Consider the following 144,179-nt stretch of genomic DNA (forward strand, 5'->3'; position numbering starts at 1 on the left):
CATTTATACATTGCAAGAGGTTCTGAAGAGTTTCTTAAGAGATTATTTATACTTTTCAGTAAATAATCAGCAGTCATACTGACATGCCAAATGTTTCTCCATTCTATTCCTTTTACCATTATACAGCAGTGTTGAGCCCAACTCTGAGAAAGGGAAATCCAAAATGTGAATTGCTGATGAGACAGAAGGGTGGGTCGAAGTGACTAGTTATCACTCTGAGTATATAGTCATTCTGGATGTGCTGCTCGGCTGTCAGCCTTTGTCTCCATGGGTTAATGATGTAACAGGGTCTCACTAATATGTTCCAAGAATACTGTTAGGCCATGTCTGAAGAAAGAAAATGGACCACTGTTAACATCTCCTTCCAAGTGTACACTATGTATCGACGGAAATATATACCAGGTAAACTTGAAAAGAATAAATTGGAACTTCACTGTTAAAATTGTGGCTGGTAAATTGAAGCTCATTATTTCAGGAAAATTAGAATCCACTGTTCAGTGTGGTGAGGGGAGTGGGGCAATTTTACTGTGTCTGAACGATTTGAAAGTTTGCCTCAAATGGAAGAAACAAGAACAAGAAAAACGGCAACTAAATGTTGTATGTATTGTTCAACAGCAACTCGAGCAGACCTGGAGTTCACAGACCTGGTTGCAGCAATGCTCCATTTTGGAATTTACACAGATTTCCCACGTGCCTCAATCAAGCAAGCAGAAAACTTGAAATATCCAAATCAATTTATTTCTAAAAGGGTTAATGACTAATGGGCAGAGGAAAATATTAAACAGCACGAGCAGTAATTTACAATTCGTACCTAGAATGACTATAAAAATAAGTAGTTTTATCTCAGCAACTTGTGGCAAACTTTTGAAATGACATTTCAAATGCAAGTGTTTTTGGAGTTGGATATTTCCAAATATACATCAGCCAAGAAGCCAGAGTGGTCAGGACCTCAATGATGCACTAATTATATATTTTTGATCCTTTTGAAGTTCTACCAACCAAGCAATTGTGATTAAAGGCCCATTAGTACAGATTCCAGCAACATTCACACAAAATGGGAATGTGTGTGCACGCAGACCTCAGCAGCTGCACATTGGGGAACTCCTCGCACATCCCTCTGGACAAACCAAAGCTACTTTTTACAGTCAGTCCCAAAGATGTTGGCCTCATAGGTCAGCACGGTGGCGCAGTGGTTAGCACTGCTGCCTCACGGCGCCGCGGTCCCAGGTTCGATCCCGGCTCTGGATCACTGTCCGTGTGGAGTTTGCACATTCTCCCCATGTTTGTATGGGTTTCGCCCCCACGACCCAAAGATGTGGGGAATTGCTGTTTCTGCCTGGAAGTTCTTGAATGATGGGTGTGTGTGGGGTGGGAGGGGGCGGGGTGTGAAGGGGAGGTGACTGGGAGCAGCTCAAGCAAGTCAGGGAAGGGGTGGGAATACTGAGGGATATGGGCGAGGGTTGGGGGTGGGGGGATGGGGAGGGAGGTAGACCAAACGGGATACCTTTCCACAACAATTAACGAAGAATTAATGTAAGGGCGTAGATAATTGGACATCCAGGTTGATTTATTTGCCTTATTCCCAATCTTTTTACCAGACTGTCTACCTGAAATCTATATTGCTCCTCGGATGTCAGTCTGATTGGCTACTCTATCCACAGGGAACTGGACAACGGTTGTTGGCATGTTATCTAATCATGAGGAATCCCTACCAACCTGACCCGATCAGTATTTTCCAGCAGGGATCATTGGGATTCGATTTGAAAGGAAAATTTTGGCTAATTTTCTAGCTTGCCTAGCTCATCGCACTCCAGCACCTCACTACTGCCCTGGTCAGAATCAACCAGCTTAGCTTGGATCGGGGATCCAACAGTGATCCAAATCAACTAGATCACAGGCCTATGTGCTGCGGCCATCAGACTTTATTGACAATTGCTCAATTAACCTCAGTTATCGCTTTGGTGTTTCTCTGTTGTGAGAAACATATATTTTAAGCCACGGATTGTATAATGTGGACTCCTACTGCGGTGTAAATCTTATTACAACAATGGGTGGGGGAGGCACGGTGGCACAGTGGTTAGCACTGCTGCATTACAGCGCCGAGGACCCAGATTTGATCTCGGTTCTGGGTCACTGTCCGTGTGGAGTTTGTACATTCTCTCCGTCTCTGCGTGGGTCTTACCCCCCACAACCCAAAGATGTGCAGGGAAGGTGAATTGGGCAAACTACATTGCCTCTTAATTGGGGGGAAAAAAAGAATTGGGTGCTTTAAATTTTTTTAAATTGCTACAAGCTACAAAATTACACATTACAAGTGGTATCAGAATGAACCTTTAATGTAATAAATGATCTGCAATTATAATTAAAGCTCTATATTGTGCAGTGCAGCAAACTAACACTAGTGTGAACGATTAAGTGAATACTGTAAAGTTACCAACTTGGTAGAAACTCTTGGTGGAAACTTGATAGTGTACAGAGGAGGGAAGGGTCAATTTAAGCCAAATTACTGTCTGAGTGACTTCTGACTAAAAATATATCCAGGCTTTCCTTTGCTTTTAGTCAGAAAATAAGGATGTCAATGGAACTGAGTTTGCCTCGAGGCCTGGCCTTGGAACTGAAAAACATCCACCAACAACTGGAAAATGTAAGAAGACAGCACAATGCCCTTCCACTCTCCTCATCCCATCAGTCTAGGATTAATACTCACGTGAAATTAGCTTCTGGGGTTTTGGAATAAAATTAAACCAATTCAGCATAAATGGACAGAATTAGTGAGACAAACTAGAGATGGTCTGGGAACTGGCCGGTCATCGCTGCTGCAGTAACTAAGTTCATGGTTTACTGGGTCGCAGGAATCCCTGTGCCCCTGTATGCTTCCACACTTGGACAACCTACAGGAGGCACCTCAAAGGACTAGAGAAATCCCTGATGTGGAGATGCCGGCGTTGGACTGGGGTGAGCACAGTAAGAAATTTTACAACACCAGGTTAAAGTCCAACAGGCTTGTTTCAAATCACTAGCTGTCGGAGCGCAGCTCCTTCCTCAGGGGAATGAAGACGTAGGTTCCAGAAACATATATATATATAGACAAAGTCAAAGATGTCAGACAATGCTTTGAATGCGAGCGTTTGCAGGTAATTAAGTCTTTACAGAGATAGAGGTGACCCCAGGTTAAAGAGATGTGAATTGTCTCAAGCCAGGACAGTTGGTAGGATTTCACAAACCCAGGCCAGCTGGTGGGGGGTGAATGTAATGCGACATGAATCTCAGGTGCCGGTTGAGGCCGTACTCATGTGTGCGGAACTTGGCTATACGTTTCGGCTCGGCGATTCTGCGTTGTCGCACGTCCCGAAGGCCGCTTTGGAGAACGCTTACCCGGAGATCAGAGGCTGAATGCCCTTGACTGCTGAAGTGTTCCCCGACTGGAAGGGAAACATTCCTGCCTGGCGATTGTCACGCGATGTCCGTTCATCCAAGAAATCCCAGCAGCTGTGCCTTTGCAAGATCCTCCAAAACCCGTGGCAAGAAAGAGGGTCCAACAGCAGCATCCTCTCCCAAATCATTGCTCAGCATTGAGGCACTAATCATCCACAAACAGCTCTGCTGGGCTGTACATAGAGTCAGAATTATAGAGGTCTGCAGCACAGAAAAGGCTCTTCAGCCCATTGTGTCTCTGCCGGTCAAAAACAAAATCCTAACTGTTCTAATCCCATTTTGCAGAACTTGGACCATAGCCTTGTGTGCCTTGGCATCGTAAGTGCTCATCTAAATACTTCTTAAATGTTAAGAGGTTCTCTGCGTCCACCACCCTTTCAGGCAGTGGGTTCTGGACTCCCACCACCCTTTCAGGCAGTGGGTTCTGGACTCCCACCACCCTTTCAGGCAGTGGGTTCTGGACTCCCATCACCCTTTCAGACTGAGTTCTGGACTCCCACCACCCTTTCAGACAGTGAGTTCTGGACGTCCACCACCCTTTCAGGCAGTGGGTTCTGGACTCCCACCACCCTTTCAGACTGAGTTCTGGACTCCCACCACCCTTTCAGGCAGTGGGTTCTGGACTCCCACCACCCTTTCAGGCAGTGGGTTCTGGACTCCCACCACCCTTTCAGGCAGTGGGTTCTGGACTCCCACCACCCTTTCAGGCAGTGAGTTCTGGGCTCCCACCACCCTTTCAGGCAGTGGGTTCTGGACTCCCACCACCCTTTCAGACTGAGTTCTGGACTCCCACCACCCTTTCAGGCAGTGAGTTCTGGACTCCCATCACCCTTTCAGGCAGTGAGTTCTGGACTCCCATCACCCTTTCAGGCAGTGAGTTCTGGACTCCCATCACCCTTTCAGACAGTGAGTTCTGGACTCCCACCACCCTTTCAGGCAGTGAGTTCTGGACTCCCATCACCCTTTCAGACTGAGTTCTGGACTCCCATCACCCTTTCAGACTGAGTTCTGGACTCCCACCACCCTTTCAGGCAGTGGGTTCTGTACTCCCACCACCCTTTCAGACTGAGTTCTGGACTCCCACCACCCTTTCAGGCAGTGGGTTCTGGACTCCCACCACCCTTTCAGACAGTGGGTTCTGGACTCCCACCACCCTTTCAGGCAGTGGGTTCTGGACTCCCACCACCCTTTCAGACTGAGTTCTGGACTCCCACCACCCTTTCAGGCAGTGAGTTCTGGACTCCCACCACCCTTTCAGGCAGTGGGTTCTGGACTCCCACCACCCTTTCAGGCAGTGGGTTCTGGACGTCCACCACCCTTTCAGGCAGTGAGTTCTGGACTCCCACCACCCTTTCAGGCAGTGAGTTCTGGACTCCCACCACCCTTTCAGACTGAGTTCTGGACTCCCACCACCCTTTCAGGCAGTGAGTTCTGGACTCCCACCACCCTTTCAGGCAGTGGGTTCTGGACTCCCACCACCCTTTCAGGCAGTGGGTTCTGGACGTCCACCACCCTTTCAGGCAGTGAGTTCTGGACTCCCACCACCCTCTGGATGAAAAAGCGTTTCCTTACATTCCCTCTAAATCTCCTGCCTCTTACCTTGAATCTATGCGCCCCCCCCCCCCCCCCCCCCCCCCCCCCCCCGCTCATTTATCTCTTCACCAAGGGGAAACGTTTCTTCCTGCCTACTCTATCATTTCAATCATGCCCCCCCCCCCCCCCCCCCAAGTCACCTCTGCTCCAAGGAAAACAACCCCAGGCAAAATCCTGGAAAATCCCCTCTGTGCCCTTTCCAGTGCTATCACATCCCTCCTGTAATGTGGATTCCAGAACTGCACACAATACTCTTGTTGTGGCCTAACCAACGTTTTGTACGTTTCCAGCATAACCTCCCTGCTCTTAAACTCTGCCTCAGCTAATAAAGGCAAGTATACCATAAGCCTTTTTAACACTTTATCCATCTGCACTGCTACCGTAAGGGACCGGTGTAAGTGCACACCACGGTCCCTCTGATCCTCGGTGCTTCCCAGGGTCCGGTCATTTATCATGTATTCCCTTGCCTTGTTTGTCCTGCCAAAGTGCATCAGCTCACACTTATCCGGATGGAATTCCATTTAATAATAATCTATATTAATGTCACAAGTAGGCTTACATTAACACTGCAATGAAGTCACTGTGAAAACCCCCTAGTCGCCACACACCTGCATGTGTTCGGGTCCACAGAGGAAGAATTCAGAATGTCCAAATTAACTAACAGCATGTCTTTCGGGACTTGTGGGTGGAAACCGGAGCGCCCGGAGGAAACCCACGCAGACACAGGAAGAACGTGCAGACTCCACACAGACAGTGACCCAATCCGGGAATCAAACTGGGACCCTGGCGCTTTGAAGCAACAGTGCTAACCACTGTGCTACCATGCCGCCCACTGATCAGCCCACCTGACCAGCCTGTCTACATCCTCCTGTAATTTAAGGCCATGCTCCTCACTATTTCATACATCACCAACTTTTTTATCATCTGCGATGATACACTCGTATCACGAGGCACTCGTATGCCTGACATCGGAGAACCAAAGCAACTGCTCCACTCGGAACTCGTCTGGCAGGAGATTCCCGGGGGTGCAGTGGAAATTCCTTAGGAATATCCTCAAAAGATTCCCGAAGTGATCAAACTTACCCATTGGACATGATCCAATGGCCATGATGCACTGGAAAAGCAGCTCACTGCGGTATAGCATGGCTGATGAAAGCTGGGAGACTCCGCTCCCGGGATCTACCCGGCTCGCCACGTCTCACGGGATTCAATGGCGGGATCACATTTGGCACATCTGGATATCAGAGCGAGGCAGCCTGACGGGATTGTGCAGATTCCCGAGGTAGCTGAGGCTTTGGGATTCAATCCCTTTGCCACGGGGACCTCGGGCGAGCGCCATTCGCTGCTGGTCCCCACAAACGGAACAGCACTCATGGGGGTCTCCCAGGGGACTGGAGGCCCCCAACTGCATGCCCTTTGGGCAGGGTGGTGCCCTGGCATTGTTGGTGCCACCTGGATACACTGGCAGTGCCAAGGTGCAGCTGGCATGGGCACTGTCAAAGTGGCAGGTAGGTACTGCCAAGCTGGCATACTTTGCAGGCATTGGCTCGGTCTGTGGGTGCCTGGTGTGGGTGTTGAGGGGGCTGGGGATCCTCCCATAGTGTGTTTGGGCTGGTGGGGGGAGGTTTAGGATTGTTTTGGGGGTCTCAGTTTGGGATATGCTACACTGGGGGGTTCTGGTGAGTGGAGCTCTGCAGAGTACAAAACGGGGCCATATGCGGCCTCGGCTGTGAGTTCCCTATCCTGGCCCCTTATTAAATGCGCATCACGTTGAATAACCATGTATTTCTCGGCAGTGCGAGCACCGGGAAACATGTGGCTGAACACGTTTGCTTGGGGACTTTGTTCCCTTTTGGGAAAATCGTGCCCAATGATTCATGGGAGGCCATGATTTGTGACTGATCAAAATGGAGAGGACTCATTCAGGAAGGCACTGAGCACATTGAGTTAATTCATCGGGAACAGGGAGAGGCAAAGTCGAGGCATCGCAGGGAGCATTCAAACCTCTAAACAACCCATCCACCCAACCCTTCAGCCACAACCTGCCCCAACATCCCATCCACCCAACCCTTCAGGCACAACCTGCCCCAACATCCCATCCACCCAACCCTTCAGCCACAACCTGCCCCAACATCCCATCCACCCAACCCTTCAGCCACAACCTGCCCCAACATCCCATCCACCCAACCCTTCAGCCACAACCTGCCCCAACATCCCATCCACCCAACCCTTCAGCCACAACCTGCCCCAACATCCCATCCACCCAACCCTTTAGCCACAACCTGCCCCAACATCCCATACACCCAACCCTTCAGCCGCAACCTGCACCAACATCCCATCCACTCAACCCTTCAGCCACAACCTGCCCCAACATCCCATCCACCCAACCCTTCAGCCACAACCTGCCCCAACATCCCATCCACCCAATCCTTCAGCCACAACCTGCCCCAACATCCCATCCACCCAACCCTTCAGCCACAACCTGCCCCAACATCCCATCCACCCAACCCTTCAGCCACAACCTGCCCCAACATCCCATCCACCCAACCCTTCAGCCACAACCTGCCCCAACATCCCATCCACCCAACCCTTCAGCCACAACCTGCCCCAACATCCCATCCACCCAACCCTTCAGCCACAACCTGCCCCAACATCCCATCCACCCAACCCTTCAGCCACAACCTGCCCCAACATCCCATCCACCCAACCCTTCAGCCACAACCTGCCCCAACATCCCATCCACCCAATCCTTCAGCCACAACCTGCCCCAACATCCCATCCACCCAACCCTTCAGCCACAACCTGCCCCAACATCCCATCCACCCAACCCTTCAGGCACAACCTGCCCCAACATCCCATCCACCCAACCCTTCAGCCACAACCTGCCCCAACATCCCATCCACCCAACCCTTCAGCCACAACCTTCCCCAACATCCCATCCACCCAACCCTTCAGGCACAACCTGCCCCAACATCCTATCCACCCAACCCTTCAGCCACAACCTGCCCCAACATCCCATCCACCCAACCCTTCAGGCACAACCTGCCCCAACATCCCATCCACCCAACCCTTCAGGCACAACCTGCCCCAATGTGGCAGAGTCTGCGGATCACACACTGGTCTAATCGGAGTGGAAGTTCGATCCCAAGGGACTGACTAAGAGGAAAGGCTCTTCTTGTTGGGGTTAATGAATGATTGGGTCTGTGCAGAGGGGGTTTTTAAAGCAGAATTAACCCTGAGATGCAAGAGCACAATATTGGCTCAGTGCAAAATGTGGAATTTACAATTCCAAGGCAGTGACACCTGCCACTTTCTTGAGTACAAGATGAATCCAGTGCTGCCACAGTAAATAGAAGTTTCACTGAATAATCTCGGAACAAAGAGTATTCAACAACCATGATATTCACTGAGATTCCATTTAGTTTATTCAGTGAACTGTTGAATTAAAATATAGGAATCACGACTTATCAACTTCTTGATCAAAGGTTGTGTTCAATACTCACTGTAAGTGACACACCCAGTCATACCCAACCCTGAACACCAAATTCTGTGCTAGTGAGTCAGCTAATGTTTGAACCATGTTCAATGAGCGTGAGTGCTAACATTGGCAGGGTGCCTTTTCAATGTAGGTGAAACTGCTGGCCTGAAACAATGCCTTCCTCCAATACATAATTTTACCCTGTTAATTTAACACTGGAATTCAATCACAAAGAAGAAAGAAATGCATTTACGGGAAGTCTTTGCATGACCTGGCATGGATAGAGGATTGGCTGACTGGCAGAAGGCAGAGAATGGGGATAAAGGAGTCTTTTTCAGGATGGCAGCCGGTGACTAGTGGTGTGCCTCAGGGGTCTGTGCTGGGACCACAACTTTTCACAATATACATTAATGATCTGGAGGCAGGAACTGAAGGCACTGTTGCTAAGTTTGCAGATGATACAAAGATCTGTAGAGGGGCAGGTAATATTGAGGAAGCAGGCAGGCTGCAGAAGGACTTGGACAGGCTAGGAGAGTTGGCAAAGAAGTGGCAGATGGAATACAATGTGGAAAAGTGTGAGGTTAAGCACTTTGGAAGGAGAAATGGGGAGATGCTTAGGAAATTAGAAGCACAAAGGGACTTGGGAGTCCTTGTTCATGATTCTCTTAAGATGCAGGTTCAGTCGGCAGTTAGGAAGGCATATGCAATGTTAGCATTCATGCTGAGAGGGCTAGAATACAAGACCAGGGATGTATTTCTGAGGCTATATAAGGCCCCCATTTGGAGTATTGTAAGCAGTTTTGGGCCCCGTATCTAAGGAAGGATGTGCTGGCCTTGGAAAAGGTCCAGAGGAGGTTCACAAGAATGAGCCCTGGAATGAAGAGCTTGTTGTATGAGGAACAGTTGAGGATTCTGGGTCTGTACTCGTTGGAGTTTAGAAGGATGAGGGGGGATTTTAGTGAAACTTACAGGATATTGCGTGGCCTGGATAGAGTGGACGTGGAGAGGATGTTTCCACTTGTAGGAAAAACTAGAAGCAGAAGACACAATCTCAGACTAAAGGGATGATCCTTTTAAACAGAGATGAAGAGGAATTTCTTCAGCCAGAGGGTGGTGAATCTGTGGAACACTTTGCTGCAGACCGCTGTGGAGGCCAAATCACTAAGTGTCTTTAAAACAGAGGTAGATAGGTTTTTGATCAATAAAGGGATCGGGGGTTATGGGGAAAAGGCAGGAGAATGGGGATGAGAAAGACATCAGCCATGATTGAATGGCGGAGTGGGCTCGGTGGGCCGAGTGGCCTAATTCTGCTCCTATTTCTTATGGTCTTATGGACCTCAGGACATCCCAAAGAACTTCACAGCCCGTGAAATATATTGGAAGTTGTAAAATAGGATTTTAAAATATATATATATTTTATTAAAGATTTTGTAATTAACAAGCACGATCTAAACTACAACACAACTCTGAAAATTGTTCAAACATGGTACAATTGACATGCTAACAACACAAGGAATCAGAGATGTAGAAAAACATACAAGGAAGGCTACATCCAAACCACCCCTGCCGTATCCCCTCTAATCCCACAAATAAACCTGACCCCCTCCCACCCCAATTGATGTATGAGATAAATGGCTGCCACCTCAGGTAGAATCGTTCCACAGATCCCCTGATAATGAACTTCACCGTTTCCAGGTATAAAAAGTCCATGAGGTCACCCAACCAGGCCGAGGTACTAGACGGAGCTTGCGCTTCCTATGCCAACAGAATTCGTCTTGGGGCTATCAGCCAGGCAAGGGTGAGCATGGATGTCCACAGCCCTCGCAAGTCCGATACCCCCAAAATGGCCAACAATGGCTAAGGCTCCAGATCAATGCTGTAAAGTAGGGTTTCAGTAAAGATGCTGACGCAGTAGGGAACAGGAAGGATTCTTTCAGACAAGCAGGGAAAAACATTTGGATTTTTAACTGCTTTTAAAACTCTCTACTTTGTTCTTACTATACCGTGATAGGTTTGCAGTCTATATCAAGTTCTGCTGTGCATGGTATTCTCATTTAACAGGTCATCAGAACAAATTGCCAAATCATTTATCTATGGATTCTTTGTAGGAGCTGAACAGTCTATTAAAAAAAACTGTGCCTGAGTTCTGAAATGGAAAAGGTTTACATTTGTCGGAGTTGGGGGAGGGAATGGGCGGAGATGGAGGCAAGGTTTTCTCCAATTTACAGTGAAAGCTATTTTGAATACAGATATTTTTGCCAAAACAAGGAATTTGACCTTCTGATTTCAACCAATAAACCAGGGGTGTTGTGCAATAATAACATGAATTCAAGCCAGATGATGTATCTGTGTTTTCACAAGGGCATGGTTCGATGCATTCTGCTTAGAGTCCTGCTGACGCAAAACAGAGTGCAATCTGTACAACAGCAGCAAAATGGGTGGAATTGATTCTCTGGTCTTATGACTAATGAAACAGGGAGTGGGGTGGAGATTATGAGGGGTGGGGCGGGAAGAGAGGAGAAACTATTTTTACTTAAGGAATTTTTAAAATTAAAGGAAAGTAACTGAATTTATACCACTGTTTCTCATAAGCATAAAATGCTTTATAAAATTTTAAATGATGGCTATTTTGTGTAAGTCGAAGGGGACTTAACGAGAACTAAACCTGATGTGCAAATGCACAGCACTGCCTCAGAGCAAAAAGTGGAATTATTAGAATCTGAAGCATTGACATCCTTCACCTTGACATGTACAAATCTCACCAGCCTCTTAAGAAATCAAAATAGCTAAAATTTGATTTTACATCTTTCTATTCTTTTTCAGTTTTGACTGCTTCTGTGTGATTGATTGTACTTCAGCAGTAAAACTCTTGTTAACTCGAGACATTTATTCATATTTATGTATCATTGGCATCTGTCCATCTTGGGATTTGATGGGCTGTGGCCAGGGTATTTGTCACTTCTTTATTTTTTTTTCAAATTTATTTTTATTAAGGTTTTGCAGAATTTTTCATAAAAAAACAGTAGTAACAATAATAACAAAACAAACTAGAGTGAACATTAATATAGTGCAAAAAGAGAATATACAGTAACAATTAAATAGACATTACCCCACACGGTCACTTCTTTATTGAACATCATGTGAATGTGGAAGCTGATTTGTGACTGCCAGTCCCTTTGGCAGCTGGCACAGATGAACAGTATTGGTCTGAGGTTGACTGATGTTTTTTCCTTACAGCAGGCTTTCTTTTCCACCATCTGGTCATTCATCTTTCCACACCCGTTCTACCTGCTTGTCTCCAGGCAATCCAGTCAGTAGCAAGGACCTCCCCAGCATTGATTGGACGCCTAGTCAACCTTGTCTTGTATTGAAGACATGAGCAACCTGATGGTCTCATGCTGAATTTAAACTTGTCATAGGGCATTGGGGATGTGACCATTATAGCTTTGGCTTAGCCAGCCAACAGAGTTGCCACTGGCTCAAGAGAGCAAACATGTTGGTGATCTCTGCTTGCTGGTGTACATCCATATTCGGCATTCTGCCTTGCCAGAAGATGCCCAATATGAAGGGTGGCACAGTGGTTAGCACTGCTGCCTCACAGCGCCAGGGACCCGGTTTCAATTTCGGCCTCAGGCCACTGTCTGTGCGGAGTCTGCACTTTCTCCCCGTGTCTGCATGGGTTTCCTCCGGATGCTCCGGTTTCCTCCCACAGCCCAAAGACGTGCAGGTTAGGTGGATTGGTCATGATAAATTGCCCCTTAGTGTCCAGGGATGTGTGGATTAGGTGGGGTTATGGGGTTGCAGGGGATAGGGTAGGGCCTGGGTAGGGTGCTCTTTCAGAGGTTCAATGTAGATTCAATGGGGTGAATGGCCTCCTTCTGCACTGTAGTGATTCTATGATCCGCCGGAGCTACTGGAGGTGGAAGCTGTTCAGCTGCATTTCTTGGCTTTCATAAGCTTTGTAGCTATAAGCTGGGAGAACACAAGCCTGTTACATTTGTATTTTTGGTTAGTTTGCTGCTGTTTCACACTCAACTTTGAGACGACAGCTGCTCCTGTTGCTGATTGTGGAATCAAGGGACTGGTTGCTGGCAATTGTTGATCCAAGGTATGTGAAGCTATTGACACCTCGAGAGTGAGGTTATCAATATTGATGAAAGGTGGAGTCCTCACATCCTGCCTCATAAATTGGACCTTCCTGACGTTGGTTGTCAGTCCAAGCTCCTTGCAGGCCCTGGTGAACTGATCTACAAACTGTTGCAAGTGAACTTCAATCCGAGATGCCAGCACGGCAAACAGCAACTCACAAACTCAGACTTTACGATCTTTAATCTGGGTATGCGGTCTTACCAAGTCGAATGGCTTGCCGTCAGCTCTGGAATAGAGATTGACACCCTCCTTTGAGATGCTGAAAATGTACAACAGCAGCTTGGAGGAACCTAAGCCAAAGAGAGTTGTCACCAGGCTGCAGCTCTGCTCTACCCTATTGCTGATCTTATAAGGCATTGACGATGCTCCATTATAATTGATGAAACTGTGCATGTTCCCGTGGAAAGAAAGTGATGCCCATGAGTCCAGGTGCGCAACCTATTTTCCGCAGCAGTTTAAAGAGTCTGTGGTGGCACTCTTTTTCTTCCGCCTTCGCCAATGGCGGAGGCGGAAGAGACCCCCTCCCCTGCGCATGCGCTGGTATGACGTCAGCAGCCGCTGACGCTCTGGCGCATGTGCGGACTTACGCCGGCCGGATGAAGTCCTTTCGGCCCCGGCTGGCATGGTGCCAAAGGCCATTCACACCAGCCGGCGGAGTGGGAACCACTCCGGCGCGGGCCTAGCCCCTCAATGTGAGGGCTTGGCCCCGAAAGGTGCGGTGACATCCGCACCTTTGGGGCGGCCCGATACCGGAACCCCCCCGCTGGGTAGGGGAGAATCCCGGCCTCTGTCTCTGCTGGTGGCGTCAATGCCACGGTGAGGCCGATGAAAACAACATAGAGTGGTCTGAGCTGTTTGCGGCACTTGTTCTGAAACTGCTGAAGTGGGGATCACGTTGACTGTCAATCTGCCAGGTCTGTAGCTGCAGTGAGACTTGGGATAGGTGCGTGACGTTGGGGTTTGCAATTTGGTCAGAGCAACATGATCTTTTTTTTAAAGTATTTTTATTGAGGTTTTGCAGAATTTTTCATAATAAAACAGTAGTAACAATAATAACAAAACAAACTAGAGTAAATATTAACATAGTGTAAAAAGAGAATATGCAATAATTAAATTAAATAGACCCAGCAACATGATCAAAGACCTCCCCCACAATATTTAACAAAGAGATGACTCAACAATTGTTATAGTGACTGTGATGCCCTTTGCTTTAGTACAGGGTGACTATTTTTGCATCATGCATGCCTTGAGCCACACACCTGAAATGAAATGAAAATCGCTATTGTCACAAGTAGGCTTCAAATGAAGTTACTGTGAAAAGCCCCTAGTCGCCACATTCCGGCGCCTGTTCGGGGAGGCTGGTATGGGTACATGCTGCTGGCCTGCCTTGGTCTGCTTTCAAAGCCAGCGATTTAGCACTGTGCTAAACCAGCCCCTAAGGAAGAAACCACCTTTCCTCTCAACAGAGACAGAACAGTTCATGGAGATGCTGGTTTCCTACTTTTGATTATTTTAAGTGGAATATCATCATTGCATAGAGTTTGAGGGGGAGCACTAACTATTTTTCCATCCACTCAGTAGGTTCAGTGATAAGCAAGAGGTGCTGGGGATGCGAGGAATTTATTTTTAACGCAGCGAGTGGTAATGATCTGGAACTTGCTGGCTACGAGGGTTGACGAAGGAAAGGTGGCCAATGATTTTAAAAGGAAATATGATGCATACTTGAGGGAAATAAATTTGCGAGGCTAAAAGGATAGAACAGGGAATAGGAGTGAGATTCCGCTTAATTGTGGTTCCCTGTGACAGGTGCTGCCCTTGCCAGTGGTACTTTCCGCAGCCCCTGTCTGGCACCCCTTGTCAGGGCTACTGTGCACATTGCCATGGATGGGCCACGTGATGTTCCGTATGGCGGTGGCAGCAGGCTGGGGGAGTGGTATGGTAAAGGGTGGTGTGCCGGGGGGGGGGGGGGGGGGGAGGAGTTTGTAAGGTGGGGCTGAGGTCCGGGGTGGTAGGGTGGGGACTGGTGAGCAGGGGGTAGTGAGGTGCAGGGGGTGGTGGAGAGTGGGTATGGGGGTGGTGGGGTGAGGGCACCCATAGGGCCAGTGTCACTCTGCAGAACCAGGAGCCAAGGTGGATGGTCACTAGGGTGCGCAGCAAGATGGCTGCCTTGCAGGCCACGTGCATGACGGACCTTGCTTGGGCACTGCCCCAGTCCTGTGGGGATCACCCTGGCCACACGTCATGTTCCCCATCCCCCCCCTCCCTCCACCCCAGCCAGCCAGGCCAGTGTCCGGCCAGGCAGTCCACGGCCACGCCTCTCCGTGCCCTACCTCCTCTCTCTCCCTCATCAGCCATGATGCCAGTTTCACAATTTTTAAAGGCACAAGTGAACCTCATCGTTGGAATTCGCCCCAGTGGAAGTGGAGGATCGCAGAGGGCCCAGTAGAATACTGGGTTGGGCCTGCTAATGATATGCCACGGGTGTTTACTGTACGTGTGTTCTAGAATGCACTGACCCCGCTGTTGAGGCACCGGACAATTGCGATTTGGCATGAAACCGCCGCCCGCCACGATTTCGGCGTCAGAACCAATTCTCCGTCCAATTGCTCTTCCTGATTCTGGCATCAGACGATGGAGAATCCCGCCCAACATCTTCAGCCTGTCCAACAAAATTGTAACTAATTCAAGAGGGAATGTTGGATAAACGCGCTAACAACATAGAGGCAGTGGAAGGGTTGAGGTAGGTGGTAGAGTGGTAGGACTCAGTGTTGTCAGTATACATCATTGGATATTGCTGCTGACGGGAAACGTGTAAATAAGGAACAGGAGAGGTGCCAACAGGGAGATCCTTGGGTGACCAATGAGGCAGGAAGGGAAAGCCTTTGCAGGGAGATGCTGGGGGTCTCCCTCACCCGCTAATCGGCGTATTTGGAAGTGGGAGGGGGCAGGTAAAATAAAACAGTGGCCAGGCCAAAGCCTTACCACCTGCTGTGCCAGTGCAATTCCCAAGCTAGGTTGTTGATTCTTTGCTGGAGACAGTTTATTGCTTGTCGGAGAGCTTACTTCTCCATCTAACCCCCACGCATGCAGTGTTGGCTGACTCTTTATATACATATCCGAGTATAATGAACTCATCAGTACCTAACACCTGTTCTTTTTGTTTATCTTAAACTACTCAGTAGTTAACATCTGTCAACAGAACCTATTAGATACTACCACACTTAGGGTTGGTGGGTGAGGTGCCAGCCGGTTTACCCTGCGCTTCGGCCTATTGAAGCTCTTAAGTTGCCAAATGGCCAATTAAGGGCCGTTTTCCATCTCCACCACCATAATCCGGTGGACCAGTGTACACTTAAGGGACTGGCTTTTAATTTTGTCCCTTAATTTATTATTTTAGTTTTATTGATTGGCTTTAAACTAGGATGATATGGTGGACGGGGGGAGGAAAGTGGCTAGCCTGCAACTTTAACAGCTGGGGTGAAAGATGTGAAGGAGGGGGTGGTGCCTCCTTCAGTGAGGGGGTCCCTGTGCCCATCGGGGGCCTCTTGAATCTAACTCCCAATCACTCTTAACCCCTGACTGGGTCCCCAATCCATTCTCGACCAAAGACCCCGGACGTACCTTGAAGTCCGGAATCCATGATCTTAATAATAATATTTATTATTGTCACAAGTAGGCTTACATTAATACTGCAATGACGTTACTGTGAAAAGGCCCCAATCGCCACACTCCGGCGCCTGTTCGGATGCACAGAGGGAGAATTCAGAATGTCCAAATGACCTAACAAGCACATCTTTCTGGACTTGTGGGAGGAAATCGGAGTACCCGGAGGAAACCCACGCAGACACGGGGAGAACGTGCAGACCCCTCACAGACAGTGACCCAAGCGGGAATCAAACCCGGGACCCTGGTGCTGTGAGCAACGGTGCTAACCACTGTGCTATCATGCCTATTTGGGATTCCCTTAAAACAAGATGTTGTTTGTGAGTTTGTGGGATAAAGCCTCCCGTAATATTTGCCACTGCTGAGAATTAGGGAGCTTGTATGAATTGAAAAAAATGGCGGCTGACGTTTGAAGCATTTTGCAAGTCATTACCACAGCAGGAAAATGCCTACTTTTCAGGAGACTCCTCGACTTAAACATGGTTCTTACAAATGTGTGGAATTGATTGCAGGAATGCCTTTAACACCATCCAGTCCAGATGATATTCCTTAAATTGAGCAGATTCATTTTTATAGAAAATGTATAATTAGGAATTGATTCATGCTTTAACATAGTGAAATATATGCACACAAAATTATACACCCACCACCTCATTATGTGTTTTTTTTAGAACATTGCCTCTGATTTCTAATTATGCTTGAAGAACTAATCAGACCTATAACCCCCATGATCTGCTGCAGTCGTAATCTGTTGTACAGCACTCAGTTTCATTTATGCCTCGGTTCTGATCATAGCTGGAGTTTTATGTTGTCTGGAGTGGGCTGTCAGCTCCAAAGCTGAACATTTCAGGTGCTGTTTTTAATAATTGGTGCTGCCTGTGTTTATTTACCACAAGAAAGCAGAAAGCACAAGTTACAACCAGAAAATTAAAATAATAAGAGAAACAGGAACCGACACCTGCTCCATTTTTTAAAAAAAGAGAAAGAAAAACTAAATTCATCTGTCACTGTGCCAGAATGGGGATTATCGAAAAAGGACATTTGGTTTAAGATTCTGAAATAATGAGTGATATGTTTGGGAATGTATTAAAGTGAATCTGTTCTGAGCTTGCTTTTAGGAAGGAAATGAAATGTAGGAAGTAGAAGTTTTTGTAGATCTAGTACCCCACTCTCAGAAATACAAAGACCCGGGAACACAGTCACAGAAGATGACATTTGTGAGTTTGAGACAGTAAGAAGTCTTACAACACCAGGTTAAATTCCAACAGGTTTGTTTCGAATTACTAGCTTTTGGAGCGTAGCTCCTTCCTCAGGTGAGTTTGAGAGTCAGAAGTAAATAAAATAAATTCAAAACGTATATGTACCTTTAGTCACAGGTATCAGTACACCACTTTGTACAGATATTTCTATAGCCAATGTGGGTTTCAGTGTGCAACTTTACTGGAATTTAACTAGATAATTCTCTTTAGTTATAGCTCTCCTACCCTAAATAGATTCCTTTACTACCATTTGCAGGTAGTTGCTGGATCCCTCCACATATCACCCTGTACAGGCATCACCAGATCCTACCATGTAGACATCACTAGATTCCACTATGTAAGTGCGACTAGATCTTCCTATCTAGGGGATACTAGATCCTCCTGTTTATCGGGATTACTGGATTCCCCTATGTAGGCATTACTAAATCACTGCACATAGGTGTTATTAGATAACCCCCCTACCATCAGCATTGCAAAGTCATTGCATGATTACTAGATTACCAGATCCCCTGTTTGCATCACTGTATTACTATGTGTCTCTAGATTCCACCGATGTAGGAATGACTGATTAATAATAATAAATAATAATAATCTTTATCTTTATTGCTATATGTAGGCATTTCTGGATTTCCCTGGGTAGATATTCCTGATCATATATTTTCCAATTAATTAAATATTATTTGCAGTCTAGATTTTCTGTAGTTCATTCCTGCCCCTTATGTCGCCAGTATACTTTGCTACTAATTTAAGACTTGAAATATTTTTCAATATTTTAACAAGTACCCTTGAATATCATCTTGACGTACAAGAAACCGAATAAAACATCCAAAGAAAGAAACTGTTGCCTGCTTGTTTTATAACCAAACATTGGAGTGGTGCCAGTTCACAACCAGACAAGTCTCTGCAGTTGTTGTTTACACTGTGCGTGCTTCTCTTCCTCTCTGCTTCCATATGACTGCAGATTAATCCCCATTTCCAATCCGCCTACAGGCTCAATCAGTTATGCCTTCTGGTTTGTCTGACTAAAGAAGGAATCCTTTCACACATTTATGTGAATATGTGGCCAGGCAGCTGCTTCCACCATTACATTAATTCTTCCTTAGGTCCGTTGACTTCATGAAATTCAAAATGTCCCCAGTTCTGTCTCTCCTCTTTTAAAATTGTGAGTTATGATGGACCATGTGTTCTACAGGCAGCAGAAGTGCTTCTCCAAGTGCATATGTGTCATATGAGCCAGATGGTGAGGATTGGATTTTCTGAATGAGAGCCCAGAAATCCATTAGAATGCTGAAACACCTGAGCCCCAGGAAAAAAATATTGCTTGACTGACAGCTCCGGTTCTCTGATCTCTTCTGTCAATTGTACAATGTTTATATACACAAGATTTTTCAAACAAGAGTTTTCTGCTATTGATACTTTAAATAGTCAGGATGATTTACACTTTTACTGTCTTGTAGTAAAAAGGAGTTTTTTTCACATGGAAATTTATCAATGCATAACTATTTTGTTAAAGCTTTCTTTATGCACCCTATTGTCACTAGAGGATTCAAGGCCAGTGAATGAATGGACATGGAAATGCCACAGCTTGGAGGGGGGCATGATTGAGCATGGGGAGTGTGTCAGGGATGAAGGATTCTGAAAGGTGAGGGCTAGTTGGCTTTACTTTTTCATTATAATAGGGATGAAGTCCTACAGCACAGAGGCGGGTCTTTTAAATCTTCCGTCTCCACACCAGAGAACCCCTGAGGTGGCCTGCAGATTTTCTCCTGGGTTGACTGGCCTGACTCTGCAGCCTGCATTCCCCACCACCCTACCCTTTTCCATGTACTTTCTCTCCAGGTTGGTGGACCAAGCCGGGGATTTTCCCTTCTCCCACCACCCGTCTCGAGGATACAAATCCAGGCCACTATGTCCTTTAATAGTTTTCTTATTCAAACAACCATTGTAATCTCTTTCTAAAGGATTTGTGGGCTCTGGCTCAACAAAAGTTTGCTGCACAGAATTCCACATTGCAACAATCCTGTGCACGGATCTGTTTTCACACTAACCTGAAATTCTTTTTGTAATGTTGTGATTATCTTTAATTTGTGCCCCTTTTATTCCCCAACAAAGAGAACCCATTTATTATTTTTTAATATAACCCTACATGTTCATCATCAGCTTTACCTCTGAAGCGTCTCAACTTAATTTGAAATGACATGGTGGCACAGTGGTTAGCACTGCTGCCTCACAGTGCAAGGGACCCAGGTTTGATTCCGGCCTTCGGTGTCTGTTTGTGTGGAGTCTGCACATTCTCCCTGTGTCTGTGTGGGTTTCCTCTGGGTGCTCTGAATTCCTCCCACAGTCCAAAGATGTGCAGGTTAGGGGGATTGGCCGTGCAAAATTGTCCCTTTGTGTCCAAAGATGTGCACATTAGGTGAAGTTACAGGGATAGGGTGGGGGAGTGGGGCTAGGTAGGGTGCTCATTTAAAGGGTTAAGCACTGTAGTGATTCTGTGAAACAACTTCTGACATTCCATGTTTTTTCTTTATAATTGAAATCCCCGGACGGCACAGTGGTGCAATGGTTAGGACTGCTGCCTCATGACGTCTAGAGCCATGATCGATCCCGGCCCTGGGGCACTGTCCGTGTGGAGTTTGCATATTCTCCCCATGCTTGTGTGGGTCTCACCGCCACAACCCAAAGATGTGCAGGTAGGAAGATTGGCCACGCTAAACTGCCCCTTATTTGGAAAAAAAAGAATTAGGTATTCTAAATTTATATTAAAAAAATAATTGAAATCTCCCATCCCTGGTACATCCTCGTGATAGTTTTGTATCCCTCCTAGAACAGGGCATCCAAAATTATACGCAATACATTACCACAACCTGAAGTCTTATACAGTTTAAGCATCCCTTATCCAAAATTCTGAAATTCGAAAAGCTCTGAAATCCGCACTATCTTGCGCGCCGACATGACGCCCCGAGTTGGAAATTCCACAAGGCTCTGGGAAGGTTGCCGAGCAATGCGCAGGTTCCAACGCGCTGCAGCGGTTACAAGCCCTAGTGGGGGTGTTTTGGCACCAAACCCTCATCATAGACAGACGTTGGTGCATTAAATAATATTGCTCACTGCGATTATCGCGTTAAAAATATCGAAGTGGCCTGCAGATACCCGTAAAATAATTTTCTGCGTTCTAGTGGTTCATTTTAAGAGGATTTTTTATGAATGTGTCAGAACGGAAACATAAAGGTGACATTGATAAATGTCTGGAACAATAAATTAGCTTTCATAAGTACAGGAACAGGCCGTTCCACCCCCTCGAACCTTATATTGCGAAATCCGAAAAATTCCAAAATCCGATGCACATTCGGCCCCAAGCATTTCGGATAAGGGATGCCCAACCTGTACAAATTTCCAAGCCCCCTTACTTTGTGTCCTACATTTATGGTACAAATCTAAGGATTTCATTAAACTTTTAATCATGTCGTACTTACATCTTTAATTAGCTTGTGTGCTTGTACGGTCAGGTCCCTCTGTTATGTGACTCTATGTCAAATCTTACCATTGAAAGTAACTTTTACTTCACGTTTTTCACCCACTTCAACCCAATTCCTTAGTCCAGGTCATTTATCTGTACTTAATAAATTCAAATGTCTCCAACTCATAATCCTAAAAAAGGTCACTTGTCACATGTTGCCAGTGCAAGAAAATTCCTGTTACCCTGCTTTCTGTCGTAGTTCTCCGGTAACTTAGTTCTCCCGCTTGTCTTTTATTTGGTACTTTGTCGAATATTTTTGTCAAATAAAGGCCAGAAGGTTGATAACAGAAGATTCTACTTGGTTGCAGCATGTGAGAAATCTGTGCCATGTTGCCCTGATTAACTTGTGTGCTTATTAAGAATAGCTGACCTTAATTTCTTATCATCTCCTTGGCTTTGGGAAAGGAGAATCACATTCGCCGTCATCCAGTTCGCTAGCATAATTTTCCTTTTCACATAATCTTAGACAATTACTATCAGATCCTCCACCGTTTCTTCCCCAACCTCAATCACTTTACAATATGCTTTTCCCAGATTATAGAACAGGGACATAACGACATTTATGCTGCGTGAGGTGCTCAGCAAAATTAAACAGGTGTTAGTAGTCCTAACTCAGTCTCAGCTCTCTCACCCATACCAGCCTTAGCTCAATCGTCACGCTCTCACCTGTATCAATATTAGCTTGGTGGGTGCTCACTCATCTCCATCAGCCTTGGCTCAATGTTAGCTCTCTCTCACCTTAGCCTTGGCTCAATGTTAGCTCTCTCTCACCTCAGCCTTGGCTCAATGTTATCTCTCTCACCTCAGCCTTGGCTCAATGTTAGGTCTCTCTCACCTCAGCCTTGGCTCAATGTTAGCTCTCTCACCTATATCAGCCATGGCTCGGTAATAGCACTCCTTTTAAAGTCAGAATGTGGAGATGCTGGTGTTGGACTGGGGTGAGCACAGTAAGAAGTCTTACAACACCACGTTATAAAGTCCAACAGGTTTGTTTCAAACACTAGCTTTCGGAGCACTGCTCCTTCCTCAGAGGTATGGCTTCAAGACCCTCTCCAGAGACTCAAGCTCATAATCTGTGTGGAGATCAGAAAAGTCAGGAAATGGTAAGGCTAACTACCCAATTTTCCCCTCATCCTCCAACGTTATGCTGTCCTATTTCAGGCAGGAAAGTGGTGGAAAATCCAGTAAATTCTGTGAGGTTGAGGCAGTGCTGCACTGCCGGAGATGTTGTTTCTCAGATAGGGCATAAAACTAAAGCCGTTTCTGTCCTCTAGGCCAGAGGACACCAGTGATTTTGAGATTGGGTTGGGGTCTGTGGGGGATGGGTTGGGGGCTGTGGGGATTGAGGGCTGTGGGGTTGGGGGATTGAGGTCTGTGGGGATTGGGTTCTGTGGGGATTGGGTTGGGGTCTGTGGGGATTGGGGTCTGTGGGATTGAGGGCTGTGGGGATTGGGTTGGGGCTGTGGGGGTTGGGGTCTGTGGGGATTGAGGTCTGTGGGGGTCTGTGGGGATTGGGGTCTGTGCGGGTTGGGGGCTGTAGGGGATGGGGGCTGTGGGGATTGGATTGGGTGCTGTGGGGATTGGGTTGGGGTCTGTGGGGATTGAGGGCTGTGGGGATTGAGGGCTGTGGGGATTGGGTTCTGTGGGGATTGAGTTGGGGCTGTGCGGGGTGGGGTCTGTGGGGGTTAGGTTCTGTGGGGATTGGGTTGAGGTCTGTGGGGATTGGGGTCTGTGCGGGTTGGGGGCTGTGGGGATTGGATTGGGTGTTGTGGGGATTGGGTTGGGGGCTGTGCGGGGTGGGGTCTGTGGGGGTTGGGTTCTGTGGGGATTGGGTTGAGGTCTGTGGGGATTGGGTTGAGGTCTGTGGGGATTGGGTTGGGGCTGTCCCTCTCCATGTCCCCAGGTTTACAGTTCCAGACGGAAGAGGGAACATGAGATCCGACCAGGAACCCGCCTCCATGTATTGATGCGCGCATTGATTCCTTCCTTGGGGAATCAAGCGGACTACTTTTCAAAATGGACTCCCGCCCCTCCATATCTTCCAGTTGGCTGAGCGAAAGGCCGGAAATGCTCGCGGTTGTCATGGCGCCGTTTCCGCTGTTTCGGGCGTGGCTTCTCCAGTGACACGCTCCGTCGCGGCGCGGCCGTGACATCACAGGGGGTTTCCCCGGAGTTCCCTCGCTCGGATTGTGACAGTATCAGCGGTCTGGAGGAAGCTCACTGTTGTCTGTGCCCAAGGGGACAACATACTGTCAGCACTGCCTAGAGGCAGAGCCGGGCAGTCACACAAATAACTTCCCCAACACAGTAGCAGCAGATAGCCCTCTTATCAGAGATTAGGATGGCTAATTGATTGTTGTATGTTTGTATCTTCGCCTGTTGCAAAGTCCGTACAAGTTTTGTATTCAACCCAGCGCACTGAATAATCACTGAATAATCACTGATTAATGTTCTGGGTTAGTAAATCGGAGGCTCATTCTAAATCTGGTAGCAAAGACATAATGGGAATACCAAATAAGGAGTTGGAATGTTTCTCTCCGTTAATTGTATGTTATCGTTACAGCAGAAAACGCAGGCACGTACTTAGGGAATGGAACTAAACGGATTTGGCAGAGCAGTGAATCAGAAACTGCATTCGCCTTTTGAGGTCATGCTTCAGAGCGAACCTAATAGGCTGGATACTTTTTTAAGCAGATGTTTGGAGCATTTGGAATTGTTTGTAAAATTTCTTATTATCGGTACCAAGCCAACCTTTCACTAATATGTTCAAAGCACCACCCCAATGATTGCAATAACACCTTGGAACGCAAAAATGAATTGACAGGAATCTTGCAGATAAACCTCTTCTGGACAGTAATGAGCGTCCCACATTGGGGAAGATAATGATGCAGATGGGATGTTGATCTTTACGCTTCAGAAGATTCATTCAAGATCAGATTTGCAAATAGGTAAACTGAAATCTAGGAAGTGGTGGTGACAACATTCTGTCCCGCATGTGCAGGATTATAACATCAAAATGGGTGCAGTGTAAAACCAGAGATTTGGCATTTGCTCAGGCATCAGTGCACAGTACTGCACACTTGTGTTATCGGTCATCTTTCCGATGGTTAACGGGACGATATAAATCATGGATTACTATAATACTCCATCACTGACCCAGACAGCTTGCACTACCCGCCAAATACCTCATCCAAATAGGTATCGATTTCACTCAACAATCCAGGCTAGGCTGCGTCAGTGACGCAGATTTCTAGTCACGAGTCATTTGTTGCCTTAAATTAACTCTTTGCTAGTAAATTTACCCAACACTGAGGGTGCTTCTAATTTAGTAAATAATTACCCATGAACACCAGGTGAGGAGAAAATAAATGATGTGTAGGATTCCTCCAGGTCCTCTGGTTTTCACCCACAGTCCAAAGCTGGGCAGGGGTTGATTGGCCCGAGGGCGTGCCACATATGTGCACGTCAGGTGGATTGGCTATGCTAAATTGTCCTTAATGTTCAAAAAGGTTAAGTGGGGTTACTGCGTTAGGGGATTGGGGATGGAGCTGGAGCTGGAGCAGAGCGGAGAGGTTGGGGGCAGGGCAGGGCCTAAGTAGGGTGCTCTTTACAAGGCTGGTGCAGACTTGATAGGCCAAAAGCCTCCTTGGGCACTGTGAATTCTATGACACATACGGATGATGCAACAGAGTGTGAGCCTTTCTCTCACCTTTATTCTGTCCCATTGGCTAGTGGTTTATAAGACAGTAAGTTTCCTGGTCAGGCAGACCAGGCAATGGCAAGCCAATGCAGTACTTTGCCAAACATCATCATATAATCCAATGAAGTTGGTGCTTGCTTATGCCCTCTTAGGACATGCTGCTGGGAGAGGAAGAAGAATGTGGATGTAAATGAAGCATTAGTTTCTCGGGAGTAGATTATTGCCATGATTTTCTACAACATACTGTATTAGAATGTTTCAAATAAAGACATTGTCTTGTAGCATTGATGTTTATTGATATGAAAATATCTATACTTTTGTTTCAGGCATGGATTAATAACTTAATTTTGATATTTAATTTTAAGAAATGCATCTAATTTAGCAGTGAATAAGGAGCAAAATATTCATAGTTTCTGTCTGAGCCTTTTAATTATGCTGAGTTTTCCTTTTTGCAGTGGTGAGTAAAAGCGTGTGTGGGGTAAGACCGGTACTTGGTTCGTGAGGTCTTGGGCCCAATCCATGTGGTCCACGGATGAAAAGGTTTGGTGAGCACTGACATAAAGCAGATTTCAGATTGGTGAAAACAGTGGGGCTTTGATCTTTGGATTGGATTGGATTTGTTTATTGTCACGTGTACCAAGGTACAGTGAAAAGTATTTTTCTGCGAGCGGCTCAACAGATCATTAAGTACATGAAAATAAAAGAAAATACATAATAGAGCAACACAAGGTATACAATGTCACTAGATAACCCTGCCATCGGGTGAAGCACATAGGGGTGTAGTGTTAATGAGATTAGTCCGTAAGAGGGTCGTTTAGGAGTCTGATAACAGTGGGGAAGAAGCTGTTTCTGAGTCTGTTTGTGTGTGTTCTCAGACTTTTGTACCTCCTGCCCAATGGGAGAAGTTGGAAGAGTGAGTAGGCCGGGTGGGAGGGGTCTTTGATTATGCTGCCTGCTTTCCCCAGATGGAGTCAATGGATGTGAGGCAGGTTCGTGTGATGGACTGGGCGGTGTTCACGACTCTCTGAAGTTTCTTGCGGTCTTGGGCTGAGCAGTTGCCATACCAGGCTGTGATGCAGCCAGATAGGATGCTTTCTACAGTGCATCTGTAAAAGTTGGTAAGAGTTAATGTGGACATGCTGAATTTCCTTAATTTCCTGAGGAAGTATAGGCGCTGTTGTGCTTTCTTGGTGGTAGCATCGACGTGGGTGGACCAGGACAGATTTTTGGAGATGTGAACCCCAAGGAATTTGAAACTGCTAACAATCTCCAGCACAGCCCCGTTGATGCTGACAGGGGTGTGTACAGTACTTTGCTTTCTTTGTCAATGACCAGCTCTTTAGTTTTGCTGGCATTGAGGGATAGATTGTTGTCGCTGCACCACTCCACTAGGTTCTCAATCTCCCTCCTGTATTCTGACTTGTCATTATACAAGATCCAGCCCACTATGGTCATATGATCAGCAAACTAATAGATGGAGTTGGAACCAAAATTTGCCTCGCGGTCGTGTGTGTACAGGGAGTATAGTAGAGGGCTAAGTAGGGGCCCCCCGGTATTGAGTACTATTGTGGAGGAGGTGTTGTTGATTATTCTTACTGATTGTGGTCTGTGGGTTAGAAAGTCGAGGATACAGTTGCAGAGGGAGGAGCCAAGTCCGAGGTTTTGGAGCTTCAATATGAGCTTGGCAGGGATTATGGTGTTGAAGGCGGAGCTGTAGTCAATAAATAGAAGTCTGATGTAGGAGTCCTTGTTGTTGAGATGCTCTAGGGATGAGTGTAGGGCCAGGGAGATGGTGTCTGCTGTGGACCGGTTGCGGTGATATTTGAATTGCAGTGGATCAAGGCGTTCCGGGAGTATGGAAGTGATGCGCTTCATGACCAACCCCTCAAAGCAGTTCATTACGACTGAAGTCAGGGCCACTAGACGGTAGTCAGTGAGGCACGTTGCCGGGTTCTTCTTTGGTACCGGTATGATGGTGGTCTTCTTGAAGCAGGAGGATACCTCGGAGTGGAGTAGGGACAGGTTAAAGAGGCCCGCGAACACATCTGACAGCTGGTCCGTGCAGACTCTTAGTGCACGACCAGGGATCCCGTCCGGACTCGTCGCCTTCCGAGAGTTCACTTTCAGGAAAGCCAATCTGACTTTGGAAGCTGTGATGATGGGTATGGGTGAGTTAAGGGCTGCTGGGGCACTCAACAGCGAATTGTTGGTTACCTGCTCGAACTGAGCATAGAATACATTGAGTTCATTGGGAAGGGGTATCTGCTGGGGATCCTGCTCGGCTTCGCTTTGTAGCCCATTATGTTGTTTAGGCCTTGCCACAACCGTCGAGAGTCTGTAACTGTAGTCTGTGATTCTAGCTTGGTCTGATATTCTCTTGGTCACAGACTGGGTGGCCTCACCTCCTGACTCCCTGGAGCTTGTCCACCATCTACAAGACACAAATCTGGAGTATGATGAAATACTCTCCACTTGCCTTGATGAGCGAAGCTCCAGCAACACTCAAGAAGCTCAACACCATCCAGTACCGCCATCCAGGTGGACCATGCTGTAAGCAAATTGGCTGTCACAACACTTCCTATACTTCCTCAGGAAACTAAGGAAATTCGGCATGTGCACATTAACTCTTACCAACTTTTATGGATGGCTTTGCGCTGGTCGTACCTGGATTTCTTGTATCGGTCAGGGTTGCCTGACTTGAACGCCTCAGCCCTGTCCTTCAGTAGGGAGTCAACCTCACGATTGAGCCATGGTTTCTGGTTGGGGAATGTACGTACTGCTTTCTTTGACACGCAGTCGTCCACACATTTGCTGATGAAGTCTGTGACGGTGGTGGCATACTCATTTAAGTTGGTCGCTGAGTTCTTAAATATGGACCAGTCCACTGTCTCCAAGCAGTCACGTAGGAGCTCTTCTGTTTCCTCGGACCAGCACTGCACAACCTTCTTAGCTGGATTCTCCCGCTTGAGTTTCTGCTTGTATGCCTGTTGTTCTGCTTGATCTTTATTTACCAATTTTGATTGAATTCAAATGAGGAGGTGCTGTTTGTTCCTTGACAGATGTGAAACATAAGGGATCCCAATGTCTGAACAATGCATGTAAAAGATTGCATTTATGTAGTGCCTTTTCTGATCACAGGATATCCCAAGTACTTTACAGCCAATTAAGTACTTTTGATCATTGCTCGGCACAACATTGAGGGCTGAAGGGCCTGTTCTGTGCTGTACTGTTCTATGTTCTATGTTCTAAATGGAGGCATTGTTGTGACAGCCAATTTGCTCACAGCAAGGTCCAACAAACAGCAAGGTGATAATGACCAGGTATTCTGTTTTAATGATGGGGGGGATAACTATTGGCCGGGACAGTGGGGATTATTTTCCGAACTGTTGAAATAGTGCCATGGGATCCTATTCAGCCACCTGGATGGCGGTCCTGGATGGTGTCGAGCTTCTTGAGTGTTGCTGGAGCTGCGCTCATCCAGGCAAGTGGGGAGTATTTCATCGTTCTCCAGACTTGCGTCTTGTAGATGGTGGACAAGCTCCAGGGAGTCCGGAAGTGAGGCCACCCAGTCTCTGACCTGCTGTCACAATCACACTATTGCTGTGAATGATCCAGTTAAGTTTCTGATCATGATGACCCCCAGTATGTTGATGGTGGGGGACTTGGTGATGGTTATGTCAGCGGGAGGTAGATTCTCTCTCCTTGCATTTGAAGTACTAAAAATGAAAGGTAATTTACTGGACGTCATAGGCTTGAGGTCTGCACCACTAATTTTTGCAGGTTGGCATTTTTGCATTTTATTTCTGCTTTGCCTCGGCTTTTCTGTCTTTATCAAACATATAAATTTATTTTGCATTGAATCTTACTTTGTGGACATTGATTTAAACCTAGATGTGATGGTGCTTTGATTATTAAGAACAAAGAAAATTACAGCACAGGAACAGGCCCTTCGGCCTTCCCAGCCTGCGCTGATCCAGATCCTTTATCTAAACCTGTCGCCTATTTTCCAAGGATCTACTTCCCTCTGTTCCCCGCCCATTCATATATCTGTCTAGATGCATCTTAAATGATGCTATCGTGCCCACCTCTACCACCTCCGCTGGCAAAGCGTTCCAGGCACCCACCACCCTCTGCGTAAAAAAACTTTCCACGCACATCTCCCTTAAACTTTTCCCCTCTCACCTTGAAATCGTGACCCCTTGTAATTGACACCCTCACTCTTGGAAAAAGCTTGTTGCTATCCACCTTGTCCATACTTCTCATAATTTTGTAGACCTCAATCAAAGAAAGAACAAAGAAAAAAAAGGGATAGGTATATACCGCAGGACAAGAGTTATAGCTGTGGGAAAGGCAATTATGATGATATGAGGCAAGACTTAGAATGCATAGGATGGGGAAGGAAACTGCAGGGGATGGACACAATTGAAATGTGGAGCTCGTTCAAGGAACATAATTTTGTAGACCTCAATCAGGTTCCCCCTCAACCTCCGTCTTTCCAACGAAAACAATCCTAATCTACTCAACCTTTCTTCATAGCTAGCATCCTCCATACCAGGCAACATCCTGGTGAACCTCCTCTGCACCCTCTCTAAAGCATCCACATCCTTCTGGTAATGTGGTGACCAGAACTGCACGCAGTATTCCAAATGTGGCCTAACAAAAGTTGTATACAACTGTAACATGACCTGCCAACTCTTGTACTCAATACCCCGTCCGATGAAGGCAGGCATGCTGTATGCCTTCTTGACCATTCTATCGACCTGCGTTGCCAGCTTCAGGGTACAATGGACCTGAACTCCCAGATCTCTCTGTACGTCAATTTTCCCCAGGACTCTTCCATTGACCGTATAGTCCGCTCTTGAATTGGATCTTCCAAAATGCATCACCTCGCATTTGCCTGGATTGAACTCCATCTGCCATTTCTCTGCCCAACTCTCCAATCTATCTATATTTTGCTGTATTCTCTGACAGTCCCCCTCGCTATCTGCAACTCCACTAATCTTAGTATCATCTGCAAACTTGCTAATCAGACCACCTATACCGTCGTCCAGATCATTTATCTATATCGCAAACAATAGTGGTCCGAGCATGGATCCCTGTCACCTTTCTCCATTTTGAGACACTCCCTTCCCCACTATTCTGTCTCCTGTTGCCCAGCCACTTCTTTATCCATCGAGCTAGTACACCCTGAACCACATGCGACTTCACTTTTTCCATCAACCTGCCATGGGAAACTTTATCAAACGCCTTACTGAAGTCCATGTATATGACATAAGAACATAAGAACATAAGAACATAAGAACTAGGAGCAGGAGTAGGCCATCTGGCCCCTCGAGCCTGCTCCGCCATTCAATTAGATCATGGCTGATCTTTTGTGGACTCAGCTCCACTTTCCGGCCCGAACACCATAACCCTTAATCCCTTTATTCTTCAAAAAACTATCTATCTTTACCTTAAAAACATGTAATGAAGGAGCCTCAACTGCTTCACTGGGCAAGGAATTCCATAGATTCACAACCCTTTGGGTGAAGAAGTTCCTCCTAAACTCAGTCCTAAATCTACTTCCCCTTATTTTGAGGCTATGCCCCCTAGTTCTGCTGTCACCCGCCAGTGGAAACAACCTGCCCGCATCTATCCTATCTATTCCCTTCATAATTTTAAATGTTTCTATAAGATCCCCCCTCATCCTTCTAAATTCCAACGAGTACAGTCCCAGTCTACTCAACCTCTCCTCATAATCCAACCCCTTCAGCTCTGGGATTAACCTAGTGAATCTCCTCTGCACACCCTCCAGCGCCAGTACGTCCTTTCTCAAGTAAGGAGACCAAAACTGAACACAATACTCCAGGTGTGGCCGCACTAACACCTTATACAATTGCAACATAACCTCCCTAGTCTTAAACTCCATCCCTCTAGCAATGAAGGACAACATTCCATTTGCCTTCTTAATCACCTGTTGCACTTGTAAACCAACCTTCTGTGACTCATGCACTAGCACACCCAAGTCTCTCTGAACAGCGGCATGCTTTAATATTTTATCGTTTAAATAATAATCCCGTTTGCTGTTATTCCTACCAAAATGGATAACCTCACATTTGTCAACATTGTATTCCATCTGCCAGACCCGAGCCCATTCACTTAACCTATCCAAATCCCTCTGCAGACTTCCAGTATCCTCTGCACTTTTCGCTTTACCACTCATCTTAGTGTCATCTGCAAACTTGGACACATTGCCCTTGGTCCCCAACTCCAAATCATCAATGTAAATTGTGAACAATTGTGGGCCCAACACGGATCCCTGAGGGACACCACTAGCTACTGATTGCCAACCAGAGAAACACCCATTTATCCCAACTCTTTGCTTTCTATTAATTAACCAATCCTCTATCCATGCTACTACTTTACCCTTAATGCCATGCATCTTTATCTTATGCAGCAACCTTTTGTGTGGCACCTTGTCAAAGGCTTTCTGGAAATCCAGATATACCACATCCATCGGCTCCCCGTTATCTACTGCACTGATAATGTCCTCAAAAAATTCCACTAAATTAGTTAGGCATGACCTGCCTTTTACGAACCCATGCTGCGTCTGCCCAATGGGACAATTTCTATCCAGATGCCTCGCAATTTCTTCCTTGATGATAGATTCCAGCATCTTCCCTATTACCGAAGTTAAACTCACTGGCCTATAATTTCCTGCTTTCTGCCTACCTCCTTTTTTAGACAGTGGCGTCACGTTTGCTAATTTCCAATCCACCGGGACCACCCCAGAGTCTAGTGAATTTCGGTAAATTATCACTAGTGCATCTGCAATTTACCTAGCCATCTCTTTTAGCACTCTGGGATGCATTCCATCAGGGCCAGGAGACTTGTCTACCTTTAGCCCCATTAGCTTGCCCATCAGTCCCTCCTTAGTGATAACAATCCTCTCAAGGTCCTCACCTGTCATAGCCTCATTTCTATCAGTCGCTGGCATGTTATTTGTGTCTTCCACTGTGAAGACCGACCCAAAAAACCTGTTCAGTTCCTCAGCCATTTCCTCATTTCCCATTATTAAAACTCCCTTCTCATCCTCTAAAGGACCAATATTTACCTTAGCCACTCTTTTTTGTCTTATATATTTGTAAAAACTTTTACTGTCTGTTTTTATATTCTGAGCAAGTTTACTCTCATACTCTATCTTATTCTTCTTTATAGCTTTTTTAGTAGCTTTCTGTTGCCCCCTAAAGATTTCCCAGTCCTCTAATCTCCCAGCAATCTTTGCCACTTTATATGCTTTTTCCTTCAATTTGATACTCTCCCTTATTTCCTTAGATATCCACGGTCGATTTTCCCTCTTTCTTCCGTCCTTCCTTTTTGTTGGTATAAACCTTTGCTGAGCACTGTGAAAAATCGCTTGGAAGGTTCTCCACTGTTCCTCAACTGTTCCACCATAAAGTCTTAGCTCCCAGTCTACCTTAGCTAGTTCTTCTCTCATCCCCTTGTAATCTCCTTTGTTTAAACACAAAACACTAGTATTTGATTTTACTTTCTCACCCTCCATCTGTATTTTAAATTCCACCATATTGTGATCGCTCCTTCCGAGAGGATCCCTAACTATGAGATCATGAATCAATCCTGTCTCATTACACAGGACAAGATCTAGGACCGCTTGTTCCCTCGTAGGTTCCATTACATACTGTTCTAGGAAACTATCGCGGATACATTCTATAAACTCCTCCTCACGGTTGCCTTGACCGACCTGGTTAAACCAATCGACATGTAGATTAAAATCCCCCATGATAACTGCTGTACCATTTCTACATGCATCAGTTATTTCTTTGTTTATTGCCTGCCCCACGATCTCGTTACTATTTGGTGGCCGATAGACTACTCCTATCAGTGACTTTTTCGCCTTACTATTCCTGATTTCCACCCAAATGGATTCAACCTTATCCTCCATAGCACCGATGTCATCCCTTACTATTGCCCGGATGTCATCCTTAAATAACAGAGCAACACCACCTCCCTTACCATCCACTCTGTCCTTCCGAATAGTTTGATACCCTCGGATATTTAACTCCCAGTCGTGACCATCCTTTAACCATGTTTCAGTAATGGCCACTAAATCATAGTCATCTACAGCCCTTCCCTCATCAATTAACTTTGTCACTTCCTCAAAGAATTCTAATAGGTTTGTAAGACATGACCGTCCCTGCACAAAACCATGCTGCCTATCACTGGTAAGTCTATTTTCTTCCAAATGTGAATAGATCCTATCCCTCAATATCTTCTCCAACAGTTTGCTTACCACTGATGTCAAGCTCACAGGTCTATAATTCCCTGGATTATCCCTGCTACCCTTCTTAAACAAAGGGACAAAATTAGCAATTCTCCAGTCCTCCGGGACCTCACCCGTGCTCAAGGATGCTGCAAATTGGGGCTGGTTTAGCACACTGGGCTAAATCACTGGCCTTGAAAGCAGACCAAGGCAGGCCAGCAGCACAGTTCGATTCCCATACCAGCCTCCCCGAACAGGTGCCGGAATGTGGCGACTAGGGGATTTTCACAGTAACTTCATTGAAGCCTACTCGTGACAATAAGCGATTTTCATTTCATTTTCAAGATATCTGTTAAGGCCCCAGCTATTTTGTCCCTCGCTTCCCTCAGTAACCTGGGATAGATCTCATCCAGTCCTGGGGACTTGTCCACCTTAATGCCTTTTAGAATACCCAAAACTTCCCCCTTCCTTATGCCAACTTGACCTAGAGTATTTAAACACCCCTAACCTCAACATCCGTCATGTCCCTCTCGTTGGTGAATACTGATGCAAAGTACTTATTAAGAATCTCACCCATTTTCTCTGACTCCACGCATAAATTCCCTCTTTTGTCTTTGAGTGGGCCAATCCTTTCTCTAGTTACCCGCTTGCTCCTTATATACGAATAAAAGGCTTTGGGATTTTCCTTAACCCTGTTAGCCAAAGATATTTCATGACCCCTTTAAGCCCTCTTTATTGCGCGTTTGAGATTTGTCCTACTTTCCCGATGTTCCTCCAAAGCTTCATCAGTTTTAAGTCGCCTAGATCTTATGTATGCTTCCTTTTTCATCTTAGCTAGTCTCACAATTCCACCCATCATCCATGGTTCCCTAATCTTGCCATTTCTATCCCTCATTTTCCCAGGGACATGTCTGTCCTGAACTCTAATCAATCTTTCCTTAAAAGACTCACACATTTCAAATGTGGATTTACCCTCAAACAGCTGCTCCCAATCCACATTCCCTAGCTCCTGCCGAATTTTGTTATACTTGGCCTTTCCCCACTTTAGCACTCTTCCTTTAGGACCACTCTCATCTTCGTCCATGAGTATTCTAAAACTTAAGGAATTGTGATCGCTATTCCCAAAGGAATCACCGACTGAAACTTCAACCACCTGGCCGGGATCATTCCCCAATACCAGGCCCAGTATGGCCCCTTCCCGAGTTGGACTATTTACATCCTGCTCTAAAAAACTCTCCTGGATACTCTTTACAAATTCTGCTCCATCTACGCCTCCAACACTACATGAGTCCCATTCAATGTTGGGGAAGTTAAAATCTCCCATCATGACCACCCTATTGCTCCTACATTTTTCTATAATCTGTCTACATATTTGTACCTCTATTTCACGCTCGCTTTTGGGAGGCCTATAGTAAAGTCCCAACAATGTGTTACTGCACCCTTCCTATTTCGTAGCTCTACCCATATTGCCTCAGTGCTCAAATCCTCCATAGTGCCCTCCTTAATCACAGCTGTGATATCATCTCTGACCAGTAATGCAACTCCTCCACCCCTTTTACCTTCCTCTCTGTCCCTCCTGAAGCATCTATATCTGGGATATTTAGTTGCCAATCTTGCCTTTCCCTCAACCAAGTCTCAGTAATACCAACAACATCATATTCCCAGGCTCTAAGCCAAGCCCTAAGTTCATCTGCCTTACCTGCTACACTTCTCGCATTTAAACAAATGCACCTCAGACCACCGCGGTGATCAATTATAGAACATAGAACATTACAGTGCAGTACAGGCCCTTCGGCCCTCGATGTTGCACCGACCTGTGAAACCACTCTAAAGCCCATCTACACTATTCCCTTATCATCCATATGTTTATCCAATGACCATTTAAATGCCCTTAATGTTGGCGAGTCCACTACTGTTGCAAGCAGGGCATTCCATGCCCTTACTACTCTCTGAGTAAAGAACCTACCTCTGACATCTGTCCTATATCTATCTCCCCTCAATTTAAAGCTATGTCCCCTCGTGCTAGCCATCACCATCCAAGGAAAAAGGCTCTCACTGTCCACCCTATCTAATCCTCTGATCATCTTGTATGCCTCAATTAAGTCACCTCTTAACCTTCTTCTCTCTAACGAAAACAGCCTTAAGTCCCTCAGCCTTTCCTCATAAGATCTTCCCTCCATACCAGGCAATATCCTGGTAAATCTCCTCTGCACCCTTTCCAATGCTTCCACATCCTTCCTATAATACGGCGACCAGAACTGCACGCAATACTCCAAATGCGGCCGCACCAGAGTTTTGTACAGCAGCAACATGACCTCATGGCTCCGAAACTCAATTCCTCTACCAATAAAAGCTAACACACCACACGCCTTCTTAACAACCCTATCAACCTGGGTGGCAACTTTCAGGGATCTATGTACATGGACACCAAGATCTCTCTGCTCATCCACACTACCAAGAATCTTACCATTCGCCCAGTACTCTGTATTCCTGTTACTCCTTCCAAAATGAATCACCTCACACTTTTCCGAATGAAACTCCATTTGCCACCTCTCAGCCCAGCTCTGCAGCTTATCTATGTCCCTCTGTAACCTGCAACATCCTTCTGCACTGTCCACAACTCCACCAACTTTAATGTCATCTGCAAATTTACTTACCCATCCCTCTACGCCCTCCTCCTGGTCATTTATAAAAATGACAAACAGCAGTGGCCCCAAAACAGATCCTTGTTGTACACCACTAGTAACTGAACACCAGTCTGAACATTTCCCATCAACCACCACTTCTTACAGCGAGCCAATTTCTGATCCAAACTGCTAAATCACCCTGAATCCCATTCCTCCATATTTTCTGCAATAGTCTACCGTGGGGAACCTTATCAAATGCTTTACTGAAATCTTATAACTAATATTGTTACCTAGAGATTTGGACTTTCATCCAAGGATTTTTCGTGCACATCTTATTCACTCATTACTTGACTGAACATGGGAGTAGTGCCACCACTAAAACACAGTTAAATGTGTTTTTCCCAATGTTTTAAAAGAGGATCTGCTCTTACTATGTTGACCTCAGTGACCCTTAAACTACAAGCCAGGACAATGAATGGTCTTGCATGGGGTGGTCAGTTGGTGTGGGCACCAGGATATGGAGTTAGGTTGATGGACATATCACCTGATTGATGGCAGATGAGAAGATGCCATCAATAGGGGCTGGCGACTAGGGGCTTTTCACAGTAACTTCATTGAAGCCTACTTGTGACAATAAGCGATTCTCCTTCTCCTTCACGTCTGCAGTCCTTGCCGTGCCTGTGAGGAGAAGCTGGAACAGAGCCAGAAATGTGGCTTAGTAGGACGTTGTTTCCAGCTCTGGACTATCATCAGGGGCTCCCAGCTCCCTTGGGAAATCATTGGGGGCTCCCCACATCCCAAAAAATTATCAGAGATGATACCCCGGACAATCACAACCCACTCTTTTCCATTCCCCTCCCACCACCATGGAGGTATTGCCCCCACCCCTCCAGTGCCTTCCCCCGCCTGTGCCTGCAAGTTCTTCCCCAACCCGCTCGTTCCTCCCCTCCCACCACACAGAAATGGGACCCCGACCCCCAACCCAATTCACATGGAGCTCCCATGAGGGTCTGCCCATGGTACTTCCCCCGCCTCAAGTTGACACTGCCGGGGGTAATTCCACGGGGAAATGCCAGACCATGTCCCTCTCGCCCCGGGGGCTATACTTACCTTTGCACCCCAAAGGGATCCCTCGACTGTTTCTCGTTTTTAAGAAGCTGTTGTAAACCTCCACAGTGTGACGGAGCATGAATATCTAGTGTGGGAGGATCATGTGGGCGGGGTCCTGTTAATAATATTAACATTTATTAAAATCCATTAAAACAAGGTTCTCGCCTTTTGTGGACATGAGTCTCGTGATGTCGCCGACGAGGGGTGGGGAAAATCGGGAAACAAATCGGATTTTCCGCCCGCGTTACTGTTCTCTCTGGTGATCGTGGGTTAAAGATCACCCCCTCCCCCTCCCATAATACGTAAGTAGAATTGTCTTTCTTCCTATCTTTTGATATATAAAGTTCTTCTTTTAATGAAGTTATCTTTTTTTTTAACCTCTTTGTATCAATTATAATTGTTATATCATTTATTATTTTAATTATTATTCAATAAAATTGTTATTTTAACACATTACTTTGCATTGTCACTCATTCCTGTTGTGTCCAGACTATGGTTCCGCCCCTCATTGAGACTCCAAAGGGACTCTCATCCGTCCCCTTGCAACACCTTCCCTCTGAAATACCTGAGAGAATTCAATCACACCAGACGAGGCAGTAATTCTGAAAGTTAAGCTACAGTCTCTAAGCTTTGTGTAGCAATGAGGAGGCAACAGTACCCTGTCTCCACTCGAGGATTGATTGACTCTTGGTTGAGATACAGTTGCACAAAACCAGACACCATATAATCTTACCCAAATGGCTATTTAGTACATTCCATTGTGTGTCAGTGATTGACTTGACTCAAGGGGCATCACACCCAAGTTCATTTCTTCCCTTACTAGATATCCTCACACCTACTCTTCCAGCAGGATAGGGCTCGGGTTCAGGAACCCTGCCTCCCCCAAAGACACTAAGCCCAATTGTAGTGATCATCACCTCCCACATCCACCACCATTTTCGGCTGATTTCCCAGAATTCAGTCCTGACTGAGGTATCAATCAGCGAGCACACTATTGAGAAATTATAGAACAGTTCTATTTCAATCTAATGTGAAATTCCTCACAATCAAGAAGCCCAACACCAGATTACATCAATTATCCTTAAGAAGACAATCAGAGACGCTGTCTGACATATGTTTTATATCCCCCACAACCAAGGGGGTCCCAGTACTGGGTGGTCCAGTGCGTTGGATATTGACTTTTATCACTGCAACTCCTGTTTGAATCCAATGCTTCTCTGTAGAGAACGTGCAGGACTGATAGGGTTGGAGCGGTGGTTAAAGTTTATGAAGTATACCTTGGGAAGTACAACCCAGCTTCAAAGCACCTAAATCTACGTGAGTGCTTCAGGAACATGGTTTCGAATCTGGTGGAACTTAAATTCAATTAATAAATCTGGAATATAAAGCTAGTCCAGTAATGATGACATGAAACCATTGTTAATTGTTGTAAAAAAAACCATCTGCTTCACAAATTTCCTTTTAGGGAAGGAAATCTGGCATCCTTCCATCCTCACCTAGGGCAGCACGGTAGCATAGTGGTTAGCATGGCTGCTCCAGGGTCTCAGGTTTGATTCCTGGCTTGGGTCACTGTCTGTGTGGAGTCTGCACAGTTCTCCCCGTGTCTTTGTGGGTTTCCTCCGGGAGCTCCGGTTTCCTCCCACAGTCCAAAGATGTGTGGGTTAGGTGAATTGGCCATGATAAATTGCCCTTAGTGTCCAAAAAGGTTGGGTGGATGTCCAAAAAGGTTGGGTGGGTTGCGGGGATAGGTTGGAGTCATGGGCTTAAGTGGGGAGCTCTTTCCAAGGGCCGGTGCAGACTCGATGGGCCGCATGGCCTCCTTCTGTGTTGTAAATTCTGTGAAATTACCTGGTCTGGCCTACATGTGACTCCAGGCCTACAGGAATGTGGGTGTCTTTTAACTGCTCTCTTAAATGGCCCAGCAAAAGACCCAGTTCAAGGGAAATTAGGGATGCGTAACAAATTCTGACCTTGCCAGTGACACTCATATGAAAGATCAATAAAAACAAAATCTGGTTTTAACAGAGGCATGATTGGGAATAAATGAGAAGTAAACTGGGTAAAATCAGATATTTAAGAATTGCAGGCAGGTGTATAATCATTGAGGTGAAATAATGTCCTTAGGAGATTCTGATTGAAAATTGGGTTTAACTTGGCCCCAAATGTAACTTGAGCATCACTGGGCTCCCAGGCTTGAGGAACTGATGAGTCAGACAGAGGTGCAATTGAGCTGCATTCAGCTTGGTATTTAAACTTGTAATCTGAATAAAAGCTCACTTATTACAGCTGCAGCTCTCTCAGATCTCCTTGGCAAGTGTTTGGCAGAGAGCATTTAACTGGATACAACTTTCTTCCACCTTGGAGGATTTCAAACAGACTAGATCAGCCACGTGAGGTGTATTTGACAAAATAGGAGGAAGACCATTGCCATGCATGGTAGCCGTGGTGGGATCGCCCTATGCAGTGGATAGAAGTGCACAGCGGAGAGAGATGCACAAGAGGAGAGGTTCTCCGTGTTTTAGTGCAGAGGCAATGGATTCTATGTACATCAGATCCCCATCTTTCTATTGCATTTAATTCTCAGGATGTGAATGTGGTTGGCGAGGCTGCTATTTATTGCGAGTCCCTCGATGCCCTCAAGAAGGTGATGGATATCGCTTCTCGGCCTTTTGGCTAAGATCAAGTGTAGTATCTGCTCTGCCTTTTGGCTCAGATCTGGTATGTCTCTCTTGTGGGGACCATGAATTGGATTCAATTTGAATTTGAATTGTTTTTTGGAGCAGGCAAGGAGCTGGATTGGGGGTTTGCCCCTGACCACACGCTGAGCCCTGGCTTTGCAACTCAGAAAAAGTAATTTAAAAAAAGGTGATGGATGTGGCAGCACGGTGGCGCAGTGGGTTCGCACTGCAGCCTCACGGCGCCGAGGTCCCAGGTTCGATCCCGGCTCTGGGTCACTGTCCGTGTGGAGTTTGCACATTCTCCCCATGTTTGCGTGGGTTTTGCCCCCACAACCCAAAAATGTGCAGGCTAGGTGGATTGGTCATGCTAAATTGCCCCTTAATTGGAAAAAATGAATTGGGTACTCTAAATTAAAAAAAAAAAAGGTGATGGTTGGCTTTCATCCTGAACTGCTGCAGACCTTGTTGGAAGTGTGCTTTGGTGAACAGTGGGCGATGGCAAGATCAGTCTCACCTGATAGCCCCTGATTGTACCCCCTCTGGGGTCTTGGCTTGCCCCCTCTGGAACTGGACTAGCACCTGTGGCAGGAGTAGAGAGAATGTCAGAGCCCTTGACCAAAAATGACTTGCTCTATGTTAATGGTATGTTATTTATATTGTTACACAAAGAAAGGGAATGTTCAATTAGGTCTTCGGAGCATGTATAAAGAGAAACCTCATGGCTGGTGTTCTTGGAGAGGGAACACATGCTTGAAGCCTTCCTGAATTGGTGGGCACCACAGGGATTGGAGTGGACTCTCAGTCTGCTCAATGCCATCTTAATTTATTTCAGCAAGGTTCCTACAAATTTTGCTTTACTTACAATGCCCCTTGGGGGCTTTCTATTGGCTGATGTTAATTATTTAATTTGTCAATTTGTTAAATTTGTTTTACCTCAAAAGAATACAAAGCCTTTGTAAATTAGTTCAGTTTTATTCTGTTGATTTACTCAAATCAGTGTAAAAAGGGACTTGCCACTTTAGTAGGCTGTTAATTAATTCATATGTTAATTTAGTTTATTTTTACCCCCCAAAAATATAAAGAGACACTCCCCTTTAAGGGGCTGCCAATTCATTAATTTGATCATTTGTTCATTTGTTTATTTTATTGTAAGAAGTCTTACAACACCAGGTTAAAGTTCAACAGGTTTGTTTCAAACCTGAGGAAGGAGCAGTGCTCCGAAAGCTAGTGTTTGAAACAAACCTGTTGGACTTTAACCTGGTGTTGTAAGACTTCTTCCTGTGCTCACCCCAGTCCAACGCCGGCATCTCCACACAATGTTTATTTTATTGGTATACTTGAAAGAGTATAAAGAGGACGTAGGGGCTTGAACGTATGATCCCCCCACCGAAGTATTACTCACATTTAGCTTGTTAAGTTTCCTTTAAAGTTTTATTCCTGTTACAGAGCCTCTTTAAGGTGCTGTTAATTTGGTAGTTTGTTTAATTAGTTAATTAGTTTTCTCAATATACTCAAAAGACTATAAACTGACAATTCTCACCAAAATGCTATTTTGATTTAATAGATTTTCTTTGAAGTTTTGCGTTTTAAGGGGTCTATCATTAGTTTATTTGATTACTCAAATGTGTAACAAGAGACCAAGGAGGTCTTGTGAGGCAGTGAGAATGTCTCAATCTCTGTACCTGAAGCTCTGGGTTCAAGTCCCAAGTTAAGACTTGTTGAATGGAAGGAAAATTTATGATGTGGTTCAATGGGCTAATAATTAGCATAGAAGTCTATTTATCATCTCCCACTATTCCCAAAAATGTGTTAAGGTACAGTTTTAAAACATTTAAAAGAAAGACAGGGTTCGTAGGAAGAAGGTATTCTGCAAATAAACCAGCTATCAAGAAAGGGATTTGTGTCTACTTTCATATTTCGCCATTTGTCTTGGGTTCCATTTAACATACTACACTTTCACTTTAAACACCCAACAATGGAAAGTCCCTGGAATGTTTTTATAAATTCCTCTTTTGCTTTTTTCTTCTGCCTCTCACAACACAAAGCCACAACTAGTACCTTCCACTGCTTTGACAGCAAACAGCTCCAGCTCTCGCTGAAATCTGTGATAAAGATTCCTCTTTATGCAGGAAATATGTTAGTGGAGACCAATTAGATACAATGAAAGCTTACAACACCAGGTTAAAGTCCAACAGGTTTGATTCAAACACGAGCTTTCGGAAAGGAGCTGTGCTCCGAAAGCTCGTGTTTGAATCAAACCTGTTGGACTTTAACCTGGTGTTGTAAGACTTCTTACTGTGCTCACCCCAGTCCAACGCCGGCATTTCCACATCATGGATACAATGAAAGGGCAGAGGGAGGCGGATCACTGCACTCAGTTGTATGTTAATTATATTGCGAAGGACATTGGTTAATTAATAATAATCTTTATTAGTGTCACAAGTAGGCTTACATTAACACTGCAATGAAGTTACTGTGAAAATCCCCTAGTTGCCACACTCCGGCGCCTGTTTGGGTACACAGACGGAGAATTCAGAATGTCGAAATTACCTAACAGCACGTCTTTTGGGACTTTGTGGGAGGAAACCGGAGCACCCCGAAGGAAATTCACACAGACACGGGGAGAACGTGCAATCTCCACACAGACAGTGACCCAAGCCGGGAATCGAACCCGGGTCCCTGGCGCAGTCAAGCAACAGTGCTAACCACTGTATTAATTACTCAGAGAACTTGTAAAGAGAGACTTCTTCAGGTGGGTGCAGCGGGAGTTAGAGTGCTTCATTGGTCCCCAAAATAACATTCTAAAATACTTCTGAATATTTTCTTTAGTTACAATGCCCCTTGGGAGCTATCAATTGATCTGATTGGCTTTTAAAAAATAAATTTAGATTACCCAATTTTTCCCCCCGCAATTAAGGGGAAATTTAGCGTGGCCAATCCACCTTACATACACATCTTTGGGGGGGGGGGGGGGGGGGGGGGGCTTCTTTTTTCAACGGGTTAAGTTGTGAATTTATTTTACTGTTATTCAAAAAAGTTTGAAGTAAAACTGCTAGGCCATTGGGTTAATAGGTAGAGGCCAACCGCGTAATGCTGTGTTCTATGCGTCAACCTATTATCAATAACATCGAGTTCTTTTTAAATGTGGAGTACCCAATTCATTTTTTTCCAATTAAGGGGCAATTTAGCATGGCCAACCTACCTACCCTGCACATCTTTGGGTTGTGGGGGCGAAACCCACGCAAACACGGGGGGAATGTGTAAACTCCACACGAACAGTGACCCAGAGCCGGGATCGAACCTGGGACTCGGCGCCGTGAGGTAGCAGTGCTAACCACTGCGCCAGCCGGCCTATAGAATTGAGGCATCGAATACTCTGTTTCTTGGCATGCTGTCAATGCATCCTGGAAAACTCTCCTCACACCCTCTAACCACCATGGAGGAAGGTGTTTCTGATTCCATGGCCAGTTTACTTAATCACAGCAAATATCAGGAATTAGGTGGCTTCCATCAAGGGGACGCATCCTGACACCGTTTCCCCTCAGAACTGCATTCCTCTGACCACACCTCACCCAATGTGTATCCCACCAGCCACTTGCCAGCAAATTGCTCATTTGTCAATGAGTAACCCTGTAGAAACACATTTTGATGTTGTTGTTGTTGAACAGCTACCAGAGGCGAGAATTAGGCCTGAGGTGATCTGCTTTAGCCCCTTCCTTCGAAAACACCAGCCCTCAGCTTGGCCCTGCCAGTTGCTGGTGTTTAGGGAAAGAATCTGTGACTTCCTCAAAACCAAAGTCATGAATAGAGGCATTGAGGGTTCAAGAATCAAGTCATGATGAGTCAGCACTGAAGCAAATCGACGAATTGTTCCGAGTTTCAATTAGAACTGGGATATATCAAGCTTTTATGTGAAATATAACACACACCTAGTTAGGGAGTTATTTTCAAGGAGTAACACTATGTGTAATTACTATGATTACATGGCAACTGAAAGCCTGGATCCTGGGGTCGATCAACAGACATCAGACTGAATCGTTACTCAAAATCATGGGCTCTGAAATTCTACATTTTGGTGTTCGGCTGCAGTGGTTATGTAATGCCATTTCTTCAGGGGTCACGAGGGGGGGACGGGGGAACCGTGGAGGATGATGGGAGATTGGGACGCTCCCCTCTCTGCGCACTATAATTCAGAGCCCAGGTATTTTATTTTTCAATGTATTTTGCCAATTATATGAGGTGTTCACCCATATAATTGCCAGCTGGCAACACGGTAGCATTGTGGATAGCACAATTGCTTCACAGCTCCAGGGTCCCAGGTTCGATTCCGACTTGGGTCACTGTCTGTGTGGAGTCTGCACATCCTCCCCGTGTGTGCGTGGGTTTCCTCCGGGTGCTCCGGTTTCCTCCCACAGTCCAAAGATCTGCAGGTTAGGTGGATTGGCCATGTTAAATTGCCCTTAGTGTCCAAAATTGCCCTTAGTGTTGGGTGGGGTTACTGGGTTATGGGGATAGGGTGGAGGTGTTGACCTTGGGTAGGATGCTCTTTCCAGGAGCCGGTGCAGATTTGATGGGCCGAATGGCCTCCTTCTGCACTGTAAATTCTATGATAATCTATGTAATAGGGTTGATTTCCCATTCTGACTGCCTGGCGCAGAACCTCACACACTGTACCACTCTCTCCATCCTCCACATTGGCCGATTGCACATGGTAGCCCTGTCCCAGTGGAGGGCAAGTTGTGAACCCTGTACTTTCCTGATGGCCATTCCTGCTGGTGGTGATTCACCATGACTAAATGTCCATTAGATGTTGTGGTTTTTCCAGCTGTGGGAACAGAGATGTTTGTGGGGAGGAAGGGGAGCCTGTCTGGTAGGATGTATTCCCAAGCAGGAATTGGACATCCACGCGAAAGGGAAAAATACATATATGGCTCCTGGGAAAGAGGAGGGGAGTGGGACTATTTGCATACCCCTTCCAAAGAGCTATCGCAGGCATGAAGGGCTCAATGGCCTCTTACGGTGCTGCATCATTCTATGATTCTAGCAACTACCTTGCCTTTTCTGTAGATACTGAGGAGACTCTTCCATCACTCAACTGGAACTCACAGACTGGCAAAGGGGATATGGAAATGACATAAAGGCTGAGGGATGGACAACAAATATTGGCCTTGCCAACGATTCAGACATCCTATGAAAAAACACATTTTAAAAAATGATAGCCAAAGGTCACATAGGGAGTAAAATGACCTGTCTGAAAGCAACTCAGGCAAACAACGACCTGACGGGAAAAGACAAACTGGTCTATCCAGTCTGTAGCAGATTGTTGTGTTACCTTGTGCATCACGATACTGATGTTCTTCCCTCCACCCAGAATCATGAACATTTGCTGGAAAAATATGTGTGCCAATTAGAGGAATCAATCTGGGAAATCCTCCTTGTGATTGAAGCCAGTCCAGGCGATCACACAGGACCTGATTTATATTAAAGGGGGAAATAGCTGTCGCTCCATACTCGGGACACAAGCACCAAATTCAGCCTGATAATTCACTGCACCACAGAGAGAGTGCTGCACGGGTGAGACGTTAAAGCGAGGCGCTGTCTACCCTCTCAGATGAATGTAAGACATTCCGTTGCTATACGAAGAACACAAGGTGCGATCTCCCCGGTGGCCTGACCAATATGTATCCTTCAAGAAGCTCGACACCATCCAGGACAAAGCAGCCTCGCTTGATTGGCACTCCCACCACCTTCAACATTCATTCCCTCCACCACCAACGCACAGTAGCAGCCGTGTGTACCATCTATAAGATGCACTGCAGCAACTCACCAAGGCTCCTACCAAACCCGTGACTGCTACCATCTAGAAGGAGAAGGGCAGCAGATACCTGGGTACCCCACCACCTGGAGGTTTCCTCTAAGTCACTCACCACCCTGACTTGGAAATATATTGCCGTTCCTTCAATGTCGCTGGGGCAAAATCTTGGAACTCTCTCCCTAACAGCACCGTTGGTTGTAGCCACCGAAGTTGGCCATTCCCTAAATACAAAATGGAGGAACGCAAAGCTTGCAGGTTAAAATGGACAATGTTTGCAGCACCAGCAGGCTGCACCAAGCCAATGTGTATTCTGTCTGCTAAGAGAGCAGACAGCACCAAAACGAACATTCCGCATACTAATGAAGCAATCTCCGGGATAGTTAACATAGTAATGGAACGATCCCAGGGACAATGGACACAAATGGGGAAGTGATTGTAACAGTGTATGGGAAACCAGACACCCCGGCACCAGCGGGGTCCAAAAACAAAGCACCTGAAAGCCCGCCCAGTAGCCAAGGAACAGCCTCAGTATTGGGGGGGATTCAAACATATCGATTGGGAAGAGACCCAATCGATTCCGAGCAGGTAAAGGGGTCCGCCCAAAGGGGCGCGGATCCCTGGGACCTATAAAAGACAGGTCCCACACTTAGTTCGTTCTTCTGAACCAGCCCTCCTCTCCTTGACCAGCCCTCCTCTCTGGACCAGCATTTCGACCAGCTTTTGCCAAGAAGACCTTGAACGAGAGAGAGGAGAGGTTTGGAACAGCAGCCGCCAGCAAGTAAGTCTCACAACGATCGCTACCAGAGATAGACACTCCTGACCCCTTTTAACCCGTACCAACCTGAAGTCTGCAGACCAGAGCAGAGCAAGAGGCCTTGCCCCCTGATCCGGCAGTTCCCTTGAGATAAGTATTGGTTTATTTAGCGGTAGGAATAGTTTAATCCTCTTAGCGTGTGCATGGGTAGTATTATAATTGTATTATAATAAACTCATTTGTTTGAACTTACTAATTGGTGTATGGTTTTATTGCTTTGAACTTAACCTTGAAACTTGTGGCGGTATATTAACGATACCTGGCGACTCCAAAGCTAAGTAACGAAACAGAGCCAGATTGAGTGTTAAGAACACTCACCCAGAATGAGCAACAGGGTGTACCTACACCTGAAGCTCTGCAGCAGTTCAAGAATGTGGCTACCCACCACCTTCTCAAGGGCAATTAGGGATGGGCAATAAATACTGGCCCAGTCAGCGACATCCACATCATGTGAAAGAATAATTTTTAAAAATCAACAGCACTGATCGGTAATCATCACACTGAGGGAGCTCGCTGTGTGTTGGTTGGCTGCTGTGCTTTCTACTTTACCCTGTTGAGCATTCTTCAAACAGTACTGGATTAATCCATTGGCTGTAAAGTTCTTTTGGATGGTCTGTGCCATGATGTGCAGACATGCAGATAATGATATACAGAAAGGCAGCTAATGAACACAGAGAACAGGACATGACCAATGAGCAGGCAGGACACTTAGGGGTGGTATCTCACTCTCAAAGGCACGAGGCATTCACACTCCGCCTCTTTCCACTGATCAACATCTACAGAGTGAGTCAGGGTGTATGTACAGTATCACGCCTCCAGCACGTGGCTAAGAGCTAGTCTGGTTCAGTCAGACAGAGTAACCACACTTAGGTTAGCAGAGAGTCGAACTCATAGAGAACTGAGCTAACTGTGCTACTGGTTCAATAAATCAGATTGAACTAACTTCAAGGTCTGGAGTATCTTTTGGTTAAAGCTGCAGTTCCAGTTGCAGCCTGTGTTATCCCAGAGTACATAACACGACAGTCTGAAGTTGTGAAAAGCACTGAAGAAATATCAGTCTTACACTTTTTAAAAAAGGGAACAAAATAATCAGAGTTCACAGAGGCTCCACTGAAAGCATCGAGTCAGTAAGTTTCCCAATAGCAAGCTGCAAATCTCTTCTTTAAGCGCAGGTCAGTAACTAAAGGAAGGCACGGGAAAGCCTGACCAAAATGGACGCTTGTGCCACCAGACTGGCGAGCTAGAGACTCCATGGACTTGATGGGCAGAATGGCCTTCAGCTGTGCCATAATTACTCTCTAACTGATGAGGCATTAGATAATGTTGCCACAGGGTAAGGCACCAAGGTGGATAAATGGCATTGAGATACAGGTTGCCCACGGTCTAATGATTGGCGCACAGGCTCGAGGGGCAGCATGGCCTCCCCCTACACTGGGGCTCCTTCCTCCCTAGGCGCCATTGCAGTTTACTGCTCGCAGCCCCTTAGACTGTCAACTTTTACAATGCCGGCACTGCTTGTAGGGAGGAGGAGACTGTCATGATATGCAGACATGCACATAATGAGATACAGACAGGCAGCTAATGAACACAGAGAACAGGACATAACCAATCAGCAGGCAGAACACTTGGGGGTGGTTTCCCACTATAAAAGGCACGAAGCACTCACACTCCGCCTCTTTCCACTGGGGACATCTACAGTGTGAGTCAGGTGTATATATCACATAACACCTACAGCACGTGGCTAAGAGCTAGTCTGGTTCAGTCAGACAGAGTAACCACACTTAGGCTGGTAAAGAGTCGAACTCACAGAGAACTGAGCTAACTGTGTGACAGGTTCAATAAATCAAATTGAACTAACTTCAAGGTCTGGAGTATCTTTCAGTTAAAGCTGCATCCAGTTGCAGCCCGTGTTATCACAGTGAGCTTAACGTGACAGAGACTGGGCAGGGTAGTGGTATGGGCCTGAAAGAAGGGTGGGTGTGGGGGGAGGGTGGTTGGCTGGGTTTGAGTTCCAGTCACCAGCAGGAAGCAAGATGAGAAGGAAGTTGGTCACATTTTGGCCGCGATTCTCCGCAACCACGATGGGTGGGAGAATAGCGGGAGGTCCGCTCCCGCTATTCTCCCACCCCCCCCCAAAATGGCATTCCGGTTTTCCGACACGCCGCTCGGCGAAACGCGGGCCACCGTTTTTCACGGCGGCCCGCGATTCTCCGACCCTGATGGGCCGAGCGGCCTGCCGTTCCCAACCTGTTCACGACAGCGGCAACCACACCTGTTTGTTGCCGTCGTGAACATGGTGCGCCAGGTAAGTGTGGGGCCTGGGGGGGGCGGATCGGGGATCGAGCACCACGACCGTGCTCGGGAGGGGACTGGCCCGCGATCGGTGCCCACCGATCGTCGGGCCGGCGTCTCAAGGGGATGCACTCTTTCCCCTCCGCCGCCCTGCAAGATCAAGCCGCCACGTTTTGCGGGGTGGCTGAGGGGAAAGATGGCAACCGTGCATGCGCGGGTTTGAGCTGTCCAACCCGCGCATGCGTCGCTGACGTCATTAGGGTCCGCTGCGGCGTCATTCTTGGCGCGCCGGGCCTTGAAGCCAGGGACAAGGCCCGGCCACCGAGTTTCCCGGTACGGCCCGCCTATCCCCCTGGGGAGGGGAGAATAGGGGGCCGGGAGAGGCTTCCGACGCCGTTGTGAACCTCTCCAGGTTTCACGACGGCATCGGGCCTTGCGGAGAATTCCGCCCTTTGTGTGTGTGTGTGGGGTGGGGTGAGGGTGGGGTGGGGGGGGGGGGGGGGGGGGGGGGTGGCGTGGGGGAGCGATCTCTTTAAGAGCCACAAGAAAGTGGGTGGAAGGCAGGCAGCTCAGCTCAGAGCTCAATTTGCATATTTAAGGAGCCAAATCTCTGTTGTGGGGTGGGTGGGGCCTCAGCCTTTATGTGCGTATTGCCCTTCCCTGAGTGTACGGTTTATTTGCATTGAAAATCCTCCACAGAGTGAATCAGCCACAAACCAGATGCAGCATTAAAACGACAGACAGCCACAAAATCTAAACCACTGATCATCCACCCACTGAGATTAAATTGATGCTTTCATCGGCCTCAGATCTGCTGCCCCAGGACACAGGAAAGCCTTTGTTGTCTGCTAATGAAGACAGAGGAAGCACCGTGTGTGATGGTGGGGCCGGAGAGAGATAAATGGGTGGGTTTCATTTCAGCTTCCTTTATCCAAATTTACACATCTGGATGATTAGAAATCAGTCAGTATCCAAACAAACCTGTTATTGGATCCCAGGGAGATGGCGTCACTAACCCAATGCTTCAGGTAGAGAATCTTCCCAGTGCTTGAGCTGAGTAAATTCAAAGGTTTACATTTCTACAGAGCATCCACCCCACCCCCCATCCCCCGGGATCTGGACAGTTACAGTGCTGGGTTATATAGGAAAGAGGACAGAGTTTCAGACTCCATCTTTTCCACTTGCTCTGGAGACTGCATTCCCAAATCCAGGAGCAGGAACAAGAACCTGAACAGGGCAGCACGGTAGCATTGTGGATAGCACAATGGCTTCACAGCTCCAGGGTCCCAGGTTCGATTCCGGCTTGGGTCACTGTCTGTGCGGAGTCTGCACATCCTCCCCGTGTGTGTGTGGGTTTCCTCCGGGTGCTCCGGTTTCCTCCCACAGTCCAAAGATGTGCAGGTTAGGTGGATTGGCCATGATAAATTGCCCTTAGTGTACAAAATTGCCCTTAGTGTACAAAATTGCCCTTAGTGTTGGGTGGGGTTACTGGGTTATTGGGATAGGGTGGAGGTGTTGACCTTGGGTAGGATGCTCTTTCCAAGAGCCGGTGCAGACTCGATGGGCCGAATGGCCTCCTTCTGCACTGTAAATTCTATGAAAAAAAAACAGGAGCAGGAACAGGAGCGGAAACGGGAAAAGGAGCAGGAGCTGGAATGGGAGCAGAAACAGTGATAGGAACAGGAACCAGAGCAAGAACTGGAACTGGAACAGGAACAGGAACTGGATCAGGAGCTGAAACAGGAACTGGAATAGGGGCAGGAGCAGGAAACACCAGGAGTTGGAACTGGAACAGGAGCAGGTTCAGGAGCAGGAACCAGGACAGGAGCAGGAACTGGAGCAGGAGCTGAAACAGGAACTGGAGCAGGAACAGGAACCGGAGCAGGAGCTGGAACAGGAACCGGAGCAGGAGCTGGAACAGGAACCGGTGCAGGAACAGGAACTGGTGCAGAAGCTAAAACAGGAACCAGAATAGGAGCAGGAACTAGAATAGGAGCAGGAACCAGAACAGGAGCAGGAACAGGACAAGAGAGAGAGGGGTAGGAACAGGACAAGGAACCAGAACAGGAGCAGGAACAGGACAAGAGAGAGAGGGGCAGGAACAGGACAAGGAACCAGAACAGGAGCAGGAACAGGAACAGGACAAGGAACCAGAACTGGAGCAGGAACAGGAACAGGAACCGGAGCAGGAGCAGGAACAAGAATAGGAGCAGGAACCAGAACAGGAGCAGGAACAGGACAAGGAACCAGAACAGGAGCAGGAACAGGACAAGGAACCAGAACAGGACAAGAGAGAGAGGGGCAGGAACAGGACAAGGAACCAGAACAGGAGCAGGAACAGGAACAGGACAAGGAACCAGAACTGGAGCAGGAACAGGAACAGGAACCGGAGCAGGAGCAGGAACAAGAATAGGAGCAGGAACCAGAACAGGAGCAGGAACAGGACAAGGAACCAGAACAGGACAAGAGAGAGAGGGGCAGGAACAGGACAAGGAACCAGAACAGGAGCAGGAACAGGACAAGGAACCAGAACAGGAGCAGGAACAGGACAAGAGAGAGTGGGGCAGGAACAGGACAAGGAACCAGAACAGGAACGGGAACAGGACAAGGAACCAGAACAGGAACAGAAACAGAACAAGGAACCAGAACAGGAGCAGGAACAGAACAAGGAACCAGAACAGGAGCAGGAACAGGACAAGGAACCATAACAGTAGGGTAGCACGGTAGCATTGTGGATAGCACAATCGCTTCACAGCTCCAGGGTCCCAGGTTTGATTCCGGCTTGGGTCACTGTCTGTGCGGAGTCTGCACATCCTCCCCGTGTGTGTGTGGGTTTCCTCCGGGTGCTCCGGTTTCCTCCCACAGTCCAAAGATGTGCAGGTTAGGTGGATTGGCCATGATAAATTGCCCTTAGTGTCCAAAATTGCCCTTAGTGTTGGGTGGGGTTACTGGGTTATGGGGATGGGGTGGAGATGTTAACCTTGTGTAGGGCGCTCTTTCCAGAAGCTGGTGCAGACACGATGGGCCGAATGGCCTCCTTCTGCACTGTAAATTCTATGATCTATGATCTAACAGGAAATGGAACTGGAAGAAGAACGGGATAGGAGCAGGAACAAGAACAGGAATTGGACAGGAGCAGAAGTAGGATCTGCAACAGGAGCTGGAATAGGAGTAGGAGCAGGAATAGGAGCAGGTACCTGAACAGGAGACGGAACAAGAGCTGGAACTGGAGCAGCAGCTGAAACAGGAACTGGAATAGGAGCAGTAACAGGAGCAGGAGCATGAACCTAAACCGGTACAGGAGCAGGAACCGGAACAGGAGGAGGAACAGTAACTGGAGCTAGAGCAGGAGGAGGCATCAGAACAGGAACAGGAGCAGAAACAGGAAAAGGAGCAGGAACAGGAACCAGAGCAGGAACAGGTACCGGAGCAGAAACAGGAAAAAGAGCAGGAACAGGAACCGGAGCAGGAACAGGAGCAGGACATGGATCCGGAGCAGGAGCAGAAACAGGAACAGGAATGGTAGCAAGAACTGGAACAGGAACAGGAACAGGAACCGAAAAAGGAACAGGAGCCAGAACCAAACAGGATCAGGAGTAGGAACCAGAATTCATCTCCATTCCCAACTCCGCTTCCCATTTCTCCTTGATCTTCACCATCCACTTGCCTCCCTGCTCCCCCAGCCACTTATATATATCCCTAATTCTTCCCTCCCTTTCCACATCTGGAAGCAGCAGTCGCTCCAGCAGGGTGTATCCCGGCAATCCAGGGAACCCTTTCCAGACCTTTCATGCAAAGTCCCTAACCTGTAGATACCTGAACTCACTCCCCCTCGGCAGCCCTACCTTCTCCCCTAGCTCCTCCAGACTGACGGACCCTTCCTCCAAATACAAATCCCTCACCTTGACCAGCCCCACTTCCCTCCACCTCCTGTATACACTATCCATCCCCCCGACTCAAACCCATGATTCTCACACAGAGGTGTTAGCACCGACATCCCTTCAACCCTTAAATGTCTCCTCAGCTGATTCCATATCTTCACCGTGGACTGCACCACTGGGCTCCCTGAATACCTACTCAGAGCCATTGGCAACGCTGCCATCACCATAGCCCTCAAACTAGACCCCTTACAAGATTCCTCCTCCATCCTCAGCCACTCTACTCCTTCACCATCCCACCACTGCCGCAACTTGTCCACATTCGCCGCCCAATAATAATGAAGCAAGTTTGGCAACGCCAACCCCCCCCCCCCCCCCCCCCCCCCACCTCGCTGCCTCTGCCTCTGTAGCAGGGTCCTCCCCACCCTCGGCACCTTCCCCGCCCATACAAAGTCAGAGATGATTGTGTCCACTTTCTGAAAAAAGGCCTTTGGTATAAAGATCTGGAGAGCCTGAAAGATAAACAAGAATCTCGGCAGAATATTCATTTTTACCACTTGGACCCTCCCTGCCAATGTTAAGTGCCGTGTATCCCACCTCTTAAGATCCTCCCTGGCCTCCTCCACCAGCTTCGTTAAGTTCCACTTATGGAGCCACGTCCATTCCCTCGTTACCTGAAAACCCAAGTACCTAAACCTATCCCTCGCTACCATAAATGGCATCCCCCTAAATTAGCCCACTGTGCCAGCTCATTTACCGGGAGTACCTCGCTTTTCCCTACATTCAGCTTGTATCCCGAGAACCCTCCAAACCTCCCCAACAAGGTCATAATCCTTCCCATACTCTCCAACAGATCCGAAACATACAGCAAGAGATCATCGGCATAGAGCGACACCCGCTGCTCCCTCTGTACCCTCATTATCCCCTGCCACTCTGCCGACGCTCTGAGAGCCATCGCCAATGACTCTATGGCTAGCGCAAACAGCAGCAGCGACAGCGGGCACCCCTGCCTCGTACCCCTGTGTAAGTCAAAGCTTCGTGAGCTCATATCATTCGTCCTCACCCTCGCTCTTGGCGCCACATACAGCAACCGCACCCATGCCACAAATCTCGGCCCAAACCCAAACCTTCCCAAAACCTCGAACAAGTACCGCCACTCCATCCGATCAAATGCTTTCTCTGTGTCCATGGACAACACCACCTTCAGTACCTGAGCTCTCGACGGATTCATCACCACATTCAGCAGCCGTCTTATATTACCCGCGAGCTGCCTGTCCTTCATGAAGCCTGTTTGATCTTCTGCAACCACCCCCGGGACACAATCCTCCATCCTCTCCACCAACAACTTAGCCAATACTTTCACATCCATGTTCAATAGTGATATGGGTCTATACGACCCACATTCCACCGGATCCTTCCCTTTTTTTGCGATCAGTGTGATTACTGCCTGCTTCATCATCTCCGGCAACTCCCCCTCCTCCAGTGCTTCATTAAACGCCCCCAACAAATGTGGTGCCAGGTCCGCTGCAAATTCCTTATAAAATTCTGCCGGGTACCCATCCGGCCCAGGGGCCTTCCCCGACTTCGTACCCCTGATACTATCCCTCAGCATCTCCCTCAGCCCCAGGGGCTCCTCCAATGTCTGCCTCTTTGCTTCCTCCACCTGGGGAAATTCCAGCTCGTCCAGAAACCACCCCATGTCCCCCTCCTCTCCTCCTGGGTCTGCCTCATAAAGTCCCTGGTATTACTCTCTAAATGACTCATTTATCTTCCCTGGCTCTGACACCACAGCCCCAGCCCCAGTCCGGATCTTCAATATTTCCCTGGACACAGCCTGCCTCCGCAGCTGGTGCGCCAACATGCGGCTCGCCTTCTCCCCATACTCGTATTGCACCCCTCTTGCCCTACGCAGTTGCCCTACCGGCCTCCCCGTTGTAAGCCTGTCAAATTGCCGCTGCAACCTTTTCCTCCTCACCAATCCCTCCACTATCTCGCTCACTAGACGGTCATGTTCCGCCCTCCTTTCCTTATTCGCACGAACTGTAAATGAGATAATTTCTCCCCGGACCACTGCCTTCAGTACTTCCCAAAAAATGCCCTCCGACACCTCCCCATTCTGATTGAACTCCACATAATCCCTAATCGCCAACCGCACCTTATCACAAAAACCTCCATCCACCAACACCCCCGAGTCAAACCTCCACCCCGGCCTCTGCTCTCACCCTGTACTGAACCGAGATATTTTCATAACTAATAAAGTCATAAAGTCATCATAGCACAGAAGAAGTACAGTGGTTAGCGCTGCTTCCTCACAGCGCCGGGGAGCCGAGTACAATTCCGGCCTCGGGCGACTGTCTGTGTGGCGCTTGCACTTTCTCCCCGTGTCTGTGTGGGTTTCCTCTGGGTGCTCCGGTTTCTTCCCACAGTCCAAAGACGTGCAGGTTAGGTGGATTGGCCACGCTAAGTTGCCCTTTGGTGTCCAAAGAAGTGTAGGTTAGGTGGGGTTACAGGGATGGGTCAGGGGAATGGACCTACGTAGGGTGCTCTTTCGGGGGATTGATGCAGACCCAATGGACCGAATGGCCTCCTTCTGCACTGTAGGGGTTCTATGGAGCCCATTCAGCCCATTGAGTCCGTGACAGCCCTCTGTAGATCAATCCAATCCTGTTCCCCTGCTTTATCCCTGTATCCTTGTAAGCTTATCTCCTTTGAGTGCCTATCCAATTTTGTTTTGAAATCATTGCTCATTTCTGCTTCCACCATCCATGTGTGCAGTGAGTCCCAAGTCATTACCATGCACTGTGTAAAACAAAAGCACTTCCTCAGATTCCCCCTGCATCTCTTGTTCAAAACCTGTCCTTGCATTATCAGTAATGGGAACAGCTTTTCTCTATCTACCTAATCTAAACCTGTTAAATCTTGCACACCTCTATCAAAATTCCCGCTCAATCTCCTTTGCTCCAAGAGAAACAAGCCCAGATTCAGCAACTGAACCGTGAGACTAAGAGTGTTTAATGAAAATGAAGCAAACTTCAATTGGTCATGGGGGTGGGGGGAGCGCCACGGATATAATGGAGGTGGAGGTGTGAAGGGGACAGGAACCCTACCTTCCACCATCTCCATCCCCCCGCCCCGATTAAATGTCATCCCACCTCCAGGTGTTCATGCAGGGAAGCATAAAATACCCCTCAAGATGTGAGTCCTGAAGTACTTGTGTCAGTTTACCTGGAGTAACCGGGTTTATTCTGCATGTTTCCACCAGGCGAGAGTCTGGGGTAATTCCAAGGAATTTCAACAGGAGGTATACACCTCTTGCATTAATCTTGAACAATCCTGGGCCCCTCAAAGTGATGGTTGGGGAACATCACTGAGATCAATCAGCAGGTCCTTGCATCATCACAAAGGTGCCCAATGCATTGCCTATTGTATTCTCATTTGATTATTGAACTGAAAGACAGGGAGACACTGGGAAAAGCAGAGGATAGAGAGAAGCCCAAGAGAGGGGGCTGAAGGGTATGGAAGGGGCCTAATTTCACAGGAAGCAAGAGGTAAAGGGCTGAGGATTAGAAGGGATTTGAATGTGAGGGTGAACAATTTTGCTACTTTTCTCTCCAGTCAGTGTAGGGTCGTGTGAGGATTGTCAGTCCTGAAGAACTCACAGCCAGCACCGCCATCACAATCACCCCCAGGTCAGGCAGTGAGTCAACTGCAAACCTTTCCTTTAACCTCTCCAACAATAGGGTTGATTTGCAACTTGACACAAAAATATAAAATTGAAATCGATCAGCCATCAGTTAGGTTTGTTTCCACTAATATCCCGCACAGCAAACTGAACATAGGCCGCTGTCTGTTTCTCAGTCCCAACCTCCATGGCCAATTACACTGAGAACAGCCAAAGGAACGAACATTTGGGAATAAGCATCACCTGAAAGCTAATGTCCCCCCAGTCTCTCATTTCTGTGCTTCACGGCAGAGAGAAGAAAAACAGATAGAAAAAATGCTTCTAAAGTTAGTTTGAAATTATAATTGTTGCATAATCTGTTTGTTACCAAACTAATCTACTACCTTATGATTTTCGTGCTGAAGGATATAAAATAATTAGAGACTCAAGAGCTGAGGAACCGTAATTAGATGATGACTTCACGTGGGAACAAGACAGGAACATTGCGGTAACACAAGCACTGGTTTGACTAACTTGCCGTTGCTGTGGTAACAATCGATTGCACTTATGGTCAGGCCATGTATAGAACCTTAGTAAAATAAGGAGGTCACCACAGAATTAATAGTCGGTGCTCCACATACCAGCATTTTCTAAGTGCGTTTCAATATAAACTGAAGGGTTTTTTTCAGTAAAGGCCTGAGACCTCCACAACAATGAGTGTGGAAGAACTTTGATGATGTTAATCCAGGGACGGCCCCCTTCTACTCTGATGCTCTGGGCTATTTTTTTCATTCACTGCCTTAAATATTTCTTGCTCTAAGAATCTTATTAATGGGTTTGAGCCAAAGAAAGAGGAATAAGGGTGAATTCTGTGAGGCGTGGCTCGCAGTGTTGATCCTCGCTGTGGGACCATGGATCCTAATTTTGTACGCACCAGAGGAGCTGAGACCATTATGGCAGCGCGCGCGGCCATCGAAGCTGAAGGCTCGCCCCCCCCCCCAAGCCCTGTCACCATATTCCGGTGCAGCTCTCCTGCCGAACCGACTTGAGACCGAGGGATATGTCCAAGAGAGGAGAGGGCATAATCGCGAGGGTGGTGACCTCACTTTCAATCTGCAGCTGTTTGTGGAGCCAGGGGTGGCAATCCGGATGGGGAAACAAAGTTTTTTGCCAGGATCTGGGGCCTCTTCCTGAGTAGTCATTTTTGGGTTGGCTTGGTCGGTGATACCAGGCAGAGTTTGCACATTGTGAGCAGCTGTCCTGTCTTAACATTTATTAACATTTAGTAAGTCCTTGTTTTAAGTTGCCCCAATTTGAGTTCTGCTTTAATGCCACGGATATAATGGGGCCGATATATGCACTTAGCGCCAAGGCCTCTTCTTTTAACGTCAGTCTGTGCAGGTGCCAACTCAGCATCACGTGACCCCATTGGCTCCATTTCACCGTGGCCGCTTCCACTCCCTGACCCTTACCGTAGTTGCCCCTGTTACTCCTCCACCCTTCCACTTCCCATCCGTCTTGCTCCCGAACTCTTCCACTTGCCTCCCCCTTTGCTGCCTGACCCTTCTTGCCTAACCTGCTCACTGCTCCCCTCCCCGTCCTCCTATTCACAGCTCCTGGCTTCTCCCACTCGCCAGGCCTCTCACCAATATCTCTCACAATGCTACACAGCAGCGGTTTTCCGCAAAGCTATATAAAAAAGATCCCCTAACTTCTAAAACCAGTGACCTTCTCACTTGCTTTGCAGTCTGTAAGTCCAGCTGTTGCTTAACATAGTTTAGAAAGGGGCCCTTGCAGCTGGAGTCCAGTGCTCACAGCAAGGCTCTGGGAGAGGATAACAGTGAATGAGAGGAGGTGAGAGAAAGAGGCAACATGTCAGAGGTTTGGGGAGCAGGATGGATAGTGAGCTGATGGATGGGAGCCGGAGGATGGGGGAGCGGATGGACGGGCGAGCAGGAGGGTAGGGGTGCTTGAGCATTGATAAGCGGAAGGGTGGGGTCCCAGTGGGTAAGCAGGCAGGACTGTGGAGGAGCAGGAGAGTCAATGAGCGAGAGGGTGGGCGAACGATGGAGGCAGTGAGCAGGAAGGTAGGGGAACTGGAGGGTCAGTGAATGCGAAGGTCAGGGAGCAGGAGGGCCGGGGAACAGGAGGGTCAATGAATGCGAAGGTCAGGGAGCGGGAGGGTCAGTGACTGGGAGGGTCGGGAAATAGGTGTGGTAAACTACTGTTACACCTGTATTAGGTGATGTAATGTAGGACCTGTACTACAGGTTCGCCGGTAACCCCTGCCTGCTGTCTCCGCCCAGTAAGCGGAGTATAAATATGCATTTCCTCCATTCAGCAGCCATTTCGCCAGCTGCTGTGGGAGGCCACACATCTTAGAGCAATAAAGCCACAGTTGTATCCAACTCTAGTCTTTGTACAATTGACCGTACATCAATTTATTGCTCTAAGATTTTCTAAAAGATGGACCTCCGAATCAAACCAGATCGCCTACAGCTGGATCCACAATTAAGCGACGCCAGAAAAGACTTTAATCACTGGCTAGCTTGCTTCGAGGCCTATATCAACTCAGTGACTACCCCTGTTCCAGAGGCTCAGAAGATACCGATCCTGTACTGAAGGTTGAGCTCCAACGTGTTACCGCTGATCCAGGACGCTCTGAACTACGCCGAAGCCATGGCGCTCGTCAAAGAAAACCGTGCACTGAAAACGAACACGCTCTTCGCCAGGCACGTTCTCGCCACTCGCTCTCAACTCCCTGGTGAGTCCATACAAGACTTCTGGCAGACCCTAATGCCACTCGTCTGGGACTGTGACTGTCAGACCGTAACAGCCACCGAACATTCCAACCTTCTTATGTGGGACACGTTCGTAACGAGGATTAGGTCAGACCTCATACTCCAAAGACTGTTAGAAGGGGCCACGCTAGACCCAGCTGAAACAAAGAAGCTAGCGCTCTCCATGATGGTCGCTTCACGTAACATCCAGGCCTACCCCACCAGCCGCGCGGCCCACCCCACCAGCCGCGCGGCCCACCCATCCTACCCCTCGTGGACCCCACAGAAGGATGCCCAGCGGGGGCCTTACACAGCCAGTACGCCTGGACCACACGCCAGCCGCGCACCCCGGGGGTCCCCGATGTTACTTCTGCGGCCAGCAGAAGCACCCTCGCCAATGCTGCCCGGCCCGCACTGCCCTTTGCAAGGCCTGCGGCAAAAAGGGGCACTTCGCCGCTGTGTGCCAGGCCCGTGCAGTCGCTGCTATTGCCCCCACCCCTCTAGTCTACACACAATGGGCGCCGGCATCTTCATCTACCCGGACCACGCGCGGCCAGTGGGTGCCGCCATCTTCACCCCCTGGGGCCACGTGCGGCCAGTGGGCGCCGCCATCTTCACCTCCCGGGGCCACGTGCAGCTCATTGGCGCCGCCATCTTGTCCAACCCCCGCAACGTGCGGCCCATGGTAGCCGCCATTTTGTCTCCCGCAGGAAGTTCAGGCGCCGCCATCTTGTCTCCCCCATGGGACATGGACACGACAGCGTTCCAGGACCTGGGCCCCCCCAGGCTCCCCATCATCCGACGTTAGCGACGATCGACCATGACTCACCTCAGTGACGATCGACGAGTCTCGTCCGCACAACCTGGCCACCGCTTCGGCCAGTGTGAAAATCAACGGTCACATGACCTCTTGCCTGCTGGACTCCGGGAGCCCCAAAAGCTTCATACACCCGGATACGGTAAGGCGCTGCTCCCTCGCGGTCCACCCCGCCAACCAAAGAATTTTCCTGGCCTCCGGATCACATTCCGTCGCGATCCGGGGGTTCAGCACGGTCACACTCACGGTCTAGGGCGTAGAGTTCAGTGGCTTCCGCCTCTACGTCCTCCCTAACCTCTGCGCTGCCCTACTCCTAGGACTGGACTTCCAGTGTAATCTCCAGAGCCTAACCCTCAAATTCGGCAGGCCCCTACCACCCATCACTGTGTGCGGCCTCGTGACCCTAAAGATCGATCCGCCTTCCCTCTTCGCCAATCTAACCCCGGATTGCAAACCCGTCACCACCAGCAGCAGACGGTACAGCGCCCAGGACAGGTCCTTCATCACGTCCGAGGTCCAGCGGCTGCTTCGGGAGGGTATTATCGAGGCCAGCAACAGCCCCTGGAGAGCCCAAGTGGTAGTTGTTAAAACTGGGGAGAATGGTCGTGGACTACAGCCAGACCATCAATCGGTATATGCAGCTCAACGCGTACCCCCTCCCACGCATATTTGATATGGTCAATCAGATTGTACAGTACCGGGTCTTCTCAACGGTAGACCTCAAATCCGCCTACCACCAGCTCCCCATTCATAAATTGGACCGTCCATACACTGCCTTCGAGGCGGACGGTTATCTCTACCACTTCCTCAGTGTTCCCTTCGGCATCACTAACGGGGTCTCGGTCTTCCAAAGGGAGATGGACCGAATGGTCGACCGGTACGGTTTGCGGGCCACCTTCCCGTACCTAGACAACGTCACCATCTGCGGCCATGACCAGCAGGACCACGATGCCAACCTCGCCAAATTTCTCCACACCGCCACTCTCCTCAACCTCACCTACAACAAGGAGAAGTGCGTGTTTAGCACGACCCGCTTAGCCATCCTCGGCTATGTGGTCCAGAACGGAGTTCTGGGGCCCGATTCTGACCGCATGCGCCCCCTCATGGAGCTTCCCCTCCCTCACTGCCCCAAGGCCCTCAAACGCTGCCTGGGCTTCTTCTCGTACTACGCCCAGTGGGTCCCAAACTATGCGGACAAGGCCTCGCCACTCATTCAGTCCATCCACATTCCCCTTACGCCCAAGGTGCAACAGACCTTCGCCCGTATCAGAGCTAATATAGCCAAGGCCGGGTTGCACGCAGTAGACGAGACACTGCCCTTCAAGTAGAGAGCGACGCATCAGACGTCGCCCTAGCCGCCACCCTCAACCAGGCAGGCAGACCCGTGGCATTCTTTTCACGCACCCTCCACGCCTCCGAAATTCGGCATTACTCTGTTGAAAAGGAGGCCCAGGCTATCGTTGAGGCAGTGCGGCACTGGAGGCATTACCTGGCCGGCAGGAGATTCACTCTCCTCACTGACCAACGTTCGGTAGCCTTCATGTTCAACAACTCGCAGCGGGGCAAGATCAAAAACGATAAAATCTTGCGGTGGAGGATCGAGCTCTCCACCTATAATTACGAGATTTTGTATCACCCCGGCAAACTCAACGAGCCCCCAGACGCCCTATCCTGAGGTACATGTGCCAGCGCACAAGTAGACCGACCCCGGGTCCTGCACGACAGCCTTTGTCACCTGGGAGTAACTCGTCTGTACCATTTTGTCAAGGCTCGCAACCTGCCCTATTCCGTCGAGGAAGTACGGACAGTCACCAGAGACTGCCAGGTCTGTGCGGAGTGCAAGCCGCACTTCTACCAGCCGGACCGTGCGCGCCTGGTGAAGGCCTCCCACCCCTTTGAACTCCTCAGCGTGGATTTCAAAGGGCCCCTCCCCTCCATCGACCGAAACACGTATATTCTCAGTGTGTCGATGAGCACTCCAGGTTCCCCTTCGCCATCCTATGCCCCGATATGAGGTCTGCCACCGTCATCAAAGACCTAAACACAATCTTCGCTCTGTTCACATTGAGGGCGTTTAAGAATCAACCACATTGCTGTAAGGTATCACATGTAGGCCAGACCATGTAAGGATGATAGATTTCTTTCCCTAAAGGACATGAATGAATCAGATTTTTTTTGTAACAATTGACTTTTCAGACTTTTAATGCCAGAGTTTTACTCAATTAAAATGTCATCTGCTGGGATTTAAACCTAGGCCCCCAAGATATTACTCCGGGTGTCCGTCCAGTGACAATACCACTACACCAGCGCCTCTCCTTGCAATACCTCTCTTTTTGCTTTTAAACGTGACTTCTTTTAAGTCAAATGTCCTGTTGCTGAAGGACTGGCCATAATATGAAATGGGTGCAGGAGGCTCCCTTCGACAATGAAATTCGGTTCAGTCGAGGTGGCTGCCAGGGCTGCCCAAGTTAAAAAGGACTCGACCCATTTAGCAGTGGCCCAAGGGCCCATGACGATTGGGTGGTGACCTGTGCCCAGCATTCTGCCTGTTTAACATCTGCAAAATAGGCACAAAGATGAGTCCAATAAAATGGGCACACACCTGATCCCTGAAGAATTGCGTGAGTATGTTAGTTAGGTTGGCCAAAGAGAAAATGCTGGAAAATCTCAGCAGGTCTGGCAGCATCTGTAGGCAGAGAAAAGAGCTAACGTTTCGAGTCCAGGTGACCCTTTGTCAAAGCTGAAGAGCAGAAAGTTTGGAGGAGAGAGGTTGGAATGGGTGAGGGGGGCATAAAAATTAAGACGGCCAATGTGCCATTGCCAGTTCTCAATTAAAAGATCGAGGGCAGGTAATTGTCCCGGCGGGGGTGTCCACTTGGAGGCAGGATGTTGGAGGCACATGAAAGGATCAGTGGAACGGGGGGAGGACCCTTACCCAAAGAAGTGGGCACGGAGACGAAGGCGACGAAAGAAGAGTTTAACATCATGTTGAGCCTTTGACAAAGGGTCATCTGGACTCAAAACGTTAGCTCTTTTCTCTCCCAACAGATGCTGGAAGACCTGCTGAGATTTTCCAGCATTTTCTCTTTGGTTTCAGATTCCAGCATCCGCAGTAATTTGATTTTATTTAGTTAGGCTGGCTGTTCATCTGGTTTTCAGGTATACTGCCCCGGTTTGAATCCCAGTTTGAACCCAAAGCCTCTTTATCCAGAATTTTTAATCACAATATTACTCCAGACATAGGGAAGTATTTGAAGTCAAAATTATTGACCATACCAGCTCCACAATGATCCTATGCCTATCCAGGCAGGCTGGGAGAAAGTGGTGGGGGAGGGGGGGAGGGGTACTGTATGCACCCTTTACGATGCCACCATGCTATACTGGTACATCATCCAGACACACTCAAGCATGCAGCACACTGCTCTCAACCATGTAGCTGCCAAGGTCTGAGGACAGAATGAGAGAGAGGCACAACAACAGCCTGGGGAAAAATTGATTAAAAGCAATTAAAAATACTTGATTTAGTTCCTCCAAGGTTCTCAGGAGACAGGTGAAACAAAGTCGGGTTACAACTAGGTTTAGAATGCGGAGTATCGCCAAAAAGACAAAGTTAAGGACACTCTACCTGAAAGCACACAGTATGAAAGTGGACAGACCTTTGACCGAGGGACTGGAAATGAGAACAGTAAACTCAGCGAAAATCCTACTTGCTAACAGCTGGGAATTTGCACCAAAGTGGGGAGAGCTGCATCATAGACGAGTCAAGCAATAGCTTTTTAAAAAAAATAATTTTTATTGAAATTTTTACAAAATACAAAACATCTTAACTCTATTAACATACAACCGCGGTAACACCCCATGAACAGTACCCCCCCAGCTTCGAGAGCAACTTCATACAAAAACAAAGAACAAAAACAAAGAAAAAGAAAGAAGAGAAAAACACAAGAGAAAAAAAAAAGAGAGAGAGATAGAACCCTCCGCCAACCCATGTGCACAGTTCTCCCTCCCCCCAATCCTTACCCTCCCCCCCCCTCTCTCCCCCTGGGTTGCTGCTGCTGTCGGCCTATTTCCCTACCGTTCCGCCAGGAAGTCCAGAAAAGGCTGCCACCACCTGAAAAACCCTTGTACTGATCCCCTCAGGGCAAATTTCACCCTCTCCAATTTAATGAACCCCGCCATATCCGAGATCCAGGCCTCCACGCTTGGGGGCCTCGCATCCTTCCACTGGAGCAAGGTCCTCCGCCGGGCTACTAGGGACGCAAAGGCCAGAACACCGGCCTCTATCGCCTCCTGCACTCCAGGCTCCACTGCAACCCCAAAAATTGCGAGTCCCCAGCCTGGCTCGACCCTGGATCCCACCACCCTCGACACCGTCTTTGCTGGGGGAGTCCAAAACTCCCCGAACGCTGGGCACGCCCAAAACATATGGGCGTGGTTCGCTGGGCTCCCCGAGCACCTAGCACACCTGTCCTCTCCCCCGAAAAACCTGCTCATCCTCGACCTCAAGCAATAGCTTGACAGTCAGAATCATACCTTATAGACAATGTCTCAGACGCCTCTAACATCATCCCTGGGTATGACCCGTCCCACCAGCAGGGCAATCCCAGCAGAGCTGGCGGCACAATGGTATACAGTCAGGAGGAAGTTGCCTTTTCAATCCTCAAAATCAACTGGACCCCATGAAGTCTCACGACTTCAGGTCAAAATTGGGCAAAAACCCTTCTTGCTGATTACCACGTACTGTCCATCGGCAGCTGATGAATCAGTACTCCTCCATGAGTACCACTTGGCGGAAGCACTGAGGGTGGTAAGGCACAGAATGTACTCTGGGTGGGGGACTTCAATGTCCTTCACCAAGAGTGGCTCAGTAGCACCACAACTGACTGAGCTGGCCGAGTCCTAAAGGGCATAATTGCTCAACTGGGCCTGTGGTAGGTGGTGAGGGAACCAACATGAGGGAAAAACCTACTAAACCTCATCCTCACCAATCTGCCTGCCGCAGATGCATATATCCATGACAGTACGGTTGGAGTGACCACAGCACAGTGCTTGTGGAGACAAAGCCCCGTCTTTAGATTGAGGAAATCATCCAGAGTATTGTGTGGCACTACCACCGTGCTAAATGAGATAGATTCAGTACAGATTAAGTAACTCAGGACTGGGCATCCATGAGGCACAGTGATCCATCAGCAGCAGTAGAATTGTACTCAACCACAATCTGCAACCTCATGGCCCGGCATATCCCCCACTCTATCATTACCACCAAGCCTGGGGATCAACCCTGGTTCAACGTAGAATGCAGGAAGGCATGCCAGGAACATCCCAGGCTTACTGAGAAATGAGGTGTCAATCTGGTGAAGCTCCAATACAGGACTAGTCGTTATGCCAAGCAGCATAGAAGCAAGTGATAGAGCTAAGCGACCCCACAGTCAATGGATCAGATCTAAGCTCTGCAGTCCTGCCGCATCCAGCCATGAATGGTGGTGGACAATTAAACAAGTCACTGGAGGAGGAAGATTCACAAATATCCTTACCGTTAATGGTGGAGGAGCGCAGCACATCAGTGCAAAGGACTAGGGTGAAGCATTCGCAACAATCTTCAGCCAGAAGTGCTGAGTGGATGATCCATCTCGGTCTCCTCCAGAGGTCCCCAGCATCACAGATGTCAGTCTTCAGTCAATTTAATTCACTCCATGTGATATCAAGAAACGGCTGAAGGCACTGGATACTGCAAAGGCTATGTGCCCTGACAATATTCTGGTAATATGACTGGAGATTTGTGCTCTAGAACTTGCCATGCCTCCAGCCAAGCTGTTCCAGTTCAACTACAACACTGGCATCTACCCGGTAATGTGGAAAATTGCCCAGGTGTATCCTGACAACAAGAAACAGGATGAATCTAACCCAGCCAACTCCTACCTCATCCTATACTCAATCATCAGCAAATTGTTGGAAGGGCTCATTAACAGTGCTATCAAGCAGCACTTACTCAGCAATAACCTGCTTAGTTTGAGTTCTGCCAGGGCCACTCAGCCCTTGATCTCATTACAACCTTGGCTAAAACACGGGCACTGAGCGGGAAGAGAGGGTGCTGGGTGTTAACCCGGACCCGCCTATGGAGTGGGGCTGGTGGCCACCAGTTCCCCCGAGCTCCACCCCTCTGAACAGGCTGCACCTCAAAGTCAGCACATGGAGCTGGGAGGGACGGCTGTCATGTGCGGTCGACAAGGGTGCTGGGGCTCTTCGGCCCCAGAGGACGCCCTGCCAGGGTACGTGGTAAGCAGCTGGCTGCCTCCACCTCAGGGACACACCAAGAAGTAGAGGTAGAGCACGGAGGGTTAAGCACGTTGAGGATCACTGAGCGCACTGGGGGGGGGGGGGGGGGGGGGGGGGGTGATGGGGACGGAGAATGAGGGCGGTGGGGAGTATGGGGCGGCACCATCGGAGAGTGGGTCATTGTTGGACACCTGTGACACATTACAAACCCTTGACCACTAGCAGTATGATCCCTCAGCCACATTCTTCCGCAATGCGGCCCCATATCCAAACCCTTGGCCCAATTCTCCAAGCATTGCCCCCTCCCTATGGCACTCACCCATCCTCCGGGTGTGGACGTCCCCGGATCTGTGTCCCATCTCCTGGATGTTTGGTTGTTGGCTGCTGCATGTGAGGTGTGGCCTCCCGCAGTGTTCAAGCACAGTGTCCTTGCGATGCTAGGCAATGACTCCCACATGCTACATGTCCCGCCCACCGACGGGAATCCACTTGGGTGGTGTGAAGTGCTCACTTAACCACGATTGCCAATTCCTTTTAGCAATAGCCTTCAGCCACATGCCCAAAGGCCTCGGCACTCGATGTGGGTTATGGGTGGTTGGTGAGGCAGATGGGCAAGGTCTAGGGTTGCCACCGGAATGGGTACACATGATCCAGGGGTTGGCATGGTGGTGCTGTACACGGTTGCCCCCACAGCACCTACCCCCTCCCCCTTACTCCCCTTCGCATGGCAGGCCACCCCTGTGGAGGTGCCTCCATCCAGCACCGAGCACAGGGGCAGCAAGACTAGCTGTGAGCGAAGATGGCTACTCACTCCTCGGCTCCTCACAGAAGTCCTTCAAAAGGAGTAATCAGCGCCACCGTGCCCACTTGCTGAGGAGACCAATGCATCATGGGAAACTGTTGGATATGCGGTTGCTCCCATTAATTGTATGGAAATGGGGCTTAAGTGGTGATAATTGGTTTCTTGCCACACTCCGGGGAGATCCTGATTTCACCTATGGGAGTGGGACGGTTGCATTGCAACCTGTTTGGCGCCTGGCACGGTTCTCGTTTTTGGCCTCTTCTGCTATTCACTGTCCTCGTTTTGCTCACTCGAGAGCGCAATGAGGCCTGGTAATTGCATCCATATTTTCTCTATGATGCTTTAGGATATCCTAAAATTAGTTTAATAATATTTCATCGCGATTTACTTGTAGGCTGTTTCCTAGGAGCTGATATCCTACAGACCGAGTCATCAAAGACTCACTTCCCCTGTATCTAGTACCATGGGCTGAATTAGTTATTGTATTGTAGAATTGTCCAGCGCAGAAGGTGGCTATTTGGCCCATCGAGGCTGCACCGGCTTCTCCGGAGGGCAATCTAGTTAGTGCAGTCGTCATAAGAAGAAAACACTTGGCAGATTACAGATGCTGACTAGCTGTGTTTACAGCTCTCCTGCACTAGAGGCACTTGCTGTATTGCAGCGACGTTGCCAAGGTCGAGAACGTGCCAGGGCAGTATTCAACTGGACCAATTGTTCCTTGCCGACCATATGGCATCATTTCATCGCTCCTGCCATCTGTTACTGATCGATGCCCTAATTGGCAAATGCGTCACCATTTTGTAGAACTTTCGGACACCAGCGCACACATGCCATGGAGTGGGTTTTCTTGCGCCATTGAAGTGCCAACCACACCCACACCAGAAATTGGAAATGGCAGAGGGACTCAACAATGGGCACTCTTCATGGCCAAAATTTCTTGAGGCCTATGACCCATGCAAACCTCGCCGTTCTCTCAACTGGAGTAGGTGCACAAGCCAAGGAAATAAACTTGAAAGCGAATAATCAGGCAATAGATCTTTTCATCCCCTCTTGCCCAATAAGAAAAAAAAGCACGAAGAAGGCAGAAAACCGTAGTGAACATTTAAAACACAGCCGCTAAATCTCAGAATCTTAAAAAAGAAATCTTCATACTTGGCTAAATTACCTCAGGAGCTAATAAATAAATGCAAGGGAAAATAAGGACATTTGTGGCCATAAAATATTCTCCTTGGGGCCAAACTTGCTCTTATGTTTGGCCAACTGGCAGGAGATAAAATGGAAGGGAGGAAGCTTTTGTGTTTGAATACCAAATGTAAAATGACATTTCAATCATGGAGTGAAATCTGAGGCTGGGGCTATGGGAAAATAAGGAATAAACCCTTGACATTGAATGGCTGCATATTTATCTGCAAAACTGCTTGCAGAACAATCACCAAAGAAGCGAGTTGGATTTTGTGATATCCTAAAATTTCTTCAACAAAATTTCATGGCAAGATTAATCTCCCTAACGGGGCTCTAAGAACTTATGCTTTCTGATTTACTTGGAGGAAGTTTCAGCGGCGCTGGTTTAGCACAGTGGGCTGAGCTGCTGGCTTGTAATGCAGAACAAGGCCAGCAGCGCGGGTTCAATTTCCGTACCAACCTCCCTGAACAGGCGGCAGAATGTGGCGACTAGGAGCTTTTCACAGTAACTTCATTGAAGCCTACTTGTGACAATAAGCGATTATTATTAGAAGCTTCAATCGTTATGAACTGCTTGCTACTGCTCTATCCAATGCCCATGGGCCAAATTAGCCATAGTATTGTACAACAGAGAAGGGGCAATTTGGCTGCACCAGCTCTTTCGAGGGGTAACCTATTTGGTGCCCCACTCTTCCACCATATTCCTGCAGCTTTCTCACCTGTGTTTCTCCAATACCCTTTTGAAAGCTACTGTTGGAACTGATTCCACCACAATGCTAGGTAGAGCGATGTCATGGCATTACCAATAGAGGGGATCCGCCAACATATAGCTTTCAGTTCTGCAATCAAATTCTCCAATAGGTATATACACAATTACCTGTGGGTTCATATTCAATGGGGATACCCCATTCAGCAGAAATATCCAAAACAAATGGGGTGGTGATGGCTGAATCTTCTGGCCCTTCTCGCCTGGGGGATCTTCTGGTCCTGCTGAAGGCTAACCCACCTCGATGGGTTCTCTGGTGGTGCGACTGGTGAGCCACGCAAATCGCCATGGAGATTGGCGGGACAGAAGAATCCCACTGCTGGCAAATGGCGAGTCTCCTGCCTTGCTGGACAATGCACCGGGGGGGGGGGGTTGGGGGAGAGAGAGAGAGAGGACTGGAAAATCCCACCCGGGGTTTCCTGGATTTCTGAGGAGGAATCTTTGATATTGCAGTAAAAATATTAGAGTTAAAGCTGACCAAACATTTTGGGGAGAATGTTACCTCCCCTCCCCCACAGTTAAGTTGGGTGACGTGATGGCACAGTGGTTAGCTTCACTGCGCCAGGGACCCAGGTTCGATTCCAACCTTGGGTCACTGACCGGGTGAAGTTCTCAGATTCTCCCCATGTCTGCTTGGGTTCCCTCTGGGTGCTCCGCTTTCCTCCCACAGTCCAAAGATGTGCAGGTCAGGTGGATCGGCCAGGCTAAATTGCTCCTTTGTGTCCAAAAAAGATGTGTAAGTTAGGTTAAAGGATTATTGGGATAGAAGAGAGGAGTGAGCTTGGGTGGAGTACTCGTTCAGAGGGTTGGTGCAGACTCGATGGGCTAAATGGCCTCCACCCGCACTGTAGGGATTCTATGATTGATGTATTTGCAAATGGGCTGACGGTATATATAAAAGAGAACAGGGGGCTAGCCCCACCCACCCCAGAGCTCTTCCCCATAATACAGTGGGCAGCTAAGGCCTCAACTAGCTTAGGCCTTAATTGGTCAATTAATGGGCCTGTTTCAGCCTCTACCACAATACTACCAGCAGCTGGGGGGGGGGGGGGGGGGGGAGAGGAGACCCGCCATCCACTTCATTCAGGTAAAAATGAGGTACCTCCTTTGGGTGGTGTCCATTTCCCATTGTGGGACCCCCCCACCCTCCCCCAAGATATCATCCCTCTTAGCCTCGAACCCAAAATCCCCACACTCCTCAGTCCCTCCATGACCTAGAAGCCCAGACTTGTCTCTAAACACAGATCTTCTCCTGAGGACTGCCTGTGGTCAGAGCAGCAGCCATTACTCTGTTACTCAGCTATCCAGGGGTTGGGTGGGGATAGGAGGTGGATGTGGTGAGCAAAACTACCCACCATAAAATTCAGCCCTTGTTCACCCAATCCTGGAGTGTGCACGTTGTGTGCGGAATCTTGATAAGGTGAGAGATATAAATATGTGATCCAAAGTCATCCCACACAATTCTACACAGATCAGTATGGGAAATACACATGCTTGAGCAAAGATTTGGAATGGGAATCAATACTGCAAAGGAGGGAGAAAAATCGAGTTCCGAAGACCGTGTTCTATAAAATATGGAATGGGCTGGTGGGAATCGACAGAAACAAGAACATGGTGCCCTCCGGCAATGATAAAACACGAGGTGGCCATCCCCATAACATACAAGCCATCCCCATAAAATACAACGGCCATTGTTTCCAAGACAGTGACAATCTTTCTTCCCAAGGGCAATCCCACAATGGAACAAGCTGGAAAAAGACACAGCCCCATCACTGGAAATCTCCAAGACCCATCTTTAGATTAGTTCCATTTAGAATTTTCAAAGTCATGACGACCATCTCAGCAGCTCATGTCTGCTTTGACCAGCGCGAGTCACAGCAATATTGGGTGGAATATGGATATTAGTCTGTGAAGCCGACACAGGCAAAGAAGATGCAGAAACAGAAAATCATTTCAAATTCGAACCACTTATTGTGTTGTTTTGCCAATCACCGTAAATCTACATTATCTGGTTATTGACCCTTCAGCCATTGTAAAAGTTTTGTTAACTCTAATTTTATAAAAACCCTCAATTAAATTTCCACTTAGCCTTCACTGCTGTAACAATAGACTCAATTCCCCAATACCCCATACTATAGACTCAATTTCCCAATACCTCATACCGATAGACTCAATTCCCTCATATCAGCAGTGCAAGGGTACTACCCTGCCCAGGGGGCATGCACCTACCTATGGGCCTCCTGGGAGACCCCGACAACTGCCGTTCTGTCTGCTCTCTGTTTGTGGAAACCAGTGCTGCACGGCACTAGCCCGAGGTCTCCAAGGCGAGAGTTACATCCCACACCTTGGCGAGATCTCGGGAACACATATTAGATTGAGACCAGCTCTCTCACTCTAATATGCACATTTGCCAGAAAGTGATCCCGCCCACAATAATCCCGGAAGTGAGGTATTTTGGCATCTACTGGTTGTATTGCGCCAAAGAGCCTAAAGTCTATGTTCAGTCTCAAATCCCCTGCACGTCATAGCTATAGACTAAATTTCCTGATAACCCATAACTGTAGACTCAATTCCCTCATACCCTATAACTGTAGACTCAATTCCCTCATACCCTATAACTGTAGACTCAATTCCCTCATACCCTATAACTATCAACTCAATTCCCTCATGCTCTATAACTATAGACTCAATTCCCTCATCCCCTATAACTATTGACTCAATTCCCTCATACCCTATAACTGTAGACTTAATTCCCTCATACCCTATAACTATCAACTCAATTCCCTCATACCCTATAACTATCGACTCAATTCCCTCATACCCCATAACAGTAGACTGAATTCGTTCAGCCCTATAACTATAGACTCAATTCCCTCGTACCCCATAACTGTAGACTCAATTTCCTCATACCCCATAACTATGGACTGACTTCTCTCATACTCCATAACTGGAGAGTCAATTCTCCGGTATTAATTTCCTGATAACAATAAATTCAAAACAGACACTACTGCTGTTTCAATTTAGCCATAGCTTTGGCCACTGATAATATGGTTTGAATCCTTTAATTTATTGTAACCAGCAATTGGGGCAATAAAACAAGTGCCTGAAACACACTGGAGCTGGGGGTGTTGTGAACTTGTTAAAGAGCAGTAGTGAACAATTCACAAACATTTACATCTCCGGATGTCAAGTGAATGAGGCTACCAGTGTATGAGATTACGTTGGTCCGCCAAAACCTATCCATCATGTGTCGACACTTTTATGGGGGCAGTGGGCCAATTTTTTTCCTGCGATCTGTTTTTATTTAACATTTGCACCTGTTTCCTTATGACCTTTGGGCGCTGCAGTTGTACAATTTAAAATGTTATCTACCACTCATCAGAAACTATATAAAATTGAGTCTCTCCTGTACCTGGAGCTGTGGCGGTGCTACAGTCTGAATGGTATGTTAATAGGTATCCACATCATATGGATATTTGCCAAGAGTCATCAGAACACGTTCATCAAGACCACAGTGAAATCTCGTAACTTCCTTCCCAGTCCCCCACCATATAACCTTTTGCATTAGGCAAATTAATATCTGTGGGAATCTTTCTGAAGTTGCTGTCTGACATCCTGAGGTACAGTCAGACAAGGGCGTTCCATAGCCCACCAATATCACAGCCGACTTACAACTTTAAAAGTATCCTGTGCCACAGATTCCAGATGGCTTCATAACAAAGCCTCAGCCAATATCACTACTGTTTTGCTCTCCAAATGCAGCAAAGCAAGAGTTTGGTGTTAAAAATTGAGACCCGATATAGAGCGAAAATGAACTTGGGACTTTCATGTCTTCAACATTTCCCAAAGCACTTAACACACAATTAAATGTCCTTGAGGCATAGCTGCAGGCAAATGTGGCAATTAATTCGCACACAGTCAGATAAATGACCAATTAAGATGTTTTGGTGGGACTGGTCAAGGGGAGAAATGTAGGTCGAGGGGCTGCCCAGATCGTCTTCATTTAACACTTGTTTTGTGGGAGATGCTGTGAGCGTCATGGGCAACACTGCTAGGACCGGCTTGCAGTGCCGTAAAAAACTGCACAACCTCCTCAGGCCGGCCAGGGTGAATAGGCAGCACCGTGACCCTGGCACTAACCCCCGACTCATACACCCGTAACATCCCCCCCCCCCCCCCCCCCAACCCGGCTTGGGTCACTGTCTGTGAAGAGTCTGCATGTTGTTCCTGTGTCTGCATGGGTTTAATCCGGGTGCTCCGGTTTCCTCCCACAAGTCCCGAAAGACGTGCTATTAGGTAATTTGGACATTCTGGATTCTCCCTCCGTATACCCGAACAGGCGCCGGAATGTGGTGACTAGGGGATTTTCACAGTAACTTTATTGCTGTGTTAATGTAAGCCTACACGTGACACTAAAGATTATTAACAAAAATAATAAAGTAGGCCTGAATTGAATGATTCCCGGTGGTGGCCACGGTGTGAGTGGTCGCACACAGGGCAGCACCTGCTTGAAGGTGTAGAAAAGAGCTCTTCTTACCTGAAATTGGGTGCAATGTTGACAGAAAAGTGTAACTGAAGGTCAGAGGAGAAGTTCCCCCCGGGAGTGGTTTGTCTGCTGATTATCAAACCTGGTAGAAGGTGAAGGACTTGGCCAAGGAGTTGGAAGAGACCTGTGGTGTAGTAGCCATTGGAAGGATGGCAGAGGGGAAGGGCTTGTGCAAGTTGGAAAGTCCCAGATGCAACAGTTGATGGCCTTCATCAAGGAAGAATTCGGCCAACAGAGAAAGGAAATGCGGAAGGATTGCTCAAAGGCCATCGAAGGGGCTGTGGCAACCCTGAAGAGCTCGATGGAGAGGGAGAAATGCTTGGAGGCACAGGGGTCGCAGATCAGAGAGATTGAGAGCGTGCTGTTGCACCACAGCGATTGAATGGTGGCATTGCAGGTGGAGGTGGGGCTCTTAGGAGACCTTTGCAAGCCGTTGAGAGCAAAGGTGGAGGAGCAGGAAAATAGGTTGAGAAGGCAGAATCTGCAGGTAATGGGCCTGCCCGAAGGACTGGAAAGTACGAGTGTCACGAGGTATGCTTTGAGGATGCTGGCGGGGCTGGTGGCAGAGGGGGTGCTGGACAATCCCCTGAGGTGGACAGAGTGCACAGGTCTCTGAGGCAGAAGTCTAGAGCAGGGGAGCCGCAGCGGGCGGTGATCACAAGGCTCCACAATTCGTGGAGAAAGAGAAGATTTTGAAGTGGGCCAGGGAGAAACGGAACTGTGAATGGGAAGGCAACAAGGTCCGAATATACCAGGTCATTGGAGCTGAGCTGTCAAAACGGCGTGCGGGGTTCAACAGGGCCAAAGCAGTGCTGTATCGACAGCGGATCAGGTTTGGGATGCTCGACCCGGCGAAAATATGGGTGACTGACGAATGCCGGGAGTACTATTTTGAGACCCCAGAAGCTGCCAATGATTTTATAAAGGAGCATAAACTGGGGAGAACTGAACAATTTTGGGCGATGGAGGTGCTGGCTCTTTGAAGTAACTGAGAATACGGGTAGAGTGGGGGTTGGAGGGAAGGGTTTTTGATTCAAAAGACGCAGGTGGTGGCGCTTGCTGAGTAAGAAAATGGGTTTGTGAGCGTGAAGGAGTGAGGGTGGGAGCTATGTGATTGCGAGTGGGGTATTAGAAGGGACGACAGTGGTGTTGGTAAATGTGTATGCCCCAAATTGGGATGATGTGGGTTTTATGAGGGGGTTACTGGCAGCAACCTCGGATTTGGCCACGTACCAGTTGATCGTGTGAGGAGATTTTAACTGTGTCCTAAAGCCAAGAGTTGATAGATATGGTAGGCGGAGGCACGGTAGCATAGTGGTCAGCATAGTTGCTTCACAACTCCAGGGTCCCAGGCTCGATTCCGGCTTGGGTCACTGTCTGTGCGGAGTTTGCACGTTCTCCCCGTGTCTGCATGGGTTTCTTCCGTGTGCTCCGGTTTCCTCCCACAGTCCAAAGATATGCCGGTTAGGTGGATTGGCCATGCTAAATTACCCTTAGTGTTCAACAAGGTTGGGTTGGGTGGGGTTGCTGGGTTACGGGGATAGGATGGGGGTGTGGGCTTAAGTAGGGTGCTCTTTCCAAGGGCTAGTGCAGACTCGATGGGTCGAATAGCCTCCTTCTGCACTGTAAATTCTATGATCAGATCAAGCCCCAGGTCAATGGGTTGAATACGAATGGCAAAGGAGCTGGGCGGGTTTATGGAAAAGATGGGTATGGTGGACCTGTGGCACTTGAAGAACCCAGGGGGAAGGGAGTATTCATTTTTCTCATATGAGTATAGGGTCTATTCAAGAATCAACTGTTTTGTGGTGAGCCGGGAGGTTTTGGTTGGGGTGGAGGGGGCAGAATACGCAGAAATAGTAATCTTGCATCGTGCGCCCCACAGGCTGGAGATTCAGCTTAGATCGGGACAGGAGCAAAGGCCGGGGTGGAGTCTCGATTCGGGGTTGTTGGCAGATAGAGGGCGCGATTCTCCGACCCCCACGCTGGGTGGGAGAATCGCGGGAGTGCCGGGCGATTCCCGCCACACCGCCCTGGCACCTGCACGCGTTTCTCCCACCCCCAAAACGGCGTGCCGTGTTTTACGACAGGTGGCTCGGCGAATCGCCGCTCGCCATTTCTAATGGTCGAGCGGTGATTCTCCGGCCCAGATAGGCCGAGCAGCCTGCCCAATCTGACTGGTTCACGCCGGCACCAACCACACCTGTCGCTGCCGGCGTGAACAGCGCACGAACGCTGCGTGTGCGGCCTGTGGGGGGGGGGGGGGGGGGGGGGGGGGGAGGATCGAGCACCAGGGGGGTGCTCAGGAGGGGTCTGGCCCGCGATTGGTGCCCACTGATCAGCGGGCCGGCATCTCTGAAGAATGCACTCTTTTTTCTCCGCCGCCCCGCAAGATCAATCCTCCATGTCCGCGCATGCGCGGGTGACATAATTTGTTTTGCTTTTGTAGTTGCTTTTGTAGTTGGGTGGTTGTTGATCTTGGGTTTTTACCATGGTTGTTTTGTTAATATTGTTTTGTTGTTTATATTTTGTGAAAATCTTAATAAAAATTATTTAAAAAAAAAATGTAAGTGCCGCTGGCCACGTCATTTATGCGGCGCCAATTTGACGTGGGCGGCAAGGCCCGGTGCGCAAAATTGATGCGGCGCCGCTCCTAGCCCCCTGGGGGTGGGAGAATAGGGGGCGAGGAGCGGCCTCCGATGCCGGAGTGAACACTCCGGTTTTCACTCCGGCGTCGGCACTCTCCCGTTGGGAGAATCGCGCCCAGAGGGTTTTGTGATAAAGTGTGGGCTGCGATTAAAGATTATGAAGAATTGAACCAAAACAGGGTGGTGTCAGCAACCATATTTTGGGAAACACTAAAAACAGTGACCGAGGGGAGATTATCTCATTCACGGCACATCCGGATAAGGAAAGGAGGGAGGAATATGAACGGTTAATGAACGAGATAGTGGAAGTACACAGGGAGTACTCGAGAGTGCCCACTATGGAGGGATTGGCGAGGAGGAAAAAATTACAGGGGCAATTTAATAGGCTGACAACGGGGAGGGCAGTAGAACAGCTGCGTAGGACAAGAGGGGTGCAGTACAAATATGGCGAGAAGGCGGATGTTAGCGCATCAGCTAGGGAAGCGGGCCCCGTCTAGGGAAATATTGAAGATACAAACTAGGCAGGGGATGTGGTGTCGGAGCCGGGGAAGATAAACAAAGTGTTTAGGGAATACTATAAGGAGCTGTACAGGGAGGACCCGGGGGTGAAGAGGGAGACATGGGAGGGTTCTTAGACAAACTGGAGTTTCCCCAGTTAGAGGAAGAGAAGAGGCAGGCGCTAGAGAAGCCCCTGGGGCTGAGGTAGATTTCCACCAGTATAAGGGGTATGAAGTCTCGGAAGGCCTCGGGGCCCGATGGCTACCCGGCGGAATTTTATAAGGAGTTTACGATGGACCTGGCACCACATCTCTTGGGGGCATTTAATGAAGCGCTGGTGAAGGGGGAGCTGCCGGAGACGATAACGCAGGGAACGATCACATTGATACCAAAAAAGGGAAAGGACCCGTTGGAATATGGGTTGTATAGGCCCATATTATTGGTAAATATTCATGTGAAAGTGCTGGCTAAGTTGGTGGCGGGAAGGATGGAAGGTTGTGTCCCAGGGGTGGCTGCAGATGATCAAACAGGCTTCGTAAAGGACAGGCTGCTTTCTAGTAATATATGGGTCTGTTAAACATGATCATGGCCCCGTCGGGAGCTCAGGTACCGGAGGTAATGGTGTCCATGGATGCGGAGAAGGCATTTGACCCGGTGGAATGGCGGTAACTGTTTGCGGATCTGGGAAGGTTTGGGTTTGGGCCGAAGTTCGTAGTATGGGTGCGCAAATTATGCGCGGCACCGATGGCGAGTGTGTGGACCAGTGACACGGGTTTATGGAACTTTGAACTGCACAGGGGAACAAAGCAGGGGTGCCCGCTGTTGTCACTGTTGTTTGCGCTGGCTATAGAGCTTCTGGCAATGGCTCTTTGGGTCGGCAGAATGGCAATGGATTTCAAGAGGGTAAAGGGAGCATCGGGTGTTGCTTTATGTTGACGACCTATCATTGTATATTTCGGACCCACTGCAGAGATGGAGAGGATCATGGGCCTGTTGAGGACGTTTGGTGTGTTCTCGGCAAATAAGTTAAATGTAGCGAAAAGCAAAGTGTTCCCAGTGAATGAGTTGGGTCGGCGAGCCAATTTAGGGGGGAATGCCATTTAAGTTGGCTAGAGACAGGTTTAGTTTCTGGGGATTCAGGTAGTGAGGGAATGGGCAATACTACACAAGTGGAATTAAGTCATTAATTAATCGCCGCAGCGGTTAGCACTGCGGCCCCACGGCGCCGAGGTCCCAGGTTCGATCCCGGCGCTGGGTCACTGTTCGTGTGGAGTTTGCATATTCTCCCCGTGCTTTCGCCCCCATAACCCAAAGGTGTGCAGGGTAGGTGGATTGGGACGCTAAATTGCTGGAAAATTTTAATTGGGTACTCTAAATTTAATTCTTTAGAAGTTATTTATCTATTTATTTATTGACTCTTTGAAGTGTTTTTATTGGTATTTTCCAGTTTTCACAAATGGAATTTAACAAAACTGGTGGAGGAGGCTCGGGAGGATCTTAAGAGATGGGACATGCTGCACCTGACTCTGGCAGAGAGAATCCAAGTGGTGAAGCTGAACATTCTGCCGAAGTTCCTGCTCATTTTCCAGACAATCCTGGTCTTTGTACCGAAGGCCTCTTTTGAAAACTGGATATGATTATTTCAGTCTTTGTATGGGCAGGGAAGGTGCCAAGGGTTAAGAGGACCCTGTAATAGGGACAGAGGCAGAAGGGAGGGTTGGCGTTGCCAAACCTGGTGCATTATTACTGGGCGACGAACGTGGAGAAGGTGAGGCAGTGCTGGGAAGGAGAAGGTGTAGAATGGGTTAGGATGGAGGAGGAATCCTGTTACAATCATAGAATCGTAGAATCTACAGTGCAGAAGGAGGCCATTCGGCCCTTCGAGTCTGCACCAGCCCCTGGAAAGAACACCCCATTTAAGCCCACACTTCCAATTTATCCCAATAACCACACCTAAGCTTTTTGGACAGTTCAGGTATCTACAGGTTAGGGACTTTGCACGAAAGGTCTGGCAGGTGTTCCCTAGATTGCCGGGATACACCCTGCTGGAGCGACTGCTGCTTCCGGATGTGAAAGGGGAGGGAAGAATTGGGGATATATACAAGTGGCTGGGGGAGCAGGGAGGCGAGCGGGTGGTGAAGATCAAGGAGAAATGGGAAGTGGAGTTGGGAATGGAGATCAGTTGGGGAGTATGGAGTGAGGCACTGCGAAGGGTAAATGGGACCTCCACTTGTGCAAGGATGAGCCTGATACAGTTTAAGGTGGTGCACAGGGTGCATATGACTCAGGTGAGAATGAGTTTGTTCTTTCAGGGGGTAGCAGATGAGTGTGAGAGGTGTGGGCGGGGGCCAGCGAATCATGCGCACATGTTTTGGGGTTGTGAAATATTGGGAAGATTCTGGGCGGGAGTGTTCCCGGTCTTAGCCAGAATAGTGGAGGAGGGAGTGGACCCGGACCCTTTGGTGGCGATATTTGGGGTTTCAGAGAAGCCGGAATCATGGAGAGGAGGAAGGCCGATGTCTTGGCCTTCGCCTCTCTGATTGCACTGCGACGAATTTTGTTGGAGAGGTGGTCGGCATCGCCACCGGGGGTAGCAACATGGTTGGGTGACCTGTACGACTTCCTGCGGTTAGACAAGATAAAGTATGAGTTATGGGGCTCAGCAGAGGAGTTTGAGAAAGAGTGGGGTATGTTTGTGACTGTGTTTGAGGAGCTGTTCGTCGCAGGGGGTGCGGGGGGGGGGGGGGGGGGGGGGTTGATGGGGAGGGGGGTGAAAAAGGAGAAAAATCTGTACAAACTGTATCGTTGTTTGTTGGGAAGAATGTTTCCCGGGCTGTTTATTTGCTGCAACCTACTTTGATACAAGTTTGAATAGAATGCGTTTCAAAAAAATAAAAGATAAAATAAAGATGAGCACAAGGGAATCAAACCCTCTCCCCATTGTAGAACGGCACCTAATGGGCTGGTTCTTTGAGTACTGGTTGTTTGTTTCATGTACCAACTCATCCCATCACAGATGGGGTTGAGTCATTGAATCATATTCCAAATCCAATTCTCTTCCCACACTGAATGATACACAAAGGCAGACTTTTGTCTGTTTCTATTGCGAGTTATTCCTGGAACAGGTCACTAGTATGCCGCCAGGAGCTTATAGCTTGAGGGGCACCACGCCACATCATACATGGCTGACCAGGATTCTCTCCTGCCCTTACCGCCAGCCATTGCCGTGTTTGGAAGGATTTTGTTGCTTGTTACGCTCTTCTTAATTTGCTCTGATTTAATAACGTTTGCTCAAGAGTCGCCAGGTATCTTTTCGATACCACCACAAGGTTCAAAACCGAATACTGATCAAAGACTGGATACACCAGTTAGTAAGTTTGAAATCAATGCACATTTATTTACACACAGTCAATTATTACTCATTCACAAACTCTACTCACTAAACTACAACTACTACTAAAAGCCTATACTTAGCTTAGGGTGCCCACTCAGTCAGAGGAACAATGGCCATTGTCCGATTCTGAGGCTGCTGGCTTCGAACGGGTATAGAATAGTAGCTAGGAGCGTCTATCTCGTAGCGTGCGTTGACTTTAGACTTACTTGGCTGGTGCTTGGCGGGTCTCTCGTCGCTGAGAGCCAAGGCCAAGATGGAGGTGAAGAAGAAGAGAGCGATCTGTCTTTGGGGACTCCTCTTTATACCCCAAAGGGGCTTCTCGCTCTTTTGGATGGGCCCTGAACTTGGCCCCAATTAATTGGACCATGTCCCAATCATTTGTATTGATTCTCTCCAATAAAGGGGTCATTGCTTGATCGCTGGGCGGGCCCTAGGTGACCGTTGGCCTGCCTTTGTTTTAGTCTCCACTGGCGCCGGGGAGTCTGCCCTGGTACCGATTGCTTAAATGTTTCTCTTTTGTCCCCGGAGATAGCTCATTACTATGCTAATGGCTTGTAGTATCGGTTTTGTCTGGGAGCTGCAAGTTCCAATCCACAGGTAAACCTTGCACCTGCTTGTTTTCTTAGCACTGTCCAATTTTCCCTTTACTCTTTGCAAGTGTCCATTTAGAAATCGGGACGTGGCCACCCCAGGTGGCTACAATTTTCAGGTTGACGCACTCAACCTGTTTGGCCACATTATGAACGTGCCTTCCTTGGCCATCAAGACATGGGTTGGGACTCAAACCCAGGGCTACTGGACCAGAGGCAGAGACGCTACCCTCTGCATCACAAGACCTCCTATTGAATCACATACTGCAGTCAAAACAATGGGCGCACATTCACCACACCTACATGAGGCAGCAGCTTAGAAATGGAGTAGCTAAATGGATAAATGGAGTAGATAAATGAATGACCGGATCTTGAGCTTGTGTATTGAGTGGATTGGAGGGGCCACTGAGAGTTCATAAAGAGGCAGAACCACAACCAGGTAGACTATTAGCTACAGAGGTCTGTGTTTTTAAAAGACGGAGCACCAGTCAGTTAGCCAGGACCCATCCCGCCCATTGGGCAGATTAATAACTGTAATGGGGGGTAAGATCCACTTCAGAAATGTATAATCCCATATTCAATTCCCTCCTAATCTCTGAGATGGGCTCAGCTTTGTAATTGACAGCAATGCATTCCTCAATGGAGAGAACGTAAATTAACGTGGTGGGTGATATAAACATTTGTGTGACGCAGGCAATAAGCAACATATGGACAGCCCCTCCTTATACCTTGAATATAATGGTCTAACTGTTCAAGGAATCCTGTTCAATAAGCTTCAGTCAGCCAGAAGGGAGGCTATCTCTGATCTCACCAATGACTTCAGACAGATTATTGCCTTCTATCCACAGGCAGGTAAATGGAATGCGGATTAGCCATTAAGTAATTGAAAGACAAGTCAAGCTCCCTGTTGTTCCAAGATGCCAACTGCCATTAGGTTAACCAGGGAACGTCAGAGGCAGGCAATGTCTGACAAGCCAGCGGCCTATTTCCAGGGGTTTGAGATATCGCATTCAAACAAGTGACCAAACTGCTCTCACACCCTGATCTGGCACTGCCATGGAGTCACCAGTATCTCCATTACCTAAGCAGTGATCAGAGCCATCAGAATTCCAGCACAGAGTGCACCTCACTAGGTACATAACTCCAGGGTGAGATGGAACTCACAGGGAGAGACACAAAGTGCACATTAGGCACTTTTAGTACTTATTCTCCAAACACACAAAATGGATAAAATAACTACCTTTGTCCTATTCTGTATTTAGGAGGCATTCAAGCAAACATTGAGAATGGTTGCAGTGTGCGATAATGGAGGAGCTAAAATCTGTTCGACAGTGGCCCATTTGTTGTACAGTACAACATTATCTTTGTCAGTGTTGTTAGAACGATATAATAAGAAATAGGAGCAGGAAGTAGACCATACAGCCCGTTATGCCTGCTCTGCCATGTAATATGATAATAGCTAGTCTTTGGCTTCACCTCTTCACCTCCAGTTTCCCCGCCCCGTTCCCCATATCTCTTCATTCCCTGAGAGATCAAAAATCGGCCTATCTCAGCCTTAAATGTATTCAATGACGGAGCACCCACAGCCCTCTGCGGTTGAGAATTCCCTTCCACCCCCCACTCTCACACCTCCCTGCACCTTCTCTCCCCTTGTGTCCTTCCCCTCTCCCTCCTCCCTCCCTTTTCTTCACCCCCCACGTCGTTCCCTTATTGTGACTTTCCAGCCTTCCTCCTCCCCCCCCCCCCCCCCCCCCCTCCGGGTTGCGCATTCCTTTGGTCCCCCCTTTGTCTTTGCTTTCTCCTTCTCCTTTCTCTTTTTCTTCCTATCTTTCCCGTTTTCCTATCTTTCTCCTCGTTGCTGGCCTCGAACAGGTTTTGGAACAGGCCGACAAACTGCCCCCATGCATCTAGGAAGCCTTCCACAGACCCTTGGATGGCGTACTCAATCTTCTCCAGGTGGAGAAATTCCGAGAGGTCAGTGAGCCAGTCTGCAGCTGTAGGTGGTGCTGCTGATCGCCAGCCGAGCAGGATTCTCCAGCGTGCACAAGCAAGGGCGTCGGCCCTCTTCCCCATGTGTAGCTCTGGCTACTCCGATACCCCGAAGATTGACACATTTTGGCATGGATTCACCCTCACAACCTTGGACATTGCCTCGGAGAAGGCTGTCCAGAACCCAGCAAGCTTGGGGCAAGCCCAAACATGTGGGTGTGGTTGGCCGGGCCCCTCTGGCACCGCTCACATTTGTCCTCCACCTCCGGGAAGAACCTGCTCATTCGGGTTTTGGTCAGGTGCGCTCTGTGCACCACATTGCGCTGCATTAGGCTTAGCCTTGCACAGGAGAAGGTGGAGTTGGCTCTGCTCAGTGCTTCGCTCCAGAGTCCCCAACCCACTTCTGTCCCCAGTTTGTTCTCCCATTTCCGTCTGGTCTCGTCCATGGTGTTCGAGCTCTGTCCAGTAACTGTCCGTACATTTTCCCACATAGTCCCCCTTCTTTGCTGCCTGTGTCTCAGGTCCTCTAATAGTGTGGTTTCTGGGGCCTCGGGGTACCTTACTGTCTCCTTGAGGAGGAAGTGTTTTATTTGCAGGTGCCTCATTTCCTCTCCTTTCGGTAGTCTCCACTTCTCCGTCAGTTCATCCAATATCGCCAGTCTGTGTCCTACGTAAAAGTCCCCGAACGTCAGTGTGCCCCGCCTTGTCTCCATCTTTTGAAGGTGGTGTCTAGCATGGCTATGGTGAATCTGTGATTGACGCAGGTGGGGGCCATGGGGGACATCTTAGTTAGCCCGAAGTGCTGTATCAGTTGGGCTCACGTTCTCAGCGTGGCTGCTACCACTGGGCTAGTTGTGTATTTTGTTGAGGGGGATAGGAGGGCTGCTGTAGCCAGGGCCCACAGGGTTGTTCCTTTACAGAGGTAGCAACCTTATATTTTGATATTTTAAGTTTCCTTTTCCCTCCGTAGTCGTTAGACTGGCTCTGCCTGTTCATCCTATTAACCTCCACATTCTCCCCATATGCTGACCTGCCTCTTTGGTTCCCATTAACTATTATACATCATGTAGTTTATCCCACCCCCCCCCCCCCCCCCCCCCCCCCCCCCCCCCCCCCCCCCCCCATTTCATTAGTTTAAAGTTCTTGTGACCATCCAATCTATTCTTCCCGCTTGAACACTGGTCCCAGATCGGTTCAGATGGAGAAAATCCCAATGGTACTGATCCTTCCTATCCCAATACTGATGCCAGTGCCCCATGAAATGGGACCCCCCTTTCCCACACCCCTCCTTTAGCTTGCAACCCTAATTTTCTCATCGCTATGCCAATTTGCATGTGGCTTGGGGCGTCATCCCAAGAATATAACCCTTAAAGACCTGTCCTTTAATTTTTTTCGTAGCTCCTGATAATTCCCTAACAAGTCCTCTTTCCTATGTTGTTTATCCCAACGTGGACCACAACAACTTGTTTTCCCCCCCCCTCCCCCCCCCCCCCCCCCCCCCCCCCCCCCCCACCCCCCCCCCCCCCCCCCCCCCCCCCCCCCCCCCCCCCCCCCCCCTTCCTTCCCCTCTGTATTTGTTAGACTGGCCCTGCCAGGTCATCCTATTAACCTCGACCTTCTCCTCACATGCTGACCTGCTGCTTTGGTTCCCATTAACCATTATACTTCTTGTAGTTTTGTAGTTTAGACTCCCTTATTCTTGTACTCCACTACCAGAACTCCAATAATGCCAACGTGACATTTACCTGCCCCTGCATGCTTGCTTTCTGTTTTCCTTGTGGGGGTAAACCCAAATTACTCAGAACATTAAGATTTACAAGTTTCTTGCCTTTTAAAAAATATTCTATTTTGCTAATTTAAAAAATATATATTTTTATTCTCCTTTTTCACATTTTCTCCCAAATTTACACCCACCAACAATAAACAATAATCAGCAACAAATATGCCAATCCCAATAACAATAACAACGATCCCATCTTCCCACCAACCCCCAAACATCAGCCCGCATGTTCACATAAACAAATGACAAAAAGGAATCCGGGATTACCCATAGTCACCCTTAATACTCACAGCCCCCCTCCCCACCCAACCCTCCCATCCATCCCCCCCCGCAACTAATGTTTGATGTTATCCAGTTCTTGAAAGTGCATGATGAATAATGCCCATGACTTGTAGAACCCTTCCATCCTTCCCCTCAGTTCAAACTTAACCTTCTCTCCACCCCAGCAGGATCCGCCTTCGGGCGATCAACGAGGCGAAGGCTATGATATGTGCCTCCGCCTCCGTTTCCAACCCTGGCTGGTCCGACACCCCGAATGTGGCCTCCCGGGGGCCCGGGTCCAGCTTCACATGCACCACCTTGGAAATTACCCTTAAAAACCTCCTTCCAGTAATCCTCTAGCTTTGGACAGGACCAAAACATATGAACGTGATTAGCGGGGCCCCCCCCCGCAACGTTCACACACATCTTCTACTCCTTCAAAGAATCGGCTTATCCTCGCCCTCGTGAGGTGCTCTGTATGCCACCTTCAGCTGCATCAGCCCCAACCTCGCACATGAGGTGGAGGCATTTACTCTCCGGAGCACCTCAGACCAGAACCCCTCCTCCATATCCTCTCCCAACTCTTCCTCCCACTTTGCTTTGATCCCTTCCAGTGGTGCCCTCTCCTCTTCCAAAATAGCTCCGTAAACCGCAGACACTACCCCCTTCTCCAGTCCCCCTGTCGTCAGCACCTCCTCCAGCAATGCGGAGGCCGGCTCCTCCGGGAAGTTCTGTATTTCCTTTCTGGCAAAATCTCGAACCTGCATGTATCTAAACATTTCCCCCTGCTCCAGCCCATACTTCGCTTCCAGCTCCTTCAGTCCTGCAAACCGACCCCGAAGAAACAAATCTTTCAGTGTCTTAATCCTCTTCTCCTCCCATTTCCGTAAATTTCCATCCCACCTCCCTGGCTCAAATCTGTGGTTTCCCCTGAATCGGCATTTCCCTTGACCCTGCCCCCAACCCGAAGTGTTGGCGGAACTGCCCCCAAATTCTCAGTGAAGCTATTATTACCGGACTCCCTGAGTATTTCCCCGGAGCTATCGGGAGCAGCGCTGTTACTAGTGCTTTCAGTCCCGACCCCCTGCACAAACTCTCCTCCATTCGGACCCACTGGGAATCAACCCCTCTGACCCAGCTCCGCACCTTCTCCACATTCGCCGCCCAGTAGTAGTACATCAGGTTTGGGAGACCCAAACCCCTGCCTGCCTTTCCCTCTGTAGCAGCACCTTCCTCACTCTGGCCACCTTCCCTCCCCATATGAACGAGGTAATCCTTCCCTCAATCTCTCTGAAAAAAACCGACTCCCGCCAACACAGCAATATCCATCTCCAGGCTATCAGGGAGGCAAAGGCCAAGATGGCGGCCTCTCTCTGTACTTCTGATGGAACCATCAATTCACTAGACACGTGTTTTAAGATATGAACAGTGGTTTTAATCTACTTACTACAGAGCCAGCCTGTTTCCCGTTGAACTCTCGATGAACTGCAGGCTGGCTCTGGACAAGGGTATTTATACAGTAGTCCAGGGGGAGGAGTCATGGGCAGAGCCAAGGGTGGAGCCCTGTACAAACTCCTGAGCATTCCCAGAGCTACTCCCCCTAGTGGTCGGATAACGCTACTGCGCTTACAATGGTATTGGTAAATACAGTGTGAATTACTAAGTTACATTCACCATAACTCCCGGATCCTCTGACACTCCAATTATTGCCACCTCTGGACTTGGAGCAACCTCTACCCCCAAAATCTTTGACATTACGCCTGAAAATCCCTTCCCATACTCCCTCAACCTCGGAAACACCCAAAATCTTTGTATATGGTCCGCCAGCTCCCTCGCTCACACCTATTGTCCATCCCAAAAAAGAACCAACTCATCCTGGACCCCGTCATGTGAGCACTATGCACCACCTTAAATTGGATAAGACTTAGCCCAGCCCACAATGAGAACATATTCATCCTCTGCAGAGCTTCCCTCCACACTCCAGCCCCCAATGCATCCCCCCAACTCTCCTCCCACTTGTGCCTGATCTCCTCCACAGGAGCACTCTCCTTCTTCATCAGCTCCCATGCATGTCCACAACTCTGCCCTCCCCAATTTCATCCTCGGATAGCAGCTTATTCTGCAGCACCGTGGTCAGCAGCATCGGAAAGGACGGCACCTCCTTCCTAATAAAGTCCCTAATCTGCAGAGACCTGAACTTATTCCCTTTTGGTTACTGCTACATCTCCTCGAGCTATTCTTGGTCTGCAAATCTTTCTCCCACAACCAAATCCCTGAAGTAGTCTATCCCCACCTGCCACCACCCCTGGATCCCTGAATCCAACCCCGCCAGCGCAAATCTATTGCAAATCGGCGTCCACAGAGACATGCCTTCCGATCCAAAGTGCTGCCGACAATGGTTCCAAACCCTTAGTGCTTATACCACTACTGGACCGAACTGGCAAGAACGGAAGGAGCACTAACGTCAGTACCCTCAAGATGGTCCCCTTACAGTAGGGCACCTTCATCCACCCCCAAACCGACCGTGATATGAAATTATTGGCTAAGTTGTTGATGGGGAGGATGGAGGACTCTTTCCCAGGGGTGGTTGGCGAAGATCAAACCGGCTTCATGAAGGGCAGGCAGCTCGCGAGTAATATAAGACGGCTGTTGAATGTGGTGATGAATCCATCAAGAGCTCTGGTACCGGAGGTGGTGGTGTCCATGGACGCGGAGAAGGCATTTGATCGGGTGGAGTGGCGGTACTTGTTCAAAGTTTTAGGAAGGTTTGGGTTTGGGCCGAGATTTGTGGCATGGGTGCGGTTGCTGTATGTGGCGCCAAGAGCGAGGGTGAGAATGAATGATATGAGCTCACGAAGCTTTAACTTACACAGAGGTTTGAGGCAGGGGTGCCCGCTGTCGCCGCTGCTCTTTGCGCTGGCCATAGAGCCATTGGCGATGACTCTTAGGGGGGCAGCGGTGTGGCGCGGGATTATTGGGGGACAGAGGGAGCATCGGGTGTTGCTCTCTTGCTGTATGTTTTGGATCCATTGGAGAGTACGGGAAGGATTTTGGACCTACTGGGGAGGTTTGGAGGATTCTCAGGGGGCAAAGCGAATGTAGGGAAAAGCGAGGTATTCCCGGTGAATGAGCTGGCACAGCGGGCTAATTTTGGGGGGATGCCATTTACTGTAGCGAGGGATAGGTTTAGGTACTTGGGGAGTAAGGTAGCGAGGGAATGGATGGGCTCCATAAGTGGAAGTTAACGAAGCTGGTGGAGGAGGCCAGTGAGGATCTTAAGAGGTCGGATACACTGCACTTAACATTAGCGGGGAGGGTTCACGTGGTGAAAATGAATATTCTGCCAGGTTCTTGTTTATCTTTCAGGCTCTCCTGATCTTTATACCAAAGGTCTTTTTTCAGAAAGTGGACACGATTATCTCGGGGGTGGGGGGGTTGGCGTTGCCGAACTTGCTTCATTATGATTGGGTGGCGAGTGTGGACAAGATGCGGCGGTTGTGGGAAGGAGACGGGGTAGAGTGGGTTAGGATGGAGGAGGAATCTTGTAAGCGGTCTAGTTTGAGGGCTATGGTGACGGCAGCATTGCCAATGGCTCCGAGTAGGTATTCAGGGAGCCCAGTGGTGCAGTCCACAGTGAAGGTATGGAATCAGCTGAGGAGGCATTTTAGGGTGGAAGGGATGTCGGTGCTAACGCCGCTGTGCGAGAATCATTGGTTTGAGCCGGGGGGATGGACAGTGTATACAGGAGGTGGAGGGAAGTGGGGCTGGTCAAGGTGAGGGATTTGTATTTGGAGAAAGGGTTCGCCAGTCTGGTGGAGCTAAGGGAGAGGGTAGAGCTGCCGAGGGGTAGTGAATTCAGGTATTTGCAGGTTAGGGACTTTGCGCGAAAGGGGGGTTTCCTAGGTTGCCGGGATACACCCTGCTGGAGCGACTGCTGCTTCTGGATGTGGAAGGGGATGCAAGAATTGGGGATATATACATTGGCTGGGAGAGCAGGGAGGTGAGCGTGTGGTGAAGATCAAGCAGAAATGGGAAGTGGAGTTGGGAATGGAGATACATTATGGAATATGGAGTGAGGCACTGCGACGGGTAAACGGGACCTCCTCTTGTGCAAGGATGGGCCTGATACAGTTTAAGGTGGTGCACAGGGTGCATATGACTCGGGCGAGAATGAATGGGTTCTTTCAGGGGGTAGCAGATGAGTATGAGAGGTGTGGGCGGCGACCAGCGAATCACACGCACGTGTTTTGGAGTTGTGAAAAATTGGGAAGATTTTGGGCGGGAGTGTTCGCAGTCTTAGCCAGGATAGTGGAGGAAGGAGTGGACCCGGACCCTTTTGTGGCGATATTTGGGGTTTCAGAGAAGCTGGAGCTCATGGAGAGGAGGAAGGCCGATGTCTTGGCCTTCGCCTCTCTGATTGCACGGCGAAGAATTTTGCTGGAGTTGCAGTCGGCATCGCCACCGGGGGTAGCAGCTTGGTTGGGTGACCTGTATGACTTCCTGTTATTGGAGAAGATAAAGTATGAGTTAAGGGGCTCAGCAGGGGAGTTTGAGAAAAGGTGGGAGATGTTTGTGACCGTGTTTGAGGAGCTGTTTGTCGCAGGGGGAAGGGGGATGGGGAGACGAAAAGGGGGGGGGGGGTGAAAAAGGGGAAAAATCTGTACAGACTATATCTGGTTGTTGGGAAGTATGTTTCCGGAGTGTTTATTACATTTAAAAAATGAATTGTGTACTCTAAATTTATTTTTTTTGAAGTACATATTGAATTGGCAATGTCGCATCTTTTTTTTAACTTCAAGCTCTGTTTGGACCAACCCAGGAGTGGGACAAAGTGGATCACCTGTCCTAACCTGGTTGCAACACCATCCAGACCATGAATGACATCTCCAGCATCTCAGACTCAGGGGGATTGGGTGCTGTCCCAAATGCCCCTTCCAGCCCCTTCGCCTGTTCTGTTGGTGCTCTTATAAATCTCAGGTTGATCTCTGCTGCTCCTGCACTTGCAAGCTTGTCAATTATCCAGCCCATCACTTGTAGCCTGTCAGCTTCTCCATGTACCCACCACGGTGACAATGGAGATAGCGCAAGAGTTGGGGAGACAGCGTAACCTCCCATTATTAATACATTATCCACAATTTCTTTGTGTAGGTCATTAATATAGATTGTAAATAGTTGAGGTCCCAGCACTGATCCTTGCGATACTCCATTAGTTACAGTCTGCCGACTTGAAAATGGCCCATTTATACCTACCTTTTCTTGTGGTACAAAGTAACTGTAATCTGTGATCAGCCAGATTGAAAACTAAAATTTCTTATTTTGACATAGGACGTCCCACCCAAACTAGTTCCCTGCAAACGAGTCAAAATATAGATCATAATTCATGAACTCTTTGATATAAATATACCTGACTATTGAGAAACTGAACTGAATCAACATGGGGAGCAACTCCAGCTCTCCCCAGACTATGTTGCCCTCTGTTGATGAACCAGTTGGGTTGGATGGATTAGTAGTGAGCTGTCGATGCAAACCTGGGTGTGGAAATTATCCCAGTTCAATTAGTTATTGCAGGGCAAAGACATTTTTGCAAAGGAATATCTTGTGGTGCTCTTCAGCACACATTCCAATAAAGTGGCAGGGCCAGTTAGGTAGCATTGTGCATTACTGTCTCAGTCACCAGACTCTCTGAGTTTGTGTAGCTGTTGATCATATAAATAATATTACATGGATCACAGAAATGGACCATGCTGCCCAAATGGTCTGTGTTGGTAATAAAAACTGAAAGTGCTGTAAAAACTCAGCAGGTCAGGCAGAATCTGTGGAGAGAGAAACAGTTACTGTTTGGAGTCCAACATGGCTCCTTTAGATGGAACCCTTCTTCGTCAGTTTATTTTACTGGTCTGCGCTAATGCTCAGCTCCACAAGAGCCTCCTCTCACCCGACTTTATCTCATCCTCACAATTAACATATCCTTCCGTTCTCTTCGTGTACTTTTCTAGCTTCACTTTAAATGGGTCGACCGTATGTTATTTACCTCAGGTCGTGTTTACACATTGTCACCACTCTTTGACAAAGACATTTCTCCTGAACATTTCACCAAATTTATTAGTAATTGTCTTATTTAATGTCCCCACAAGTGGAAGGGTCTCCTCCACATTTAACCTATCAAACCCAGCGGCCCAGACCAATGCTCTGGGAATGTGGGTTCAAATCCCATCGTGGCAGCTGGTGGAATTTAAATGCAATTAATAAAATTCTGGAGTTAAAAGCAAGTCTGGTAATAGTGACCATGAGACTATCATCGGCCATTGGAAAAAGCAATTTGGTTCACTAATGCCCTTTAGGGAAGAAAATCTGCCATCCTTACCTGGTCTGGCCTACATGTGACTCCAGACCTACAGCAATGTGGTTGACTCATAACTGCCCTCTGAAATGGCGTAGTAAGCCACTCATTTCAAGGGCAATTAAGGATGGGCAACAAGCGTGACATGTGGCGCAGTGGTTAGCACTGGGACTGCGGCACTGAGGGTCCGGGTTCAAATCCCGGCCCTGGGTCACTGTCCGTGTGGAGTTTGCACATTCTCCCCATGTCAGCGTGGGTTTCACCCCCACAACCCAAAGATGTGCAGGTTCGGTGGATTGGCCACGCTAAATTGCCCCTTGATTGGAAAAAAAAATTGTGTACTCTAAAATTATTTTAAAGATAAAAAAGCAACAAATGCTGAGCCCGCCAGCGATGCCCACTTTCCACGAAAGAATAAAAAGAACCTCTTTGTAATTTTAAAGACCTCTATTAGGTTATCTCTCAGACTTCTATTTAGTCTCTTCTGACAGGTATAATCTCTCAGTCCTGGTATCAGCCTGATACTTATTCAGGGCTCCTGTATCCTGTTTATAATATAGAGACCAGGGGCTGGATTCTCCGAGCTCAGCACCAAAATTGCGTTCGGCGTGGGGGCGGAGAATGGGCGTTGGCGCGGGAATCGTGTCTGGCGCTGCTGAAGCGATTCGCACGCGCGCGGTCTACTCGGTCTAATCTACCCACCCCCCGCGATTCACCGAGGGTAACTGGCCGAGTTCCTGATGGCGTGATTCTAATCACGTATCGGCCGTCGGGAACCTCGCGTGGCGGCTGCGGACTCTTCGATTCTATGAAAGCCCCAGTGCTTTGTTTATATATTTGATGGCTTTGTTAACTTTTAATGGTTTGTAAATCTTCATCCCAAGATCTTTGTGTCTGAAATCAGTTCATGTTGGGCTTACGCCCATAAGCCAAACACCACAACACCCAATTTCTACCCTACCAATACGTTTCCCTGGAATTCCTCCATCAGTTGTTTTAAAACCTACTTTACAAAAAAAACAAATAGCCTTGTCAAGGCATTTATTTCTGTAATCATTCCAAAGGATTGACTCAGCCATTTCAAGCAGCCCCATTCGTGCGAAGAACCAGTCGAACCACCCAGCCATAGAGTATTTGTGAAACAGAGGACTTGTATTAATGTTGGTACAGTTACCGTGTAGCCTGAACTCTAGAATCACCCATCCAGCCTCAGGCGGCTCGCAAGGAATGATCTGTGGTAGGCATTCCCTCTTCACAACAATGTTTCTACATGTCTGGAATTGCTTAAGAAGTGCTTGGAGTGTTTGCGAAAGGAGGTTCTGCCCAACAATTACCTCCAAGGCAAAGCATAAATATATTGTTAAGTAGAAAGATTAAATCAGCTGCAATTAATTGCAATGATTTGCGTCACCTTGTTATTTAACTGGTTGTCAAGAACAATATTTTGCCCTAAGTTAATATGTGGTTGAGATAATGTGGTTGTCTATGCAATTTATCTTCCTACTTTCTCCAGCAATTTATTCTATTTTGTTTGAAAACAATGTACGCAATTTATAGTGAGTAAGAACGCATGCATTCCTTCGGAACAATGAATTCCAGAAATAGATTTCAAGACAATTTATAGTTTGAAGTACACACCCATGTGAAATATTGAAACCACTGACCATGAAATCGTAATGACCTGAATATTGCCTAATAGTACATTAATGGAGGACTTTAATTAAAAATAAAGCTGGTTTCGTAGCAGTCTAAAAGGCAGAGAGGGCCAAGGGTTCCGAGAGCATGCTCAGGAGAATGTTTGACAGCAGAATGTGTCCAATCCAACAAGGAAAGAGGCTCTTTGCTCGACCTGGTGTGTGATCGACTCAAAAGGAACAGAGTTCCGTGGTGCGATTAGCTGGGTGTTTCCTGACGGGTGGCGCATCAAGAAACCTCGCTATCTAACGCCCATCCAGATAGATCAGAGACCTCAATGGGGAATGCATGGCCGAGGCCACATTTAGCCCCTTTCCCTGCAGTGAGGAGCTCCACTCGCTGGAACTCTTCATTGCAGGGGGAGATCAGGACGTCATTTTAAAATAGCATCCTCATCTCGTGAGCCCCTAACGTGACTCCCAAACACCACCCAAGCCCCAGCTCACTATAAGGGAGTTCCTGGGCCCCCAGGCATCCCCCCCCACACACACCCACACAGGGCACCTGAACCCCGCCGCATGGAAAATGGCAGCATGGCACCCTGGCAGTGCACCTGCCAGTGCCACTCAGGCTGGCACTCAGGTGGCACTGCCAGGGTTCCAGGCTGGCAGTGTCAGAGTGCATGAACCTGGGCGCCTCCAATCCTCTGGGAGATCCCCAGAAGTGCCGTTCTGTCTGGTTCCTGTTAGTGGAGACCAGCACTGAACGCTGCTTGCCCGAGGTTTCCAAGATGGGTTACATCCCGTGCCTTGGTTAGATCTCGGGAACACATATTAGAGCGAGACTGGCTGTCTCACTCTATTATCTAACGCAATCTCCTAAGGTGTGGTGAGCCAGGTAGACCCCTGAAGTGGGATCCTGTAGCATCTATCATCTGTGCCGCGCTGCATTTCAGGTGCATTGCGGCTGGTAGATCTGGTTCTTGGGAATGAGGCAAAGCAAGTGGATTAAGTGTCAGTAGGGGAACATTTTTTCAGGGATCATTGCACCATAAGATTTAATCTGGCTATGGAAAAGGAGAAGGAACAATCCAGAATAATTAATGGGGGGGGGGGGGGGGGGGGGGGGAGAGAGAGAGAGAGAGAGAGAGAGAGAGTAGGTCAATTCTTCAATAGGGTGAGAAAAATCTGAACCACATCAATTGGGATCAAGGGTTAGCAGGCAAGACTGTAACTGAACAATGGGCTGCCTTTAAAGAACAGATGGTTCTGGTCCAGTCAAGGTGTGTCCCCATGACGGGGAACAGAGGGCAAACAAATCTAAACCTCTGTGGATGACGTAGGAGATAGGGACTAAGATGAAGTAGAGAAAGTGTGCTTATTCCTGATGCCAGGTAGATAATATTACTGAAAACCAGGCTGAATATAGAAGGTTCAGAGAGGAATTGTAAAAGCAAGTAGAAAGAAGCAATGAGAGAGCAGGGGAAGATACATAAAATAAAATCCAAAAGTCTTCTATAGACATGTAAATAATAAAAGGGTAGTAAAAGGAGTGGGGCAGATTCAGGATCATAAAGGGGTTCATGCATGGAGACAGGAGGAATGGCTGAGGTATTAAATTAATACTTTGCATCTGCCTTTACCAAGGGGAAAAAATGCTACCCAAGCTATGGTGAAAGAGGAGGTAAAAAGAAGAGGAGGTCCAAAAACATGAAGGGTTTAAAATTGATAAGGATGTGGTGTTGGATGTGATGGAACCATCAATTCAGCGAACACTTGTAGTTGGATCTGAACAGCGGCTTTAATACACTTACAATAGAGCCAGCCTATTCGTCGTTGAACTTCAGGTGAACTGGCAGGCTGGCTCTAAGGCACTGATCTTTATACATCGGTCCCATTGGGAGGAGTCCTGGGCGGAGCCAAGGGAGGAGCCCAGTACAAACTCTCGCGTACTCCCAGAGCGACTCCCCCTGGTGGTCGGATAGTGCAACTGCACTTACAATGGGTAGATAGAACATAGAACATTACAGCGCAGTACAGGCCTTTCGGCCCTCGATGTTGCGCCAACCTGTGAAACCACTCTAAAGTCCCTCTACACTATTCCCTTATCGTCCATATGCCTATCCAATGACCATTTGAATGCCTTTAGTATTGGCGAGTCCACTACTGTTGCAGGCAGGGCATTCCACGCCCTTACTACTCTCTGAGTAAAGAACCTACCTCTGACATCTGTCCTATATCTATCTCCCCTCAATTTAAAGCCATGTCCCCTCGTGCTGGACATCACCATCCGAGGAAAAAGGCTCTCAATGTCCACCCTATCTAATCCTCTGATCATCTTGTATGCCTCAATGAAGTCACCTCTTAACCTTCTTCTCTCTAACGAAAATAGCCTCAAGTCCTTCAGCCTTTCCTCATAAGATCTTCCCTCCATACCAGGTAACATCCTTGTAAATCCCCTCTGTACCTTCCTCCCATGCCTAACAGGTACATACTTGTCAAGGACATGCAGTAGCTGTTCCTTGAACATGCTCCACATTTCCATTATGCCCATCCCCTGCAGTTTTCCTCTCCAGCCGATGCATCCTAAGACTTGCCTCATCGCATCATAATTGCCTTTCCCCCAGCTATAACTCTTGCCCTGCGGTGTATACCTATCCCTTTCCATCGCTAAAATAAATGTAATCGAGTTGTGGTCACTATGACCAAAGTGCTCACCTACCTCCAAATCTAACACCTGTCCTGGTTCATTACCCAGTACCAAATCCAATACGGCCTCGCCTCTCGTTGGCCTATCTACATACTGTGTCAGGAAACCCTCCTGCACAAATTGGACAAAAACGGACCCATATAAAGTACTCAAACTATAGTGTTTCCAGTCAATATTTGGAAAGTTAAAGTCCCCCATAACAACTACCCTGTTACTTTCGCTCCTATCCAGAATCATCTTTGCAATCCTTTCCTCTACATCTCTGGAACTTTTCGGAGGCCTATAGAAAAGCCCTAACAGGGTGACCTCTCCTTTCCTGTTTCTTAACTCAGCCCATACTACCTCAGTATTCGAGTCCTCATCAAATGTCCTCTCAGCCACCGTAATACTGTCCTTGACTAACAATGCCACCCCTCCCCCTCTCTTACCACCTTCCCTGAGCTTACTGAAATATCTAAACCCCGGCACCTGCAAAAACCATTCCTCGCCCTGCTCTATCCATGTCTCCGAAATGGCCACAACATCGAAGTCCCAGGTACCAACCCATGCCGCAAGCTCACCCACCTTATTCCGGATGCTCCTGGCATTGAAGAAGACCTTCCTTCCTGCCGGTACACTCCTGCAACTTTGAAACCTTACTCATGACCTCACTACTCTCAGCTTCTTGTGTACTGGAGCTACAATTCGATAACGAACATATATACATGGAGTGATATTGGCAACTATATATAGTGTGAATCACATTCACCACAGGATGGGCTGTCTATACTTAAATTGATAAGGCACCAGGAACGGATGAGATGCATCCACGGATACTGAGGAAAGCGAGAGTGAAAATTGCGTCGGCACTGGCCATAATTATTCGAATACGGGTCCTCAGCACCGCAGCTGCAGTGCTAACCATTGCGCCACATGCCGTCCTGAGAGTAGTGTTGATGTGGTGTACTTGGGCTTCCAAAAGACATTTGACACAGTGCTGCAAAATGAACTTGAGGGTAAAGTTAGAGTTCATGGAATAAAAGGGACAGTGGCAACATGGAAATTGGTTGAGTGACAGGAAACAAAGAGTATGGTTAATGGATGTTTTTCAGACTGGAGAAAGGTTTGTAGTGGAGTTTCTCAGGGGTCAGTGTAGGTCCCCTTCACTTTCTGATATACTTTAATGACCCAGATCTTAGTGAACAGGGCACCATGAATTGCAAAATTTGCAGACAATACAAAACCTGGACATATTGTGAACTGCGAGGTGGAATGTAGAACTACAAGAGGAGATGGTGGAATGGGTGAAAAGGGGGTGGATGAAATTTAATGCAGAGAAAGGTGAAGTGATTCATTTTGAGAGGAAGGGCACATAATATGAAATAAAGGCCCAATTCTAGAGAGGGTGCAGGAGCAGAGGGACCTGGGTGTATATTTTTATAAACTATTGAAGGTGGCAGGACAGGTTAAGAAAGAGGTTAATAAAGCCCTGGGCTTTATAAATAGGGCAGAGAGTCTTCCTGGGAATCCTCTTCCTTGACCGAGTGTTGGTGGAGTTGTTGCTTCAGGATGTCAGGCATATGATCGAGGTTTCCTACCTGGTGGAGCTAGGTTTGAATGATTAATACCTCAAAGCTGGGTATCCAATTTGCCACTGCAGGTATATATAATCAGATTAAATTTAGGCAGTTTGCTAATCCAAATGAAAAGGCAAGAAGTTGAAACTACCCACTATTTTGTTGTAAGATGTCAACGAGCACATACACAAGAACAGACACTTTCAATTTAGCAAAGTGCCCCAAGGTACTTCACAGGAGCATTATCAAATAGCGTTCGACACTGAGCCACATAAAGAGATGTTAGGTCAGTTTGGTCAAAGAGATTGGTTGAGAGGAGAATGTTAAAGGGGAATAGTGAGGTAAAGAGACAGAGAGGTTTAGGGAGAGAGCTCCAATGCTCAGGGCCTTGGTAGTTGAAGGCATGGTCATCTATGGTAGAGTGATTAAAATTGGGGTTGCTTGAGAGGACAGAAGGGGAGAAGGGGACAAAGTTGTTGGAAGGTTGTGGGGCTGTTTTAGGTTATGGGAATAGGAAGGCGGTAAGGTCACAAAGGAATATGAAAACAAGGATGAAAATTTTAAAATTGAGGAATTTCCGGATATAAAACCTCAAGAGATTCGAGAAGGTGAATTCAAGCAGGTTTATCCTAAGCAAAAAGAAAATGTGTACAGGTCAAAGGACCCAACTGGGACTACAGATCATGACGGTCCCAATCTGGGCCGGCTTTTAAGAAGGGATTCTATGAGCTCCAGCTGATGATCCCATTAACGAGGGAACTAGTACTCCCACAGGGAGATCAATCGGGTCATCCCTCATGGGCCTCATGAGGGTTTTGTACCAGACCAGGGATCAATGTAGATCAGTTAGCACAGGGGCAATGGATCATTATGAACTCATGAGAGCTCGAGGCCGAAGGGTTTTAGATCAGTTAAGGTTGGTGGAGAATGGAAGATCCTGGTAGGGTGAGCATTAGAATAGCTAAGTCTTGAGGTAGCAAAGTCATGGAACAGGTCTTTAGTAACAGATGGGCCTACTTCAGCTCCTTCGCCTTATGAGCTGAGACTGGGTGGGAACAGGTGATGTTACAGAGGTGGAAATAGGTGGTTAAAGTGAAATAACTGCAGATACTAGAATCTGAACCAAACACTGGACAATGTCAGCAGGTCTGACAGCATCAGGTGAAGAGAGAATGGAGCTGATGTTTCAAGTCTGGGTGACTCATTGTCAATGCTGGAGAGAACTGGAAATAGGGTTGATTTATACTGTTGTCGGGATGGGGGAGGGCGGCGTGGAGCAGTGGGTCTGGACAGAGGGCCAGCGATAGGTGGAGATTGATAAAGATGTTGTGGACAGAAAGAATGTAAATTGGGATGATTAAGGCTAAGAAGGATTCTGATAGTGGCATTTAAAGAGATTAGAACGTGTGAATGGCAGAACAACGGTAAACAGTGTGTCAAAGGGCAACTAGGAGCAGGGAACAGATGGCTCGAGTCGGGTGGGGGAAGGGGGGTGACAATGGTGAGGGAAAAACAGATCGATAGGAGCAATGAAAAAAATTGATGGAAATAAAAATGGGGTGAAAGTTAAGGAGAGAGTTCACAGTCTGAGGTTGTTGAACTCAATGTTAAGTACGGACAGCTGTAACGTGCCTAATCAGAAGATGAGGTGCTGTTCCTTCAGTTTGCGCTGGGCTTTACTGAAACATTGCAGCAAGCCGAGGACAGGCATGTGGACATGAGGCCATGCTGTGGAAGTAGGTGGTCTTAGTGATATGTGGTTGAAAGTTCAAATGCAAAACCAAGTGTTGTGATGAGACTAACTCAGTCGCAGACAGTTTCCAGGGAGAGGGATGCAGTCAGTGGCAAGGGAATGTAGTCTACACCAGGAACTGAAGATAACGGCTTCAATCCCCCAGTGTTTAGTTGAAGTGAGTTTCTGATCAGTTAGCACTGGATGTCAGAGAAGCAATTTAGACAGTGGAGGAGTCGAGAGAGGTTGTAGTGAGGTAATCTGTGTGCTATCAGCAAACATGGCAATGTGTATTTAAAGGATGCTACTCAGGGCAGCATATCAATGAGAAATAGGAAAGCGGTCAAGGATAGATCCGAGTGCAGGAGCTGGAACTTTTGAAGCCATTGAGGATGATTCCTTGGCTATGACTCGATAGGCAATAATGGAATCTGAGAGTGCAGGTAGAGGGAGGAGGGGCATTTGAGAAAGATGGTCATGCAACCATACAGTCAGTTGTAGCACATTTGGCCCATCGAGTCTATGCCGGCTCTGGTTGAGCAATCCAGTCAGTCCCACTCCCCTGCTCAGTCTCCGTAGCCCTCTAAGTTTATTTCCTTCAAACGCCGATCTTATTTATTTTTCACATCCAACACCCTCCTGAGCAGGGAGTTCCAGGTCATTACCACTCAATGAATAAAAGAGTTTGTCTTCACATTCCCTCCTGTATCTCTTGCCCAAAATCTCAAATCTGTTTCCCCTGGTCCCGGTATAATCATCTAATGGGGAGGGTTTTTCCTTTACCACCTTATCTATGGCTAATTGTGTCAAAGAATGCAGACAGATCATGAAGGGGAGATTATTTACCTTTGTCACGCCCACATTAGATGTCATTTGCAATTTTGATCAGCGCTGTTTCAGCGCGTGATAAATATTCAGGCTTGGCTACGGGGACAGGCAGCACCTGAGTGACCATTCATTAAAATTCCAGAATCGAATCTTCCCAATCTGATCGAGCTTTTCAAATGAGTCACCAGGTCAGTGGATGACAGAGACCAGTGAACATTGTCTACTTCCACTTTTGGCAAATGTTTGATAAGCCACTACAGTACAAGAATCCTGTTGAATTAATGATAACCTGCTGCTGAATGGTTGAGGCAGAACTGTGTACTTGACAGACTGACTCTGCTTGGAGACCAGCTACACAGTAATCACCCACAGAATTCAGCACTGAAATCTTTACACATTACTATTTCCATCAACAATCCTGTTATGTGTGATGGGACTCAGGAGAACCCTCAACCACAACAATTTTGATGTGCTAGGGGATTGGTTGCATGCTTGCCAAATTATGCTTAACTTAAAATAGTTTTGCGTGTGGGCAGAATAATGCTAAATATTTATCCACCTAGCAGAGAGAAGAACGAAAGACTGAACCAGGTAAAGAAAGACATCTGTGTGTTGAACTCCATTACACTGTAAAGGTTCATGAGCAATACTGTGAAGCTATAGCCAGAACAAACAGTGTTCAAAAGGGCAATTTGCAACAACATGAAACATACCATTATCTTCTTGTATAAAACCTTAGACCTCATTCAGAATATTTGGTCAGGCCTCACATGGAGAGGAATATTGGGACTTTGGTAAGGCTGCACAGGAGGACCCAAGATTAATTTCCAGACTAAAACACAGTTGTTACCCGGATAGACTCAAATCACTTGCCTTGTGACCTTTTTTATTGAAACACATTTTATTCAAACTTGTATCAAAGTAGTTACAGCTAATAAACACCCCGGGAAACATTCTTCCCAACATTCAGCTATACAGTTTGTACAGATTTTTCTTATTTTTCACCCCCCCCAATCAACGCCCCCCCCCCCCCCACCCCCTGCGACGAATAGCTCTTCAAACACGGTCACAAACATCCCCCCACCTTTTCTCAAACTCCCCTGCTGAGCCCCTTAACTCATACTTTATTTTCTCTAATCGCAGGAAGTCATACAGGCCACCCAACCATGCTGCTACCCCCGGTGGCGATGCTGACCGCCACTCCAGCAAAATTCGTCGCCGCACAATCAGAGAGGCGAAGGCCAAGACATCGGCTTTCCTCCTCTCCATGAGCTCCGGCTTCTCTGAAACCCCAAATATCACCACCAAAGGGTCCGGGTCCACTCCCTCCTCCACTATTCTGGCTCAGACCGCAAACACTCCCGCCCAGAGTCTTCCCAATTTTTCACAACCCCTAAACATCCGTGCATGATTCGCTGGCCCCCGCCCACACCTCTCACACTCATCTACTACCCCCTGAAAGAACCCACTCATTCTCTCCCAAGTCATATGCACCCTGTGCACCACCTTAAACTGTATCAAGCTCATCCTTGCACAAGAGGAGGTCCTGTTTACCCTTTGCAGTGCCTCACTCCATACTCCCAAATTGATCTCCATTCCCAACTCCGCTTCCCATTTCTCCTTGATCTTCACCACCCGCTCACCTCCCTGCTCCCCCAGCCACATATATATCCCTAATTCTTCCCTCCCGTTCCACATCCGGAAGCAGCAGTCACTCCAGCAGGCAATCTGGGGAACCCCTTCCAGACCTTTCGGGCAAAGTCCCTAACCTGTAGATCAATTAATTGATTTCCCTTTGGCAGCTCTACCCTCTCCCTTAGCTCCTCCAGACTGGTGAACCCTTCCTCCAAATACAAATCCCGCATCTTGACCAGCCCCACTTCCCTCCACCTCCTGTGTACACTATCCATCCCTCCCCAGCTCAAACCCATGATTCTCGCACAGCGGCGTTAGCACTGACATCCCTTCCACCCTAAAATGCCACTTCAGCTGATTCCATATCTTCACTGTGGACTGCACCACTGGGCTCCCTGAATACCTACTCGGAGCCATTGGCAATGCTGCCGTCACCATAGCCCTCAAACTAGACCCCTTACAAGATTCCTCCTCCATCCTAACCCACTCTACCCCTTCTCCTTCCCACCACCGCCGTACCTTGTCCACATTCAGAGCCCAATAATAATGAAGCAAGTTTGGCAATGCCAACCCCCACTGCTGCCTCTGCCTCTGTAGCAGGGTCCTCCCCACCCTCGGCACCTTCCCCGCCCATACAAAATCAGAGACGATTGATGCAACTTTACAAAAAAAGGCCTTTGGAATAAGGATCGGGAGAGACTGAAAGATAAACAAGAACCTCGGCAGAATATTCATTTTTACCACTTGGCCCTCCCTGCCAATGTTAAGTGCCGTGTATCCCACCTCTTACGATTCTCCCTGGCCTCCTCCACCAGCTTCGTTAAGTTCCACTTATGGAGTTCCGTCCATTCCCTCGCTACCCATCTGGCCCAGAGGCCTTCCCCGACTTCATACCCCAGTTACTATCCAGCACCTCCCTCAGCCCCAGAGGCTCCTCCAACGCCTGCTTCTTTGATTCCTCCACCTGGGGAAATTCCAGCTCGTCCAGAAACCACCCCATGTCCCCCTCCTCTTCTCCTGGGTCTGCCTCATTAAGTCCCTGGTAATACTCTCTCAATGCCTCATTTATCTTCCCTGTCTCTGACACCACATCCCCAGCCCCAGTCCGTATCTACAATATTTCCCTGGACGCAGCCTGCCTCCGCAACTGGTGCGCCAGCATACGGCTCGCCTTCTCCCCATATTCGTATTGCACCCCTCTTGCCCTACGCAGTTGCCCTGCCGCCCTCCCTGTTGTCAGCCTGTCAAATTGCCCCTGCAACTTTCTCCCCCTCGCCAATCCCTCCACGGTGGGCACCCTCGAATATTCCCACGGTGGGCACCTCCACTATCTCGCTCACTAGACGGTCATGTTCCGCCCTCCTTTCCTTATTCGCACGAACTGTAAATGAGATAATTTCTCCCCGGACCACTGCCTTCAGTGCTTCCCAAAAATGCCCCCTGACACCTCCCCATTCTGACTGAACTCCACATAATCCCTAATCGCCAACCGCACCTTATCACAAAAACCTCCATCCGCCAACAACCCCGAGTCAAACCTCCACTCCGGCCTCTGCTCTCGTCCCGTACTGAACCGAATATCCAGCCAGTGGGGTGCACGAGATAACTATCCCCCGCGTACTCTGCCCCCTCCACCCCAACCAAAATCTCCCGACTCACTACAATGTAATCAATCCTCGAATACACCTTATAGACGTGTGAAAAGAAGGAATGCTCCCTTCCCCCTGGGTTCTGAAAGCGCCATGGATCCACCATACCCATCCTCGCCATAAACCCCCCCAGCTCCCTTACCATTCATACCCGACCCATCGACCTGGGGCTTGATCTATCCACCCTCGGCTCCAGGACACAGTTAAAGTCCCCTCCCATGATCAACTGGTACGTGGCCAAATCTGGGATTGCTGCCAGCAATCCCCTCATAAAACCCACATCATCCCAATTCGGGGCATACACATTTACCAACACTACTGGTGCCCCTTCCAATACCCCACTCACAATCACATATCTCCCACCTGGATCCCTCACCTTCGCACTCACAAATCCCAATTTGTGCTCATTAAAATCGCCACACCCCTTGATTTCAAATCAAACCCTGAATGAAAAACCTGCCCGACCCACCCCTTCCTTAACCTAACCTGGTCCTTCACACGGAGGTGTGTCTCCTGCAAAAAGACAACCCCCGCTTTCAAGCTCCTGAGGTGCGCGAACACCCGCGACCTTTTAACCGGCCCATTCAGTCCCCGGACGTTCCACGTTACCAACCTTATTGGAGCCTTTCGCCTCTAATCACCTCTACCATCCATCATCTTCCCCACTTAACTCCTGCCCCTTTAATTCCACTCTGTACCTAGCCCATCCCAGATGGCCCTTTAGCCCTTGACCATGTCATCTCTCACCCCCTGCCACGTCACAGAAACCCCCCACCCCCGCTTTTCCCCTTCCCCTTCTTCCCCCCCACTTCCCCTTTTCTCCCCTCCCCACCGCCACCCTTCTTGGCCTCCTCCCCCACCACCTCACTTCCGTTCACGCCCCTGTGACCTTTATAGAAGTGTAGACAAGGGGCCATTTTGGCTGAGAAGGTGATGGTAATGTAGTGATAATGTCAATGAGCTTGTAAACTACCGCCCAGGCGATCGTTTCAAATCCCACCGCAGCAACAGGTGGAATTTAAGTTCAATTAATAAATCTGGAATTAAACGTATCATTGATGTTTGTTGTGAAAACCCATCTGGTTCACCAATACCCCTTAGGGAAGGAAATCTGCCCTCCTGACCTGGTCTGGCCTATATGTGATTCCAGACCCACAGCAATATGGTTGACTCTGAAGTGCCCTCTGAAATGGCTGAGCAAGGGCAATTAGGGATGGGCAACAAATACTGACCTTTCTGGAGATGCCAAAATCCCATGAAGATTTTTTTAAATGATGAAGGCATTAGTTTTTGCTTCTGTAGATGGCATATTTCAACTGGACAGGTTAGCAAAGGCCAGGGCTCATACTTAAAAGTTTTGGAAGGGTGGGAGAAAGTTACATTTTGGCAGTTCTTTTTCCAGAGTGTTGTTGGCCTTTGGGACCGGCTGACACTTGTGCAGTGATCAGTGATTCACAGAATTCATTCAAGTGGGAGCTGGACTAATTTCTATCTGAGGAATTCATCACCTTGTACAGAGTGAATGTATCTTGCAATGGAGACACCGGGGACAATATGATCCTCCGGACTGGTAACAGTCACCTACAGATGTCAGGGTAAATCTCTTCCTAATCTGAACGGTGGCACAGTGATTAGCACTGATACCTCACAGCACCAGGGACCCAGGTTCAATTCCAGCCATGGATGACATTGCGGAGTTTACACTTTTACCCCGTGTCTGCATGGGCTTCTTCCAGGTGCTCCAGTTTCCTCCTGCAGTCCAAAAATGTGCAGATTAGGTGGATTGGCCATGCTAAATTGCCCCAGTGTCCAACGACATGTAGATTAGGTTTAGGGGTCCTTGGGATGGGGGGGGGGGGGGGGGAGTGGACTTGGGAGGAGTGCTCTTTCAAAGGGTCAGTGCACACTTGATGGGCCGAATAGCCTCCTGCTGCAATGTAAGGATTCCACGATTCTAATCAGCCTGGGTATTTCTAATCTGTATTTTTACCTCTCCCAGGAGACTAACTGGTTGAGGGCAGGAGTGGGGGGTATATGTTGTAATACAGCACGGTAGCATTGTGGATAGCACAATCGCTTCACAGCTCCAGGATCCCAGGTTCGATTCCGGCTTGGGTCACTGTCTGTGTGGAGTATGCACATCCTCCCCGTGTGTGCGTGGGTTTCCTCCGGGTGCTCCGGTTTCCTCCCACAGTCCAAAGATGTACAGGTTAGGTGGATTGGCCATGATAAATTGCCCTTAGTGTTGGGCGGGGTTTCCGGGGTATGGGGATAGGATGGAGGTGTTGACCTTGGGTAGGGTGCTCTTTCCAAGAGCCGGTGCAGACTCGATGGGCCAAATGGCCTCCTTCTGCACTGTAAATTCTATGTAAAAAAAAATCACAATTGTGTGGGACAGCTGGATGGACCTGTAGATCTTTTCCAGTTCGCTGTATGGCTAATTATTGCAACGCCTGTCCTTATCCCTTAAGCCCTGGTATTATTCAGATATGTTACACTCCATCCAAGGTCAATACATCTTTGCTGAGCTCTAGTGCCCAGAACTGAAATACTCCAGTTGGGTCAAACCAGAGTTCTGTGCTTCAGACAGATACCGTAACTTGAATCCCTTTGTATTTCCCCCTCCTTAAGATAAAGGTCAACAGTTCATTTGGTTTGTGATTACGTTTTAAACCCGCGCACTAGCTGTTATAGATTATGTACTCAGACACCCAAATCCCTTTGCTTCCCCATTCGACTTGGTCTCTCTTTGTTCTGAAAAGATTCTGATTTCCCTTTCCATGATTCAAACTGGGCAATCTCTTACATTCCCACATTGAACTCCATCAGCCGTAGTTCCACTCACTAAACCAGCTGCGTGAGTGTACCTGTGAATGTGTGTGTGTGTGCGCATGAGTTTGCTGAATTCTGGCCTCTTGTGCACCCTGGATCTTAATCTCTCCACCATTGGCAGCCATGCGTTAAATTGTCTGGGCCCTGACCCCTGGAATCTCCTCCCTGCACCATACCATCTCACCATCTGTCACACCCGCTTTGAGCAGTTCTTCAAAATCCACCTTTTTATTGGTTACCAATATCAATATCTTGATTTCAAATGTCTGATTTTGTTAACGTGCAGGACCGTAGGATGTTTTTGCTATGTGATGCACCATCGATTGCACGCGAGGCGAGTGATTTACCAATGTCAGGCTTTAATTAACTAGAACACAGCCTGGCGATCGTCTACAGTGGAAAGGAACGATCGTCAGGCTTCTGAGCATTTATACCTCGTTGATAGAGGCGTGGTTAACTCAGCCTCTCGGCCAATCGGTCGAGAGGCACATGACCGACCAGGGCCAATGGTAAGCCGACGTTCTGGCCCAATGGCAGACGAGTATGCAGATCATATCATCACACTATGTTAAGTGTGCTATGCAAATGCAAGTTGTTGTTTAGTAACTTCCTGTTGCCATTTACCTGACTTACTGCACCTCCTACTTCTGCAAACTTGCAGAGACAGGTTTCCATTACTAACGCCCCCGGCCTCTCTACCGTGCATTGTACCTTTAAGAGCGTCTCCAAACCCCATGTTATTGAACATATTTTCAGTCGCCTTTTTAATTATCTTTATTGTCACAAGTACCTAGAACATAGGATTTCCACTTGTGACCATGGAGTGATTGGTCACATAAAGGGCTGTTCCTGTTCAAAGTCACAGAAAAGGGCTCTTTTTACCCAGATCCGGGTGGAATTTTGATGAAAAGGCGTAGGTGAATGTTAGAGTAGTTTACCCCTGGAATGGTACGTCTTCTGATCACCGGACACGGCAGAAAAAAGTGAGAGGTTTGGCTGGAAAGTTGAAACATTGTTGTGCTTCACAGACAGTCTCTTCCAGCATGCAGGCGGGGGAGGGGCAAGCTGTAAGGCCCCAGACACAGGAACTGATGACTTTTATCAATGAGGAATTCCACAAACAGAGGAAAGAAATGCATGAGGATCATCCAAAGGCCATTGCAGAAGCTGTGGCACCCCTGAAGAGTACTTTGGAGCGGATGGAGAGGAGTTTGGAGGTTCAGGGGTCACAGATTCGGGAGATTGAAGGAGTGATCTCGGACCACAGCAATCGTGTGGTGGCTCTGGAGGCGGTGGAGGGGCTCCTAGGAGACCTTTGTAAAATGCTGAGGGCAAAGGTTGAGGAGCAGGAGAATGCCTCGAGAAGGCAGAACCTGCGAATAGTGGGCCTGCGTGCAGGAATGGAGGGTGTGAGTGCCACGAGGTACGTCTCGAGGATGCTGGCGGGACTGTTGGCAGAAGGGATGCTAGATAAGGCCCCTGAAGTGAACAGAGCGCATAGGTCTCTGAGGCAGAAGCCTAGAGCTGGGGAGCCGCCGCGGGTGATCGTGAGACTCCATAAATTTGTTGAGAAAGAGAAAATTCTACGGTAGGCCAGGGAGAAGCGTAGCTGTGACTGGGAGGGGAATAACATCCGGATTTATCAGGACATCGGAGCCGAGTTGGCAAAACAGTGGGCAGGTTTCAACAAGGCCAAGGCGGTGCTGTACCGGCGGCAGATCAGGTTTGGTGTGCTCCACCCGGCGAAATTATGGGTGACGTTCGGAGGCCGGGAGTATTATTTCGAGGCGCAAGAAGCGGCCGAAGACTTCATTAAGGAGCATAAACTGGGGGAGAACTCGGTGGACAATGCTTGGGAACTGGGATGCTGGCACTATGTAATGGTCGGGAACATGTTTGAAGTGGGTGTCGGGATTGGGGGATTTTCGCCTTTTTCTGGGGGGTTTCTGGTGGGGGTTTCTGTTCAATGTTAAGATTTAACATCTGTTTGTTTGCTTTTGGAGAAGGCTACCTGGAGTTCAGGAGAAGTCCTTGTTTGGGTGGGGGTGGGTCAGGCCAGCAGGAGGCCTTCTTCTTTGAGCTGAGGAGTGGGGGGGGGAGAGGGAGGAGGGAGGTCATTAGGATGTGCCTTTGGGCAGGGACAGCCGCGCTAGCAGGTTATGCGGGGGAACGGAAGTGAGGTGGTGGGGGAGAAGGCCGAGGGGTGGCCGGGGGGAGGGGGGAAAGGGGAAGTGGGGGGGGGGAAGAAGAAAAGTGGGGGGGGTGTTTCTACGACGTGGCAGAGGGTGAGAGATGACATTGTCAAGGTCGGAGAAAGGGGCCATCTGGGGTGGGCTAGGTACAGAGTGGAATTAAAGGGGCAGGAGTTAAGTGGGGAAGATGACGGACAGTAGAGAGGATTGGAGGCACAAGCCTCCAGTAAGGTTGGTAACGTGGAATGTCCGGGGACTGAATGGGCCGGTTAAAAGGTCGCGGGTGTTCGCGCTCCTCAGGAGCTTGAAAGCGGGGGTTGTCTTTTTGCAGGAGACACACCTCCGTGTGAAGGACCAGGTTAGGTTAAGGAAGGGGTGGGTCGGGCAGGTTTTTCACTTGGGGTTTGATTTCAAATCGAAGGGTGTGGCGATTTTAATGCGCAACAAAATGGGTTTTGTGAGTGCGAAGGAGGTGAGGGATCCGATGGGAGATATGTGATTGTGAGTGGGGTATTGGAAGGGGCACTGGTAGTGTTGGTAAATGTGTATGCCCCAAATTGGGATGATGTGGGTTTTATGAGGGGGTTGCTGGCAGCAATCCCAGATTTGGCCATGTACGAGTTGATCATGGGAGGAGATTTTAACTGTGTCCTGGAGCGGAGAGTGGATAGATCAAGCCCCAGGTCGATGGGTAGGGTACGAATGGCAAGGGAGCTGGGGGGTTTATGGGGAGGATGGGTATGGTGGATCCATGGCGCTTTCAGAACCCAGGGGGAAGGGAGCATTCCTTCTTTTCACACGTCTAGAAGGTGTATTTGAGGATTGATTACTTTGTAGTGAGTTGGGAGATTTTGGTTGTGGTGGAGGGGCAGAGTATGTGGGGATAGTTATCTCGGACCATGCACCCCACTGTCCGGATATTCGGTTCAGTACGGGACGAGAGCAGAGGCCGGGGTGGAGGTTTGACTGGGGTTGTTGGTGGATGGAGGTTTTTGTGGTTTTTGAGGTTTTGAGGTTTTTGTGATAAGGTGCGGTTGGCACCTTATCCTGGAGCCGAGGGTGGTTAGATGGAGTGGCAGGGGATAATGAGGGGACAGAGGGAGCAGCGGGTGTCGCTCTATGTCGATGACCTCTAGCTGTATGTTTCGGATCCATTGGAGAGTATGGGAAGGATTATGGGCCTGTTGGGGAGGTTTGGAGGGTTCTCGGGATACAAGCTGAATGTAGGGAAAAGACAGGTATTCCCGGTGAATGAGCTGGCACAGCGGGCTAATTTCGGGGAGGTGTCATTTACGGTAACGAGGGATAGGTTTAGGTACTTGGGGATTCAGGTAGCGAGGGAATGGACGGGGCTCCATAAGTGGAACTTAACTAAGCTGGTGGAGGAGGCCAGGGAGGTGGGATACACTGCACTTAACGGTGGCAGGGAGGGTCCAAGTGGTGAAAATAAATATTCTGCTGAGATTCTTGTGTATCTTTCAGGCTCTCCTGATCTTTATACCAAAGGTCTTTATTCGGAAAGTGGACATAATCATCTCTGACTTTGTATGGGCGGGGAAGGTGCCGAGGGTGGGGAGGACCCTGTTACAGAGACAGAGGCAGCAGGGGGGGGGTTGGCGTTGACAAACTTGCTTCATTATGATTGGGCGGCGAGTGTGGACAAGGTGCGGCGGTGGTGGGAAGAGAAGGGGTAGAGTGGGTTTGGATGGAGGAGGAATCTTGTAAGGGGTCTAGTTTGAGGGCTATGGTGACGGCAGCATTGCCAATGGCTCCGAGTAGGTATTCAGGGAGCCCAGTGGTTTAGTCCACGGTGAGGAAATGGATTCATCTGAGGAGGCATTTTAGGGTGGAAGGGATGTCGGTGCTAACGCCGTTGTGTGAGAATCATGGGTTTGAGTGGGGGGGATGGACAGGGTGTACAGGAGGTGGAGGGAAGTGGGGCTGGTCAAGGTGAGGGATTTGTATTTGGAGGAAAGGGTCACCAGTCTGGAGGAGCTAAGGGAGAGGGTAGGGCTGCCGAGGGTTAGTGAATTCAGGTATCTACAGGTTAGGGACTTTGCACGAAATGTCTGGAAGGGGTTCCCTAGATTGGCAGGATACACCCTGCTGGAGCGACTGCTGCTTCCGGATGTGGAAGGGGAGGGAAGAACTGGGGATATATATAAGTGGCTGGGGGAGCAGGGAGGCGAGCGGGTGGTGAAGATCAAGGAGAAATGGGAAGCAGAGTTGGGAATGGAGATCAATTGGGGAGTATGGAGTGAGGCACTGCAAAGGGTAAACGGGACCTCTTGTGCAAGGATGAGCCTGATACAGTTTAAGGTGGTGCACAGGGTGCACATGACCCGGGCGAGAATGAGTGGGTTCTTTCAGGGGGTAGCAGATGAATGTGAGAGGTGTGGGCAGGGGCCAGCGAATCATGTGCACATGTTTTGGGGTTGTGAAAAATTGGGAAGATTCTGGAAGGGAATGTTCGTGGTCTTAGCCAGGATAGTGGAGGAGGGATGTGGACACGGACCCTTTGGTGGCGATATTTGGGGTTTCAGATAAGCTGGAGCTCATGGAGAGGAGGAAGGCCGATGTTTTGGCCTTCGCCTCTCTGATTGTACGGCGACAGATTTTGCTGGAGTTGCGGTTCGCATCGCCACTGGGGGTGGCAGCATGGTTGGGTGACCTGTATGATTTCCTGCGGTTAGAATTATAGAATTTACAGTGCAGAAGGAGGCCATTAGGCCCATTGAGTCTGCACCTGCTCCTGGGAAGAGCACCCTACCCAAGGTCAACACCTCCACCCTATCCCCATAACCCCACCTAACACTAAGGGCAATTTTGGACACTAAGGGCAATTTTATCATGGCCAATCCACCCAACCTGCACATCTTTGGACTGTGGGAGGAAACCGGAGCACCCGGAGGAAACCTGTGGCGCTAACAATTGCACTCAAAGACGGGAGACATGTACAATCGAGGCTTTATTGCTGTGTGATGCTATTCCTCCGGCTGCAACTGTAGAATAGGATCTGAGTGACTCACACGCATATTTATACACAAGCTCCCTGTGGGCAGAGCTAGACGGCAGGGGCTTACCGGAGGAACCTGTATTACAGGTACAGCCATACATCCCCCTACTGCAAGTACGCATATCTACAGTGGTTATTACCACAAAACCCACGCACACACGGGGAGGATGTGCAGATTCTGCACCGACAGTAACCCAAGCCGGAATCGAACCTGGGACCCTGGAGCTGTGAAGCAATTGTGCTATCTACAATGCTACCGTGCTGCCCCTTAGAGAAGATAAAGTGTGAGTTAAGGGGCTCAGCAGGGAGTTTGAGAAAAGATGGGGGATGTTTGTGACTGTGTTTGAGGAGCTGTTCATCGCACGGAGGTGGTGGTGGTGGGGAGGGGGGGGGGGGGGGGGGCATGGGAAGGGGGGGGGGGTGAAAAAGGAGAAAAATCTGTACAAACTGTATAGTTGATTGTTGGGAAGAATATTTCCCGTGGTGTTCATTTGCTGTAACCTACTTTGTTACAAGTTTGAATAAAATGCGTTTGAAAGAAAAAAAGAACATCGACATAGAACATTGTGCAGAAGGAGGCCGTTCGGCCCATCGAGTCTGCACCGACCCACTTAAGCCCTCACTTCCACCCTATCCCTGTAACCCAATAACCCCATCTAACCTTTTTGGTCTCTATGGGCAATTTATCATGGCCAATCCACCTAAACTGCATGACTTTGGACTGTGGGAGGAAACCAGAACACCGGGAGGAAACCCATGCAGACATGAGGAGAACGTGCAGAGTCCTCACAGACAGTGACCCTAGCAGGGAATCTAACCCAGGTCCCTGGTGCTGTGAAGCAACAGTGCTATCCACTGTGTTACCCATGGTTTGGACCATTATCTTCTCAATACTGAAAAACTCCATTTTAAAGGCAAGTTGTTGCTCGGCTGTGGTAGCGCTCGGCTAGTCAGCAAATCAACCAGAATGCTGACATAAACGGTTCCTGAATTGGGAATGAATTTATGGAGTTCAGCGCATCATAGCCAGGTAAACATATGGCAGGAAATTCAGAAACTCACTCATGGAATTGGTTTCCGCCCAAATCCAATTTTCAATCTGAAGGAATGATGTGGAAACTGCATCAGTGCACTCTGCAGTGACCCTGTATGGAACATTTGCATGTTCATCTCCCTCTCCATGGCAACGTTCTGACACTAAAACCAATCTGTCCGCAACCTCGGTGTCATTTTTAACCCTGATATGAACTTCCAACCAAATACCTGTACCATCCCCGAGCCTACCTATTTCCACCTTTGTAACTCTCGACTTTGTCCCTGTCTCAGCTCATCTGCTGATGGAACTCTCATCCACCACTTTGTTACCTCGAGATTGACTGCTCTCATGTACTCCTGGCTGGCCTAATTCAAAACCCTACAGCCCTGACTGAACTTACACCGAGTCCCATTTCCCCCCATCTCCCGTGTCATACAAATACAAGTTGTTATATATTTTACAATTTCGCTGTGACGTGTGGAGTGAGGAAAAGCGCAAGTCAATAAAATAAACACTTAAATAGTTTTGATCAACTCACTTTAATTATCTTGCTACTAAATGAACATAATTCACAACGCAACAGGAATATCATGCAACAATTGTGCACTGGTGTGTATGTGTGAGTGAGTGTACATGGGAACGTGTGTGTGCGGGTGAGTTTGTGAGTCGATGTGTGTGTGTGTGTGTGCATATTTGTGGGCATATTTGCATGAGTGTGTGTACAATGTGAGTGCAGGTGCATGTGTGTGTGGGTGCGTGAGAATGTGTATGTGAGTGAATGTTTGACTATAGTACACTGATAACTCGCTCTCCTCTGATGTTAGGCTTAATAGCAGGTTTTGCTGCTACTCTTGCCAGTTGTCCACTGGAACGGCATTATAACAAATTCCAATCAAACGCCTCCCAGGCTTTTGGTTTGCCACTGGCAACAGTTGTCTTTGTTCGATACACGGCAGAGGCCATTCTTCACATACTGCGCTGCATACCTATCAAAGGAATTTGAGCATTGCTATTTGGCAGGCTCTCTGTTAGCATGTCTCTCTCAAAGTCATCCCAGAAAGTGTGATCCAATGCTTCTCTGTGACAATGGGAGATGTTAAAGGGGTGGATTTTCACCCACCTGATTGGTCACCCCCACTTGTTTCACCATTCAATTGGATCATGTTTGAACAGTGCCTCAACTCCCTTCACCCACCTAAAAAACAGGACCCCGACCCCTCATCCAACACACTGGGTTGAGCTCAGGCTTGAAGTTTTCAACTATCCACAGCTTTCTCAGGGAAAGATGTACTGGCATTGGAGGCAGTCCAGAGCAGGTTCATAACATTGATCCCAGTTAGGAAGGGATTTTCTTATGAGGAGAGATTGAGTAGATTCGGTCTGTACTCATTGGAGTTTAGAAGAATGGGAGGTGACCTTATTGAGACGTATTCTCAGGGGGCTTGGCAGGATAGATGCTGAGAGATTTTTCCCCGTGTGGGAGAGTCCAGGGGGCTTAATGTCAGAGTAAGGGGTCATCCATTTGAGATAGAGATGAGGAGGAATTTGAATTGATACACTGCCGTTCCCTCATGCAGGTCACCGGGGATGATGGTGAACAGGGCTTGGTGCCAATTAGAATATGAGTTTTGGATGAGTACAAGTTTATGAGGGTGGATGATAGGAGGCAAGCTGGGTATATGTCAGAATAGTTGAGTCTGGAGGTAACAAAGACATGAATCAGGCTTTAGCGGCCTGAGGCGAAGCAAGGTCAGGTGATGTTAGGACAGTGGGGTAAGATGAAGCTTAAAAACATTGTCAGCTAGCATCTAGTTTCTATTTTTATACCCTATGTGACAAATTATCATATTTTATATTTTATATTTTTTGCAGTAATGTTATTAAAACCTGGGTTCAGATGCATACAGTATGACTGCTAGAGCAGTGATTAAGGCATTGTAAAAGTGAGGTCATCATTGATTTGCAGATGAAGTGTTCTGCTAATAGATCTTGAGAACCATTTACTTGTTTACAGATAGTTGGCTAATGAAATATTGTTTAGGTTTGAAGGACCCCTGGGGTGTAGATAATCTATGAGGGGTATTGTGTTTGGTCCTGGCTAAACAAGTCAAGGGACATCTTGCAAAAAGAAACAAAATAATGCTCCATGCTTTGGGTACAGATGATGTAGTTAATGGGAGGAGCCAGGTCTGTCTGAAGAGTCAGTAGTCCGAGAACTCTAATCTGAACAGCGGTGTTTTGGTTTGGTCCTGAAAGGGTCTCCCCCCAAAGATTCTGCACAGAGAAAAGCAAGTAAAACCCTGCTTGTTAACTTTATTCATGAGTGGCATTTAATTTTGCTTAATTGGAATACGGTGGTATATTTAGGAAGTAAGTTAAGGATTCTTCTTTCACTTAAGAACTGTTAACCGTAAAGCTATTTATTTGTTGCTAATGTGATTAATTCTGTGATTATATTAAAGTTTGTTTTAACATAAAGTAAACCTATTGGTCAGTGTTATCACTCCTGTGGTGCAGTAACATTTCCTCACAGTTTTATAAATTGATAATAGTTGGGATCCAAACACCTATGCCTCTCACGCAGTCCATTAAGGCTGCACACTAATATCCTGTAGAATGTCACACAGTTCATTGTAACATAAACAGTGTTTGAACAGGTTCCTTTAAGACCCACTTTAAACCTTATCCTTTTCACCAAGTTTATGAACCCCGGTCTAAATTGCCCCTTAGTGTCAAATCTGCATCTGATTAACACACTTGCGAAGAACGTTAAGATGTTTTCCATTGCCAATGGTGCAAGGTGAATGCAAGTTGTTAATGTAGATTTTATCATTTCTACCTCTTCCCATAAACTTGCTATCAGAGGCAACCAATGAGGCTAAGAAGCTAACACATCACAGCGGTCTGTGTCACTCACTGAAAATCATAGAATACCTACAGTGCAGAAAGAGGCCATTCAGCCCAATGAGTTTACTCCAACCCTCTGAAAGAGCACCCTATGTAGGCTCACTCCCTTGCCCTATCCCCGTAACCCTTCAACCCCTATTAACCGTTGGATACGAAGGGGCAATTTTATCATGGCCAATCCACCTACCTTGCACATCTTTGGACTTTGGGAGCAAACCTTAGCACCTGGAGGAAACCCACGGAGAATGTGCAAACTCCACACAGACAGTTACCCAAAGCCAGAATCGAACCTGGGACCCTTGCGTTGTGAGGCAACAGTGCTAGCCACAGTGCCACCGCGTGTCACAAGTAACAGTTCTGTTGCTTCAGCCTCAGTGGATTTCAGTAGTGGGGACAACAGTGAGGCATCCCGCATTATGGGAAGTAGAGTTCAATTGTTCTTAGTTTGAATATGCAATTCCATTTGTTATTGATGCTCACTATGCTTGATTGGTTAAGCCAGGTTGTGGCACGGGAAAAAAGTAAACAAACTGTACAAGTTGCTGGAAGCTAGAGTGGTGAGCATGGAGCAGACATTTAAAGCACTGTGAAAAAAAAACTATTACACACATAGGAACGAGTGTCATCTATACATATCTCCAAGATATAAAATACAAAACATGGGACACTGAGGCCCAAGCCATTTAAAACACCTCCTGCATAGAATACGTCATAATGTGGCCTGCACATCCTAAATCTTATTGTGCACTGGGTTCATTAAGGCCTGATGTCTGTGGTAATTAGGGATGTTGGCTGAATGGAAAGGCAGCTCAGCCAAGTGCTCTGTGCACATCAAAAACTGCTTGGAATCCCTCTTCCCTTCAGTTGGATGTTTGGTATTAAAAAGATATTTAGCTGCACAGGTTTGGTCATTCTTCACAATTTCCATACGATACTCCTGGTTCAGGAGGAAGGAAGCTGGGCTGATTGGGGTCTTCCTGTCAGCAGTTCAGAACAGCACAGAATCTGTATCTGTCTCGGATTCCCAAGGACAGACACCCAGAGGCATTCTGGACGTCCCTCTCTGTTGGCAGATTCTGGAGGAGGTGATTGTAGGAGATGTGGCTGATGTGGCGAATTTGCACTCCAAGAGATCAGTGAGGCCCTGTCCGTACACACAAGGTAAAAACAGCTATAACTAAGTCCTGGCAGGTGGAGACAACACCTCCCTAACGAGGCTGTCCCTGAACTCTATAATCTGCCACAGCCAGACCGGAACCCATGACAACAAGGCCTCAGTCAGTAACGTTCAAGGTATTGTAGCCTGTGCCCTTTACATCTGAACCCATGAGAGGCCTGTCACATGAGCTTGAAGAGGTTTGAGCCCAAGGGCAGCATGAGTTCATTGGTTGGGATTTGATGTGGGAATTTGCAGTTGGGTCACTACTGGAGACCACTCAAGTGGTGGCCTCGCTTGAGAGCTGAAAACATTGCGGTTGATTTGATTGTCCACATCAGTTCACTGGACATTAGTGACACAAGTGGTGGAGAAGTCTGAGCACCGAGTAATCTGCAAATCAAGGAACATTGATAATATTCCTCAGTGGGTCTCTCTACTGTTCATCGATCCCCTTGCAATCAAAGCTTTAGACAACACTAACAGGACATCACCTTTGTGTTATAGCTAGAGCAGTGGTCTCTACCAGTTTGAAACACTGCACAAACCATCTCCTACCTCACCACAACACCATCATGAGTCTATAGACACCAGTTTAATGATTCACTTTTAAAAAGGGCTTAACAGTATGTTGAAGTGGCAGCACATGTACAGGACAATTGATAGGAAGCAGAGAAAGAGCTAGAAAAGTGAATGTTGCTCGTTTACAAATTCAACTCGATGCCAGATACTCCCGTTGTTTCAGAGAATATCTACAAGAATATCTACAAGAGCACCCTCTATTGATGAATCACATTCTCTCTATTCTATAGCCACAGCAACTAAAGTACTGAAGCATTATCACAGCAATCATCATCATATCAATTCATTCCATATCAACCATAGCAATCATAGAGGGCACGATTTAACCAAAACATTTTGAAGTGTCATTATGGTCAGGTTAGGCAGGGTATTACTTGCTGGCTTCTTGGGTGACACCCATACTGCTATTCAAATACACTTAGGTACAGGTCCATGCCAGCTGGTTAGATTGTGGGAGAGGCTGAAATTGAGATTGCTGCTGGGCGCCGATCAGTTTCTGATCTAACTAGTCAGTTCCCGTTGGCAGGTTCCGGATCCCGCCCATACCAACTAACACCAATTGATGGTAATCTTCATCTCATTAATAAGATGGCCGCCCTATCTAACGGCCTCCCTTGATCTAACTGGCTCCCCAGCGCGGGTCACATGGGCACCCTTTCGGACAGCTATTTAAAAACGGGAAACTAGTGCAATGGCTGCTGTGGGGATTGGAGGAGGTGAGAAGCCATGTTCGAAATCGGGCATGCAGCCCAATGGCTTGGGAAGCTCCCCAGGTTGCCGTTACGCCTGGTTCTCGCTGGACAGGTTGTTAGTTCCCAGGCCCCGGGAGAATTTGGCGCATGATCCATTAGGCTCATTTACATATGCTGATCTGGATCCAACGCGAGGCATTTTGTGATGTCCAGTTGAATCTCGTGAGACGTCCAGAGCTTTGTGAATCTTGGGAGAGGCCTCTTGTGAGATTCAACGGCCTTGTCATACCATCACGTTGGGAGCAATGAGGCGTGTAAATCGTACCCAGAAAGTTTACGGCACAGAAAGAGGCCAATTAGCCCAATTTGTCTGTGCTGGCTGTAATATAAGCCACCCATGGGGCTGGTTTAGCTCACAAGGCTAAATCGCTGGCTTATAAAGCAGACCAAGCAGGCCAGCAGCACGGTTCGATTCCCGTACCAGCCTCCCCGGATAGGCGCCGGAATGTGGCGACTAGGGGCTTTTCACAGTAACTTCATTGAAGCCTACTCGTGGCAATAAGCGATTTTCATTTTTCATTTCAGTATAATCCAGTTTTCCAGCATTTGGTCCGTAGCTTTGCAGGTTACAGCATTTCAGGTGCACATCCAAATAATGAGTTGAGCATTTCTGCCCCTACTGCTATTTCAGGTACTGAGTTCCAGACGCACCCACGCCACAAACACCGGGGAAAACATTTTTCCTCGTTTCAGAGTCCTATTTTGGGTATTTCTTATGCACAGTTTTGGTCCCCTTATTTGAGGAAAGATGGAGTGGCATTGGAGGCAGTTCACAGGAGGTTCACTCGGTTGATTCCAGATATGAGGGGTTTGTCGTATGACGAGAGATTGAACAGTTTACACCAATACTCTCTAGAGTTTAGAAGAATGAGGGGAGATCAAATTCAGGTATACAGGATGATAGAAGTTATGGATAAAGTAGACGTGGAGCAGATGCTTCCTCTTGTGGGGCATTCTAGAACAAGTGGTCATAGTCTTAGGATAAAAGGGATCCCCCCAACACCCAAACTTACCTGTTAGGGTGTCCTTGAGTCCTCCTTCGCCCCACCTCATAAAGACAGAATGCCCTGGGTCCAATCCCTGTCACTGGCAACCCGGCACACGGGCACCTTGGCACTGCCAGCAAGGCACCCTGTCAGTGTGCCTGCAAGCCTGGCAGTGGAACCCGGGTACTCGGGCAGTGCCTAGGTGGTAGTACCAAGGTGCCCAGGTGACAGCAGGAGTGCCTGGATACCACCCTGCCCAGAGACTGCCCACCTGGGGCCTCCGAAGACCTGGGAGACCCCCCTCAGATGGCCTGGAAGACCCCCCCCCCCCCCCCCCCCCCCCCCCCCGGGTGCCGTTATGCCTGATCTACATTTGTGGGCCAGTGTTAAACGTCACCATGGTAAGGTCTCCCAGGCGCGGGCCTTTGTTCCAGGCCTCGGGAACTTCGGGCGACGACAGATTTAAGTGAGCCTAACTGCTCAGTTAAAGATGTAAATTTGGATCTCGGCTCTTGTTCGATCTCACGAGGCGTTCTGAATGCCCCTAAGCTTGTTCTTTTTTAAAGTTTAGAGTGCCCAATTCATTTTTTTTCCAATTAAGGGGCAATTTAGCATGGACAATCCACCCAGCCTGCACATCTTTTGGGTTGTGGGAGCGAAACCCACGCAAACACGAGGAGAATGTGCAAACTCCACACGGACAGTGACCCAGAATTGAACCTGGGATCTCAGCGCCGTGAGACAACAGTGCTAACCCACTGCGCCACCGTGCTGCCCCCTAAGCTTGTTTTAATGCCTTGTCGCATCACCGAGCCTGGCCTGACAAGGCCATTTGATCAAGCCCCTAATCTTTCTATTAATCAGTTTAAACTGATGCCCCCAAGTCACTGACCTCTCTATTAAGGTAAATCGGCCCTTCCCATCCACAATCTCCAGGCCCCTCTCAATTCTGTACATTTCAATCTATCTCCCCACAGCCTCCTCCATTCCAAGGAGAACAACCGCAGCCGACCCAATCTCTTCTCATAGCTGCAACTTTACAGTCCTGACAACACCCTCGTAAACTCCTCTGTACCCTCTCGAGTGAGTTACATCCTTTCACAATAGGTGATCAGACCTGCACACAGCACTTCAGTTATGCCCTAACTCATGTTTTATACAACTCTAGCATAACATCCCTGGTCTTATATTCTATGCCTCAGCTAATAAATTAAAGGATTCCATATGCCTTCTTACCCACCTTATCAATGGGGTAAAAAGGCTAACGGCCTGAATCTTAGGCCCGATGCAGAATTTTTAAAAAATCAAACGCATTTTATTCAAACTTGGATCAAAGTAGGGTACAGCAAATAAACACCCCGGGAAACATTCTTCCCAACAATCAACTATACAGTCTGTACAGATTTTTTTCCTTCATCACCCACCCCCTGTAGCCACCGAAGTTGGCCACTGCCCGACATAAAATGGAGAATTGAAATGCATGCAGGGAAACTTGGACAATATCAGAAAGACAAGCAGGCTGCAGAATCTCTCTGTGTATTCTGCCTGCGAAGAAACCACACAGCATTGAAACTAACAAGTTTGCATACTAATTGAGCGATTCCCGGTGATTCCCGGGCACAATGGACACAATCGAGAATAACAAAGGTCAAGCCAGACTCTTAGGCGCCAGCAGGAGCCCCGGACAATAAGTTACAAACAGCCCCAAGAACCGCCCAGCGATCGGGAAACAGCCCCAGTATTGGGGAATTCAAACCAATCGATTGGTATGAGGTCCAATCGATTGCAAGCAGGTATAGGGTCCGCCCAGATGGGCGCAAAGCCCCTGTGACCTATAAAGGACAGATCCCAAGTCCAGCTCTCTCTCTTAGCCGGCCCTCCCAGCAGAACACCTTTGCAGCAGCTCTCTAAGAACTTGAACGTGAGAAGGAGTGGCCTGGCCAGCAGCTACACCGACAAGTAAGTGTCAACCAACGCACGCTACGAGAATAGACACTCCTGACCCCTTAGCCCGTACCAACTGGGAAGCCTGCAGTCTCAGGACAGAACAAGAGGCCATTGCTCCCTGATCCAGTGTGTTCCCTTATCGAAGATAAGTATTGGCTTATAGTGGTAGGAATAGTTTAGTCCGTTAGTATTAGTTGCACGAGTATCGATTTACTGTGTAATAATAAATGTGTTTGATCTGAACCTTATAACTGGTGTATTGAGTCATTGATCTGAACTTGAACTTGAACCTCGTGGCGGTATCATAAAGATACCTGGCGACTCTAGAGCTAAGGAATAAAACAGAGCCAATTGAGTGTTAAGCACACTCACCAGAACGAGGAACACCCCCGCCCCCCTGCGACGAACAGCTCCTCAAACACGGTCACAAACATCCCCCATCTTTTTTCAATCGCCCCTGCTGAGCCCCACGACTCATACTTTATCTTCTCTAACTGCAGGAAGTCGTACAGGTCACCCAACCAAGCTGCTACACCCGGTGGCGATGCCGACCGCCACTCCAGCAAAATTCGTCGCCGTGCAATCAGAGAGGCGAAGGTCAAGACATTGGCCTTCCTCCTCTCCATGAGCTCCGGCTTCTCTGAAACCCCAAATATCACCACCAAAGGGTCCGGGTCCACTCCCTCCTCCACTATCCTGGCTAAGACCGGGAACACTCCCGCCCAGAATCTTCCCAATGTTTCACAACCCCAAAACATGTGCGCATGATTCGCTGGCCCCCGCCCACACCTCTCACACTCATCTGCTACCCCCTGAAAGAACCCACTCATTCTTGCCTGAGTCATATGCGCCCTGTGCACCACCTTAAACTGTATCAGGCTCATCCTTGGCCAAGAGGAGGTCCCGTTTACCCTGCACAGTGCCTCACTCCATACTCCCCAATTGATCTCCATTCCCAACTCCACTTCCCATTTCTCCTTGATCTTCACCACCCGCTCGCCTCCCTGCTCCCCCAGCCACTTATATATATCCCCAATTCTTCCCTCCCTTCCACATCCGGAAGCAGCAGTCGCTCCAGCAGGATGTATCCCGGCAATCTAGGGAACCCCTTCCAGACCTTTCGTGCAAAGTCCTTAACCTGTAGATACCTGAATTCACTACCCCTCGGCTGCTCTACCCTCTCCCTTAGCTCCTCCAGACTGGCGAACCCTTCCTCCAAATACAAACCCTCACCTTGACCAGCCCCACTTCCCTCCACCTCCTGTACACCCTATCCATCCCCCCCACTCAAACCCATGATTCTCGCACAGCGACGTTAGCACCGATATCCCTTCCATCCTAAAATGCCTCCTCAGCTGATTCCATACCTTCACCGTGGACTAAACCACTGGGCTCCCTGAATACCTAATCGGAGCCATTGGCAATGCTGCCATCACCATAGCCCTCAAACTAGACCCCTTACAAGATTCCTCCTGGTTTAGCACACTGGGCTAAATCACTGGCTTTTAAAGCAGACCAAGGTGGGCCAGCAGCACGGTTCAATTCCTGTACCAGCCTCCCTGAACAGGCGACTAGGGGCTTTTCACAGAAACTTCATTGAAGCCTACTTGTGACAATAAGTGATTTTCATTTCATTTTATTTCATCCTAACCCACTCTACCCCTTCTCCTTCCCATCAGTGCCGCAGCTTGTCCACATTCGCCGCCCAATAATAATGAAGCACGTTTGGCAACGCCAACCCCCCCCCCCCCCCCCCCCCCCCCCCCCCCCACCGTTTTCTCTGCCTCTGTAACAGGGTCCTCCCCACCCTCGGCACCTTCCCCGTCCATACAAAGTCAGAGATTATTTTTTCCACTTTCCGAAAACAGGCCTTTGGTATAAAGATCGGGAGAGCCTGAAAGATAAACAAGAGCCTCGACAGAATATTCATTTTCACCACTTGGACCCTCCCCGCCAATGTTAAGTGCCGTGTATCCCACCTCTTAAGATCCTCCATGGCCTCCTCCACCAGCTTCGTTATGTTCCACTTATGGAGCCACGTCCATTCCCTCGCTACCTGAAACCCCAAGTACCTAAATCTATCCCTCGCTACCATAAATGGCATCCCCCCCTAAATTAGCCCACTGTGCCAGCTCATTCACCGGGAATACCTTGCTTTTCCCTACATTCAGCTTGTATCCCGAGAACCCTCCAAACCTCCCCAACAGGCCCATAATCCTTCCCATACTCTCCAACGGATCCAAAACATACAGCAAGAGGTCATCGGCATAGAGTGTCACCCGATGCTCCCTCTGTCCCCTTATTATCCCCTGCTACTCTGCCGATCCCCTGAGAGCCATCGCCAATGATTCAATGGCCAGCGCAAACAGCAGCTGCGACAGCGGGCACCCCTGCCTCGTACCCATGTGTAAGTCAAAGCTTCGTGAGCTCATATCATTCGTCCTCACCGTCGCTCTTGGCGCCACATACAGCAACCGCACCCATGCCACAAACCTCGGCCCAAACCTTCCCAAACATTTGAACAAGTACCGCCACTCCATCCGATCAAATGCTTTCTCCGCGTCCATGGACACCACCACCTCCAGTACCAGAGCTCTCGACGGATTCCTCACCACATTCAGCAGCCGTCTTATATTACCCGCGAGTTGCCTGTCCTTCACAAAGCCTGTTTGATCTTCTGCAACCACCTCCGGGGCACAATTCTCCCTGCCAACAATAGTGTTATGGGTCCCATTTCCCCTCTTTTGGGGATTAGTGTGATTACTGCCTGCTTCATCACCTACAGCAACCCACCCTTCTTCAGAGCTTCATTAAACTCCCCAACAGCTGTGGTGCCAGGTCCGCCGCAAATTCCTTATAAAATTCTGCCGGGTACCCATCCAGCCCAGGGGCCTTCCCCGACTTCATACCCCTAATACTATCCAGCACCTCTCTCAGCCCCAGGGGCTCCTCCATTGCCTGCCTCTTTGCTTCCTCCAACTGGGGACATTCCAGCTCGTCCAGAAACCACCCCACATCCCCCTCCTCTCCTCCTGGGTCTGCCTCATAAAGTCCCTGGTAATAATCTCCAAATGCCTCATTTATCTTCCCTGTCTCTGACACCACAGCCCCAGCCCCAATCCGGATCTCCAATATTTCCCTGGACGCAGCTTGCCTCCGCAGCTGGTGCGCCAGCATGCGACTCGCCTTCTCCCCATATTCGTATTGCACCCCTCTTGCCCTACGCAGTTGCCCTACTGCCCTCCCTGTTGTCAGCCTGTCAAATTGCCCTTGCAACTTTTTCCTCCTCGCCAATCCCTCCACGGTGGGCACCCTTGAATATTCCCTGTCCACCTCCACTATCTCCCTCACTAGACGGTCATGTTCCGCCCTCCTTTCCTTATTCGCAAAAAACCATAAATTAGATAATTTGTCCCCGGACCACTGCCTTCCGTGCTTCCCAAAAAATGCCAGCCAACACCAATTCTGGTCCTCAGCTCCATACACCAGAGGGTCAACTTTCCTCTCACTGTGCTTCACCTATATTCCGCCTCACAACCACTTGCTGGCCAGGGAAAATATCCAATAAAAACGCCACGAGTGGGAGCCACCAAATATGCGACCACTCACTCCATGGTCAGCACCCTGCCAGCTCCAATATTGGGCCAAGACAATCTATGCAAACCAGGACTGCTCACTTTGAAGCCACAATCTCCTTCATCCTATCAACAAAGTCAAACAGCTGCAGCCAGTCTCGAAATACAGGCAATTGTTCCCAATTCTCTTTGTAGGCTTTAAGAATGCCTATAAAATTACCAATGTGCCTCTTCACTCCATGGGAAGTCCCCCACCCCGTCATGGACAAGGTACAGCACCAGCTTGACTATATGGTCGATATGGAAGTCATTTCCCCGGGGATGCAACCCACGACATGTCGCTCGGGGATGGTCCCGGTTCATAAAGATGCAGTGAACCGGTATTTTACATCAGAAAATGGAAGGGAAAGAAGAACTCAAGAAAAATGTAATTACTAGGGAAGTGGTACTGAGGAAAAGGTTGGAGCTGCAGGCTGACAAATTCCTAGGTCCTGATGGATTTCATCCAAGGATTTTAAAAGAAGTGGCTGGTGAGATAGTTGATGTAATGAAAACAGAAAATGCTGGAAATCTCAGCAGGTCTGGTAGCATCTGTGGAAAGAGAAACAGAGTTAACATTTCAAATCTGTATGTCTCTTCCACAGAGCTTTGGTTTTAATTTTCTAAACTTTCCTAGATTTGGAGAAAGCTCCATTAGATTGGAAAATAGTGAATGTAACTCTTTTATTCAAAAAGGGTGAGAGACAGAAAATGGGGAACTATAAGCCAGTTATCTTAACATCTGTCATAAGGAAAATGTTAGAAGCCATTATTAAAGATATTATAGTTTAGAAACATTCAAGGCAATCAGGCAGAGTTAACATGGTTTTGTGAAAGGGACTCATGTTTAACCTATTTGTTGTTGTTGTTGCACGTTTTACTGTGGTTGTAAAACGCGTTTATTGGAGTGTATTAACACGCCTCCGTATTCGACGTGTGCTTAACACTACTAGGCTCTGTTCTATGTATTTATTCAGCTCTGGAGTCGCCAGGTGCCGTATAGACACCGTCACAAGTATTCCAAGGTCAAGTTCAAAGTAATAAAGACGATACACCGATTAGTAAGGTTCAAACGATCAATATTTATTATACAGTTATAATAAATACTCATGCACACACTAAGAGACTAAGCTATAACTAAACTTAAGTGATCAGAATACTTATCTAACAGGAACAGGCAAGGTCAGAGAACGAGGCCTTCGTCCTGGTCTTGTACTGCAGCCTTCAGCAAGCGTTCTGGTACTGGGGGTCTAGTGGGCTTGGATCGCGTAGCGAGCGTTGAACTTACGGTTTCGGCGGCTGGTGCTCAACGGCTGGAGTCAGGATGCAAGATGTCTATCAGGGCCGGAGCACGGGTTTAACAGACCGGGCTATGTGGGGAATTTGCCTTTATACCCCTCTCTAATGTCCTTGCCCCCTTCTAGGCGGGCTCTACCTTTCGGTACCGATTGGAGCGTTTCCAAACGGTTACCTTCGAAATCCTCCAATGCGAGGGCCTTCCTCGATGTTGGGGGGTGGTTTCGATATTCGTTACTCTGGTGCCATCCTGTCTGCTCCACCAATTAAGTGTTACATTGAGATGGAAATGTTGCCATTGTTCGTGCCTGGATCTGGGCTGCCTCATCAGAATGCTAAGCGCTTTGCCATTAACACCTTTGGCTTGGAGATCTTGCACCTGGCCAGAAACTGGTTTGCTGCTTGCAAAATGCTAATTAGTTGAGAGCAGGCTGTCTGTTCTCACTAAACAGGCTTTTCCTTCTGTCTTCCATTTTACTTTGGCTCAGTGTCCATTTTGCGTGGCCAGCATGGCTACATTGTACCATTTGTCAATGTTCTCTGTTGCTAATTCTTGTGTCTAGTATGTACATACTCTGTATGTCCCTTGGCCACAGAAAAATACTTTTCACTGTACTTTGGTACATGTGACAATAAATCAAATCACAAAGAGCTATAGCTAGGTTAAGTGAGTGGGCAAAGATATTTCAAATGGAGTTTAATGTGGGAAAATATATAATTGTCCATTTTTACAGGAAAAAAGCATGGGTGCGATTCTCCAGAAATGCGGAGAGTCGTAAAGGCTGCCGTGAAACTGGCCGTGTTTCACGGCAGCCTCCGTGCCCCCTCCTGGGACCCGATTCTCCCCCCCAGGCGGGGCTAGCAGCAGGGCCCCGTGAAGCACGGCGCGCAGGCTTAGCGACCGTCGCTAAGTCCGCGCGCCAAGCGTCACGCCGGCTGACGCGCACGATGACATAATCCACGCATGCGCAGTTGGACAGCTCCAACCCGTGCATGCGCGGATGACATCATCACGCAGACGCGTCAAACCTGCGCATGCGTGGGCTATCATGCCCCTCAGCCGCCCCGCGGACTGATCCTGCGGGGCGGCGAAGAACAAATAGTGCGCGGGTATCGGACCCGCTGCCCGCGATCGGTGCCCACTGATTGCAGGCCCATGCCACCCTTGGCACGGCCATGGTGCGGCCGTGTCAATCGGTGCTTGTCACGAGTAGGCTTCAATGAAGTTACTGTGAAAAGCACCTAGTCACCAAATTCCGGCGCCTGTCCGGGGAGGCTGGTACAGGAATCGAGCCGTGCTGCTGGCCTGCTTGGTCTGCTTTAAAAGCCAGCGATTTAGCTCAGTGAGCTAAACCAGCCCCTTCTTTTACCTTTCAGTGAAACATCAGCTGCTAGTTCTCTGTTCAAAATTAGCCCAGATTTTGACCTCTCCAACAGGAATGGAACATATGGTGGGTGTTTAAAATCATAACAGTGCTTCATTGTTACAGGCCTCACAATGAAGACTTGGGCCTCTTCTGCTCCAGCCCTGAGTCACTCCATCACCTGACCTAGGGGTTGGTTTAGCTCACCAGGCTAAATCGCTGGCTTTTAAAGCAGACCAAGCAGGCCAGCAGCACGGTTCGATTCCCGTACCAGCCTCCCTGGACAGGTGCCGGAATGTGGCGACTAGGGGCTTTTCACAGTAACTTCATTGAAGACTACTCGTGACAATAAGTGATTTTCATTTCACCATATCCTCTGGTTGCAACGTTCTTGCGTTGCTTCTGCCCACCAACGTCCATGTTATTCCCATCGGCATTCAGCTGGGAGCTGGGCATGTTCTATTGTAACAAGGCCCTTGGATTTAAAACGGTTTGGGCCTCAGGTCAAGGTTCGCCTGCTGCTCGCTTTGTTGGCCTTATGTTGCACTTGTGTACATTGCTGGGGAGTTGTGTGTGCTACCTTCGACAGCACCTTCCAAATGTGCAACTCCTGCCATCCAGATGGACAATGGCAGCACATGCATGAGCACGCCGCCCCCTTCAGGTTCCCATCCGATACAGGCACCATCCTGACCTGGAACCATATTGCTGCTCCTTCATTGTCACCGGGTTAAAATTCTGGAACTCCCTTCCTAACAACACTTTGGTTGTACTGTAGCCCTCTAAGATGGACACCAGTCTACAAAATGGAGAACCGCAAAGAATACAGGGAAAAACAAGGACACACAGCTTGCAGAAGCATTTAGCATTTTGCACGTACAAAACCGGTTTCAAGGCAGTTGCAGAAACTCAGCCAAAGGTGCAAATAGGAAAGCGATCTGCATACTAATGAGGTGATACCGGCCCAGTCCCAGATACAATAGAAACATTTTAAGTATCAATCGATACTTTCTATAGCTACCCAGCCAGGATGGCGCCAGAGAAACCAGAACAATGACCCCTAGGAACTGCCCCAGCCACCGAGAAACGACCCCAGGATAGGGGAGTTCAAAACGTATCGATCGGGAAAGACCCAATCGATGAGGGAACCGCCCCAAGGGGGCCTGGACCTCCTGGGACCTATAAAAAGAAGGTCCCACACATGATTCGGTCTGTTGCTTCCTGACTCCGGCCTAGGCTGTTGCATCCTGACTCCGGCCTCCGACACCAGATCCTGTCTTTCATCACCGGCCGTTGAGCATCAGCCATCTATCAGTAAGTGCCAAAACAACGATCGCTACCTGACCCAGGCATTGCTTATCCTCTTGCCGACTTTAATAACCAGAAGTTGCAGACCAAGAACGGGACGAAAGCCTTGCCCCCCTGACCTTGCCTGTTCCTTTCTTGATAAGTATTTAGTCGTTTAATAGTAGGAATAAGTATTAGTCTTTTAGCGTGTGCATGAGTATTTATTATATTTGTTATAATAAACACTAATTGTTTGGACTTACTGATCGGTGTTTAGATTTATTGCTTTGAACTTGACCTTGATAACTTGTGACGGTGTCTCTTACGGCACCTGGCGACTCCAGAGCATAGATACAGATACAGAGCCAAACCAGTGTTAAGCACATGTCCTTTATTGGAGGCGTGTTAATCACACTAACAGTAGAACGAGCAACAGTACTTACACAAACACGGTAGATATCCACCTCGAGGACATTATGAGGATTATTTCTGGGATATTGAGAGCTGCATCCTGTGCTAGTACATACTGAATCACATTGAGGACAGCATTTTGGCACAGTGGTTAGCACTGCTGCCTCACAGCGCCAGGGACCTGGGTTTGATACTGACTTTAGTCGACTGTCTGTGTGGAGTCTGCACGTTCTCCTCATGCGTGCGTGGGATTCCTCCGGGTGCTCTAATTTCTTCCCACAGTCCAAACATATGCAGGTTAAGTGGATTGGTCATGCTAAATTGCCCCTTAGTGTCCAAAGAATAGGTGGGGTTACGGGGATAAGGTGGGGGATTGGGTCTAGGTGGGGTGCTCTTTCAGAGGGTTGGTGCAGACTCGATGGGCCGGATGGCCTCCTTCTGCATTGTAGGCATTCCATGAACCTCCTGATGCCTGCAGGGAATCCTCCTCAAAGAACACCACTAGCTGACAACTAGCCAAAAACACCCATTGACCAAAACAAAAACCCTGCAATCATTTGAAATCCTGTAGGCCCTAATGGAAAACACTCCACACCCTACAAATTGATGATCACCCCACCTCTCGATGACTCACCTCCTGGTTGACTGCAATCATCACCAACTACAAATATTACAAGCTCAAAGGCTACAGTCTTCGAGTGTAATGTCTTTATTGAACTGATTGTAACGTGGCTGCCTCCAGAAATTCCTTCATGGCAGAAGTCACATGACTGTGGCAAGCCAGGTAGGACATTTAGTAATGATTGCATTTCAAAATCCAAATGTCTGGCAACTGGGCCATCTTTGAGGATGGGCCAGGGAAGACGTGACCGACCACAGGTTGATCATGAGGAACAGGTCAAATTATGACTGTGGCCAGCCAAGACAGATTGTTGTCTAAATCCTGAACCTGGACCCTGAGAGAAGCATTGGCACCATTCCCACTGTGACAACTACAACCGCTGAATGATTGTTCATCTCGCAATTGAAAAATAACCGCTCTCACATTCATACAAATGCCAAAAACACTTCAGGAGACAGGTTTCAATTGGATTAGGTTCAAGTGTCTTTTCCTTTCCTGATGGAGTTGTTTGTGTGCAAGTTCGCTCCTGTAACTCTGGGACTGGATTTCTTCCAGAGTTTTTTTCCGATGTGTTTCCAGAACTCCAATGGGAAGATAAAACGAGACAAATAGGGCAAAACAGGGAGGGCGGGAGTTTGTAGAACTTCCACAGACTGCTTCAGGGGGATGCGCTCCCCTCTCTGCCCACAGAAATTCAATCGCCCCTGTCTGCAGATTAAAAACATGTTACAAAAGTTTTGATAGGTGCTATCGGGCAAGTGGGCAGGAGAGCAGGCAATTCGAGACTTGGCTCACCGTGGAGATGAAAAGGCAAGAAGAAAATAGAGAACAGGATCTGGGAGAGGCGCTTTGTGTGTTGAATAGGAATTGGCCGAAAGCTGAGGTTTTCTGACAAAAAGCTCGCTTGGTGCAAGTTACACTTAACGAGCTCAAAGAGATACATTGAACAATTACCAGATGAGCTGCAGAACACGACACTTGAATGAAAATGGCTCTATTGTTGTGGGTTTGAATACAATGAATAGAAGGATTCATAACCACTATAAAGCCGTGCTCTTAATAGGAGAAGCAGACTTGTGAGAACATTGTAGATATATTAATTGATGCGCATTCCACTCCTTGGATAATGAAACCATATTTATTTATGTGACAATTATCTTAACGGCACATAACCTCGCTCCCCAGCTACTCACTCAAGCTCTGCTCGGCCTCATAATTCATCTGCTGGAGCAGAACGTTCCAGGCTTGTCTCACTGGAGCAGAAAGTCCCAGGCAATGCTGGGCCTCACTCCTCATGTCGGAGCAGGAAGTTCCAGGCTCTCAGCTAGACCTCACTCCTCATGTCGGAGCAGGAAGTCCCAGGCTCTCAGCTAGACCTCACTCCTCATGCCGGAGCAGGAAGTCCCAGGCTCTGCATAGGCCTCGCTCCAGAAAGTTCCCCTGCCGGGAGAACTGTAACCAATATCAGTTTTCTTTTCTGCTTGCTTTTTATAAACATTTCCAATTATGGGGCAATTTAGCGTGGCCAATGCACCTACCCTCCGCATCTTTGGGTTGTGGGGGTGAGACCCATGCAGACACGGGGAGAATGTGTAAAACTCCACACGGAGTGACCCCGGGACCTCGGTGCTGTGAGGCAGCAGTGCTAAGCACGTGCCTCTCCCTTTTCGATTTGTCGTGCAGTTATTAAATATTTGCTGTTGTCTCTTCTGATATCCTGTAGGAGCAGAGTATACGCATTTTTATGTCTGTTACAGTCTCCGAATATTGTATTTGAGCCTTTCCCATGGAATTTCAGCAATCCAGTGGTCTTATAATCACCATTATAATCACTAACTTAAAAAAAAAATTCCTAATTTATTTTAAAAATCGAAATTCCCCAGCCAACATGGTGGGATTTGGATGACAGACCTGGCAACAAAACCACTATGCCACCATATCTCACCTATGTGCATCAGAGAGGTGTCAGCCCCAAGAACAATGTGAGAATACCCCAACTGAGACACCATTTTGATGACACAGAATGCATAAGTTTAGTTAGTGCAGTGGGAAATGAAAGTGATCATTCAAAGTATTCTCCTCATTCTGCACACAATCAGTCACTGAGGTGATATTGTGGATTCTGTTGACAATTCAAAACAAAACTCTCATTACCAGAAACCATGTCCCTGCCATTCTTTACTTTGACGCAGGTTATTCGTTTATACGCTTCTCGATTGTCTCAGTTAACCTCTGCTGCCAATCATGATGCCGTTTACATGTTCTAATGTTTCCAAGTTCTTGCTGACAGTATGACAAGAGGCTCAGGTTTTAGAATAAAAACATGTTGCCAGTTCAAAACAACCTATTCACCCCTTGCCAAGATGCTTATTACAAGGGCTTGTTCGGACTAAAACCTGGATCGTCACTCTGCGTGTGGGTGGGAAACTGTAACAGGAGATGCCAGTGAGGTGCAGCAAGGCACACCCCACCCAAATGGGTGACAGACAATGGTTGGGAGAGAGAGAGAGAGAGTGGAGGTAGCTAAACATCCAGGCCATTGCTGATTGCTTCATCTGCTTTCGTTCGATAGATTGCCTGAAAACAATTATAAGCAGTTCGGACTCTGCCAAAAACCAAAATGTTCAACAAAAACACAGATAGGAAAAATAGATTGCGTGCAGGTTATGATATTTTGGATCCTCTGGCTGCTGAGTTAAGGTTCGTTGCTATTTCCTTCAGCCAGAAACTACCAACTGAATGAGATGATTAAATATAAAAGTACCTGAAGCATTTTAGTGAGGGGTTTAAAGGCTGAGGAGATTCTTACAATGTACCAGGCCACTTATTGGTGCCTGGCGTTTTTAGTAACGGCAAGCAGGAGTCAGTCGAGTTAGAAAGGTAAACTTATTAATTACACAGTAGTGAGTACACAAGGGGCCCGGTTGAAAGTCACCGGCCCTTTCGCTTAGTCGGTCGTTACATTCTGGCCGACCCTATATACAACGTAACCCCGCCCCATAGTTAGCTGGGAGCTTATACTCATCGAGCCACATGGAGAATATTAGCAAGCTTGCCCCGTGTGCCCCATGTGGATAGCTAGAGCGTTCAGACCAAAAGCCACACAATTCCGACCTGTCAGCATCTGTCATGACTCAGTGATAGCAGTGAGGAGAGGGCGAGGCAGAAGTATTGAGACAGTACTGAGGATAGGGGATATGTAGTGCAGTGGTAATGCTATTGGACTATAATCTAGAAGCCCAGGCTACTGACTGGGCACAAATTGTTCAAATCCCACGCTGGTGGCATTTAAATTGAATTAACAATCTGGAATAAAAAGTTAGCCTCAGTTATGATGACCATGAGACCATTGTAAGAAACCCATCTGGTTTACTAATGTCACTTTAGGGTCGGAAAACTGCCATCTTTACCCAGTCTGGCCTACACGTGACTCCTGATGTTGAATCTTAACTGCCCTCCAAGATGGCATAGCATACCAATCTGTTCCAGGGCAATTAGGGATGGCCACATCCCATGAAATAATACAACTCTCTGCTTTGAGACAGGAGACAGGAGATTGTGGAGCAGCGAACCTAGGCTATCACACCCAGTGCTGGACTGAGGGAGTGCTGCTTTGTCAGAGAGGACGTCTTTATGATGAGATCTTAAAACAAGGCCCCGTTTACCATCTCAGATCCTGCTGTATTATTCTGAAGAAGAGCAAGGGTGCCATCTCCATCGTTTATATCATTATTGACCTGACCATCACCATAACTTCAAAAAATAATGACCTGATCAGTATCACATTGCTGTTTGTGGGGGCTTGCTGTGCGCAAATTGGCTGCTGTGTTTTCTACATTCCGATAGTTACTGCTGTTTGAAAATAATGTTGTTAGCTATAAAACTCTTTGGGACATGCTGAGTGTTGTGCATTAATGTTTGTTCCTGGTTGGAACAAGGTCAGTTAAGAGTTTGATCACGTAATGTACTGATGTGTCAGCGGCAGCTTAGGCGGTCTAACAGTCAGTCTATTCTAGCAGCCTGTGTGACAACAACCTTCCAATAAAGCTCTTGTTTATTTTGTATCTTTGTGGTCTGCAAGCTTCTCTTTTGAAAGACTCTATAGGAATGTTCCTTAGTTGTGAGGGACAATTGATGATTTTGACAGCGTAAAACTGGTGCTAGTGAGTTGACAGCCCATTTCATATCTCTTATTGAAATCACTGGCTGGCTTTCTATCACCCACCTTATACTATCACACAAAGCCAAAACCTATCCCTCTGTGACTTTAGTTGGCGGCCATGAGCTGAGCGGTCGCCTGAAAGTTGGCTCTAAGACCTTTGACTCATGCCTTTTAAACCAACCGTTTAACAAATGGACACCAAAAACAATCCCCCTATTGACCGCATGGTTAAGCAGGATGGGAAAGAATCAGCGCACAGCCAAAAAGCCAGTGAAGACGAGGGGAGGTGGGGGGGGGGAGAAACTCAACCTCAGAGCAGGAAACCACATGTGGAGGCGCAGAACCAGCGAGGGTCGGCCCCGCAGAGCACCCAGTCTGTGCTCCATCACCTCTAAGCTCCAGAGACATGGGAGGAGATGAGAAAAGACATCTTGACAGCCATCGAGGCAGCAGTGGAAGCCACGATGGCCCTCATGAAGCAGGCAATGGACAAAATACAATGGAGGCTAGAGGCCCAGGTAAAGACAACATGGGGCCTCAGAAAATCTGCCATGGACCAAGGGGACCGGATCAAGGCGCTCAAGGCTGAGGTAGTGAGCCTGGCCAAGATCCAGAGGGAGTTGAATGATAGAGTTGACGACCAGGAGAACCGATCACGTCAGCAAAACCTGAGAATCGTGGGGCTGCCGGAGAGAATGAAGGGGACTAACCCCACAGAATCTGTAGTAGCGATGCTGAAGAAGCTGGTCAGTGAGGAGGGCTTCGCCAAGCCCCTAGAGGTAGACCGCGCCCATGGCTGGGGAACCACCCCGGGTAATAATCCATAAGTATCAGGATAAGGAGTGGATCCTGAAGTGGCCGAAGAGCGTGAGAGGGTGCAAGTGGGAAGGACATTCCATCCGCTTGTACCATGACATTGGTGCCCATCTGACCAAGGGCCGGGCAGAATTTAACGGTGCCATACCCACCCTGTACAAAAGTGGGGTGCAGTTTGACATGCTCTACTCTGTCAATATATATCACATACCAGGGTGAAGAACACTACTTCAACGCCCTGGAAGAGGCCAATAAGTTTGTCCAGAAAAATGGACTGAGCAGTCAACGATAGAGAGCAATGGCCAGGAAGCAGGCTGCAAGAATTCGAGAGGGGTAGGGGCGACCACAGGCAGGGGAGCTGAGGGAAGGGAGAGAGGGTAGAGAGATATACGGGGGTTAAACAGGGGAGTCCGACTGTTAGGGGAGCTGCTACACCACCGAGCAGGCTGGTGTATGGAAATACAGCGAAGGAGGAGGCCGCGGCCCACCGCCCAGGGGGGAAGGAGCGTCTGGTAGAGGGGAGGGGAAAAATAGAACTTCTGGGGAAACAAAGGGTGAAAAGGGGGAGGGTCATGGAAGGTAGAGAAGGGGGTAAAGCCAATGGGGGAGGGGAGGACTAGGAGGGGGGAGCACAAGGGTCGGATAGTACAGGGGGAGAAACATAGGGGTGGGGGGAGTGGACTACTGTCACAGACATGCCGGCAGCTTGTGATACTTGTGTTGGTGTTGCTATTGTTTTCGGGATTATTATTGTTTTCATATTGTTCTGCAAAATTTTGAGATTAAGTGCAGAAATTCCAATAAAAATACTTTTAAAAAAATCTACCCCTGCGTGTCCAATAAGGCACCACAGTTCACTGCAGATTAACTTTGATCCTGCTTAAATCATTTAAATTGTATTAGGAACTGACGCTTAACAACCTGCGTGTGCAGCAACCGGAAGGATTAAGTTCTCAGTAAAGATAAACTCAGAGGTTAGTCCATCTGTTTATGAAAAAGCGCACAAATCAATAATCTTTTCAGGACTGCTATTTTATTGCGGTTAAAGCGTGCTTAAGGTTATGGTGCACCCTCTTCCTCATCATGCTACCCAATGGCCTAACAGAGGCTGTGCTGTAACCACAAACGTTTTGAGCTTTCTATTCAATGGACTAATCACAGCAGTTGCCATGGTACCTGATTCCACTCATTCTCATTGGTTATCAGTTCAGTCCACAAGCTCAATTTTGCATTAATCCAGTTCGAGCCTCGGAGATCTTTAAGCATCGGAGGCAGTTTGGGAAGAGCTAAGAGCATTGCAGCAATGCAAGATGGAAAACATTTGGAAGGGAAGTGCGGGGGTGGGAGATGATCTTAAGGCCATCGACATTGTGGATAAAGTTCCGAAGATTACTTGCCAACCAAATTACCATCTTAACTCAGGTCCAACAGCAAATATAGCCCTGGTAACAGAGTGCTGACACATGGAATGTGGTGATGGTCCCTAATCCCAGAATGTAGTTATATGCTGCAATGAATAATGATGGATGGTGTAAGATAGACTCAACGGCCATTCCAAATGAAATTTAGGGTTGCGAACTGTGATTAAACATATTCCTAGAGGTTTCATCCCATGATTGAAAAGAAAAAAGTCTCATTGCCCAATTAGACGATGTTTGACTGTCAGCCTCCCCTGCCCCGCCATTTTCAATATCTGGAGAAGGGAAATGGATGCTATGGATTTTCCTTCACCTGATATTGAAAATAAATTGATAAAAATAATCTTAAACGTCCATATGATTTTTCTCCAGGGTTGCACAGAGCATTGTCCTGGAGATTAATCTTTAATTTCTGGAGACCCCAGGCCGATCCTGGAGGATTGGTAACCTGACTGGGTGCCGAAAACCCCAAAATGCTGGGTAGAGAGTGCATGTGCCTTTCCGACCAATTCTTGGCCATGACTACATCTGGTCACCTTGTTGATCCTGTGTATTAAGTACAACAGAGAGGAACAACTGCATACTAAAGATAATTCTGCAGCACCACCAACTGCTTTTAACTGAGGAAATTAGACCTCACCCAGAGGCTGCTATGAATCCTTCCCCTTGCTCTTTTTTCTTGCTGCTCACGGAATGTTCTACACCAGTTCTGCTTCTCCTTTTTCTTGCAAAGGGAAGTCTGCTGGGGGTGAGAACTTTCTCTTGCTTGCACCCAGTGATTGGCATCTGGCAAGATTACCTCTCTTGGATTGGATCTGGAAAACTCTCCCCACAGCTACATTGTGACATGCCCACTCAACATGACTATTATTGGATTTCTCAGCTTGGCTGTTGGGTGAATCCATTCAGTGCCGAATTAGAGGGGAGCTTTGCACCTAGGCCGAGGGTGTAGATTGACTTGAATGTTTCTTATTCCATTTGTTGCTTTGGCTGTTAGAGAATTAAATCTTGATAACTCTCACTCAGACAGTTGGAATTATAATGTTCCACAGGCAATCAGACCTCCTTCATAAACATTGGGGCTGTAACATTTGCATTTAATGCTCATAGGCACTAAAACATTCACTGCACATTGTTTGGGTTTTGGAATGCAATCATTGCTACATGTCCTAGGTCATGTGACCTCTACCATGGGCAGCATGGTGGTACAGTGGTTAGCACTGCTCCGCCGGGACCCAGGTTCAGTTCTGGCCTTGGGTTACTGTCATAGATAGATAGATAGAACAGTACAGCACAGAACAGGCCCTTCGGCCCTCAATGTTGTGCCGAGCCATGATCACCCTACTCAAACCCACGTATCCACCCTATACCCGTAACCCAACAACCCCCCCCCCCCCCTTAACCTTACTTTAATTAGGACACTACGGGCAATTTAGCATGGCCAATCCACCTAACCCGCACATCTTTGGACTGTGGGAGGAAACCGGAGCACCCGGAGGAAACCCACGCACACAGGGGGAGGACGTGCAGACTCCACACAGACAGTGACCCAGCCGGGAATCGAACCTGGGACCCTGGAGCTGTGAAGCATTTATGCTAACCACCATGCTACCCTGCTGTCTGTGTGGAGTTTGCCCGGGTGCTCCGGTTTCCCCCCACAGGCCAAAGATGTGCAGGTTAGGTGGATTGGCCATGATAAATTGCCCTTAGTATCCAAAATTGCCCTTAGTGTTTGGTGGGGTTACTGGGTTATGGGGATAGGGTGGAGGTGTTAACCTTGGGTAGGGTGCACTTTCCAGGAGCCGGTGCAGACTCAATGGGCCGAATGGTCTCCTTCTGCACTGTAAATTCTATGATCTAACCTAGTAACTCCACCCAACTCCTGCGCATCTTTGGACTGTGGGAGGAAACCGGAGCACCTGGAGGAAACCAACGCAGACACGGGGAGAACGTGTACGCACAGACAGTGAACCAAGCCGGGAATCGAACCTGGGACCCTGAAGCTGTGAAGCAATTGTGCTAACCACCATGCTACCGTGCTGGTGCCTTGAGCAACATTCTGAGGGCATGGTCCTTGTCACCCAGGATCAACCCTGGCATTGGGCAGGAGCCTCGGACAGCTGTGGCAGCTGGCAGTCCTTAAAATGTAAATATCATGGGTGCACCCTGGGACACAAGCACACACCCTGATTATTTCCTGGGTGGTCATAGGCAACTTAACCATCAAGGGAATGAAAGCCCTTCTGATTTACAAATACAGTTAGTTGTTCCAAGGGAGTTCTAATGGCCACATGTGTTCTGGTGATAGCATCCTGGTTCCTGTGGGCCCTGACTTTCCTTGTGGTCTAATTATCAGCATCAGTTTAGAGCCAGATGAATTTTTTGGCCCTTCTGAACAGGGCATTGGTCACCTCCCTGATGTATCTCTGTGTTGCAGCCTGGGAAATACCACACATTTCCCATGGAGCCATGAAATGAGCCAATGGCTTGGAGGCCTAAGGCTCACAGCTGCTTGAGGATGAGAAGCATGAGCTTCACTCCAAAGCCCATGGGACTGCAGGTCTTGTTATAAGAACACATGTAGGCCATTGATGCTTCCCAGGAAAACCTTAATCATCTCTGACCTTGCCTCTCAGATATCTGAAGGAGTTTGGTGCGCATTCTGATCATGTGCCCCGTGGCAATGAATCTGGCCCTGGCTGCCTTCCACTTGACCTCTCTCTCCCTTGGCTGGTGCTGGCTGATAGCTTTGTTGTCGAGGTTGTTGTGGGACCAAAGCTTTCCTCTGGTGAATACTCTCCTCCAGCATGTGAGCTTGCAAAAATATTGGTATCATGATCCTTTAGAAACTGATAACTTGAAAATAAAATTCAAACTTTTAGTTGAGAGCTGAAATTCATGGTAAGTGCTCACATTGTAAGACTTTTACTGTAACAATCAGACTAAAGGCACTATTGACTAAACACTACTTTTACCTGCACCTATACTTTGAACTAGAGAACGTAACTTTCCCCTTTTACTTTTAACACAACTGAAAATCCCACTTCATAATTATACTTTACAATGTCCCTGAAGTAGTCATTATATTTTCCTGGAGCCAGTCCAAAGTTATTCTTAGTCCCTGAACATTCACTTTCAATTTTGTCTTCTCCCCATCTTGAAACTTTTAACCCCAGAATTGTCTTTCACAGTAAGGTATTGTCCTGCTGATTTTCCTTCTAGCGCAATGTAGGAAAATCTTCCAGCCTCATTTCAAAACCTCATGAGTTTGGTCTTTTCACTCCAAGTTCAAGCTCCTACTTCATTCCTGTGTGATGAACCATAGAGACTTTCGGACTTTAGCTGTTCCCTGACAGACTGTCTTTGTCTGTACGTTTCAGGGATATCTTAGAACCCCTTCAAAAAGCCAATCTCCATGGCAATGTGAATCATATGGGCTTTTTATCCAGGTAGAAATGCTGATTAGCTATCCTTGAGACTCCAACTCGCTTTTATCTTGACTATAAATGGACAGTCTAAAGCATTACTGGTTATAATGTGACATTTCAAGGACTAGTAAACACAGATGCTGCTGCCATTGTCTCAAAGTGTGAATACCGTACAGTTTCCAGCAACAACCTGGGTCTCCCATTAATCTGTAATAATCACATCATCCAGGTTTGTTTTGGGGCATATTTCAGAACAGGTCATTTGACCCCCTTTATTTTATCCTAAATTAAAGATGCAGCCCAGGAGCATACTGCGTGATTCTCCATCGGCAGGATCCTCTGCTTCGCCGGCAGCGCACCCGCACCAGATGGCCTGGGATGGCCATAATGGGAAACCCCATTGTCCGGCTGCTGGAACAGAGGATCCCTCTAGCGGCAGGGATGCGCCGCGCAAGAAAATGGAGCTGGCAGGATGGAGAATCTCACCCACAATCTATCAATTTCACCCATTTTGCTCCAATTTATTTTGGAGATGTTGATGGAGAGAGTAATATTAGTCAGTACAACAGCAGCAACTCCCTGTGCTTTATGAATAATACCACAGGAACTGTTGCATCCACCAGAGAGAGAGAGAGAGAGTGAAGGTGAGGGCCTTGGTTTAACATCTGTTGAAAGACCACACTGTCGTGTTATTCGCCCTGGGGTAACACGGACTGCAACACGATGCAGATAAACGATAAAGCATACACCAAACATAGGCGTTGGTCCAATAAGATTTATTGAACTTTAGTAACGAAGCACACAGCTGCCTGTGGGTTTACTCTCTACTACTCTAAGTAACCTAACTCTAACTGTCTAGATCAGGCTAGCTCTGATCCACGTGTAGAAGGTGTTGAATGATTTGTACACCCTGATGGTCACTACAGTTCTCACCAGTGGAAAGAAACAGGGTGCTGATGCCTCGTGTGTTTTACAGTTGGAAGCCCCACTCTGGTGTCTGTCTGGTGATTGGTTGTGTTTTGTTCTTTATATTGATTGGCTCAACTGGGTGTCTGTCACTGCCTGCTTTGACCTCATGATGTGCATGGGTGCATATTATGACATCCCCCCCTTTTAAAAACAAATGTCGGTTGCTTATAGCATATATGACATATTTACAGAAGTAACTATTTACAGCAATTGGTGAGTGAATGCATATGTACATGTAAGGTGTTTAGCGTGCAGAAACATAACAGTATAAAGACAAAGGAACTATTCCAGTCGTTGGGGCTGTTGTTGGATTCTTGTTGACTACCTGAGAGGTGGAGGTGGGGATGATGGTGTCTTGACCGGCTGGCACGCAGCCATACTGGTGGCCTGGTGGAGCGAGGTGTCCGGATAAGGCATAATGACATCTGGGATCGTGAGATTGGTGGTGGGCAGGCAAGTTTGCGTAGTGGCCTTCTGTTGCGCCTGATAATGGATCCATCAGCCATGCGAACCATGAACAACCTGGGAGCAGCCTGTCGAACAACAACAGCTGGAGCTGGCCAGCCTCCACCAGGCAACTTGATGCGAACAGCGTCCTTCGGAGAGAGCACGGGCAGATCAGTAGCATGAGCATCATATGTCAGCTTTTGCCGGGTTCTGATTTGCTGCATCTTTTGCAGCACTGGAAGGTGATCCAGGTCAGGTACATGAATGACCGGAACAGTCATCTGCAGGTTACGATTCATAAGGAGCTGTGCCGGAGACATACCGCTGGACCGAGGGGTTGGCCTGTACGCCAGAAGAGCAAGATTAAAGTCCAAAGCTGAGTCCGCAGCCTTGCAGAGCATTTGCTTCACGATACGGAACCCTTTTTGGACCTTCCCATTAGATTGCGGGTAATGTGGGCTCGAGGTGATGTGCTGGAACTGGTATGCCTTGTGAAGTTAGACCATTCTTGACTATAAAAACAGGCACTGTTGTCGCTCATAACCATGAGCGGGATACCATGCCTGGCAAAGGCCTCCTTGCAGGCCTTTATGATAGTCCTGGATGTTAGGTCAGACAGTTTCACTACCTCGGGGTAACTGGAGAAGTAATCAATTGTAAGGACGTAGTCACGCCCATTGACCACGGAGAGGTCACAATCTCGTGCTGCTGGAGCGTTTTTGGGCTGAGAAGCGCTGGCAGGTCGCGCAATTGAGGATGACGTTTGATATATTATCATTGATGCCGGGCCAATAGACAGCCTGCCGGGCCCTGCGCCTGCACTTCTCAATATCGAGGTGTCTCTCGTGGATCTGCATGAGCACCAAGCTCTGGAGGCTGCGAGGAATGACGATGCGATCCAATTTAAGGAGGATATCCTCGACAACTGTTCAGTCATCATTTACATTATAGTACTGGGGGCATTGCCCTTTCTGCCAGCCACTCGTGAGGTGGTGTGTGACCCGCTGCAGAAGAGGGTCCTTGGCGGTCTCGTCTCGAATAATGACGAGTCATTCGTCGGATGTTGGGAGGGTGCTGGCACACAGTTGCACTTGTGCCTCAATGTCGTGTATGAAGTCTACCTGCTCACATGGCGAGATGATGGCACGCGACAGGGCATCCACGATGATTAGCTCTTTTCCAGCTGTGTAAACCAGTTCGAAATCATACCTGCGGAGTCGAAGGAGAATGCGCTGGAGCCTGGGTGTCATGTCATTTAAGTCCTTGTGTATAATGTGCACTAGGGGTCTGTGGTCCGTCTTTACTGTAAAGGTTGGGAGACCATAGACATAATCGTGGAATTTCACAATGCCAGTGACAAGGCCCAGGCATTCTTTCTCTATCTGGGTATATCGTTGCTCAATGGGGGTCATGGCCCTTGATGCAGAGGCCACTGGAGTCCAGGACAAGGTGTCATCCTTCAGAAGGAGCACCGCCCCAATGCTGTCCTGGCTGGCGTCTGTGGAGATTTTAGTCTCCCTCACTGGGTCAAAAAAAACTAGAACAGGAGCAGTGGTTAGCTTTGCTTTCAACTCAAGCCACTCTGCTTGACGTGCGGGTAGCCACTGGAAAGTGGTGGACTTCTTCACCAGATGCCTGAGGGCCGTGGTGTGTGAGACGAGATTGGGAATGAACTTCCTCAAGAAATTTACCATACCCAGGAAGCGGAAGACCTCCTTTTTGTCTTCTGGGGTCTTCATTGTGTTGATGGCCATGACTTTGTCCGAGTCCGGTTGCATGCCCTGCTGGGATATCCAATCACCCAGAAATTGAATTGACGACATGCCAAAGGAACATTTGGTTTTGTTTAACTTCAGGCCATTGTCACGGATGCTTCTGAAGACTTGTTGCAGACGAGAAATATGTTCCTCTGGGGTCATGGACCAGATGATGATGTCATCAACATAAACCCGCACACCCTCAATGCCCTCTAGCATTTGTTCCATTATTCGATGAAAGATTTCAGACGCCGAAACAATACCAAACCGCATGCGGTTGTAGCAGTACCTTCCGAAAGGTGTATTAAACGTGCACAGTTTCCTGCTTGACTCGTCCAGTTGTATCTGCCACAAGCCAGGTGATGCAGCCAGCTTTGTAAAGAATTTGGCACGTGCCATCTCACTTGTCAGTTCCTCTCGCTTCGGGATCGGGTAGTGTTCCCGCATAATGTTATGGTTCAGATCCTTGGGATCGATACACATGCGCAGTTCTCCAGAGGGCTTCTTGACACAGACCATTGAGCTGACCCAGTTAGTTGGTTCCGTAACCTTGGATATGAAACCCTGATCTTGGAGCTCCTGCAGCTGTGCCTTTAGAAAGTCCTTTAGAGGCGCCGGCTCCCGGCGTGGCACATGGCCTACAGGCGTGGCATCAGGCCTGAGCAAAATCTTATAGCGGTACGGCCGCGTGCCCATCCCACTGAACACATCCGGGTATTGCTATAGTAGCTCATCAATGTCAGCCTGAAGAGTGGTGTTGGCAGAGGACATGGTATGTACACGCTGGACGAGATGGAGTAGCTTGCATGCATGGGCACCAAGCAGAGAAGCCTTGCCAGGCTTGACGATCTCGAACCGCAAAGTGGCCTTGATGGCCTTGTTAGACACATGCAGGTGACAGGACCCTAACGCAGTGATGGCATTGCCATTGTAGTCAAGCAGCTGGCAGGCCAGCGGAAGAATTGTTGGCTGCCTTTGGATACGAGCAAGATCTGCTTGGGAGAATAGATTGGCTGAAGCAGCGGTGTCCAGCTTGAACCGGATACTACAATGATTGACTTGTACTGTTGCATGCCACTCATCTACAGAATCCACATTGAGGATGGGTGTGTGTGTTGCTGAATGCGAGGAGACATTCTCATGCATGGTGATGATGCCCCCTCGATATGGGGACTCTGGGCAGTCGTCCTCTGGATCCTTGGCGGGATCAGGTTCCAAATCCAGCAGCCCTTGCTGCATACTTTGAACGCATCTGCATTGGAGCTGGGATCACTGGCCCCCTATCGGAGGTGCATTGGTGCATATTATGACACACACCTCTGACAGTGGAGCACTGGTGTGTCAGTCTTGATATGTACATACCAATATATGAATTAGGAGCAGCAGTTGGCAATTGGGCCCCTCGAGCCTGCTCCCCCAATCTCTAAGACCATGGCTGATCAGATTGTACCTCAACCCCACATTCATACCTGCCCCCTGATGTGTTGGGTAAGCTGGGTCTTTGTGGACTGCGTTTGATGCAGTGTAGAGAGAGACAGGCTTCCAACACTTGATGAGATGCAACAGATTTTATTTAACATCTAACTATATTACATGCTTAACTGTGGGTTGACACTATGCTGACTTGACTGGAGACCTGAGGCTAGCCTGACCAGACTAACTGACTACCACATGGTGTTTGTACTAGCTGCTGCTCACGAGCTCTGACTGTCTCAGAGGCTGGATCCCAAGAGAGCGGGAAAACTGGTGCCCTCTGGCTTTATAGTGGTCATGTCCTGTCTGGTGATTGGCTGCTGTGTCCTGTGTGCTCACTGGTCATCCTGTGTGTCAATCACTGCCTGTCTGCACTCCTTCATACACATGGATGTATATTATGACACCCCCGATAACCTTTCACCCCCTTGGTGAAATCAAGAATCTATCCAGCTCTGCCTTAAAAATATTCAAAGACTCTGCCTCCGCCCCCTTTTGTGGAAGAGAATTCCAGAGACTCACGACCCTCTGAGAGAAAATGTTTTGCCTCAACTCCATTTCAAATGGGTGACCCCTTATTTTTAAACAGTGATCTCTAGTTATAGATTCCCACACATGAGGAAACATCCTCTCCAAATCCACCCTGTCAATATCCCTCAGGGTCTTTAAGGTTTCAATCAAGTGGCCTCTTAAAAACTCTTGTAAACTCTAACGGATACAAACCAAATCTCTCCAACCTTTCCTCATAAGACAACCCACCCATTCCAGCTATTAGTGTAGTAAACCTTCTCTGAACTGCTTTTAGCGCATTTACATCTTTCCTGAAATGAGGAGCTCAATATTGTACACAGTGCTCCAGATGTGGTCACACCAATGCCCTGTGCAGCTGAAGCTTAACTTGTCTACTGTTGTAATCAATTCCCCTCACAATGGTGGTCACGGAGCACATTGACACATTGTACTCTCACCAGTGCAGCATCTCCTAACAACACGGTGAAGATTGATAAAGCACGGTAACGGGACAGAGGAGCTACAGGTATCAGACAAGATTGGGGTATCAGCCCAGGCCTTCTATCCTGCGGTAAGATGAACTAGCGTGCAGTGCTCACAGGAGGGCCAAGGGACAAGTTCTGCTCTTCTCTAACTCTCCGCTTCTCATTTTATTGCTTAACATTTGCCAACCTTCCTCCATTCCTATTTTGCAGCCAACGATCATTTTCTTTATTCCCAGTCCAGCGAGTGAATTACCTCTCCGAGGCAAAATGCTACGGAAATCTGAAATAAAAATAGGAAATGCTGTAAATACTCAGCAGGTCAGACAGCATGTGTGGAAAGTTAATGTTTCAAGTTCATGCCCTTTCACC

General features: G+C 48.1%; 1 pseudogene; it reads left to right on the forward strand.

Moving 5' to 3' along the window:
• The first annotated feature begins 39,447 nt into the window (after nucleotides 1-39,447).
• LOC119969787 lies at nucleotides 39,448-39,653 on the forward strand (annotated as a pseudogene).
• The last annotated feature ends 104,526 nt before the right edge of the window (nucleotides 39,654-144,179 follow it).

The sequence above is a fragment of the Scyliorhinus canicula genome, chromosome 7 (assembly GCF_902713615.1).
Source record: "Scyliorhinus canicula chromosome 7, sScyCan1.1, whole genome shotgun sequence".
NCBI classification, from domain to species: domain Eukaryota; kingdom Metazoa; phylum Chordata; class Chondrichthyes; order Carcharhiniformes; family Scyliorhinidae; genus Scyliorhinus; species Scyliorhinus canicula.